At 41.5% G+C, this 121,896-nt stretch overlaps 5 protein-coding genes across 6 annotated transcripts in view; 2 read left to right on the top strand and 3 right to left on the bottom strand.

The window, feature by feature from the left end:
• Nucleotides 1–6,133: 6,133 nt before the first annotated feature.
• Nucleotides 6,134–10,918, bottom strand: c6h15orf40 (chromosome 6 C15orf40 homolog). The gene is made up of 5 exons (XM_085780648.1): nucleotides 10,733–10,918; nucleotides 9,829–9,961; nucleotides 9,606–9,733; nucleotides 7,464–7,612; nucleotides 6,134–6,453 (listed from the first exon to the last, which is right to left on the bottom strand). The coding sequence occupies exons 1-4, from the start codon at nucleotides 10,871–10,873 to the stop codon at nucleotides 7,523–7,525; spliced, it is 492 nt and encodes a 163-aa protein (XP_085636774.1). The 5' UTR covers nucleotides 10,874–10,918; the 3' UTR covers nucleotides 6,134–6,453; nucleotides 7,464–7,522.
• Nucleotides 10,919–13,616: 2,698 nt separating this feature from the next.
• On the top strand, nucleotides 13,617–45,233 carry glsl (glutaminase like). Its single transcript, XM_085780513.1, has 21 exons — nucleotides 13,617–13,687; nucleotides 15,335–15,435; nucleotides 16,791–16,840; nucleotides 17,321–17,477; nucleotides 18,118–18,259; nucleotides 18,979–19,045; nucleotides 19,194–19,306; nucleotides 19,840–19,969; nucleotides 20,591–20,658; nucleotides 23,091–23,254; nucleotides 23,760–23,818; nucleotides 24,580–24,624; nucleotides 24,724–24,782; nucleotides 37,388–37,454; nucleotides 37,537–37,587; nucleotides 39,120–39,296; nucleotides 40,258–40,389; nucleotides 41,303–41,395; nucleotides 41,480–41,541; nucleotides 43,180–43,320; nucleotides 45,127–45,233. The coding sequence occupies exons 1-21, from the start codon at nucleotides 13,617–13,619 to the stop codon at nucleotides 45,206–45,208; spliced, it is 2,031 nt and encodes a 676-aa protein (XP_085636639.1). The 3' UTR covers nucleotides 45,209–45,233.
• Nucleotides 45,234–50,341: 5,108 nt separating this feature from the next.
• On the top strand, nucleotides 50,342–80,997 carry prr5l (proline rich 5 like). 2 transcript variants are annotated; one of them, XM_085780644.1, is made up of 9 exons: nucleotides 50,342–50,393; nucleotides 61,566–61,716; nucleotides 68,034–68,114; nucleotides 69,517–69,565; nucleotides 72,214–72,271; nucleotides 75,401–75,492; nucleotides 76,196–76,342; nucleotides 77,249–77,363; nucleotides 80,609–80,997. In XM_085780644.1, the coding sequence occupies exons 2-9, from the start codon at nucleotides 61,598–61,600 to the stop codon at nucleotides 80,956–80,958; spliced, it is 1,011 nt and encodes a 336-aa protein (XP_085636770.1). In that variant the 5' UTR covers nucleotides 50,342–50,393; nucleotides 61,566–61,597; the 3' UTR covers nucleotides 80,959–80,997. The 2 variants fall into 2 exon arrangements, with proteins under 2 accessions (XP_085636770.1, XP_085636771.1); XM_085780645.1 differs by having other exon boundaries at nucleotides 50,366–50,393; nucleotides 61,582–61,716.
• A 5,173-nt stretch (nucleotides 80,998–86,170) lies between these two features.
• LOC146986620 (GRAM domain-containing protein 2A-like) lies at nucleotides 86,171–104,512 on the bottom strand. The gene is made up of 11 exons (XM_085780647.1): nucleotides 104,399–104,512; nucleotides 98,600–98,657; nucleotides 95,989–96,061; nucleotides 94,775–94,878; nucleotides 93,560–93,658; nucleotides 93,347–93,418; nucleotides 91,881–91,940; nucleotides 90,003–90,144; nucleotides 88,376–88,472; nucleotides 87,094–87,195; nucleotides 86,171–86,250 (listed from the first exon to the last, which is right to left on the bottom strand). Exons 1-11 carry the CDS (start codon nucleotides 104,509–104,511, stop codon nucleotides 86,202–86,204), a joined length of 969 nt encoding a protein of 322 aa, XP_085636773.1. The 5' UTR covers nucleotide 104,512; the 3' UTR covers nucleotides 86,171–86,201.
• A 14,339-nt stretch (nucleotides 104,513–118,851) lies between these two features.
• Nucleotides 118,852–121,896, bottom strand: part of LOC146986619 (zinc finger protein 609-like) — a 30,953-nt gene continuing 27,908 nt past the window's right edge. Inside the window, exons 7-9 of the mRNA XM_085780301.1 lie at nucleotides 121,843–121,896; nucleotides 119,713–120,081; nucleotides 118,852–118,947 (exon numbers count right to left, since the gene is read on the bottom strand). The exon at nucleotides 121,843–121,896 is cut by the window's right edge and continues 376 nt beyond it. Of these exons, the coding sequence (XP_085636427.1) occupies nucleotides 118,874–118,947; nucleotides 119,713–120,081; nucleotides 121,843–121,896 (497 nt within the window). The 3' untranslated portion in view covers nucleotides 118,852–118,873. The remainder of the gene's footprint in view (nucleotides 118,948–119,712; nucleotides 120,082–121,842) is intronic.

Below are 121,896 nucleotides of genomic sequence, written 5' to 3'. Positions count from 1 at the left end.
AGTTTTTTTTTTTTTTTTTTTTTTATGAGCTGAGAGGCGGCGGACGGACTGTTGTTGTTGTAAACATCCTGCAGAGTCGGAGCTGCTGTCAGCGAAGCTTTAGAGCCGAGACGGACACACACACACACACACACACACACACACAGAGCAAACAGGGGAGATGGCGTGGGCATTAAAGCAGTGTGTTGTGTTGTGTTGTGTTGTGTCAGCCGTTGAGTGCGACACTTTAAACGTTGCTCTATAAATAAACTTGCCGATTGAAGTTAGTGAGGTAAGAGGTTTAAAATCCGTCGTCTTGCCTCCAGGACTCGGTTTGTTCTGTGATTGTGTCTCGTTATGGAATCAGCGTTAAGAAATGTCCACACAGACAGACACACACACCCCACCACCACCTCCTCCTCCTCCTCCTCCTCCTGGGGCTGAAGCTGCTGACTTGCAGCGGAGCGGAGAGAGGATGAAAGCTGCTGCTGAGAATCTGCCGCTCTGCATCTTTTCATCATCTCTGTTTGATCTGTGGACATTCTTCAGCTTCAGATACTCAACTTCCTACTAGACTGGAGTTGTGGTCAAGAGTCAAGACCACCGGACCCAAGACCGAGTCAAGACCAAGACCAAGACCAAGACCAAGACCAAGACAAGACCAAGACCAAGACCAAGACCAAGACCAAGACAAGACCGAGTCAAGACCACCGAACCCAAGACAAGACAAGACCAAGACTAAGACTAAGACCAAGACTTTCAGGGGATCGAGACCGAGTCAAGACCAAGACCAAGACAAGACTTTCAGGGAATTGAGACCGAGTCAAGACCAAGACCAAGACCAAGACGAGTCAAGACCAAGACTTTCAGGGGATTGAGACCAAGTCAAGACCAAGACCAAGACCAAGACCAAGACCAAGACCAAGACCAAGACCAAGACCAAGACAAGGCCAAGACTTTCAGGGGATCGAGACTGAGTCAAGACCAAGACCAAGACCAAGACCAAGACCAAGACCAAGACCAAGACCAAGACCAAGACAAGGCCAAGACTTTCAGGGGATCGAGACCAAGTCAAGACCAAGACCAAGACAAGACTTCCAGGGGATCGAGACCGAGTCAAGACCAAGACCAAGACCAAGACCAAGACGAGTCAAGACCAAGACTTTCAGGGGATTGAGACCGGGTCAAGACCAAGACCAAGACCAAGACCAAGACCAAGACCAAGACCAAGACTTTCAGGGGATCGAGACCGAGTCAAGACCAAGACCAAGACCAAGACTTTCAGGGGATTGAGACCGAGTCAAGACCAAGACCAAGTAATGTAGACATTTCCGAGACGAGACCAAAACCTTGACCGGTCTAGAGTACCACAACACTACACAATCCAACAACTCCACAACGCTCTGGTGGACAAGTTGTGAGCTGCACATTCACCACGCTATGAGATAATAACACAACGTTACCACACAGAGTTGTTTTAGAGGGAAATTCATGCAAAACCGCTGATGCACGTTGCCTTCAGGGACAGTTTTTCATCAACAGTCTCTGTATTTCCCTCTAAAACAACTCTGTGTGGTAATGTTGTGTTATTATCTCATAGCGTGGTGAATGTGCAGCTCACAACTTGTCCACCAGAGCGTTGTGGAGTTGTTGGATTGTGTATTTGATGAGGAAAACCAAAGAAATCCCATAATGAGCCTCTGTAGCGTAGCTCTGAGCAGCTCACGGCTCTGCTCCACTGTTCTAAAAACAGCTTGCACCGACAATTAAAGGTAACAAACCTACTGCTATGACTATAGGGATTATGGTAATGGGCCAGTCTGACAAAATGTTGAACTATCCCTTAGTTATGTCAGTCATGTAACTGAGGGGAAACTCCTGTCATGTTGAAGTGCAGAGGGTGAGTTCAGCTGAGGAGGAAACTGATTAACAATAATCAATGTGACCTTGGTGTCCTGCAGGTTTAATGAACAATGTTTTCATCCTCGTGTCCGGTCTCAGTGAACAGATAATTAACGTGTGTGTGGACGTGATAAGAGGAAGTTGCTGCTTTGTGTTGAGGAAAGTTAGTGGATGTGATGTGAGGCTGATGGAGCAGCGTGGCTGCTTCTCTGAGAGGATTAGCTACAGAGGAACGGAGAAGATGGACGGATGATGGGGAAACTTCAGACGCCTTCTCTTCTCTTCTCTCCGGGATTTTTAGAGATTATGAGGCTGAAAACTTCTCGGCTCGCTCTCGTCTCTTAAACTCCATCTTTCTTATTCCTTTCCATGTCAGAGAAACTCACGGCCTCAAAACCAACACAGAGACAGATGACAAACAAGGAGGACTGACTTTAACCTTCGACGAACCACAATGTAATCAGTTGAAAAGGTTCCCTGAAGGTGATACAGAGATATTGTGTTGTCACGATGACCTCGACCTTCGACAACTTCAGTCCTAATCAATGTTTGTACCAGGTTTGAGGAGGTTCCTTTCAGGCCTCACTGAGACGTTGACGACCTGAAGTCAACATGGCCGCTCCTTCAGAGACTCCTTATTTTGTAGAAACATCCTGTGGACACATCATCAGTTAAAGGGATAGCTCATGGGATTTCTTGGTTTCCCTTCTCATCAAACTCATCAAATACACAATCCAACAACTCCACAACGCTCTGGTGGACAAGTTGTGAGCTGCACATTCACCAGGCTATGAGATAATAACACAACGTTACCACACAGAGTTGTTTTAGAGGGAAATACAGAGACTGTTGATGAAAAACTGTCCCTGAAGGCAACGTGCATCAGCGGTTTTGCATGAATTTACTCACTGAGGAAGTTCTGGGAAAATAAAAGGGGGCAGGAACTTTACAGGACTTGTCCTCTCACTGCTCTCGGACCTGCCTGACTCTTCAGGCGACGTAATCGTACAACATTTCGATCATTGCGCATCGTGTCTCTGTCCACTCACCATACATTTTGTCTTCTTTTACTGCTCTCATTGTTGTTTCCAGCAGTGTAGACGCTTTCTACTAATTCTGTTCTTCTGTCGAGTTTTAAAAATGCCTCTTCTTTCTGACAGCACAGAGTGAACCTGAAATCCCACCTGGGAATTGTTAATGGCCGATCTGAGTACTGATCTCTTATCCCCTGTAAGAGTTCTTGGAGATCGTCCTTCGGGGGCCGAATCCTGATATGAAGACACGCACCAACGGCCCTGTTACATTACCCTGAAGCTGCTGCAGTGGAAACGGCCTTATTGATTGATATAAAGTTTAGTTTAGACTCGTACACTTGTAAAACAAAGACCTTCAGTCTGTGAGCCAGTGATCAGAGTCTTTGTCCATGTTTATTTGTCTTAATTAGACACGTACACACAGTCTCGTTGTGTCTGTTATGTGTGTCTGTTATATGTGTGTGTTGTGTGTGTTTCGCAGCCGTTAAAGCGTCAGACTAAACCGTCACACACTGATCTCAGATCTGCACAGAGGAGGATTTATGTCGTGGATCTGAGACGTTAAACAGGAAGTCGGTCCAGCCGAGCGGCGGCGGCTTAGCTCAGCGTCTGAGACAGACAAGGAGACCCATCCGTCTTCAGCCTGACAGCGGCAAAGCTGCTGATCCGGGATCAGTCAGAGGGAATTCAGCAGCTGTGATTGGCTCCAAACGCAGCTAATTCTTATATAATGTTCCCAGTGACAGCGAGAAGAAACCCACTGTGGCACAAAGTTTGTTTGCACACGAAATACAGAGACTGATGATGAAAAACTGTCCCTGAAGGCAACGTGCATCAGCGGTTTTGGATGAATTTCCCTCTAAAAAAAGTTAGTTAAAGGGATAGTTCAACATTTTTGGCAAATTGGCCCATTGCCATAATCCCTATAGTCATAGCAGTAGGTTCGTTACCTTTAATTGTCGGTGCAAGCTATTTTTAGAACGGCGGAGCAGAGCCGTGAGCTGCTCAGAGCTACGCTACGGAGGCTCATTATGGGATTTCTTTGTTGGTTTCCCTCATCAAACTCATCAAATACACAATCCAACAACTCCACAACGCTCTGGTGGACAAGTTGTGAGCTGCACATTCACCACGCTATGAGATAATAACACAACGTTACCAGGCAGAGTTGTTTTAGAGGGAAATACATGCAAAACCGCTGATGCGCGTTGCCTTCAGGGACAGTTTTTCATCATCAGTCTCTGTATTTCCCTCTAAAACAACTCTGTGTGGTAACGTTGTGTTATTATCTCATAGCGTGGTGAATGTGCAGCTCACAACTTGTCCACCAGAGCGTTGTGGAGTTGTTGGATTGTGTATTTGATGAGTTTGATGAGGGAAACCAACAAAGAAATCCCATAATGAGCCTCCGTAGCGTAGCTCTGAGCAGCTCACGGCTCTGCTCCGCCGTTCTAAAAACAGCTTGCACCAACAGTTAAAGGTAACGAACCTACTGCTATGACTATAGGGATTATGGTGATGGACCAATCTGACTAAATGTTGAACTATCTAATCTATCCCTTTAAAATACTGATCTAAGGATTTTATGAATCTATCTCAGGTCTTTCAAATGAAGATCAATTTAAATCAGAAAAATCGAGGGAAGCAGCCGTGATTGGCTCCAAACGCAGCTAATTCTTATATAATGTTCTCAGTGACAGCGAGAAGAAACCGACTGTGGCACAAAGTTTGTTTGCACAGAAGTTGAATGGAAACTCAGACTCAGCAGTTTGGGGACGGAGCGTTGTCGAGGAGCCGAGATGTTTGATAGGGAGTGATTATCTGTCCGGGCTTTGATGTCCCTCAGATGCGGCGGATGATCGGGGCCGAGGCCGAGCGGCTTTGAAGCTGGAGCAGCAGCAGCTCATTACCGCTCCTCTCTGATTCTCAGATCCTCTGATTCTGAGCTGCAGATAGATAATGAGTCTGGAGGAGACCGGCTGCACGTCACCACTCTGAGAGCAGCGCCGAGGCTTCACGCCGCCCGCGGCCCCCGGGGGGACCGAGCACATGGGCCCCGACGGTCCGGCTCGGGAACGTGAGTCCTCAGTGAAGTCTTCATCATCTTCTTTACTCTGGAGCCACTTCACTTCCTCCCAGAAACTCTGAGGAGCTTTCAAGACAACTTCATCTGGTCCGGACTTTCAGAGTTTTCCATTTTATCCAAACCAAACTTATGGTGACATCATCATCCTAAACCTCTACGTAGATGTTATGGTGCCTTCATGTGCTATGGTAATTATGGTAAATACCAAAAGACGACTTGAAAAGTGCACATGAACACCCTCTCATGTGGTATTTTCCACTGGGCAACTCGTAGAATTTTTTGATGCCCGAGTTGCCGAGATGAGAATAACCTTTGACCTTTTCAACATGGCGGCCAGCAACGCAAGATTGGTTAATGGTAAGCAAGACAAGCTTTTAGAAAACAGTTAGCAGCTATTCACTTTATGCATGCCTGCATGTACAGTAAAAAAAAATGCTTTTAAAAAGCTAGCCAAATAGCCAGTGCTAAATCTCCATGAACATTAATATTTACCGTTTGAGTTTTGATAATTCATCTTCTTGCTGTAAGAGATGAACTAGGCAATCCAAGATTGTTTTACCCCATAGAAATATCTACACGTAGATGCTGCACGTGTCATATATCTATGGTTTTACCCAAGTAACAAGTCTGAATCTGTGTGTCCACCATCTTTATTTTCTCTGTACAACAACAAAAGCACATGAACACAACGCACTGGTAAATACCAGGTCACAAGTGGAAAATACCATCTGTACCATAGCACATGAAGGCAGCATTATTTACCATTCTGCCCTTGGATTCATCACTGGAGCCGCCATCCCACACATCACCTTTCTGTGCCAGTGCACTGTTTGTATTCGGATTCGGATTCAGGCTTTAAAAAAAAACTTTGTATTCGTATTCGGGAAGAAACCTGAAGTGGGCGCACTGACTTCAGCCGAGCTAGTGCTACACCGAGCTAGCCGGCTAACTTCCACTTTAGCTCTCGGCTAACTAGAACGGGAATAAAATAATTTACAATAACAGGTGTGTCCTGTCCTGACATTTTGAGGACCGTTCCAATGCATTTCCTATGGGACAAAAAAATCTGAAAAAGTTTAATATTTGAAAAAAAGTATAAAGAGTTTAAGAAATGAATGTCCAGAAGAAGCTGCACAATTTGATGTTTTAATTGTTGAAGTAGCAGAAAGTATACAGGACTAGTCAGAGTGCAAAAAATGCCGGAAGATGTGAGAATTCCTAGAAAGAGCATTTCCATAAGGAAAATGCGTGTGAATGCTGAAAGCCATAGCTGAAGCCATAGCTGAATGAGCAGAAGAAACTGACAAAGAGAGGAAATTTAGGAATGAGGGTCACGTTCACACACACACACACAGTCAACACATCGGTCTCCTGGACGCTGGTACACACGGCCCGTTGCCATGGTGACGCTCCATCCCCTCCTCCTCCTCAGTGGCGATCGCACCGGTCCAGCTGTGAGAGAACGACACGTTCAGGGAACTCACGTAAACATCAACGCAGCGTTTCTTCCTCTTCCTATCACATTTTAATATTCTTTTTTCCCTCTTTCTTTATTTGTATCATACACAGCAATACAGAACTACACAAACCTGTAAATAAATATCTAAACAAAGAAATAAGTAAACGATATAAAAAATAAAAATAAATAATGGAAATAGTTGAATAATTAAATAAAAAGTAATAAAGGAAAAACTAATAAATAAATAAATGCAAGATTACATATCAATTAAAGACATTGAACGCAGCACATTTGTTGGTAGTTGTAACAGCTTTTTTGTTTTGTAGACAGGAGACAGTTAAGTTAAGTTAACCCTCCTCTTGTCCTTCTGGGTCAAATTGACCCAATCTGTTCCCTTCTCCATCCTTCCTTCTTTTCTTCCTTCTTTCCACAATCCCTTTTCCCTTCTTTCTTTCCTTCCCTTCATCTTTACTTCTTCTTCCTTCCTCTTTTGATCCAATTGACCTGATCTGTTCTCTTTTCCCTTCCTTCTTCCTTCCTTGAATGAATCTGTTCCCTCCCTCCATTTTTCTTTCCTTCCTTTTCCCCACAATCCTTTTTCCCTTCCTTACTTCCTTCCATCCTTCCCTTCGTCCTTACTTCTTCCTTCCTTTTTGACCCAATTAACCCAATCTGTTCCCTCCCTCCTTCTATCTTTCCTTCCTTTTCCCTTCCTTCTTCCCTCACATCTTTCCCTTTGTCCTTCCTTCCTTCCTTTCTTCCTTCCTTACTTCTTTCCCTTCGTCCTTCCTTGACCCAGGAGGACAACAGGAGGGTTCAGAAAGTTAAGATAAACTGTTCAAACTCCGACTTAAAAACCAAGAAATTTGTTTTTTTTACTTTTTACTTACTTAAATTAACATTTGTGTAGCTATGTGGTATTTGGCAAAAAGTAAAACTAAACTTATTAGAAAATATGCATCATCATTGTCTTCCCCTCCCTCCCACATTTCCTCCTCCTCACCCCTCAGCCGGACGCTGTCACAGGTCACAGGTTGCCATGGAGACGACCCCTCCCCTCCGTCAGCCTGCAGCCTCTCTGAGCCTCCTCAGCACCTCCTCCGGGCCGAGGGACGAGTCCAGACGGACGAGCTTGTCTCTGGACCTGGAGCCCTGAGGGAGAAGATTCCAGTTTTAAAGGGATAGTTCAGCTTTTTTTTTTTAACGTGGGGTTGTATGAGGTACAAATGGCCATGATGAAGTATCGGTTACTATCTGCAGTCTGGATCAGCGGTTTGTGGAAGAGGCGGAGTGATACGGAGCGTCGCGGAGGAGTACTGAGTGAGTTGGTTAGTTCCAGATAAACTAACTTTTCTACGACCAGCTGATGCATTTTAAATTTTTACTTTCTATCGTACTCTTGAACTGGTTTATTATTCTGAGACAGGACTTCTTGTAGGCGGTGGAAATGCAGTGTATTGCCTGTGTCTCGGTGCAGAGTGATGCACCGTGTTTGTATTATTATTAGGGCTGCAACTGATGATTATTTTCATTATTGATTAATCTGTCGATTATTTAAATGATTAATTGTGTGTTTGGTCAATAAAATTTTTTAAAATATCAATCAGTGTTTCTCAAACCACCAGACGACGTCCGCCAATGTCTTGTTTTGTCCACAAACCAAAGAGAGACTCAGTTTATTGTCATAAAGGAACAAAGAAACCAGAATATTCACATTGAAGACATACAGAAAACCATGACGATAGAATTTGTGCTTTTACTTTGAAACAGGAAGCTAAGCTCCCCTCGATGTAGCTAGCTTGAACCAAAATAAAGCGTCTTTGCTTGAACCCTCCATTGTGACCGATCTCGTCCCGTTAGCGGCATTTGACCGCTCAAGATGCCTTACCGGAGAGTTTTGTCAGCTCTGAGACGAAGATCGGCCCGCCGGTTTCCCTTTAGAGTTGCTGAAGAGTTTCTCTGATGACTTTAGGTGGAGGCAGGCTAACACTACCCATACACTTCCAGTGTTTGAGCTAAGCTAATTAGCGACTTTAGATGGAGGCAGGCTAACACTACCCATACACTTCCAGCGTTTGAGCTAAGCTAATTAGCAACTTTAGATGGAGGCAGGCTAACACTACCCATACACTTCCAGCGTTTGAGCTAAGCTAATTAGCGACTTTAGGTGGAGGCAGGCTAACACTACCCATACACTTCCAGCGTTTGAGCTAAGCTAATTAGCGACTTTAGATGGAGGCAGGCTAACACTACCTATACACTTCCAGTGTTTGAGCTAAGCTAATTAGCGACTTTAGGTGGAAGCAGGCTAACACTACCTATACACTTCCAGCGTTTGAGCTAAGCTAATTAGCGACTTTAGGTGGAAGCAGGCTAACACTACCTATACACTTCCAGCGTTTGAGGTAAGCTAATTAGCGACTTTAGGTGGAAGCAGGCTAATACTACCTATACACTTCCAATGTTTGAGCTAAGCTAATTAGCGACTTTAGGTGGAGGCAGGCTAACACTACCCATACACTTCCAGCGTTTGAGCTAAGCTAATTAGCGACTTTAGGTGGAAGCAGGCTAATACTACCTATACACTTCCAGTGTTTGAGCTAAGCTAATTAGCGACTTTAGATGGAGGCAGGCTAACACTACCTATACACTTCCAGCGTTTGAGCTAAGCTAATTAGCGACTTTAGGTGGAAGCAGGCTAATACTACCTATACACTTCCAATGTTTGAGCTAAGCTAATTAGCGACTTTAGGTGGAGGCAGGCTAACACTACCCATACACTTCCAGCGTTTGAGCTAAGCTAATTAGCGACTTTAGATGGAGGCAGGCTAACACTACCTATACACTTCCAGTGTTTGAGCTAAGCTAATTACGGCGATACGGCTCTATCTCCATGGTTACTGCACGCACAGTCGAAAGGATGGTGTCTATCTGCTGGTCATGGACTCGGGAGTGAGGCAAGACACGGAAAAAAAAAAAGTGGGCGTATCCCTTTAAAATTTACATTAATACGCATTCATTAAACATGAGCCTCTGCAGAAGGAAACATTAAAAGATCGATCTAAGGATTTTATGAATCGATCTCAGGTCTTTCAAATGAAGATAAATACAAATCGGAAAAATCAATTTTTTTAAAAACCCAGACCTTGTCCAGAGACACGTGACTCTTCTTCAGGTCCAGAACTTGAGCAAGGTAGCGGACGAGCTCGGCGTTGGCCTCGCCGTCTGTGGGCGGAGCCGCGATGGCCACGCCCACCGCGTCGGCCGACACGTCTGAGGAGGAGGAAGAGGAGGAGGAAGAGGAGTCAACAGAGGGAGAGGAGGTGTGTGTGTGTGTGTGTGTGTGTGTGTGTGAGAGGTCGACCTACCTGTGATGCCGTTGTGTTTGGAGCCGGGCTTGGCGTGGATCGCTATGGTTACGGCGCCGGTCTTGTCCCGGGTCACCGGACCGGGAGCGTCGGGCTCGGCGGCGGTAGCTCCTGCAGGCTGCTTCCCCTTCACCTGGTTACCATGGAGACAAGACACATCACACACAAAGTTTCAGCCAGCTGGTCTGTTATTATGGGATGCACCAGATAGTTTTTAGCTTTTCATTCACATTTAGAAGCTCAGAAGCAGATTTTTTTTTTGCTGCTTCTCATATTTTAATTTAATCTGAACGAGTTCATTTCTCACAAAACGAGCTCCGAGCTTCAACCATTTTACATATCAGGTCCATTCTGAGGAGGAAACAGTCCAGCTTTTATTTTGAAAAACTTAAAAAAAAAAAAATGGAAAGAGGTTTAATTTTCTATTTAAATATTCTACATGAATATTTAGACAATTTAAATATAGATAGATAGAAAGTTATATTATATTATATTTTACATTTTCCAAATATAGATAGATAGATAGATAGATAGATAGATAGAAAGATAGATAGACAGACAGATAGATAGATAGATAGATAGATAGATAGATAGATAGATAGATAGATAGATAGATAGATAGATAGATAGATAGATAGATAGATAGATAGATAGATAGATAGATAGATAGATAGATAGATAGACAGATAGAAAGATAGATAGACAGATAGATAGATAGATAGACAGACAGACATCAAAATAAAGTAAGAAATAAAAATGAATAAATCTCAGTGTGTCTGTTTCACTCCAGGTGTTTGTAGCTGTAAGTTAAATCTCCTAATGAACGTTCAATCTTCTGTTTCACCTCCTATAGTTCATGTTATTGATCACTGATCACTGATCACTGATCGAAGCTCCGACTCACCGGCTTCTCTCTGCGGGGCATCGGTCTGTCTGTGGAGTAACGTCTGGTCCCGGTGGTAAAGGGAACGTTACCGGTAACGTTACCAGCTTCACAGAACCGGAGGAAGAGACCGGAGAGAACCGGAGCAGAGCGGGGAAACATCCACACATCCACCTGTTAACCTGCTAGCCTGTTAGCTGTTAGCTGTTAGCCTGTTAGCTGTTAGCTGTTAGCCTGTTAGCTGTTAGCCTGTTAGCTGCTACGGATGTAAACAGCTCCACTTCCGCTTTTCAAAATAAGTTTAGGTTTTTTCACAGTAAAAGCCTCAAGATGATTCATGAAACATTCACAGCTCAGTGGTACAAGTCCATAAGTAGGCTACTGAAGTCTGTCACTAGGGGAGAGTGGGGTAATGTGAGACACCCCCTGTATCTAGAAAACAGAACACATTTTTGGTCATCTGACCATTATGTTTTCAAGCCCCTTCCATTCCCCCATGGTCATAAAGGAGAGGACCTCATGATGCTGTGAAAACCATGTTTTTTTCACAAAAATATGATTTTTGCATGTAAAAGTAAATTTTCTTGGTGTCAATTTAATCAACTGTTGTGCCAAAGCAAATTGATTCAGGTAGAAAAACTTCTATGATACATGATGATGAACTACCAACACATAAAACCATGTGATGATGCTGGCTGAAAATTAGCCTGAATTTCTAAGAGAGGTTGTTTTTTCTAAAATGGGGGTGTTGGGGTAAAGTGAGACAAATGCTGCGGGGTAAAGTGAGACCATGGATGTATTATAATAAATCCAAGAGTGAGACACTGTGAGCACCACACACAAAGATTTACACTAGAATCTCGTCCCCCAAGACAGAAATCTTGCGTGATCAATGATCTGTAGCCACACTGCTTTGTTATGCTATGTACTCTCAGTCAGTTCACTTCTTTATTGGTTATTAACTAAATTTTAGTCACATTCCAGTTTGTCGGCTCCCTCCACACACAAGAGACTTTTGATCAAAATGGTCACCATTGTCGGGGCTACAACCTGACCCCCAGACTATCTAACTGGTTCTATCTGTCATTTGAATGTTAATTAAAACATTTTGTGTTTTATTTGATTTTGGTCTTGAGTCACTTTGTGTTGAGAAAATAAAAGTGCTTAATTGACCAATCCCCATGATTCTGTTACTAGTCCGACATTAGTTCTGGGATGTGTGGTTGTCAAGCTGTCAGGACTCTAACTGTTACAACATGTGTTGTTATGGTAGTTTCAGAGTGGAAAAAGTAAGTGGATCAGTTTACCCCCTTGATTTCTCTGGTTTGTCTCAGTTTACCCCTGAGCTGGGGTAAAGTGAGACACAAGACCACTTTTTTTAAAACAATCATATTTTCACTGTCCTTCGTCCTAAATACATTCTGATAATTTCCATTGCTAGGAAACATCCTGAATTAATGGGAAATGTATAAATTTTACTGATAAATCATTTTAGCTCGCTTAGAGGGGAGCAAATGTAAAAAGTGTCTCACTTTACCCCACTCTCCCCTACTGGAGTATTTGTTACTATCTCAGTTTTTCTCCTAAGGGGGTTTTAGGAGCAATAATTCAGACTGAGGTGATCTTAAGAAGAGAGTCAATTGAGATCTGTTTTACAACTCTTTAGTGCTCCTCGTGGCTGTCTAGGAGCAATAAACGAGACACGAATGAAATTCTAAAGATACAATGATGAGATCTCCCATTATCTCACACCTTTTGCTCCTAAGGGGGTTTTAGGAGCAATAATTCAGATTGAGGTGAGCTCAAAACGTTACACAAATAAGATCTTATAAAGATATCCAATTGAGATCTCCCTACTTTCTCAGGAGTTCAAGAAGAGACTAACATGAGCAAAAAAGTTTTCCTCTGGGTAGCCTACTATATTATATGTAGGCCTACTGCCTAGGCTACTATACTAGGCTAGGCTACTGGAGTCTAATGTAGTACTAGGAGTTTACTTCAGCATAAACACAAGTTTCATCTAAACCAGAGGAAATATGTTGTTTTTTTAATAATAGAAGTGAATCAAAGCTTAATTACTTGCATTATTGATTAATCCACCTGTTGATTATTTTGTCTAATAATCTGTTAGCTCTTACAGAGAAAAGTTAAAAAAGAAACAAACAGGAAGTTGTTGGAATTTGAAATATTGTTTAAAATCAGAAACTTTTAATGTGACGGGTTAATTTTTTAAAGGGACAACGAGGAGTTTTGTTAAAGCGAAGTGTTTCCACACTACATTTATGAGCCTCCGCACCGTGAAATTCTTTGACCGGTGCAAGACAGACTCATGTTTTCATTCATCAAGAATTAAAGTCAGAGGTTGGAAGACGATCACATACCGTCGTAGTTCCCACCATAAACGGAGATTCATACGGCGGCGTTATTCTCATGACTCGCCACGAAACCGAAAGTAAAGAAACGCTGGTCGGCTCGCCCAGCATTTCCACCACCACTAATAATAACAAAATAACCATAGAGACAAAACCATAGATTTATCTAAAATGGACCATTAACAAGTGGTAACGTAGATTCATCCACATTAATATGAGACTGTTTTATAACCAAATAGAAACTCCTCGTTGTCCCTTTAATTTGATGTTAATTGTCCAATCAAGAAATCAATGAGTCGTCATCACTTCAACTGTTAATTCTCTGGTTGTGTGTGTGTTCAGTGTGTCTCTGGATGTTTTAAAGGAGCAGTCTCCTCCCCCCTCCTCCTCCTCCTCCTCCTCCCCCTCCTCCTCCTCCCCCTCTTCCTCCTCCTCCTCCTCCTCCTCCTCCTCCTCCTCCTCAGCAGCCCTGCAGAGAGGAACCGGACCGAGCAGCAGCAGCAGCAGCAGCAGCAGAAACAGCTGGAGTCTCCATGGAGAGCAGCCAGAACCAGAACCAGAACCAGGGCCAGGGCCAGGAGGGGGAGGACGGGTCTTACCTGTGGTGAGGACGACACTCACCTGTTGTTCACCTGGTTACCTGGTTGCCTAGTTACCACCTGGTTACCAGTCTGTTCTGTCTGTTCTGTTGTTGTGTTGTTTCACTGAGTCTCTGGAAACCGTCCAGCTTCACATTCCTGAAGAGGAAGAGGTGGTGAAGGACAAGCTGGGACGTGGCAGAGAGAGGGAGAGAGGGAGGAGAAGGGGGAGAAGGAGAGAGAGAATAATAGTTTTTTCATTCATGAATCAGTTGTAAAGAAACAGAATGAATGCGTCAGTCTGCTGCACTGCAAAAACTCTAAATCTATTCAAGAATATTTGTCTTATTTCTAGTCAAAACAAATCTCATTCTACTTAAAATCAGACTCATCACATTAAAAGCAGCTTGTTTTTAGACACTTTTTACTTCTTTCAAGCAGATTGAACTGCTCAGCTTGCTCTTAAATTGCCCCTCGGGGATAAATAAAGTTTTTTGAATTGAATTGAATTGATATTTTCACTTGAAAAAATCTGATAGTGGAGCAAGTTTTTCTTTCTTATTACAAACACAAAAAAAACTGTCTTTCACTGGCAGATTTTTCTACTTATTTCAAGTGAAAATGTGTTTGAAACAAGTGAAAATTATCTAAAAACAAGTTCATTTTTAGGTGATGAGTCTTATTTTAAGTGGAAAGAGATTAGTTTTGACCAGAAATGAGACATTTTGACAAGAAATAAGACAAATATTCTTGGAAAGAGTTTGAGTTTTTTTGCAGTGTGTTATTGATGAGTTTGTTTCTAGAAGCTTATTGATAACTAACCTGCAGTTACACAACTTTAACGCTACATGTTTATTGATTGTTGTGATTGGACGAGTGATTGATCATGTGATCAGGCAGGAAGTTCATTCATCAGTCGACTCACTGACACCGACCAATCAGAGAGAGAGCTGATCATATTTAAGATGAGACACTACAGGTGAATAGGGCAAAACATTTAACTAACAGATTTCACCATGAAACTTCCCAAGTTTATCACTCACATTAAGACAAATATTTTTTGTATTACAAGTTTTGTCAAATTTTATGTTTAAATATGTAAATGAGGCAATATCTAATTAAATATGTGCTAATTTGCATATATTTCCAGTACAGAAGTCTGAACAATGGATGAAGCCACTTTGTTTTATTTAGTTGACACATTAGAGTCTTTAGTTTTTCCAGAGGAGGATTGTGGATATCTCTTTTTATCACTCTGTAAATGAGAAAATACTGTCACCAGCCCTGAAAAAACATCTAATGTCTCCATGTTTTTAGTAATAAAATGTTGTATAAATGAGGCTGTGAATGATATATCAACAATCCCCTCTGTAAAAACCTTCAGAATATAGAAAGGGATCAAAGTGGAAGGTTTGGTGTCTGGAAGTGCTGCTGAAGTGGAGATTTCTAGAGAGGAGTCTGAGTCTGAAAAACTCTTTCTGAGGAAACGGCGCCTTTAAAGACTGATATTTAATAACAGTCGATGTTGAAAATGTTGAAAATCTTCTGCTGTTTTATTTGTCACAGTGAATGATTGATAGTTTGATTGATTGATTGATTGATTGATTGATTGATTGATTGATTGATTGATTGATTGATTGATTGATTGATTGATTGATTGATTGTCTCTTCAGTTTCCAGAGAACTCCATCTCTCCGGCGTAAATGGAGGAAACGTTACGGAGGTTTGGACGGAAACAAACTGCTGGAGCCCAACAGAGAGCCAGACAGCAGAGGTGAGTGCAGGGCTGTTGTATAGGGGAGAAAGGTGGTGATAACTCTAGGGGCCCAGCGCCCAGTGGGGCCCATAAAAAACCCCAGTAGTCTAATCTTTGTATGACTGATTTATTCTGCGTAAGACCCTGACTAATACTCATAGTACACTGTAAAAACTCAACATCTTTCCAAGAATTTTTGTCTTATTTCTTGTCCAAATGTCTCATTTCTAGTCAAAACTAATCTCTTTCCACTTAAAATAAGACTCATTACCTAAAAATTAACTTGTTTTTAGATCATTTTCACTTAAATTCACAATAAATAGAAAAATCTGCCAGTGAAAGTAAGTTTTTTGTGCTTGTAATAAGGAAGAAAAACTTGCTCCACTATCAGATTTTTTCTACTTATTCCAAGTGAAAATCTGCTTGAAAGAAGTAAAAAGTGTCTAAAAACAAGCTACTTTTAATATGATGAGTCTTATTTTAAGTAGAATGAGATTTGTTTTGACTAGAAATGACATTTTGACTAGAAATAAGACAAATATTCTTGGTAAGATACTTGAGTTTTTGCAGTGTAATGCTGCATTAGCATCAAAACAAAGTAGGCTAAATAAAAAACGATAATACATACGTAGTCTAAGGGAAAAAAAGGAAAAGTTAGGGGGAGGGGCCCACTTTAGTATTCTTTAAGGGGGCCCAGAATTCCTAGCAACGGCTGTTGTGTGCGTGTGTGTGTGTGTGTGTGTGTGAGAGAGACACCCTGTGATTAGTGGTGTGTGATGGCTCTGCAGTGGGCGGAGTCAGCTGGAGGCTAAATAGAGCTGTTCACAGAACAACTTTCAGTTTGAGGCCAAAACACATTGATAATCAATAACCGATAATCAAATCAGCACTAGAAAATGTGTCAGTAACAATATTAATGTAAAATATATTAATTTTAATTCAGGAAAACACAGACATTTGGTTTTTGTGTTACTCTAGAAAGCTGCAGACACACACACACACTGTAATTACAGAGTCAGAGGTTTAAAATAAGTTGGTGTAAAAATACACTCACTTGTTTTTCAGTGCAACAAAAACATGTAGATTAGAAAAAAAGGTTAGGACTTTTATTTTGAAAGTTCTGTTTCTCAGGAAGCTGAAACTTCTTCTTTATTTGAAGCATAAAGAAACAACTGATGTTTTTTTCTCCTCCTCTCCTCTCCTTTCCTCTCCTCTCATCTCTCCTCCTTTCCTCTCTCCTTTCCTCTTCTCTTCTCTTCTCTTCTCTTCTCTTCTCTTCTCTTCTCTTCTCTTCTCTTCTCTTCTCTTCTCTTCTCTTCTCTTCTCTTCTCTTCTCTTCTCTTCTCTCCTTTCCTCCTCTCCTCTCCTGTCAGATGATGGAGGGATGACAGGTGACCTCCAGCCGACTGAAGCAGAGTCTCAGGTGAACTTTTTTTTTTTTTTTTTTTTTTACTGTAAACTAACGCAAACTCTATACTCAATACACTGCAAAAACCCAAAACAAATCTCATTATAATTAAAATAAGAGTCATCACATTAAAAGCAGCTTGTTTTTAGACACTTTTTACTTCTTTCAAGCAGATTTTCACTTGAAATAAGTAGAAAAATCTGATAGTGGAGCAAGTTTTTCTTTCTTATTACAAGCACAAAAAACTTACTTTCACTGGCAGATTTTTCTACTTATTTCAAGTGAACATTTGTTTGAAACAAGTGAAAATGATCTAAAAACAAGTTGATTTGTTGATGATGAGTCTTATTTTAAGTGGAAAGAGGTTAGTTTTGACTAGAAATGAGACATTTTGACAAGAAATAAGACAGAGTTTTTGCAGTGTAGAAGAACAACAGCAGTAGGTGATCAGCTCCATCTGTATCTTAGTTTTCTGTCTCTGTTGATGTTTCCAAGGCTGCAGCTCCACGACCAGCACCCAGGACCCTGATCCAGAACCAGGTCCAGAACCAGGTCCAGAATCAGGTCCAGAGTCCAGTCCAGAATCCGGTCCAGAATCCAGTCCAGAATCCGGTCCAGAGGCCGATCAGCCTCGTCAGTCCTGGATCTGCAGGTGGAGTTTATGATCTGTCCACATGCTGCATTTACTTTTTTTTGTCATTTAAATTTTTATTGAACTTTTAAGAAACATACAAATAAGTACAGGTTCAAGATACACATGTTTTCTTTTGTGTGTTTTGGTGCTGACATCCTCTCACATACAAAAAGGAGAGATTATGAAATCCTAACAAATATGACACATAAGAAATCCACACCAAATAAATGATACAAAGCAGACCAGAGACATTTAGTCTCTGGTCTGCTTTGTGTAACTCCAAAAAAGTTCCCAGGAGCTCATCCCGTCTTCCTCTTTGCCTTTCAACCTACAGAGCAGCTTCATAGGATGCTGCCTGTCTCCACCACAGCACCCAGCCACTCCCTCAGATTAGGAGACACGGCCGTCCTCACTCTGGAAGCTGTAATCAGGCCCACCATGATAACAGAAAATGTTCCTTTACTGTAGATATATTTGGTAACTGAGACCTGTCCCCTAGAAGACACATAACAGGAGTCAAGGGGACTGTTGAACCACACCATTCACTCAGGAAGTCCACAACTTCTACCCAGAATGGAGCCCACATGCTGCATTTACATACATGTAATAAAACCATGGTAAAGTGTGTGTATGTGGGTGTGTGTGTGTGTGTGTGCAGTGTCGGTCAGTAACGGCGGTCTGAAGCCCCCCCTACCTCAGGCCGTGGTCCAGCCTGAGGACCGAGGAGGAGGAGGAGGAGTCTCTTCCTCTCAGCCCTGGTTCTCCTCCCAACACAGTCAGAGTCCGTCCAAACGCAGAGCGTGAGTCTCCTCCTGCTCCCTACTGATCTGGTCTGTATGTAGTATATAATATGTAGTATATGTCAGTGGTTCTCAACTGGTGGTTCGGGACCCAAACGTGGGTCTAGACCCGTTCTGGATGGGTCGCGGACAGCTGGTCAAAAAAGTAAATAATATTTAATGCACATCTGATGTTGGACATGTCTTTTATTTTGAAAAATAACTTATTTTGAAAGGCACGAGACACGTGAACACATGCAGTTGTAATGCTCCTCCTCACTTTCTGATTATTTGCTCCATTTGCTCTGAATGCAAAGATATCAGTTTCTTATTAATGTGGCCTGAATGCAGTGAATCTTGTTTTGTTTTGTGGGTCTTTATTTTGTGCAATTTGATATTTATTCACTTTAGTGAACATGCTCTGAATGCAGAGATGCATTAGAAGTCAAATATATCGTTTTGTTGGTCTCCATTTTGTGCAGTTTGATATTTTTTTATTCACTTCCGTACATGCAGTTGTCATGGTAACTCCTCAGTTTCATTCATGTGCTCTGAAATGCACTTTGCTCAATAAAAAGCAAAATGAGTTTTTAAAGGCTTAAAAATAAATAAATCTTGGTTTGAATTCTATAAAAGTGGGTCGCGACTTAATGACCATGGGACAATGTGGAGCCCAAGGTGAAACTAGTGGAGAACCCCTGTAGTAGGTAGTTTCTAACCCAGTCTCTGTGTTGTTCCAGAGCTGCTGACGTCCTGTTCGACAGCTTCTCCTCCGAGGGGAAACTCTCCGTCACTCACTTCTTTGAGGTATTATCACCGACATGTAAACTGACTGAAGAGTTCTCCTCCTCTCTGTGTTTCTGATGCTCTGCTGCTCTGCTCCTCCCTGAGCTTCATGAGGGTGCATTTGTTTCCTCCCTGAGCTTCACCAGGGTGCGTTTGTTTCCTCCGCCAGGCGATCTGGAGCTCGGGGCTGCACCGCTCCGACCCGCGGCTCAGAGAGTGTTTCTTCCACCTGAGGAAGCTGCAGGACGCAGAGGGAGCGGTGGACAGAAACACCTTCCACAGGTCGGTTCATCCTCACACTAGTTGTGTTTCCATCAGCTGTTTAGATGCATCGAGATGTATCGCATCGGAAAATCATGATGGAAACGCCATAATTCGATTTTAAAATCCCCTGATTCACACAAACTGAAATACACTCGCTATGGCCGAGTTTTGGTTGATTCGAATGGGATGGAAACAGCTGTATGTGAATTAAGTGTGACGTAGAACTTGACATCATTGTTAAAGTTTGTCCATTAGGTCTGCTATGACAGTTTAAATTGTCTTTATGTCAAGTTGTCAGAACAAAAACATCTCCAACAATGTCAACTTTGCATCAAAAGTGACATAACTTACTGAATGACACTTAACCACAGCTGTCATAAGTATTCATTGATGGTTATGACAGCTGTTATGTCAATCTGATGAATACCTATTCAAGTAAAGTGTTACCGGATATGGATTGATATTGATTGATTGATTGACTGTGTTTTCATTGTTGTCATGTTGTAGTTGTTGTTGTGTTGTGGTGTTGTCATTGTGTTGTGTTGCTGCAGGTGCGTGACGGGCTTCGTGTCCCTGGTCCTCAAAGCTCTTCAGGGACGCTTCGTCATCCCGGACTTCTCCACCTTCACCGAGGAGACGCAGAAGTTGTTCTCCAGGTGTCGGCAGCTGTCGTCAGTCCAGGTGAGTAGTGACGCCCCCTGCTGGTCTCAGGTCAGTCTCACACTCTGGGTCCATGAAGAAGTCAGGGTTCTTACGGATCCTTAAAAAGTCTTAAAAGGCATTGAATTCATTCATCTAAAAACAAGGCCTTAATTGGCATTAAAATGTCTTAGATCAATTTTTCAAAAGTCTTAAAAATGTTAACACATGGTAAGTGGTATTTTATGGTTGTAATTAGTCTCAAATCTCAAAATAATTGGTAACATTCTGACATAGAGAAGTTAGTGGCGGGCTAAATTTCTCACCGCCTCCAGCTCCAGAGTCAGTGTTTTGTTTTGTTTTTCCGGACTTTTTATGCCTTTATTTTGAAAGGACAGCTGGAAAGAGACATTTATTTTGAAAGGACGGCTGGAAAGAGACACAATCCAATGTTCATGTAGCAGTCACTTTACCTTGGACCAAAGTGGGTCAAATTGTCTCTAACCGTATGTAATTGATGTGGTGGTTTTTTTTGGCTTTAAAAAAGTCTTAAAAAGTCTTAAATTTAACTTGGCTTAAGCTGTAGGAACCCTGAGAAGGGACGTGAAGAAGACAAACAGCCTGTGGTGGTGCTGGGACGTCAAACTCTTTCTTCTGCTGCAGGACAAAGAGAAGGAGTGTCTGGACAGCAGCAAGTGGGCCGTGTCCATCTGCACCGTGGACGGACAGAGGTACGTCTAGGGACGGGAATTGATAAGATTTTTACGATTCCAATTCCATTTTCGATTCGGTTCTTTATCGATTCTCATTTGGAAAAAAAAGGACAACAAACTTTGTTCACCTTGGGAGGCTACTAGGGCTGCCCCCAAATAGTCGACCAAGCATTATCGACCAAAAAGTAATTAGTCGACCTAAATTTCAACATTTGGAGGCGTGGCTTGTCAAAATGAAGTCAAAATCAATATGACTGAGCCATGTGAAAGGTTGAAGGGCTTTTAATTTGAAGGGCCAACATACAGGAAGTCGTGACACTCACTCGCTGTCAGTTTTCTTTTTTCCTCTACGCGGCAGGTCCCTGCGGCTGCCATATCGCTGTTTTGAGCAACTTGCCAACTTTTCCGATGTTGTTACAGACGTGTCTGGTTTGGAGACTCAGACGTGAAAGCACGTAGGCGATCACTGCTGTTTTCAACCAGACTCACCAGCATTAATTCAAAGAGCGACCGCGGCAAAAAAAAAAAAGGACTGGAAAAGGGAATCGTTTGCCAATTTTGCAAACAATTCCCTTTTCAATTCCAGTCCTTTTTTTGAAACACTGGGAACCGATTCAAAACAAGAACCGGTTTTCGATTCCCATCCCTAGGTACGTCTCAGGTGTCTCATGTGCAGTGACGGGAATAACAGCGTAATGAAATAACAGCGTTACTAATAGAGCTACCTTTTTCAGTAACAGTAATCCAGAAAGTTACTGTTTCCCCCGTTATAATGCTGTTACCGTTACTGACAATAAGTTGCTCCGTTACTTGACTCAAGAAGTCCCGTCACTAAGTAACAATACACCCACATTTAGCCTCGTAAACCAGCCTCTCCCGGAAATGCATTTCATTTCATTTCTGAGGGAGAGTCTGGCCTCATTCCCCCTGTAAGCGTTTCAGCCAATCAGCAAGCTGGTATATCACTTGCTAACTTTTGCCGAATCCGGTTGGAAGAACAGCGAAAATGTCTTTTCCTTCAAGAAACTCAACAAGCGCCGACTCTTGCTCTTGTTTAATTGCTGTAATGGATGGTATTTCAATAAGAACTTCTCTCATTGCTGTTTTTAGGCTGCTACTGCTAGATAGCCCCGCCATGTTTGTTGTGGTAAGAGTGGCGCAGTGTAGTGACGGAGCTTTGCACTAGTTGGTCCCTGATTGGCCAACGTGCTGTGTCAATCACAGAAATCTGAGCGGCGACGCTCAGTATCCCTCAGTATCCCTCCGAGTGAGTTGGTTAGTTCCAGATAAACGGCGGTTAGGGGGGCGAGTCCAAGTAATTTGACATATTTGAACATTTTATAAAAAACACATTTGTTACTTTTCCTGGTAATTAGTTACTTTTATAATGTAGTAACTCGGTTACTTTTGGAAAAGTAACTAGTAGCTGTGACTGATTACTTTTTAAAAGTGCCATGCCCAACACTGGTCATGAGTCTCATGTGTGGACAGGAACCAACTACAGTTACTGTATGTAGATTTGAAGTGTAGGTGTTAGTAGTAGTAGTTTATTCGATCTTTAACACAAAATTATTTACAGTTGAGCATCAATCACAGTCAGTCAACCTTCCATAAAACCATCATTAGTTCAACTAGTTCATAAATAGATAGAAAAGGTGAAGCTGAAGCTCTCTAGCTTATAGATGCCTACTACCCTTTAATTCAATTTTCCATTATATCCATTAGAGCTCTTCATGGTTTCAGAGTCATAGAAAGAAACAAGTATCCTATCCAATAATTAACAAATGTAGCCAAAAATAAAATAAATAGATCATTAAACAGTATTACAGTTGCAGTGTTTATTTCAGTGTTATTATTGTTGGTTATTACACGGCTCTATTGAATGGAAACCAAACCTGCTGATCAGAGCCTTGGTGGCACCACGACTCCGCCACACAAACGCTGTTTATGACAGATACGACTACACACAATACACACACCGTAACATGTGTATGGTAATCCATCGATCAACTGATTGATTATCAAAGGCTCAAACGGGAGGAGGCTCAGCAAAACAGCGGACGTGACTGGTCTTGCAGATTCGCTAAATGATGCAATTTTAAATCGATGAAAGTCGTATTTTGATCAACATTATGTTTCAAATTAATTATTTCACTCGTAAACTGTGTAATAAGCGGGATAATGTACAGTTGGTCGGTTGTTATGGAGAAATAAACCCCGACAGCTTGAATGTACAGCGCATCTGACCAGGCTGGGACTGGTCCACACCAGATAGTTGGACCAGTCCCAGCCTGGTCAGATGCTACATGAACTGATGAAGCCTCTTGGATGAGAGGTGAAACTTCTTCCCAGACAAATAACTAAGTCCAGTTGCTTTCCATTTAAACTCCTTTGAGATTATTGTGACTTGTACTCTCCTCTGTCCGTCCCCCTGTCTCTCTGTCCCTCAGGTTGTCTCTGGGGGACTGGTCCGGCCCCCTGGTCCTAGGGGAGGTGTCGTGGCCTCTGGTCTACGGCGTGGTGGTGGAGCTGCTGGGATCAGAGCTGGTGCACCGATACGTGGGGGTGGAGGAGTTCTCCAGACACGACTCAGTGTTCACGCTCTCTAAGACAGGTAAGGTCCACCGTCAGCTTCATCCAATCAATAATCAATAATCAATATTCATTTAGAACTTGTAGAGCAGTACACTGCAAAAACTCAAAATCTTACCAAGAATATTTGTCTTATTTCTAGTCAAAACAAATCTCATTATAATTAAAATAAGACTCATCACATTAAAAGCAGCTTGTTTTTAGACACTTTTTACTTCTTTCAAGCAGATTTTCACTTGAAATAAGTAGAAAAATCTGATAGTGGAGCAAGTTTTTCTTTCTTATTACAAGCACAAAAAACTTGTTTCAGTGGCAGATTTTTCTACTTATTTCAAGTGAAAACTAGTTTGAAACAAATGAAAATGATCTAAAAACAAGTTAATTTTTAGGTGATGAGTCTTATTTAAAGTGAAAAGAGATTAGTTTTGAGTAGAAATGAGACATTTTGACAAGAAATAAGACAAATATTCTTGGAAAGATTTTGAGATTTTGCAGTAGCAACAGTCTGATGTTTGTGTTAATAACAGGAATCCCTCACAGTCCACTGACTGAGACTGGAGCCATCGTTACTACATCTCTGCTGCAGGTAAATACATCCATCCATCATCCATCCATCCATCCATCCATCCATCCATCCATCATCCATCCATCCATCCATCCATCCATCCATCCATCCATCCATTAACCAACCAACCAACCATCCATCCATCCATCCATCCATCCATCCATCCATCCATCCATCCATCCATCCATCCATCCATCCATCCATCCATCCATCCATCCATCCACCAACCAACCAACCAACCATCCATCCATCCATCCATCCATCCATCCATCCATCCATCATCCATCCATTAACCAACCATCCATCCATCCATCCATCCATCCATCCATCCATCCATCCACCAACCAACCAACCAACCAACCATCCATCCATCCATCCATCCATCCATCCATCCATCCATCCATCCATCCATCCATCCATCCATCATCCATCCATTAACCAACCATCCATCCATTTATTTAACCATCCATCCATCCATCCATCCATTTATTTAACCATCCATCCATCCATCCATCCATTTATTTAACCATCCATCCATCCATCTATCCATCCATCCATCCATTTATTTAACCATCCATCCATCCATCCATCCATCCATCCATCCATCCATCCATCCATCCATCCATCCATCCATCCATTTATTTAACCATCCATCCATCCATCCATCCATCCATCCATCCATCCATCCATCCATCCATCCATCCATCATATAAACAGTATTTGTATATGATCAGTGAATATGAAATAACCAATAATCAATAACTGACCGTCTGTATCTCCAGCTGGGCGGGCGGCTGTGTGCAGAGGAAGAGGAGAAGTACGACTCGGTAAGTGATGAAGACCACGGGTGGAAACTACACACACTACCACACACAACCTGAGCCTGTGTGTGTGTGTGTGTGTGTGTGTGTGTGTGTGTGTTGCAGGTGCTGAACGTCGTGAGGAGACTCTGCAACAAAGAGCACGCCACGCTGAACTGCAGCAGGTAACCACACACACACACACACACACACACGATGATGTAGTAGTAGTAGTTTATTCGATCTTTAACACAAAATTATTAACAGTTGAGCATCAATCACAGTCTTTCATCATACCTTCCACCCTTCCATAAAACCATCATTAGTTCAACTAGTTCATAAATAGATAGAAAAGGTGCAGGCTGAAGCTCTCTAGCTTATAGATGCCTACTACCCTTTAATTCAATTTTCCATTATATCCATTAGAGCTCTTCACGATTTCAGAGTCATAGAAAGAAACAAGTATCCAACAACTAGAAAAAGCATTTCCAAGAATGGAAATGGTGTGACTGCTGATAGCAACTGAACGCTGTTGCAGAATTAGCAAATAGTGCAAGCTGTGATCACCATACAAATGTTTGACCAAGGTCAGAATCGAACCCACATCCTCATGGTCATTAGACTTCCACTCTGCCTCTAGGCCACAGTGCACACACAGTTGCAGAGACTGTTGTCTGTTGATGATCTGCACACTGTCAACATCAAGAAAGCTTGAGAGTCAAGCTTGAATGACTTAGAATGAAAATGTCTGTGAATTTCAGGCTGAGCACTAACCATATGGCCACAGAGAACCTGAGTTACAATGAGCTTTATACTATGAGGAATCAAAGACTGTCCAATGACAGCTGAATAATTGGAATCAAAAGTCAAGCAATGAAGTGAAAAGACTGAGGCAGGAATCGAACCCATGACCATATGATCACTAAACCTTTACTCTGCCACTCGGCTACAGAGAGCACACTGCTTTCAAGACTGTTGTCATTCATTGTAATGTGATGATGTGCTGCAAACTGGTATGAGTAATCAAGGAGATAACAAACACCTGTAACCAATTGAAGGCGGGGGAGGAGAGCAGAATTCAACATAACATAACAAGAGTTCTTCCCTTGGATTCGAACCAGTGACCTTAGGGTTGGCAGGCATCCACCCTAACCCCTACACTACAGTGGAGTTGTGAAGAAGAGAGGTTGAGACTTTGATGAATGTGAGATTTTTTGTGAAAAAGTTAAATATTTGAAAAAGTATAAATAGTTAAAAAGAGAAAAGTAATGCCGATAAAGTTCAAAAAAAGCTGCTCGTTTTGATATATGAATTGTTGAAATAGCACAAAGTATGAAGGACTAGAAGAAGACCGTAAAAAGGCGGAAGAAAATGGCCAAACAGAAGAACAATAGTGTGACTGCTTCAGCAGTCACACTAAATTAACAAATGTAGCCAAAAATAAAATAAATAGATCATTAAACAGTATTACAGTTGCAATCAGAGTCATAGAAATAAACTAGAAAAAGCATTTCCAAGAATGGAAATGGTGTGACTGCTGATAGCAACTGAACGCTGTTGCAGAATTAGCAAATAGTGCAAGCTGTGATCACCATACAAATGTTTGACCAAGGTCAGAATCGAACCCACATCCTCATGGTCATTAGACTTCCACTCTGCCTCTAGGCCACAGTGCACACACAGTTGCAGAGACTGTTGTCTGTTGATGATCTGCACACTGTCAACATCAAGAAAGCTTGAGAGTCAAGCTTGAATGACTTAGAATGAAAATGTCTGTGAATTTCAGGCTGAGCACTAACCATATGGCCACAGAGAACCTGAGTTACAATGAGCTTTATACTATGAGGAATCAAAGACTGTCCAATGACAGCTGAATAATTGGAATCAAAAGTCAAGCAATGAAGTGAAAAGACTGAGGCAGGAATCGAACCCATGACCATATGATCACTAAACCTTTACTCTGCCACTCGGCTACAGAGAGCACACTGCTTTCAAAACTGTTGTCATTCATTGTAATGTGATGATGTGCTGCAAACTGGTATGAGTAATCAAGGAGATAACAAACACCTGTAACCAATTGAAGGCGGGGGAGGAGAGCAGAATTCAACATAACATAACAAGAGTTCTTCCCTTGGATTCGAACCAGTGACCTTAGGGTTGGCAGGCAGTTACCCTACCCCCTACACTACAGTGGAGTTGTGAAGAAGAGAGGTTGAGACTTTAATGAATGTGAGATTTTTTGTGAAAAAGTTAAATATTTTAAAAAGTATAAATAGTTAAAAAGAGAAAAGTAATGCCGATAAAGTTCAAAAAAAGCTGCACGTTTTGATATATGAATTGTTGAAATAGCACAAAGTATGAAGGACTAGAAGAAGACCGTAAAAAGGCGGAAGAAAATGGCCAAACAGAAGAACAATAGTGTGACTGCTTCAGCAGTCACACTAACTAGATAAAGTATCATTTCCTGATGGAAATGCGTGTGACTGCTGAAAGCAGCTGAACGCTGTTGCAGAATTAGCAAATAGTGCAAGCAGTGATCACCATACAAATGGTTGCCCAAGGTAGGTATCGAACCCACAACCTCATGATCAGCAGACTTTCACTCTGCCTCTAGGCCAGTGTATACACAGTTGCAGAGACTGTTGTCTGTTGATGAACTGCACTCTGTCTCACTCTGAAGTTAACTAGCCCAAAGCTGTAGTTCCAGTGCAAATCAATCTTAGTGTAGTGGTATAAACAAGAAACATGTTAACATAAACCAAGATTGAAAGAGGTAAAGAGAATAGGTGGGGGCGCATATGCATTATCAAGTTTGATCTTGTGACCAGACCAAGTGGTATTGGTTAAAGGTCAAAGTGGCTGACACTAACAAGACTGCTCAGATGGGATTTGAACCTGTGACCTTGTGATTGGTTGGCAGGAACCTTATCCACTAGGCCATTCCAACACTTCCAATGAAGTAGAGGTTGAGACTTTGATGAATGTGAGATTTTTCAATGATGCTTAAAGTCTCACTCCCCCGACCCTTTTCGGCCATTTTAAAACCAACTCATTAGCCATGCACATTAGCAATTCACCTCTGGGGGGTGGGCGGAGACTGCACTGTTTTGCACCCGCCCAGCCACCTCCTCGCACCCCGCCCCCCGGTTGCGCATTTAGTGTAAAACTCTCCACTGGGATTTGATCCCAGACTGGAGCATAGTCCTTGCTCACAGTGCAAGCTGCTCTACCAGGTGAGCTATACCTATTATACCTTGACAGCTACACCGAGCTGCCAAGCCTTTCAACTCTGAGCCATATGAAGAACTTTTGTGACAGACTGTATATTGTAAAATAGCCAATCTGTTAAAAAAAATGGAAGACCAGAAAAATTTCTGCATCTGTTCCTGCACCACATGATTACACGCACCCGGTCCCTTGTCATAGAGGCACCACTCAAGGAGCCTGGGAAAGTAGATAATCTCACAATTCAGATGATGTTTACAGCTCGTCTCTATCATAAACAGTTCAGATGTTATAATGTCTTGTTGATGTTTTGCAAAACAAGTAATCATATCATGGTCACACAATGAATACTTGAAGTTTCTATTCAGCATAAACACAATTCTGAGTTGAGGACACCCCTAGACACAACAATATAGACTATTAGGCTACATTGTATCATGAAATACTCATAACATCTAAGACATGACAGGTGTGGCATGATAAGCTGGGGGCCAATTTTGGCCAGCTGTAGTCACTATAGAATAGAAAATACTTTATATTAACCTATATTATTTAAATTTCGCATTTTTGCATGTACGGTATGTATTATTTCCAAACTAGTTTTTATTTTCATTTAACATTCATTTATATGCCAATCAAGAGTGGGTGAGTGAAGGAGTGCAAGAGAAGCACCTGCCCACCTCTCATGTCCAAGAGACTTTGTCCTGTCCTCACAACATGAACGAGGAAGGATAGGATGATAGCCCAGGTTTAATTATTATTATAACCTTTATTTAAATTTGGAAATATATTGAAGAGCAACCTCATTTACTATAATAATGAGGATTAATGATGAGGAAACTGTCACTGTCACATCTGTGCAACACCACATCTAGGCCTGCAAGCCTGCCCGTCTTGTGAGTTCGGGCTGGGCTCCAGCTCACTGAACTCAAGTTACATTAGGCTTGTAAATGTGCAGAGAACCTGAGTTACAATGAGCTTTATACTATCAGGAATCAAAGACTGTCCAATGACAGCTGAATAATCGGAATCAAAAGTCAAGCAATGATGTGAAATGACTGAGGTAGGAATCGAACCCATGACCTTATGATCATTAAGCCTTTACTCTGCCACTCAGCTACAGAGAGCACACTACTTTCAAGACTGTTGTCATTCATTGTAATGTGATGATGTGCTGCAAACTGGTATGAGTAATCAAGGAGATAACAAACACCTGTAACCAATTGAAGGCGGTGGAGGAGAGCAGAATTCAACATAACATAACAAGAGTTCTTCCCTTGGATTCGAACCAGTGACCTTAGGGTTGGCAAATGGCCACCCTAACCCCTATACTACAGTGAAGTTGTGGTGAAGAGAGGTTGAGACTTTGATGAATGTGAGATTTTTCAATGATTCTTAAAATAAAAAGAAATTAGTATAAATTAGCCACACCAAGTAAGAAGAGGACTTTTTTGTGACCTGTGACTATTTTTTGGTTAATTAAAATGATTTAAAAAGCACTTAACAGCAAGTTACAAAGTTGAGCTCCTTCTCCTGCTGCTGTGAAAAAAATGCATTGAGCTTAATGAGAGCAGAGAGCTCCCTGGCTGCATTTAAAAAATATTTTAAATTATTATCTAAGTCTCTTTGCATTTTTGACCAGAATTTTAGCCAGAAGACAAGTGTGGCTACAAAACTGGAGAAAATAATTTGTCTAGAGTTTAATTTGTGGCCGTGCTGACAGTTTAGCCAGAAAAACTCTAGAATGTTTTTTTGCCTCTCTCCACTCTAGCACCACTCTAGCTCTGCTCGTTAGACGCAACACACACACATTATAAAGCTGAAAAAAATCAGAAAAAGTTAAATATTTTAAAAAGTATAAAGAGTTAAAAAGAGAAAAGTAATGCCGATAAAGTTCAAAAAAAGCTGCACGTTTTGATATATGAATTGTTGAAATAGCACAAAGTATGAAGGACTAGAAGAAGACCGTAAAAAGGCGGAAGAAAATGGCCAAACAGAAGAACAATAGTGTGACTGCTTCAGCAGTCACACTAACTAGAAAAAGCATTTCCAAGAATGGAAATGGTGTGACTGCTGATAGCAACTGAACGCTGTTGCAGAATTAGCAAATAGTGCAAGCAGTGATCACCATACAAATGTTTGACCAAGGTCGGAATTGAACCCACAACCTCATGGTCATTAGACTTCCACTCTGCCTCTAGGCCACGGTGCACACACAGTTGCAGAGACTGTTGTCTGTTAATGATCTGCACACTGTCAACATCAAGAAAGCTTGAGAGTCAAGCTTGAATGACTTAGAATGAAAATTTCTGTGAATTTCAGGCTGAGAGCAGCAGTTTCAACATGAAGCAAGTTATCAGAAGTCAACAGAGGACAACTGGGAAAATAATTCACTATAATTGTTGTTGAGGCAAGAATTGAACCAGCAACCTTCAGGTCTCCAGACCAGCAAGCTAACCACTAGGCTACAGACAGAGACAGTATGTGAGGGGTAAAGAAAACCTTTGATAAGAGGATCACTGGCTTCTGCTTAAAAAAAAAAGTAAGGAATCGAACCCATGACCTCATGATCAATAAACCTTTACTCTGCCACTTCGCCACAGAGAGCACAGACATAAGCATGTTTCAGACAGAGTTGTGGAGAATTCTCAGCATTGGGCTGAATGAGAGCAGAGAGCTCCCTGGCTGCATTTAAAAAATATTTAAAATTATTATCTAAGTCTCTTTGCATTTTTGACCAGAATTTTAGCCAGAAGACAAGTGTGGCTACAAAACTGGAGAAAATAATTTGTCTAGAGTTTAATTTGCAGAAAAAGTTAAATATTTGAAAAAGTATAAATAGTTAAAAAGAGAAAAGTAACGCCGATAAAGTTCAAAAAAAGCTGCACGTTTTGATATATGAATTGTTGAAATAGCACAACACCTAACACACTAACCATATGGCCACAGAGAACCTGAGTTACAATGAGCTTTATACTATGAGGAATCAAAGACTGTCCAATGACAGCTGAATAATTGGAATCAAAAGTCAAGCAATGATGTGAAATGACTGAGGCAGGAATCGAACCCGTGACCATATGATCACTAAACCTTTACTCTGCCACTCGGCTACAGAGAGCACACTGCTTTCAAGACTGTTGTCATTCATTGTAATGTGATGATGTGCTGCAAACTGGTACGAGTAATTAAGGAGATAACAAACACCTGTAACCAATTGAAGGCGGGGGAGGAGAGCAGAATTCAACATAACATAACAAGAATTCTTCCCTTGGATTCGAACCAGTGACCTTAGGGTTGGTAGGCAGTTACCCTAACCCCTACACTACAGAGGAGTTGTCAAGACGAGAGGTTGAGACTCTGATGAATGTGAGATTTTTCAATGATGCTTAAAACAAAAATAAATTAATATAAATTAGCCACACCAAGTAAGAAGAGGACTTTTTTGTGACCTGTGACTATTTTTTGGTGAATTCAAATGAATTAATTATAGCTGCTGCGCAGCGATGGGTCGGGTCCGGGCTACTTTTGGGCAAATTTAGGCAATTCTGAGCAACAAACAGGAGAATAGGAAGACAAGACAGTTGACCCTATAATGTTCAATTTGCACCAGTTGAGGATTGAACCCACAACCTCGGGAACCAAAGACCGTTGTCTATCGCACTGAGCTAATTGACAAGAGGCAGTTCAACAGTGGCTTCACAAATTGTGTAAGCCATTCACTGTCGTGTAGGCAGAAAAAGAAAAATCAGTTTTTGAGGTAAAATAATGATATGTATTTGTCAAACATCTACTATGAGTCTAAGATGTTAGGAGCCTTCGCACATGGTCCAGTCCAAGCTATTTGGATTTTTAAACTTAGAAGCTTGCTGTGATGCCACCATTAGGACAATTGTCTTGTGTTTCATGTTGAGGACATTTGACAGTTTGATCTGTCATCATCATCATCATCATCACCCTGGCTGGGTCTCGAACTCACAACCTCTGACACCAAGAACCAGCGCTTAACTCAGTGAGCTAATTATCTGGAAGTGAGACCTGCTGTGTGTCTTCTCAAATAGACTCAGGGAGTCAGTGTCCGGGCAGCTGTTGTGAACGCAGATTTCTGTTATCTAAACAAAAATCTGTTAATACATAAATTGCATTTAGACAGCAAAATAGCTTGAGGACATCTGACATTTGATCTGTCATTATCATCATCACCCTTGCTGGGTCTCGAACTCACAATCTCTGACACCAAGAACCAGCTCTTAACTCACTGAGCTAATTAGCTGGTAGTGAGACCTGCTGTGTAGCTTCATTTATCCACTCAGGTGAGCCAGTGCCCGGGCAGCTGTTGTGATGAAATGGTCAAAAGTCAGAAATTCAGTCATCTAAACAAAAATCTGATAATACATAAATTGCATATTGACAGCATGGAAATGTTGGTGATTTGTTTTTAATGATAAGTGTTTTGCTTCATAAGAGAAAATATGATGTTTATAAATTCCACACTCACATTGGCTGCAGTTGTTCCCATGAGAGCAGAATTCAAAATATTCTCAAAAATTCAGTTTTTGAATTAAAATTCTGATATTTGCCAAACTTCATCAACCATGACTCCAGAATATTGTCATTTTTTTTCAGGAAGATTGAAAATGTATTTAGCAAGAATTTGATGGTATATGTTTACAGTACTGTTTACAGTCAAACGTTTTCATGCACTGTAGGCTCAATTTTTGCTTAATCAAAAATCCGAGAAACAAGTTTTGTGGAGGACGGTCTGGAGATGCTCTGTAGCAAGTTTGGTGACAATTGAGCAAAAATTGTGGGAGGAGATACATTTTAAAAGTTTTACAGTTATTGAAAAAAACAGAGTGATGGACTTCATAATTTGTAATGAGTTTAAGTGGACAAAAGTTTCAGCAGTATTGAGGCTACATTGTGGTGAAGTTTCAACACTGTAGCATCTACCGTTGGTTTGGTAGGAATTTTTAAAGTTTTTAAATTTAAACGCTTATTGTGCCCCCCCTAGGAGGGGGGGGCACATGTCCTTGGAGTTGAGTGAATCTGGCATGGGGTCGGATGTTTCTGTGAAGTTTGGTGAGTTTTCGCCCATGGGAAGTATGACTTCCTTGGAAGAAGAAAGAAAGAAAGAAAGAAAGAAAGAAGAAGAATTCCTAGGAATACAATAGTGTCCCGGCAGCTTAGCTGCCCGGACCCTAAAAAGCACTTAACAGCAAGTTACAAAGTTGAGCTCCTTCTCCTGCTGATGTGAAAAAAATGCATTGAGCTTAATGAGAGCAGAGAGCTCCCTGGCTGCATTTAAAAAATATTTAAAATTATTATCTAAGTCTCTTTGCATTTTTGACCAGAATTTTAGCCAGAAGACAAGTGTGGCTACAAAACTGGAGAAAATAATTTGTCTAGAGTTTAATTTGTGGCCATGCTGACAGTTTAGCCAGAAAAACTCTAGAATGTTTTTTTGCCTCTCTCCACTCTGACACCACTCTGGCTCTGCTCGTTAGACGCAATACACACACATTATAAAGCTGAAAAAAATCAGAAAAAGTTAAATATTTGAAAAAGTATAAATAGTTAAAAAGAGAAAAGTAATGCCGATAAAGTTCAAAAGAAGCTGCACGTTTTGATATATGAATTGTTGAAATAGCACAAAGTATGAAGGACTAGAAGAAGACCGTAAAAAGGCGGAAGAAAATGGCCAAACAGAAGAACAATAGTGTGACTGCTTCAGCAGTCACACTAATAATTATCCAACTAGAAAAAGCATTTCCAAGAATGGAAATGGTGTGACTGCTGACAGCAACTGAACGCTGTTGCAGAATTAGCAAATAGTGCAAGCTGTGATCACCATACAAATGTTTGACCAAGGTCAGAATCGAACCCACATCCTCATGGTTATTAGACTTCCACTCTGCCTCTAGGCCACGGTGCACACACAGTTGCAGAGACTGTTGTCTGTTAATGATCTGCACACTGTCAACATCAAGAAAGCTTGAGAGTCAAGCTTGAATGACTTAGAATGAAAATGTCTGTGAATTTCAGGCTGAGCACTAACCATATGGCCACAGAGAACCTGAGTTACAATGAGCTTTATACTATGAGGAATCAAAGACTGTCCAATGACAGCTGAATAATTGGAATCAAAAGTCAAGCAATGAAGTGAAAAGACTGAGGCTGGAATCGAACCCATGACCATATGATCACTAAACCTTTACTCTGCCACTCGGCTACAGAGAGCACACTGCTTTCAAACCTGTTGTCATTCATTGTAATGTGATGATGTGCTGCAAACTGGTACGAGTAATCAAGGAGATAACAAACACCTGTAACCAATTGAAGGCGGGGGAGGAGAGCAGAATTCAACATAACATAACAAGAGTTCTTCCCTTGGATTCGAACCAGTGACCTTAGGGTTGGCAAACATCCACCCTAACCCCTACACTACAGTGGAGTTGTGAAGAAGAGAGGTTGAGACTTTGATGAATGTGAGATTTTTTTGTGAAAAAGTTAAATATTTTAAAAAGTATAAATAGTTAAAAAGAGAAAAGTAATGCCGATAAAGTTCAAAAAAAGCTGCACGTTTTGATATATGAATTGTTGAAATAGCACAAAGTATGAAGGACTAGAAGAAGACCGTAAAAAGGCGGAAGAAAATGGCCAAACAGAAGAACAATAGTGTGACTGCTTCAGCAGTCACACTAATAATTAACAAGTGTAGCCCAAAAAATAAAATAACTAGAAAAAGCATTTCCAAGAATGGAAATGGTGTGACTGCTGATAGCAACTGAACGCTGTTGCAGAATTAGCAAATAGTGCAAGCAGTGATCACCATATAAATGTTTGACCAAGGTTGGAATTGAACCCACAACCTCATGGTCATTAGACTTTCACTCTGCCTCTAGGCCACAGTGCACACACAGCTGCAGAGACTGTTGTCTGTTAATGATCTGCACACTGTCAACATCGAGAAAGCTTGAGAGTCAAGCTTGAATGACTTAGAATGAAAATTTCTGTGAATTTCAGGCTGAGAGCAGCAGTTTCAACATGAAGCAAGTTATCAGAAGTCAACAGAGGACAACTGGGAAAATAATTCACTATAATTGTTGTTGAGGCAAGATTTGAACCAGCAACCTTCAGGTCTCCAGACCAGCAAGCTAACCACTAGACTACAGACAGAGACAGTATGTGAGGGGTAAAGAAAACCTTTGATAAGAGGATCACTGGCTTCTGCTTAAAAAAAAAAGTAAGGAATCGAACCCATGACCTCATGATCAATAAACCTTTACTCTGCCACTTCGCCACAGAGAGCACAGACATAAGCATGTTTCAGACAGAGTTGTGGAGAATTCTCAGCATTGGGCTGAATGAGAGCAGAGAGCTCCCTGGCTGCATTTAAAAAATATTTAAAATTATTATCTAAGTCTCTTTGCATTTTTGACCAGAATTTTAGCCAGAAGACAAGTGTGGCTACAAAACTGGAGAAAATAATTTGTCTAGAGTTTAATTTGCAGAAAAAGTTAAATATTTGAAAAAGTATAAATAGTTAAAAAGAGAAAAGTAACGCCGATAAAGTTCAAAAAAAGCTGCACGTTTTGATATATGAATTGTTGAAATAGCACAACACCTAACACACTAACCATATGGCCACAGAGAACCTGAGTTACAATGAGCTTTATACTATGAGGAATTAAAGACTGTCCAATGACAGCTGAATAATTGTAATCAAAAGTCAAGCAATGATGTGAAATGACTGAGGCAGGAATCGAACCCGTGACCATATGATCACTAAGCCTTTACTCTGCCACTCGGCTACAGAGAGCACACTGCTTTCAAAACTGTTGTCATTCATTGTAATGTGATGATGTGCTGCAAACTGGTACGAGTAATCAAGGAGATAACAAACACCTGTAACCAATTGAAGGCGGGGGAGGAGAGCAGAATTCAACATAACATAACAAGAATTCTTCCCTTGGATTCGAACCAGTGACCTTAGGGTTGGCAGGCAGTTACCCTACCCCCTACACTACAGTGGAGTTGTCAAGAAGAGAGGTTGAGACTTTGATGAATGTGAGATTTTTTGTGAAAAAGTTAAATATTTTAAAAAGTATAAATAGTTAAAAAGAGAAAAGTAATGCCGATAAAGTTCAAAAAAAGCTGCACATTTTGATATATGAATTGTTGAAATAGCACAAAGTATGAAGGACTAGAAGAAGACCGTAAAAAGGCGGAAGAAAATGGCCAAACAGAAGAACAATAGTGTGACTGCTTCAGCAGTCACACTAAATATATAATTTAACAGCATTACAGTTGCAATCAACACCCAATTAATGCAATCAATCCTGTTTATAGCTTTCTATCATACTATGTTTTAATCTATTTTTTTCTCAACCTCTCTTCTTCACAACTCCACTGTAGTGTAGGGGTTAGGGTGGATGCTTGCCAACCCTAAGGTCACTGGTTCGAATCCAAGGGAAGAACTCTTGTTATGTTATGTTGAATTCTGCTCTCCTCCCCCGCCTTCAATTGGTTACAGGTGTTTGTTATCTCCTTGATTACTCATACCAGTTTGCAGCACATCATCACATTACAATGAATGACAACAGTTCTGAAAGCAGTGTGCTCTCTGTAGCCGAGTGGCAGAGTAAAGGTTTAGTGATCATATGGTTACGGGTTCGATTCCTGCCTCAGTCTTTTCACTTCATTGCTTGACTTTTGATTCCAATTATTCAGCTGTCATTGGACAGTCTTTGATTCCTCATAGTATAAAGCTCATTGTAACTCAGGTTCTCTGTGGCCATATGGTTAGTGCTCAGCCTGAAATTCACAGACATTTTCATTCTAAGTCATTCAAGCTTGACTCTCAAGCTTTCTTGATGTTGACAGTGTGCAGATCATTAACAGACAACAGTCTCTGCAACTGTGTGTGCACCGTGGCCTAGAGGCAGAGTGGAAGTCTAATGACCATGAGGATGTGGGTTCGATTCTGACCTTGGTCAAACATTTGTATGGTGATCACAGCTTGCACTATTTGCTAATTCTGCAACAGCGTTCAGTTGCTATCAGCAGTCACACCATTTCCATTCTTGGAAATGCTTTTTCTAGTTTAAATTAAGTTTTGACTAGGTGAAATGACGTTGTAGATATCTGTAACTGGAATTATGACTAGTCAAAATGAAGTTGTAGATATCTCAAACTGGAATTAGTACTAGTGGTAATTCAGTTACAGATATCTGTAATTCACATAGTGGATATCTGCAACTGAACTGTAGATATCTGTAATGACAAACCCCATAGGCCTACACATGAATGGTTACAGTGACGTCATTTGTCCTAGGAAGAATGTAGTTGCGGATATCTGAAATGTTCTTTTTGACTAGAGGTAAAACTGAATTACAGATATCTTGAATAAAAAATCCAACTATTCAAAATGTAATTACGACAAGTCAGAAAGACGTTGTTGATATCTACAATGTTAATTCCGGATATAGTCAAACTTAGCTTTTAAATGTTAAATCCACTCGCCATATACACACAGTTGATCATCCTCTCTGTGTGTGACCTCCAGTTACCATGGCAGCAGGTCGTCCAGCGTCCGGCTCCACGCTCTGTCCTTCTACCTGCAGGAGAAGAAGGTGAAGTGAGATGGTGATGTTGTCATGGCAACGGGTCACCGGTGATGTCACCAGTGTCTCTGACCAGGTTCCTGTGTTTCAGTGTTTTCCAGAGAAGACGGACATCAACGCCGCTCTGGACCTGATGCTGCAGGTACGAATCGCCGTGGAGACCTGTTGCCGTGGCACCGACTTCACCTGTATGAGACTTGTTGTGACATCACAAAGTGACAGGAAGTCCTGACGGCTGGTTTTAAGGCTCAGTTTCTGAATACAGGCTGTGTGCATTTCTCTGTGGACTGAGGCTTTGATACTTTCACAGTATTAATATAGAACCTAGAGCTGCTTTATAATCACACTACACATGGACATCTACCTTTATACTGTATGGAGCTTTAACACAAACATCTACCTTTATACTGTATGGAGCTTTAATACAAACATCTACCTTTATACTGTATGGAGCTTTAATACAAACATCTACCTTTATACTGTATGGAGCTTTAACACAAACATCTACCTTTATACTGTATGGAGCTTTAACACAAACATCTACCTTTATACTGTATGGAGCTTTAACACAAACATCTACCTTTATACTGTATGGAGCTTTAACACAAACATCTACCTTTATACTGTATGGAGCTTTAACACAAACATCTACCTTTATACTGTATGGAGCTTTAACACAAACATCTACCTTTATACTGTATGGAGCTTTAATACAAACATCTACCTTTATACTGTATGGAGCTTTAACACAAACATCTACCTTTATACTGTATGGAGCTTTAACACAAACATCTACCTTTATACTGTATGGAGCTTTAACACAAACATCTACCTTTATACTGTATGGAGCTTTAACACAAACATCTACCTTTATACTGTATGGAGCTTTAATACAAACATCTACCTTTATACTGTATGGCGCTTTAACACAGCATAAATTAGCATACGGTAATCACCAATATTTCAACAACTGCTTGGCTGATCTGGGCAATATTAGTGTGGTTTTAGGGGTTATTGATGATGCTGAATCCATTTCTGACATTTTCAAAATTTAAAATGGCTGTCTAAACCGGAAGTGACCAGATTTAATTATTTAATTAGTTAATGTCCAACCAGCATCCTCTAAAACTTTGGCTTGATCCATTAAAATCGGCCCACTGGCGGTTAAAATCTGGCAGCCATTTTGAATTTTGAAAATGTCAGAAATGGATTCAGCATCATCAATAACCCCTAAAACCACACTAATATTGCCCCAATCAGCCAAGCAGTTGTTGAAATATTGCCCATATAGGCGATTATGCTAATTTGTGCTAATTGTGTCAATTAGTACCATACTATATATTTCTAACATAAAACTTTGGAGTAGGCTACTCAACATTTCCGGGTTCACAATGGGGCTCTATGGGCTGGCAAGTAGACTATTAATAGATGAACAAACTCTGAGACTCTGACTCTGGGGATTTCTTGAGTCTTCTCTAATATTCTGTCTTTACTGGATGATGAGAGACATGTTGACGTCTTTGCAGCAGAGACTAAACCACTGTGGACTTTCTGTCTCAGTCTCATGTTGCTCATTAATTAAACTCAGTTCTGTTTTCACTTGATCTTAAGAAGACGTTTCTAGATGTTTGACGTCATAACGACTCGTGTCTTCTCCTCTCCTCTGTGTGACAGTGCTCCTCCACAGAGGTCACCTGTGAATCTGGAGCCGTCATGGCCGCCTCCCTGGCCAATGGGGGGCTCTGTCCGCTGTCAGGTGACCAGGTGTTGTCCCCGGCGACCACCCGCAGCATGCTGTCCATGATGCAGGTTGCAGGGATGAAGGATTACTCCTCAACCTTTCACTACAAGGTCCAGACACCATCACACAGCTAATACAATATTATTTATTACACTATTATATTATATTATATTGTAAACTTGTTTATTTGATTTGTTACATCATCACTGCAGGGTTCATTTAAAGGGATAGTTCACCCAAAATTGAAATTTCCTTCTCTGAGTTACAGGGGGTCTCGGCGTAGCAGTGCATGTCCATATAACGGCTGCAAATGGATACCAACTGTCTTCGTAACAAAAAGACACACCAAAAAACATCCAAATACCTCCATAGTGCTCGTATGTAATGTCCGTCTTGTATTGAAGCCCCGAAATGCGAAATTGTCCAGAAAAAATTAAATAAGTCTATATTTCAAGCTTGTTTTGTAGCGGAAGCTCCTCTTCCCAGTTCGTCCAAATTTGACGAACCGGGAAGAGGAGCTTTGAGAAGCTTCTGCTACAAAACAAGCTTGAAATATAGACTTATTTAATTTTTTTCGGGACAATTTCGCATTTCGGGGCTTCAATACAAGAGGGACATTACATACGAGCAGCATGGAAGTATTTGGATGTCTTTTGGTGTGTCTTTTTGTTACGAAGACAGTTGGTATCCATTTGCAACCGTCATATGGACATGCACTGCTACGCCGAGACCCCCTGTAACTCAGAGAAGCCACGGAGGACTCTGAAACTTCTCCCAGCCCTTAGTCCACATGAGGGGGAGGAGATAATGAGTGAGTGAAATTTCAATTTTGGGTGAACTATCCATTTAATCTCTCCTCTGTGAGCAGCTGCAGTTTGCGGCTGTTCTTTAGCAGACAGCTCCCTCTGGTGGTGACACCGTGGTATCTGTGTATATATCTGTGTGTGTCTGTGTGTGTGTGTGTGTGCGTGTGTGTGTGTGTGTGTGTGTGTGTGTGCGTGTGTGTGTGTGTGCGTGTGTGTGTGTGTGTGTGTGTGTGTGTGTGTGCGTGTGTGTGTGTGTGTGTTGCAGACGTCTGTCCCGGCGGTCTCCAGCAGCCTGGGCTCTCTGCTGGCCGTGGTTCCTGGTGTTTTGGGTCTGATGGCATTTTCTCCGGAGCTGGACGCCTGTGGAAACCCCTGGAGGGCCGTGCACTTCTGCCAGGTAACAACCTGAAACAGGAAGTAGATGTTCACTAACCAGGAGACAATTCAATTTAATTCAATTCAAAAAACTTTATTGTCTATCACAAGTACAGAATCAATCAGGAAGTGATTCCATCTTTAATCTGAGTGGGTTTTATTTAATTGACAAATTTAGGTTTCTTCAGGTTTATAACATTAAGTGAGTGTAGATGTTTATTTTAAAGTCCCATAAAGTATAAGGTAGATGTTTGTTCTGCTTGAAGGTCTAGTTGGAGGTCTAGCTGGAGGTCTGGAGGTCTGGAGGTCTAGTTGTAGGTCTAGTTGGAGGTCTAGTTGGAGGTCTAGTTGGAGGTCTGGAGGTCTAGTTGGAGGTCTGGTTGGAGGTCTAGTTGGAGGTCTAGTTGGAGGTCTGGAGGTCTAGTTGGAGGTCTGGTTGGAGGTCTAGTTGGAGGTCTAGTTGGAGGTCTGGAGGTCTAGTTGGTGGTCTAGTTGGAGGTCTAGTTGGAGGTCTGGTTGGAGGTCTAGTTGGTGGTTTGGTTGAAGGTCTGGTTGAAGGTCTGGTTGAAGGTCTGGTTGGAGGTTTGGTTGGTGGTCTGGTTGGTGGTCTGGTTGGAGGTCTGGTTGGAGGTCTGGTTGGAGGTTTGGTTGGTGGTCTGATTGAATGTCTGGTTGGTGGTTTGGTGGAAGGTCTGGTTGAAGGTCTGGTTGGTGGTCTGGTTGGTGGTTTGGTGGAAGGTCTGGTTGAAGGTCTAGTTGGTGGTCTAGTTGGAGGTTTGGTTGATGGTTTGGTTGAAGGTCTAGTTTGAGGTTTGATTGGAGGTTTGGTTGGAGGTTTGGTTGGAGGTTTAGTTGGAGGTTTAGTTGGAGGTTTGGTTGGTGGTCTGGTGACAGAACAATAACAGAGTTTAACATCTGGACTCTTGTGTGTGCAGGAGCTGATCTCGACGTTCCAGCTGCACAGCTTCGACATCCGGACGCCGTTCCGACAGGTCCTGGCCTACCGGCAGTGGAAGGCCGAGTCTGAGGTCAGGGTCTGAGCTGCTGATGATGTCACTTCCTGTCTGCTGGGTCATGTGACATGTTTCTAAACGAGCTCCTCTCCTCTGCAGGGATACCAGATCATGAACGTCCTGCTGGCGGCTTTCAAAGGAGACGTCCAGTCCCTGAGGAGGTAACGGGAACATGGGCGCCGCCATAGGTCCGATCCAAACCGGAAGTCCCAACCGGAAGTTGGTCTTCTTCCTGTATATTATTCGCCGCTCTGTTGTGATCTACCTAAAGTTTGTAACCGAACTAAAGTTTACAATCCGCCAATAAACGAGAATTTAAAAAGTATATATACAGCTCTGGAAAAAATAAAGAGACCACTCACAATGTGAACCTGACGTCACGCCGCTTTGCGTTGTGGGACGTCGGCGCCATCTTTGGAGGAACGCAAACGTAAACAGAGAGTGGGGAAAACGGAGGAAAACGAGCAAGAAGAAAAAGAGATGAGGAAGACGGACAAAAAGAAAAAAAGAAATGGAGAAGGGGAAGGGAAACGAAGGAGGAACGTATCGTGATAAACTCAAATTTAACGAGAAACAACGGTACACAGAAAAACTACAACTTATTAACGGTGTCGATCCTACGTTTTGCCGTTAAGGGACTGGATTCAAGACTTTGGGGGACTTTTTTTTTGTAGAGACGAGCAAGTGTTTACATCCGCGATCCTCCAAAGATGGCGCCCAACGTCCCACAATGCAAAGCGGCGTGACGTAACTTCACATTCTCTATTGAACTCCAACACAATCACACCTCACTCTACGTAGCTGATCACCTGAACCAAATCATATACAGCAGTAGTATATGAGGAAGAAAGATTATAAATAAAAAACACTGCTGCGATTAAAAATTGGGATTATTCCACCAATTGATTTCTAAACTCTTCCTAAGTTTAAAAAGTAGTGTTGTGTTGTTTTACAATTAATATGAACTTGTTTTCTTTGCATTATACGCTAAGGTCTGAAAACACCAGAATTTTTTTTGTTATTTTGACTTGTTGCCATTTCCTGCAAATAAATAAATGCTCTAAATGACAATATTTTTATTTCCAATTTGGGAGAATGTTGTCAGTAGATTATAGAATGAAACAAAAGTGTTCATTTTACTCAAACACATAGCTGTGAATAGTAAAACCAGAGGAACTGATCATTTTGAAGTGGTCTCTCCAGAGCTGTATTAAACCAAGTCGATATTGAAATTAAAACTGAAAAAGTATAAAAGATTTATGGCAGACAAGAGCCACCGCTGTAATCCAATCCCCACCGGAAGCTTATGTTCTTTGTGTATATTTTTCGCCGCTCTGTGCCGGTAATCTGATCTACCTGAAGTTTGCAATCCACCATAAAACGACAATTTAAAAAAGTATATTTAACCAAGTAGATTACGGAGATTAAAACTGAATAAGTATAAGAGAAGACAGGAGGACGTTTGTCTTCTCGTGTGTTTATTTTGCATGAAGTGGCCGGATCTAAAACACTTCATTCACACAACTTTGCAGTATGTAAAACTGAGAAGTTAATTTTTTCATTTAAAATGTAATGTTTCATTGATTTACAATTAATCTATTATATTATGTACATAATATAGATATAAATAATATAATATAATCAATAAGATACACGAAAAAAAGTACAACTTCTGGTTGGATTGGAGCTCTGGTGGCGTCCGTGTCCCTGCAGACGTGTCCTCTTGAAACAAACAGGAAATGAATCGACAACATTTAGAATCAGAGGTGTATTGTTTCTTCTTCTGTGGTGTTCTGCAGGTACTTCCTGTCCGGTGTGGACGTTAACGGCGTGGACTACGACGGCCGCTCGGCGCTGCACGTGGCGGCCGCCGAGGGTCACGCCGAGGTCGTCCGCTTCCTGCTGGAGAACGCTGCAGCAAACCCCGCCCTCAAGGACCGGTGAGGCCCTCTGATTGGTCCACGGGTCGAATCCCTCCGCCGCCGCTTAGACTAGATCCAGTCACTGGTTGTGGTCCTGTTCCATGGGCGCAGATCCCGGGGGGGACGGGGGGGACATGTCCCCCCTAATTTCGGAAAAACATGAATTTTCCCCCCCAATAAAAATACCCCAAACTATTCAAAATTTAACAAATGTATTTTCAGACTTCACATTCTTCACATCTAAAAAGAAATGATTGAAATGGTGGAACAAATAATGTTTGACAAATATATTTCTGACTCCACATCCCACCTCTGGTCTCTGGTCTCCTCCACTATGATGCAGATGAACGGGTAGTTTCTTACACAGACGCTGATGACATCAGCAGGCTTGAAAAAGACAACCCCCTCAATCTTAGGGCTTCATATTTTGATATTCATCCATATCAATTAATTATGCATAAAGTTCCATACACTGGGAGAAAAGGAAGATGGGGAGAAGAACTGGGGATCTGGGAGGGTCGGTGGGAGGCGAAAGATAAGAACGTGAGCAGATATTATATGTCTGAGACCCTTAAAATTATGATTCACTAATATAACAGCAGTGATACGCGCTGTTGGCTGTTTAGGACAAATAAAAAAGAAAGGTAGCCTATAAGCACAATAAATGATTCCCTGTGCAGGACTTTTTGAATGATATCGTGATCCTCTGCGTAGTTGTATGAGTTGCATATGGGCAAAAAAAAAAAAAATCTCTTTTGTGTCCCCCCCAATCCTGGCATCGGATCTGCACCCCTGTCCTGTTCCCAGTTCCTGTTCTAGTTCCGATCCCAGTCGTGGTACTGGTCCTGGCTCTGATCCGTTCCTGGTTCCGGTTCTGGTTCTAGTCCCTGTTCTGATTCTGGTTCTAATCCCGCTTCTGATTCTTATTCTACACTGTCAAAATGTCTCATTTCTAGTCAAAACTAATCTCTTTCCACTTAAAATAAGACTCATCACCTAAAAATGAACTTGTTTTTAGATCATTTTCACTTGTTTCAAACTAATTTTCACTTGAAATAAGTAGAAAAATCTGCCAGTGAAAGTAAGTTTTTAGTGCTTGTAATAAGAAAGAAAAACTTGCTCCACTATCAGATTTTTCTACTTATTTCAAGTGAAAATCTGCTTGAAAGAAGTAAAAAGTGTCTAAAAACAAGCTGCTTTTAATATGATGAGTCTTATTTTAAGTAGAATGAGATTTGTTTTGACTAGAAATGAGACAAATGTTCTTGGTAAGATTTTGAGTTTTTGCAGTGTGGTTCTGGTCCCAGTCCTAGTCCTGGTTCTGGTCCCGGTCCTGGTCCTGGTCCTGGTCCTGCTCCCAGCTCTTGCTTCCGGTGGTTCTGGTTCTGGTCCTGAAAGAGAGTCCCATTCCTATAATAACAGCATCTGGAAGTAGCTGCTCGTTTGTGTGTTTTCCCTCAGTGACGGTGAACTGTCCCCTCTGGGCCACCGTAGGAACGTGACCTCCATAGTGGTCTCCATAGTAACGGCTAAGGGTCTGATAGATTGATGAATTTATTTGTCCTTTACAAGGAAAATTGTTTCACCATTTCGTACAAACGGCCTCGAGAAGTGCAGACAAGTCAAGGAAAAGGACCACAGGAGTGTGTGTCCTTAACCATATTACATTCATTTACATACATTCCCACATTTCATACACCCACGAATACATAGAAACATAAAACATAAAACCACCACACCCTGCTTAGTTTCCCACATTTACATGTACATTCCCCATGATTATGTTCTTTTCCTTGGTTTCACTGTAGTTCTGTGTGTCACCAGGTGGGGGAGCTCCGCCCTGCAGGAGGCCCGGAGACACAACAGACCCACGGTGGTGCAGCTGCTGCAGGGAGCAACCGTCTGACCTGGGATCAGATCACTGGACTCAGGAGGAGGAGGAGGGGGGGGGTATATGTTTTATTGATCTAAGTGCATTGATCTGATGGTAAAATAACTCAGTTGTTTTCACATAAATAAATTTGTAAAACTTTTACAACGAGCTTCTTCTGTGAATCAGCCCTGTAAACTCCACACTGGTTAACTGGTCACTAACTGGTTATGTTTAGGTGAGAAAGTAGCCGTTTAGATCAGCAGTGTGTCGTTAACTTGTCTAAATACCAGCTGTTTACAATTTTGTTCGGACGAATTTGGCGCTACTCAAGCTAGCCGTTGTGACCAACGCACTTCTGGTTACTTTCACAAAATAAAACACCTGTTGCCCTTTACATACAGAAAACCATGACGATAGAATTTGTGCTTTTACTTTGAAATAGGAAGCTAACCTACCTTCGATGTAGCTAGCTTGAACCAAAATAAAGCGTCTTTGAATCCTCCGTTTTGACCGATCTCGTCCCGTTAGCGGCATTTGACCGCTCAAGATGCCTTACCGGAGAGTTTTGTAGCTCTGAGACGAAGATCGGCCCGCCGGTTTCCGTTTAGAGTTGCTGAAGAGTTTCTCTGATGACTTTAGGTGGAGGCAGGCTAACACTACCCATACACTTCCAGTGTTTGAGCTAAGCTAATTAGAGACTTTAGGTGGAGGCAGGCTAACACTACCCATACACTTCCAGTGTTTGAGCTAAGCTAATTAGCGACTTTAGGTGGAGGCAGGCTATACACTTCCAGTGTTTGAGCTAAGCTAATTAGCGACTTTAGGTAGGAGGCAGGCTAACACTACCTATACACTTCCAGTGTTTGAGCTAAGCTAATTAGCAACTTTAGGTGGAGGCAGGCTACACTACCTATACACTTCCAGTGTTTGAGCTAAGCTAATTAGCGACTTTAGGTGGAGGCAGGCTATACACTTCCAGTGTTTGAGCTAAGCTAATTAGCGACTTTAGGTAGGAGGCAGGCTAACACTACCTATACACTTCCAGTGTTTGAGCTAAGCTAATTAGCGACTTTAGGTAGGTGGCAGGCTATACACTTCCAGTGTTTGAGCTAAGCTAATTACGGCGATACGGCTCTATCTCCCTTGTTACTGCACGCACAGTCGAAAGGATGGTGTCTATCTGCTGGTCATGGACTCGGGAGTGAGGCAAGACACGGAAAAAAAAAAATGTTGGCATATCCCTTTAACTGGTCTCTAACTGGTTAACTGGTCTCTAACTGGTTAACTGGTCTCTAACTGGTGTGAGAGCAGCCCCCCCCCTCCCTCCTCCAATAGGAACTCTTGTTGATCCATTGAGTGATTGATTAATATTCTGCTCATGTTCTTTTCTATTGATGAGAGGAAACAAACTGCTGCAGTTTCCAGTGAACAGACTGTGGCTGTGGGTCCTTGAACTCATCGTCATCCTCACAAGAAACTTTATAACTTCCTCCTGTCATTTTAAAAACATGAAACATGAAACAAACAACAGTTTAACAGGAAGTGAAGCAGCAGAGCGGCGACAAACAGCCGGGAAGAAGAAAACTGAACAATGAGTTTCATAAAAATATGTAAAAACAACAAAAATAAATGTTTTATAAAGAGGAAACTGATTAAAAGTCAGTGTAGAGAATCTTTTCCACACAACTCCCAGACAGAACCTTTCACAATAAAAGTATCAAAACTATACTTACTATAAAAGAAAAGAGTAAGTAAGTAAAAAGACAGAGGGGTAGAAAGAAAGAAAGAAAGAAAGAAAGAAAGAAAGAAAGAAAGAAAGAAAGAAAGAAATAAGGACATAGACAGACAGACAGACAGATAGATAGATAGATAGATAGATAGATAGATAGATAGATAGATAGATAGATAGATAGATAGATAGATAGATAGATAGATAGATAGATAGAGAAGAATGAAAGACAGAGAGACAGAGAAGAATGGAAGACAAAAAGACAGAGAGACAGACAGAGAGGGTAGATAGAAAGAAAGAAAGAAAGAAAAGAGTAAGTTAGTAAAAAGACAGAGGGGTAGAAAGAAAGAAAGAAAGAGAAAAATAAGGAAAGAGATAGACAGACAGACAGACAGAGAGATAGATAGATAGATAGATAGATAGATAGATAGATAGATAGATAGATAGAACGATAGATAGAACAATAGATAGATAGAACGATAGAACGATAGATAGATAGAACGATAGATAGATAGAACGATAGATAGATAGAACGATAGAACGATAGATAGATAGATAGATAGATAGATAGATAGATAGATTTGTCCTGTAAGAACTCATATAGCCCTTTCAGGTAAATGTAAGCAGTCAGAGAAAGACAAAATTATTAAGTTCTGGATTCAGTTTCTGGTCTTTTCTCTGACCTTTGAAAAAGTAGGTAATCAAGTAAAATATTGGTCATTTGAACAGTTATTGACAATGAAAGGGTTAAAAAAAAAGAGAAAAGAAACGTGTGTGTGTTGTGAAACTGAAAACAAGAAGACACAACTACAACTACAACTACAACTACACACTGAGTCCTTGTTTTGTTTTCAAACTCTTATTCTGAAAAGTAACTAAAACCCCATGATGCTGCTCGGTAACAATCAGTTTTCCATCTCCAAAATAAAGTTTAACGGTTCCTCTGAAACTTCTCTTTCATGTTCATCATCTCCTCATGAATATTCATGAGATGAACTTCTCTCTGGACCAATGGGAGACCGCGTGCTGCGTCAAGCTGAGACCACAGCCGTACCGGAAGTCACTGGCGCTCCTTCACAATAAAAGTAAAAGGGCCGTCAGTGAAATATTTCCTGATTTCATAGATTTTTTTTTCTTCACAATGATTCAAGAGGAAATCAACATGAGTGAAGTCTCTATGTTCAGTTCATATTCACCACCTGAGGAACCTGTAATTAAAATATAGGCTATTAATCAATAAACTGCTGAATTAATGAAACAAAAGTGTGTATATTGTCTCACAGTGGTAAAACAGAAACAGACAATGATATTAAAATGAGTGGAAACATGAAAAATATACAAGGAAAATATTTCAGTATAGTGTTTAATGTAGACATGGAGAAACCAGGAGTGTTATTGTGATGTTGCACAGTTGCGTATTAATCACTGCACATATAGAAAAGAAAAGAAAAGAACTGTGGGGTATTGCTGTTTTGCTGTTTTTCTGTTAACACTGTGAACACACTCCACCCACAATAACAGACACACACTATGAAGGACAAAATGGCATTAGCATAAACAAAGAAATAAAAACTCAAATGCAAAATAAAGTCATTTTTTGGTGAAATGTTTTACTTCTGTTTCCATGTTTCATGTTTTCACATTTCTGCTTTTCTTTATTCAGTCACGTAGGCTACTTCTGTGTGTGTTTGCTGATAGATAGATAGATAGATAGATAGATAGATAGATAGATAGATAGATAGATAGATAGATAGATAGATAGATAGATAGATAGATAGATAGATAGATAGATAGATAGATAGATAGATACTTTATTCATCCCGAGGGAAATTCAGTTTCTCAGCTGCACAATAATCATCATCATTCAACAACAACACAACAGATCAGTTCATAAAATTAGTGCATAGACTAGAGAATAGAAGGATAATTAAGAATAAAAGAAATTCAAGGAAATAAATAATAAAAACAGTGACAATAAATAGCCCATGGTAATACAAATGCAGGGTTGCAGTGGAGTGCATACATGTGTGGGACATCATTCCCCTCGTTCCATGTCCATTTATATCTATATATACCGGTATATATTTTTTTATATCTCTTTTAATATCTTGGTTGCCCTATATTTAAATATTTATATTTATATATTATTTTCACCAGTCCACTACAGTGTGCACGGCATGTGTGAATGTGTTTGTTTGTATGTAGGCTACTGCTGCTGTAACCCTGCGAATTTCCCCATCGTGGGATAAATAAAGGCATACTTTACTTTACTTTATTGGACAGGTGTCTGAACATCTGTAGGCTATAAAAACTAAAATGAGTTGGGTGAAAGCCTGAAAACAAATGTATAATGTTTCTTTACCTTCATTTATTTATAATTGATTTAATATATTCACTGACATAATATGTGCCTGTCATTCTCCTCCTTCATAACAGACTAACAGACAGGTTTTCTTCAGTAGGCTGTTGAGGACTTTTTTTTTTTTTTAAGCATGTGTTTAATAGTTATGGTTTGCGATTTACAGCAAATCAAACAAGACATTCTTACACGCAAGAAACAGAGCAAGCTTTTTCTCCCTATTCTCAAAGTTCAAAGTTCAAAGTTATCTTTATTGTCCCAGTTGGGAAATTGATTTGCAGCCGGGATGTCCAAAATACATAAAAACCTACAATACCAATAAATAGCTACACATAAAACACACACACAGAGCAATCAAACTCTGTTAAGAAAAACAGCACATAGAGCAACACATCCAACACATAGAACACATAGCTAGTGTCTCCCTCCATTCCCCTCGCTAAATGAGTAAAACATTAAAACTATAAAAAAAAAAGATGAAAATAAAGCAAAAAGGAAGGAAAAATAATAAATAAATAAATAAAAGTAGACAAATACTGATAACAGTTATATGATGGATTTCAAAGGTGTTTCTCAGGACATTATCACATTCTACTCCCTCAGAGCCTCCTCCTGCTGAAGCAAATTACCAACATTAACAGCATGTCTTAAACAACTTATAAAAGGTCTCCAGATGTCATCAAATAGCCTACATTAATAATGTACGTTATCTTTTCCAATGTCATGTTTGATGCCATCTCTTTAATCCACTTTTTCTTGAGGACTTTTACTCTGAAGGCCCTAACAGGAAGTGTGTGTGGTGATCTCTGCAGCTTGTCGCAGCTCGGACCTGTTGGATGAAGTGAAGCGGCGCTGCTTCACTTCACTTCAGTTCAGTTCAGTTCAGTTTCTCTGTTCGGCTGCGACTCTGTGACTGACTGGAGGAAGTGAAGTGAAGTGAAGCTCTGATCTGACACCGGCCTCTGTCTCTCCGTGTAGCCGCCCTGAGGCTCCTCATGTCCGGCCACAGGCAGCTCCGAGAGCCGCCGCCGCCGCTGGAGGAGCAGGAGGAGGAGGAGAGGAGGAGGTGAAGAGGAGGAGGAGGAGGAGCTGCTGAAGGAGCCGTTCACTGACCGCGAGACAGGATACAGGTGAGTTCTCCCGCCACGAGCCTCCACACACACACACACACACACACACACACACACACACACACACACACACACACACACACACACACACACACACACACACACACTTGAAATGACACATGACATTTTTTCATTTGTATCATGAGACTTTTATTTTATAATTAGGCTACACTCATTTCATTTCATTTCCAGCTCTTTTTTTATTTATTTATTTTTAACTCTACTTGAGATATGCAAATGAGGGGGCGGGGCTTAAATGATAAATTACAAAATAAAAGTCTGATGAGGTTAGTTAAAGTCACGTTTAAAATTTTAAAAAGCTCTTAAAGGTACATTGTGTAGGAATTCCCCCCCATCTAGCGTTGTGGTTGTATATCTCAAGCAACTCAATGGTATTTTTCATGCTGCATTCACCTGAAATTGGGCAGACGGCAGACGGATGACAGCCGCTGCACCTAACGGCATAAATTAAAATTTTAAAAAGCTCTTAAAGGGGACATATTATGCAAAACTCACCTTTTCATTGCTTTAGTATGTGTATTTGCGTATCCAGAGCGCCTCCTCACCCCTTAAACGTAAGTTTAGACAACTACGTCAACATTTTATAAACTGCCATAGTCAGAAAATGTGTCTCTTAACGAGCCGTTTTAATTTTAATTTCAATCTTTTGCTTTTTCTGACCAAAGCATGTTACTAACATTACTTTTAGACATCAAGGTGCCATGTCAAGAAGCAGAAATGAGCAGAATATGTCCCCTTTAAAGGTGCATTGTGTAGGAATTCCTCCCATCTAGCGGTGCGGTTGTATATCACAAGCAACTCAGTCGTATTTTTCATGCTGCATTCACCTGAAAATGGACAGACGGCAGACGGACGACAGCCGCTGCACGTAACGGCATAAACAATATGTTGTCATGGCGATGTGGTATTGTTTTTACCGGCTTTCTCTGGACGTCTGTAACTAAAATGACATCTGGCTTGTTAGCGACGGCCGTCTGCCCGACTGCAGGTGAATGCAGCATCAGTGTAACTCGGTTTTCCTGAATAGATAACACACAATTTATTATTCACATATTTAATTATCACTGACTCAGGTGTAGAAGGTAAATACTCCAACAGGTGGAGGAGGAGGAGGAGGAGGAAGCCAGGCTCAGTAAACCAGGTTCATTAAAGGAATAGTTCACCAAAAAAAAATGAAATTCAGTCATTATTGCCTCCCCCTCATGCTGATGAATACTCTGGAGTAGTTTTTTATTCCTCAAAGTTCATCTGGAGACCCGGGAGGCCGGTTCCTAGTCCAACCAAAACTTTATATGAGAGTAAAACTACACAACAACCATTTAATATTCCTCCACACTGCTCGTCCACTGCAATCCAAGTGTCCTGAAGGGAGATAGTCCAGAGTTTACTGGAAACTACCTCATTTAGGACATTTTTACAGCCTCAACAGTCCTGTATCGCACAAGGAAAAGTCAATCCAGGACTGGTTAGGCTGTAAAAATGTCCTAAATGATGTTGTTTCAAGTCAACTCTGGACTATCTCCCTTCAGGACACTTGGACACATCATCTTTAAAGATAAAACCTGTCTTTTAATGTTGAAAGGAGAATGCTCCAAATGTTTTATTGCGCTTTTATTGAAAGCTTCCTTTCCTTTTGCATCGAGTAGTCCAGAGTTTACTGGAAACTACCTCATTTAGGACATTTTTACAGCCTCAACAGTCCTGTTTCGCACAAGGAAAAGTCAATCCAGGACTGTTTAGGCTGTAAAAATGTCCTAAATGAGGTAGTCTCCAGTAAACTCTGGACTATCTCCCTTCAGGACACTTGGATTGCAGTGGATGAGCAGTGTGGAGGAATATTAAAAGGTTGTTGTGTAGTTTTATGGACGTTTTTGTGTCGGGCCCTATTACTCTCATATCATATAAAGTTTTGGTTGGACTAGGAACCGGCCTCCCAGGTCTCCAGATGCACTTTGAGGAATAAAAAACTACTCTGGAGTATTCATCTGACTGAGGTGGTGAGTCAATAATGACTGAATTTCTTTTTTTTTTGGTGAACTATTCCTTTAAAGCAGGCTCAGTGAAGGTGGCAGCAGCTTTCTGTTCAGAAACAGTTTTAATCTCTGGTTTTACTCAACAAGCAGCTGGTTAATGGTTAATGCTGTTTACCAGATGACATTAAAGGGATAGTATCATTTTTTTTAAAGTGGGGTTGTATGATCTACAAATAGCCCCTAAGTACTTTAATTGCAGTAGAAGACTCTCTGCACTCCTCCCGTTAGCAACGCCAGCCCATAATAGCCCTGCCCAGAGATTTACAACATACAGTGTTGTGAACAGACCCAAAGAAACGGCCTATTTTCACAGCCTAAAAGAGGTTTTACCTGAAAATAAATACACAGTTCCATTGTTCACTATAATATAATTATGTTATGTTATGTTAACACAGTTTTTATTTGGACCTAACCAACTCACGTATCCCTCCGCCCAGGGTTAGCGCCCGCCGATCAGCAGTTGGTTAGGTCCAAATAAAAACTGTGTTTTTCCTGCACTTTGAAGGGCTGGAAAAAATTATATTATAGTGAACAATGGAACTGTGTATTTATTTTCAGGTAAAACCTCTTTTAGGCCGTGAAAATAGGCCGTTTCTTTGGGTCCATTCACAACAATGCATGTTGTAAATCTCTGGGCAGGGCTATTATGGGCTGGCGTTGCTAACGGGAGGAGTGTAGAGAGTCTTCTAGGGCAATTAAAGTACTTAGGGGCTATTTGTAGATCATACAACCCCACTTTAAAAAAGATGCTACTATCCCTTTAAACGCAGCACCCTCAGAGTCTGATTCAGTTTGTTACAGTGAAACTAAAATACAACAGGAAGAGCTGATGCGTTTACTGTCTGAGCTAAAAATAAGAGCAGAAACAAACAGCAGCAGTGAAACCACAGAGAGAGAAACCAACCGCTCCTCACAGTTTCCACAGCAGCAGCAGCAGCAGTTAAAAAACCCACGTCTGTAAACGCACCATCACCTCAGACGCCTCGACCGACCGACCGACCGTCAACACAACACAGGGAATGACTCAGATCAGAAGTCGACTCGACTCGACGCCCCCACGCCGGCTCCCCATTGGCTCGTCAGGCAGGCAGCCTCCGTCTTATCCATTTTATCACTTTGCTTTTTACTGTAACTCACCAACTACTTCCTGTTTACAGCCGCTCGCACACGCTCAGCAGCAACATGTGGTCACCTGACTCAGATAGCATCAGTTTGAATGAAAAAGGTTGTTTAAAAATGCAGAGTGGCCATGTTTATAGCCTAAATCTTTTACATTTTTCACAATTTCACACTTTTTGGATGTTTTTTCTTTAATTGTAAAGTTCTGATTATGAAAATGATAATTATGACAACGGTTCAGTGATGTGATGTCATCCTCCGTAGCTAGCTAACTCAAAGGTTGCGCAGCGTAAGCTAAGTTAAACACTCACCCTGTTGTTTTGAAGAAAGTACCGTTAAAGGTAGGGTCTGGAGTTTTGTTCGTTGCAGTTTGTAGCCTAAACAAAACATTGAAACTCAGCCCCTCCTCCTCTCGGGAGCTAAGCTGTGTAGCCTCCTGCCCCCAGACAGTAGCCGTTGTCATGACAACAAAGGAAAGGAAATACAGTCTGAGAGAAGCGCTTAAGCCGTGGGCCGATTAGCCGACCGTCACCAACACCGGGAGCCTCCGTGTATGTTTTTATGCCGCTGTGGTGAACTGGGAAGACGGTGTTAGCCGCGGATGCTAACCGCTACCGCTAGCCGAAGTTAGCATCGAGTTAGCTCACTACAACGGCCCTAATACTTGTTACCAGTGTCGGTGACGGTGGGGAATCGGTCCGCGGCTCCAGCGCTTCACTCAGACTGGATTTCTTTTTCTTTGTTGTCATGACAACTGCTGCTGCTGCTGAGAGAGAGAGACGTGCTAGCTGCTAGCACTCGTTAGCATCAGAGACAGCTAGTGCAGCTAGCAGCCCTGAGCTACTACTCTGCTGCACGTAGCTTCACCTGAGCTCCGTCATTGGCTGGAGAGAAAACACCGACTCTCTCTCCATAGATATCTATGCTCTCTGGCGACTCTCTAGCTCCACCCAGAAACGTCCACATGCACAACAAAACAGAGCAAAAGACCAAAATACAGGCAGGGGGAGGGGGGAAGGGGGGGTCTCGTTACTGTCAACGTTGCAAAACTCATTCTACATTCATGCTACCGTGTTACAGAAAGCTTTAGTTAGTTAATTAATTAGTTGGACTTAGGATCCTCCGGCTTTTTGCTTTGTGTCGTTCTGTGCAAAGGCTGCAGATGACCAAGTCGTTTGTTTTCTCTTTAAAATAACTCCATACTTTAGACTTCTTTAAGCGTTTAGGGTTAGGGTTCTGGTTCTCCACCAGAAGAGCTGGGACCTGGAGCCTCCGCCATTTCTGTTTTTCTGTTGCACTTGTTCACAACTCGGGGGGGGGGGGGGTGAAGAATCCTGTGATCTAGAATCTGAACGCTAATGTCACGGTTTTACCTCCATTTTACAGACTGGACCTTTAATTAATTCCTCATTAATTCATAGTTTTGAGGTGTTGACGTCTGCATGGTCTCTATAACAGGTTCAAGACCTGCTCTCTCTGTGGAGGACGACGTTCCTCTTCCTGTTCCTCAGAGGATGAACCGACCTGATGGACCTGCTGTGACCACGATGTGTGTGACAGTGGGCGTGGCCAACCGAGTGGGCGTGGCCAGCTGCGTGGGCGTGGCCAGCTGAGTGGGCGTGGCCAACTGAGTGGGCGTGGCCAGCACAGTGGGCGTGGCCAGCTGAGTGGGCGTGGCCAACGCAGCGGAGCGTTTGAGGCTCAGACTCTCTGGCCGGTGCAGCTCAGGCCTCCTGTGTGTGTGTCTGTAATTGCATTAGTCTTTCTGAGTAGTTTCTCATGACGGCGGATTAGCCACATGCTAACGCTCACAGCTAATCACAGGAGAGGAAAGGAAAGCAGCTGCTGCAGCAACGGACCAGGACTGATTCTGTTGCTCATGTTGCTGCTTGAGGTTCAGTTCCACTGAGATACTTGATTATTAGATTTCTTACTTATTACTCTTACTTGAATACATTTCCAAGACAAATATTAGTACTTTTACTGGAGTTAATTAGTAGGAAGGCTGAAAGTACTGGTTACTTTCAGGTCTTTTTCTAAAATCCTATTGGACACAAGCTGTGTTTGTCTGTGAAGGAAACCCTAACCCCTAAAAGCAGCACATCAGTGCAGCTGAGCAGCAAAGAGTTCATTCTCACTAACAAGAGTTAAAAGCTCCTTACATTCATTTACAAACAATTAGAGTCCAGGGCCGGTTCTAGGCGGCATATATGAGGGGGCAGTCAGAAATGTGAAGGGGGCATCATGTGAACACATCATGCTCCAGCACTTTTTTTCTCTGTGCTTATAGTAACTTCATTTAATTGGGTTGTTGACTATGGCCCAATTCCGATTCTATTTTTCATCCCTACCCCTACCCCTACCCCTACCCCTAGCCCTACCCCTAGCCCTTACCCTTTCCCTTGAAACGGAGCTACAAGGAGTAGGGAACCCCTACGAATTGGGACACCACTTCAACAATCACATACGTCATCAGTCGTCTCTGCTGGCTTTCACATAAGCAGATGTGACAAGCTTTTGCCACAAATCCTTTATTCAGAACAACGTTAACTTAATAAAATAAAATAAAATGTAATGAAAAATGATCGGTTCATTGTAAAACATTTATTTATTGATGTAAATGTGGTGATTTCTGTATGTAGGCTACAGATCCCCCAGGCAGCTGCTCCTTTGTCCAAAACACATGAAGCTTCACTTTTAATTCAAACAAATTAATGCGACAATTGTTACATTTCATCAATGAGACGAGCATTTATCTCCTAAAAAGAATGTAACTACACGGCGGTAAACCTTTAAAACCCTGCGGGTAAGTTAATTAGCGGTCGTCTTTTCTACCGGGACGAGGTCGGGAGGTTGGCCGGCTGACGAGCTCTCCGGACGGGGTGGTGTCTCTGTGACGAGCCGTTGATCTGCTCCACAGGTGGAGGCTCCAACGTGGAGCTTCACTTCTCCGAAAAACATCGGAGCAAACGTCTAAACAGCCTCATGTGGATAAACCGACCGCACATTGGGGATCTAAACAACTACTTTCTCACATGAAAACATATTAAAACTTAACAAAATGACGTAATAACAGCGCTACAGTGAGAAATAAATCAGCTGCCGGTTGCCGCAAGATGCATTCTGGGAAACTTGCCAAAGCCCTCGGTCCGTAGTGTGCCCCTGAAAAATCTCCGTTTCGAGGGCGAGATAGCCAGACCACTTCCCCCTAACCCTCGTCTGAACCAGAATTGGGACACCCCTACCACTTCACGTGAACGCGCAAAACGAAGGGGTAGGGCCAAGGGCTAAGGGGAGAATCGGAATTCGGCCTATGTGTCCAACCCCAACCTGGAGAAGTGGATTGCACTTTGTCAGGCCTCTACCTTCAGACCTGTCCAACTAGGGGCTGGGGGGGCCAACCAGGGTCTTAGAGCCCAAATTTGTTACTGTCGTAATGCAAAGAGCCACATTATATGGGGGGTTAGGGGTGCATATACCTGAAGATGCATTGCAAACCCAGAGGGGGTGAAAAAGGTGAGTAGCTAAACCCCTGTAGGGGGGTCTGGGGGCACCCCCCCTCCCGAAAATTTTTGTGATTTTAAAATGAGTGAAGCATTGTGGTGTACTCTGAGAAGGGGGTGGGGGGGTGGAGGGGGTCTACTATGATCAAGATTTACAAAACTGAAAGGTAGTCTTAAGAATACTAATAAAAAAAAAAAAAGAACAGAACATTTTAGAACAGTGTCAGATGCAGTAGCACAGATTTTTGTGCTACTGCAGATAATTTTGTCAACTTGTAATATACACATTTTTTGAGTATATTAAAATGTGCTTTCTCAACTTCTAAAATTTGGATTTGAGGGGGCAAGACATTTATTTGAGGGGGCGCTGCCCCCTCTTGCCCCTGCGTAGAGCCGGCCCTGTTAGAGTCATTCATTGATGTGGAAAATAAGACATTTACTCTTTACTTTTACTTTTACTTTAAGTAAATTTAAAAGCATGTACTTTTGGATACTTTAGTACCTTTAAAAGCAAGTACTTTTTTACTCTTACTGGAGTAACATGTGGACTGAGCTACTTTTACTTGTAACGGAGTAAATGCTGTTTGATCTGCATTCATGAGGTCGGTGTGAACGAGACGTTTGAGGACATCATGTAAAAGTGTAAAAGTGAGGAGGAGGAGGAGGAGGAGGAGGAGGAGGAGGAGGAAGGTGAGGAAGGGGGGGGGGGGGTAATGGGGGGGTGTGTGTGTGTGACCTTTTTTGTGGTGACTGGTCTGGTTGTGGTGGTGTTTACCAGATGGGTTGCCACGGTGACGCTGACAGGCACGGTGACGACGCCTAACGCCCACTCTATCAGATCAGAGAGAGCGTCCTGTGATCACAACATGTGGTCGACTCAACTGTGCAACACACGGTCTCATTCCCACACACACACACACACACACACGGGCACACACACACACACACAGACACACACACACACACACACACACACCCTCCTACGATCAGCTGAGCCGTTAACGTGGTTGGACGTCCTCTCTGACGGGTTAGTAGTCGACAGCTGCTGTGATTAAAGCTCCTGTACAGATGACTATCATGACTGACTGACGTTTCCTCTCGCCGTGGTAAACAGGAAGTAGCTGGAACTAGTTTTTGTGAGAGGCGGAGGGATACGACGTGCAGGTGTGTGTCATTGTGAAAGTTCAGTGTGAAGTTATAGTTGTAAAAACACGAGTTAAAGAGGAACTCTGCAGGATTTGGAGCTTCACTCTGCTCCATTTGCACCTTAAAGGAGACAGATTCTGTCCCTTTTCCATAAATTACAATAGTTCCCAGGTGTCTTAAAGGAATAATTCACCAAAAAATGACTCCCCCCTCATCCTGATGAATACTCTGGAGTAGTTTTTTATTCCTCAAAGTGCATCTGGAGACCCGGGAGGCTGGTTCCTAGTCCAACCAAAACTTTATATGAGAGTAATAACAGGGACCGACACAAAAAACGTCCATAAAACTACACAACAACCATTTAATATTCCTCCACACTGCTCGTCCACTGCAATCCAAGTGTCCTGAAGGGAGATAGTCCAGAGTTTACTGGAAACTACCTCATTGAGGCAAGTCTGGTCACTTACGCGACTACACGTGCATCGCATAGCAGGTAAATCCAATACAGGACTGTTGAGGCTGTAAAAATGTCCTAAATGAGGTAGTTCCCAGTAAACTCTGGACTATCTCCCTTCAGGACACTTGGATTGCGGTGGACGAGCAGTGTGGAGTGTTTCATGTTTCATTTCATATGTAAGTAAAAAACGAAACATACAGGTGCATCTCAATAAAGTAATAGAAAAGTCCCATTTCCACTAGTTCAAGTCAAACAGCAACAACCAAGTATACTGAGTTCATATAGATGGACAGACTTCACAGAAGGACATTACCATATTAAAAATGCTTAAAAAAAAAGGTCCTTTGTATTACAGGTCTTCATTAAATGTGTAGCTATAATCATTACAATGAAAAGAAATTAAATGAATAAAGATGTGAAATGTTTCATTCTGTGTCTAATGGATCTATATGATGTGTTAGTTTCACTTTTTGAATTGAATTACTGACATAAATAAACTTTTCCATGATATTCTAATCTAATGTATTGAGATGCATCTGTCTATTAGCAATAATATAAATAAACATATAATGACGTTAGAATAAACTAAACATGTGAAATCATTGTTGTGAAACCTGAGCTAATGTTAGCTTAGCATTAGTCTTTTATCCTGGTCCGTCACTTTATTGTGTCCCCAGAAACACAAACTGCTGCTGCGTTGTGAGTTTTGAGTGGTTTGTCCCTTTAGGGCCACCGTACGTACCCAGACCGACTGATAAAATCCTCTCAGACGTTTCACACACACCTGTCGTCAGTCACAGACAGAGATGTGTTTGTTGAATGAGCAGCAGCAGCAGAGGTGTGTGTGTCTGTGTGTGTGTGTGTGTGTGTGTGTGTGTGTGTGTGTGTGTGTAGTTTGTGTAGTGTGTGTGTGTGTGTGTGTGTGTGTGTGTCTGTGTGTGTAGTGTGTGTGTGTGTGTGTGTGTGTGTCTGTGTGTGTGTGTGTGTCTGTGTGTGTAGTGTGTGTGTGTGTGTGTGTGTGTGTCTGTGTGTGTGTGTCTGTGTGTGTGTGTGTATGTGTGTTTTCTGCAGCTGAGAAAATGTTTCTGTTGAAGCCGGTTGTTTGATCTCGTGAGTTTTGTGGCTGAAGTTGAAGCGAAGGTGTGAAGAGTTTTACAGTAACATGTGGGTGGAGATGTTTCTACTGCAAACACACACACACACACACACACACACACACACACACACACACACACACACACACACACACACACACACACACACACACACACACCCTCCCCCCTTCGCCACCTTCACTGTCTCTGCAGCTTCTTCCTGTAACTCCACTGACTCACTTGTTTTCTGACGTTTTTATCAATCACCATTTTCAGAATTTGTGGAATTAATTCCTCTCCACTCTCAGACTTAAAGGGATAGTTCAACATTTTTGTCAAATTGGCACCATTTGCCATATTAATCCCTATAGTCATAGCAGCAGTAGGTTCGTTACCTTTTAATTGTCGGTGCAAGCTGTTTTTAGAACGGCGGAGCAGAAAAAGAGATTTAAGAGCAAAAGAGACTAAGTGGCAATCCAAAAACTGTTTTAAAAGTGAAACAGAACAGGTTGTAATTGCAAAAAAAAAAAGTTTTGAGAGCTTATTTCTTAAACTTCAATCAAAACGCAAAATGTTTTTAAGTAAAACATGACCATCTTTGGTTGTAAGTTAATGGGATAGTTCAACATTTAGTCAAATTGTCCCATTGCCATAATCCCTACAGTCATAGCAGTAGGTTCGTTACCTTTAATTGTCGGTGCAAGATGTTTTTTAGAGCGGCGGAGCAGAGCCGTGAGCTGCTCAGAGCTACGCTACCAACGGAGGCTCATTATGGGATTTCTTAATTGGTTTCCCTCATCAAACTCATCAAATACACATTGATTAGTTTGTATCGATTATTATTTTATTTTATATGTTTCTTTGTGTCGTCGTCACAGATTATTGATTCTAAATCTGCCAATATCTTATTGAGATCATTGATCAACAGCTGTTTTGGGGGTTTGTGGGATGTTCCAATCAATAATCAATGTATGGAGACTGAGAGACATTTATCTCTTTATTATTCAATCAAATAAAACAGATTTGCACCAAAAAAGAGATTTGAGAGCAAAAGAGAATAAGTGGCGATCAAAAAATGTTTTAAAAGTGAAACAGAACAGGTTGTAATTGCAAAAAAAAAAGCATATTTCTTCAAAACTAATGTCTGTAAGTAAAAACGTGACCATTTTGCTAATAAGTCAGTCGTCTTTGGTTGTAAGTTAAAGGGATAGTTCAACATTTTGTCAAATTGTCCCATCACCATAATCCCTATAGCAGTAGGTCCGTTACCTTTAATTGTCGGTGCAAGCTGTTTTTAGAACGGCGGAGCAGAGCCGTGAGCTGCTCAGAGCTACGCTACGGAGGGGGCTCATTATGGGATTTCTTGGTTTCCCTCATCATCAAACTCATCAAATACACAATCCAACAACTCCACAACGCTCTGGTGGACAAGTTGTGAGCTGCACATTCACCACGCTATGAGATAATAACACAACGTTACCACACAGAGTTGTTTTAGAGGGAAATACAGAGACTGTTGATGAAAAACTGTCCCTGAAGGCAACGTGCATCAGCGGTTTTGCATGAATTTCCCTCTAAAACAACTCTGTGTGGTAACGTTGTGTTATTATCTCATAGCGTGGTGAATGTGCAGCTCACAACTTGTCCACCAGAGCGTTGTGGAGTTGTTGGATTGTGTATTTGATGAGTTTGATGAGGGAAACCAAGAAATCGTTGCCTTCAGGGACAGTTTTTCATCAAGCAGTTTCTGTATTTCCCTACTGACCTCTCACCTGTCCCCTCCTCTCTCCTACAGACAGACAGACAGACAGACAGACAGACAGAGTGCATCATGGGATCTTTCCGGCGTCCTCGTCCCCGGTTCATGAGTTCTCCGGTCCTGTCGGACTTGGCCCGGTTCCACGCCAGCTCCCCGTCCCTGCAGCTCTCCAACGCCAGCGTGTGGAACAGGTCGGTGCACACACACACACACACACACACACACACACACACACACACACACACACTGAAATGTCCTCAACACATGACGATATCATCTGTGTGTGTGTGTGTTATGGGTCCAAACATGGATTAAAGCTGCTCATGTGTTCAGAACTCAGAGAGAAGGTCACCGGTCTGAGACTAAGGCTGTGTTGTAGCTAAATCACCCCCTATCACGGATGTAGTGCTCTAACTATATAGTGTGTTCGCCATTTTGTAGTGTTGTTCGAATTCTCCGCGATTAATTTCATCCACTATGTAGTGGATGACAAAACACCCACAATGCACCGCGAAACTGAGTGAACAAGCAATGTACACTACTTTCTACTCCCGTATCCCACAATGCAATGCGGTCGTGTTTTGCCAGAGAAGAAGAGGAAGCTAATTAGCATGTTAGCTAGGATTTATTTAGGCAATTTACCAAAAAAACTCCTCAGACGTATTTGCCTTCGCTCCGTTTGCCTGAGCAGCAGGAGTTGGGCAGCAGCATCCCAACATTAACAGGCAGCATTAAATCAATCTGATAAAGAAACTGGAGTAGAATATGGAGGAAATACCAGCTAACGAGCTAAGCTAATAGCCACAGCTCACGGTCGGGACACACAACAGTAGTTGACCAAACCAAACTTCCGATATTTCAACAGTTTATTGTCCGAGTAACACAACCACACAGAATCACATCCTCTAATGTTCCCGCAAGTCTCCGGTTTTTAGGGTGAATTCAGGTATATTGGGACAATTTTTGTAAATTCATTTTCTGAGCCATTTTTTGTCATCAAGATGAATAAATAACCCAACAAATGAGATATGTCTGGATTCCTCTAGGTGTCTGCGTTCTTTATGTGAAACAATTATGTGCTAAAATTCTTTTGTGAGAGCACAGCACTCTATTTTAAAGGTTTTGACACAAAACTATTTTTTTGCAACTTGTTTGGTAAATTGGGACAGTAGGTTTGGTAATTTGGGACACAGGCTTGTGCAATGGGATATTGCATGGAGCTGCAATTACATTAAAAAAGACATGAATAGATTGTTTATTTATGTATATTAGGCCTATAGCCTATTATTTTTATGTTGTGTATTGTTTATAATCTCATGATTTGTAACCAAATCAACCAAATATACGAATTATTTCAACATACAGCAGATTTAATAGCCTAAAACATATTGTGAGCAGACTATTGACCTCAGGAGAAGCAAGCATGTTTTTAAAAATACATTTATTTTTATATTTTGTTAAATATAAATATATAAAATAAAGATAACTCATGACATAATAAGAGATAAAACAATCTGACCTATTTTTGAACGTCACTTCACATATTCAACATTAACTGCTGATTTGATATTCTGAAATGTACAAAGGTACTTGTTTTCCCTATATGTGTAAGAATTTCTCACTTTTAAGCGTGTAAGATATGACTACACTATTGAAATATTTCAATATAAACCCAGAAACACTGTCCCAAATAACCTGAACATGCTGTCCCAAATTACCATACCACTATTGGTAATTTGGGACAGCAAGAAAATTCCAAATTAAGAAAATGTGAACATCCTCACAAACCAATGTTTGTTTATTTTAATACACCAATGCATCACACATCTTAATATAACTTTCATACCTACAGTAAATTAGTCATACAAATGTAATAGCCTTATATTAAATTCCAACAAAAGCACATGCCGTTTTGCTGACCTCCTGATATTTGGGGTCAGCGTCCTGTTTGATGCTGACCACGCCCCCCTGTGTGATGTCACCCAAAATATTTAATGTGACTTTTAATGTAGACATCCAAAGGAATGTATCAGCACCTTTAACTTTGCCATAGCCCATTCAAGGCAAGTGGAAGCATTGTTTTTCCTTATCTGTCCCAAATTACCTGATGTCCCAATATACCTGAATTCACCCTATTATTTTATTTTTACGTGTCCAGTTAGTTTCATACATCCATGGTTTGTTTACATGATTCTCGGTGCGTCTGCTTCCGTCACAGCAGTAGGCTAACACGCTAACACGCTAACACGCTAACACCTGGAGCATCAGCTGACGCAACCACGTCCAGAAAATGACCGTCTAGTGTCCGAATTCTCCTCCCGTCGTTCCCTACATCGTGTACATGATGTAGTGGATAGGGAGTGAGTGAGTGAGTGAGTGGATGATTTCGAACACAGCCTAAGTTTGAGTCCAAGTCCTGAGCCGTGTCTCAGTTCAGTCCTTCCACACTCACACTAACTATGTTTATTAGTGGTGGGAATCTTTTATTATCTCACGATTCGATTCGATTCTGAGTTTTTGGGGCTACGATTCGATTCAAAATGGATTTTCGATTCAAAAGGATTTGATTCCTAATGATTTGTGCTTCAGTCTGTCGGTGTTAAAGGATCCTCATGATCTACTCCAGTCTGCTTTACAAGACAGAATGACTGAAGTGTCTATTTCACTTTTATTGAGTTTTAAACATTTATCCATGCTCAGATGGAATTGTTGCCTAAAAACAAAATATCACATATTGCTTAAGTAACAACATTAAAAGTGCCTCTTTATTAAAATAAACAGTGCAGTTAAACATGCTGCCTTTTATATTCTAAGGAAACGGAGGCTGACAGCAGCAGATTTGTTTCATTTTTTTATTTTTTAAAATCGATTTTGGGACATTTTATATCTATTCTGAATCATATTAAATGAGAATTGCGATTCTTATGTGAATCGATTTTTTGGCACAGGCCTGGTGTTGAGTGTTGATGAGTCAGAACCTGGATGGATCAGTCAGACCGGTCAGAGAGTTGAGTGTGAGCGACGGAGACTTCCAGCCTCAGTGATCTAGACTCCATCTGGGCTACGGAGTAGAATATAATATTTAATATGTAAATCAACATACAGTAGCTCCCTGTCGGTCGATGTAGGAGATGTTGGGAACTGTTGTGATGGTTCGTTCAGTAAGTAACAACCAGGATTCAATCTGAGACACTGTGGAGACTCACTCACTACAGAAGTAAGAACAGAGAGTAGATGGGAGGATTCAACCTGACACTCAGCTCAGGTCTGAGACTCACGGTGGATTCAGACCTGGTTGGTTTGGATCAGTTGTTCTGTTCCTTTGGTTCAGGTGTGAACACAGAAACTGGGCTCGGATGCAGAATAAAACAACCAAGAAGAAGTTCTGGTCTGGTCTCAGCTCGCTTCCATCTGGAGCCGTTTGGTTTTCAGACCGGACACACTGGTCCAGACCCAAAATATAAACAATTAACTCAAATCGGGTTGTTGAGACTTCAGATTGATTGGTTCCATAAAATTACATAAGACATTTAGGGAGTTTTCACACTTGGATCGACTGGACCAGTTGTTCAGAAACAGGGAGCGTTTTACGTCAGAGACCGGTCCGTTTGGTTCAGAGGATCACTCCGGTCACTTCGTTTTTTTTGCCGTGTTCGTGTTGGATTAGGGCCGAAAACATAGGCTACACAGAAGACTGGGATTGGGTCGGGTCTGGGCTTCAACCGCGGTTCGGACCGTGTCAAATTTAAATTTTCATTGGGCTAATTCATTTATAAATAATTTCTGACCAATAAGAGAAGAGTTTGTTAGCGCGTGGCATTTGTTTACAACTCTGGACCGTTTGGAGCTGTTACCATGTGTGAACACAAACGGCCCCAAAACAGAATCAACAGTTCTCTCGGTCTAGTTGCTGGATCAGAACAGAGCAGCTGTGAACACGTCATGTTGGTTCCAGTGATCCACTAACGACACCCCTGCTTTTTATTACTGTAAGAGACACAGTTTTTGTCTCCGTGCTTCCTGTCTTTATAAAACCAGCACATTTGTAAGTTCTTCAGAGACAAACAAGGAACCTAACGCAGGAACCAGATCCAGATCCAGATTCTGAACCAGGAAGGTCCAGCTGCCTCCAGAGAGACAGGAACACAGACAAACCAACATCTGGAAGACAAAAGGTTTAGTTTTATGAAATTTGGGAAAAATTGATTGAATTTATAACCCCGATTCGAGCAGTTTTTTTTTTGTCACCTTCCTATCCCTGATGGAAATAACAGTAAGCAAGTTCCCTCAGTTCTAGTTGTCTTTTTATGATTGTTAGTATGTTGATGCAGAAACGGCAACAGCATGTGGGTTGAAGAGTGGGTTCATATTCAGTGGATTATACAAGGACGTGTTCTCAGGAAAGTGACAATGGAAGCTCATGAAGGAGCAGGAGGACTGTCCCTTTACCACACAGACTGTGTCCTTCGATGACTCTTGTTGCTATGCCTACATGGCTGCATAAACAGGAAAAAGACCATGGTAAATAAATACTGGGGCTGACCCGATTATCATATTTTGATAATCGAAGCTTCGAGGACATAAAATCGATTTTAATCGGAGCTTCGACGGCGAGATCGTAGCGGTTTCCAGGATGCCAAGTAGCCGACTCATTGTAATGTAACAACTGCCGATGAGAACCGGTGTCAAAGAGGAAAAGAGGAAGAAAAAAAAAACAATCGATCACGGACTTCATGATCGATTACCATGGCAACGAACGAAGCTTCGAAGCTTCGATTTTTTTGGGTCAGCCCTAGTAAATAAATACCAATTTTGTATTTTTGTGCTGTTGATGCTGATGGAAAAACATCTGGGCGTCCAACGGGTTCTTCAGCAAGCAACACATCCTGATCCACATGAGCAGAGGAATGTGTAAAATTTTAAAGGGATAGTTCACCCAAAATTGAAATGTCCCTCATTATCTCCTCCCCCGCATGTGGACTATTAAGGGCTGGGAGAAGTTTCAGAGTCCTCCGTGGCTTCTCTGAGTTACAGGGGGTCTCGGCGTAGCAGTGCATGTATAACGGTTGCTAATGGATACCAACTGTCTTCATAACAAAAAGACACACCAAAAAACATCCAAATACCTCCATGCTGCTCGTATGTAATGTCCCAGTTTGTCCAACGAACCGGGAAGAGGAGCCTCGAGAAGCTTCTGCTACAAAACAAGCTTGAAATTTAGACTTATTTAATTTTTTTCAGGACAATTTCTCATGTCCGGGCTTCAATACAAGAGGGACATTACATACGAGCAGCATGGAGGTATTTGGATGTTTTTTGGTGTGTCTTTTTGTTATGAAGACAGTTGGTATCCATTTGCAACCGTCATATGGACATGCACTGCTACGCCGAGACCCCCTGTAACTCAGAGAAGCCACGGAGGACTCTGAAACTTCTCCCAGCCCTTAGTCCACATGAGGGGGAGGAGATAATGAGTGAAACTTCAATTTTGGGTGAACTATCCCTTTAAGGGTCTGAAAACTCTTTCCCACCTCTGTAGATGTGGAGTTGTAGAGTTTGTGGAGGAGGAATCAGAATCAGAACCAGAACTCTCAGGTCTGGGTCCTGGTTCCTGCTGCTGAAGACGAGCCGTGACACCTGTTGCCACGGTTACGGGACCCGTGACCTCGACCCATGAGCCTGAACGGTCGTTGTTGTTGTTGACATTAGGGTTCAGCTGAGGACTGCAGCAGCCGCTCTCCGTCGTCACGGAGACGGATCAGTTTGTTGTTTACTCATGTGACCCGAGTGTTGGAATCTCATCTCTCTCATCCAGAGTTCTGCTTATTACCACGACCCCTGAACGCCTCAGCAGCTCAGAGCGCGTGTGTGTGTCTGTGTGTGTGTGTGTGTGTGTGTGTGTGTGTGTGTGTGTGTTTCCTGCTGTCCGTGGCAGCAGCAGGATGTTTGGCAGGAAGTGGAAGTGGCAGCAGACGAGGTCACTTCCTGTCACCAGCCGGGCACCGTCCTGTCCCGCCGCCGCTGCTGCAGCAATGCATCATGGGAGAGAGGATGTGGTCGTTTTTTTAATTTTAATTATAATTTTTTTATTTTATAATTTTTTAAAATTTATTTTAAACAAATGCATTTACAAACTAGTCCGGCAAATATTATATCTGTCCAAAATGTAACAAGAGCAGACATCATGTTTCAGAGATAAGAATTAAGAACAACATTAAATACACAAAAATTAAGATAAATGAGTAAAAAACAAAACAAACACATATCAAATATAGAAGGGAAGAGAAAAAAGTAAATAAATAAAAACATCCAGGATTAAACAATTGTTACGCTACATTAGTCAGATCATTTTTGAACATTGAGTAGAGGTCTTTGGCAGGTTTGGACTTCATACATTTTAGGGACTGAATATGGAGATGGAATTGCACTGATGTCATCTTTACCTCTGTGTGTGTGTGTGTGTGTGTGTGTGTGTGTGTGTGTGTGTGTGTCCGTGTGTGTCCCTCAGCGTCCAATCAGCCGTGGGGAAGGTGTTTCAGGGCGGAGCTCTGCAGAACAACGAGCTGTTCACACTCAACGAGAGCATCAGGTGAACAAACTTCCTCCTTCTTCTTATTGTTGTTTTATTCACTACATCGTCTGTTTATATGTTTATATGGTGAAACATCTGTCTCTTTATTATTCAGTTAAATAAAACAGATTTACAACCAAAAAACAGATTTGAGAGCAAAAGAGAATAAGTGGCGATCCAAATACCCCGAGCTTTTCTAGAATAATTTGCTTCTGCACTGCAAAAACTCAAAATCTTTCCAAGAATATTTGTCTTATTTCTTGTCCAAATGTCTCATTTCTAGTCAAAACTAATCTCTTTCCACTTAAAATGAGACTCATCACCTAAAAATGAACTTGTTTTTAGATCATTTTCATTCGTTTCAAACTAAAATTTTCACTTAAAATAAGTAGAAAAATCTGCCAGTGAAAGCAGGTTTTTTGTGTTTGTAATAAGAAAGAAAAACTTGCCCCACTATCAGATTATTCCAAGTGAACATATGCTTGAAGTAAAAAGTGTCTAAAAACAAGCTACTTTTAATGTGATGAGTCTTATTTTAGCTAAAATGAGATTTGTTTTGACTAGAAATAAGACAAATATTCTTGGTAAGATATTGAGTTTAAATCTTTCCAAGAATATTTGTCTCATTTCTAGTCAAAACTAATCTCTTTCCACTTTAAAATAAGACTCATCACCTAAAAATCAACTTGTTTTTAGATCATTTTCACTTGTTTCAAACTAATTTTCACTTGAAATAAGTAGAAAAATCTGCCAGTGAAAGCAGGTTTTTTGTGTTTGTAATAAGAAAGAAAAACTTGCTCCACTATCAGATTTTTCTACTTATTTCAAGTGAAAATCTGCTTGAAAGAAGTAAAAAGTGTCTAAAAACAAACTGCTTTTAATGTGACGAGTCTGATTTTAAGTAGAATGAGATTAGTTTTGACTAGAAATAAGACAGTTGTTGGAGTTGTTGGATTGTGTATTTGATGAGTTTGATGAGGGAAACAAAGAAATCCCATAATGAGCCTCCGTAGCGTAGCTCTGAACAGCTCACGGCTCTGCTCCGCCGTTCTAAAAATAGCTTGCACCGACAATTAAAGGTAACAAACCTACTGCTATGGCTGTAGGGATTATGGCAATGGGCCAATTTGACTAAATGTTGAACTATCCCTTTAATTTACAACCAAAGACGACTGACTTATTAGCAAAATGGTCACGTTTTTACTTACAAACATTAGTTTTGAAGAAATTTGCTCTCAAAACTTTTCTTTTTTGCAATTACAACCTGTTCGGTTTCACTTTTAAAACATTTTTTTGATCGCCACTTATTCTATTTTGCTCTCAAATCGCTTTTTTGATCGCACATCTATTTTATTTGATTGAATAATAAAGAGATAAATGTGTGTGTGTGTGTGTGTGTGTGTGTGTGTGTGTGTTGCAGGTGGCTCCTTAAAACAGAGATGGGCTCCTTCATCACCGACTACTTCCAGGTACGTTCACCCTCTCACTTCCTGTTTGTTTTCATGTGAATGAACTCTGAGCCAATCAGCAGCCAGCGCCGGCCTGGTCATGTTAGTAAATTAGTTAGTTTAGCTTATTTCAGACATGTTAAAAGAAATAAAACATAATACAGTAATGGACAGACATAACAAATAAATACTTTGCAAAGACAACACATGAACAAAAATAAAATAATTGAAAATAAAGATAATTTGATGTTTTTTGGTTTTTTTGTTAGTTTTTTTGTTTTTTCATATCCGAAAAGGAGTGAGAAGAAGTAAAACTTATTTACTCTCACCCCTTATTCATAAATTATCTATCAAGCTTTCTTGTCTTTATAACAGGGATGTCAAACATGTGGCCCGGGGGCCAAAACCGGCCCGCCAGAGGGTCCAATCCGGCCCGCGGGATGAATTTACCAGATGTAAAAATTACATATTACCTTCTGTCTTATTTGTAATTTGTCATATGTCATTTTCCCCACAGGCATTATGTTGTTGAAATTGCATATATTATTCTCAAGAAATTTCAGGTTGGTCATAATATATTTTGTAATAGGATAGTTCTTTAACGTAAACATCTTAATAATGTGCTTCTTTGCACTAAAACAAAGAGAAAAGTTTAGAGTTCTTATTATTTATAGGATATTATTTTACCAGTCCGGCCCTCTTGAGATCAAATTGCACTTAATTTGGCCCTGAACTAAAATGAGTTTGACACCTCTGCTTTATAATCTAAACAATAAGTTAATTTAGGAGTTTATCTAGCTGGATTTATTCTAACATATTATCACTAATCTTTATCTCTCTATATAGTCATAGGCTACATATAAAGACATATACAAACACATTCATACATACAAGGACAAACTGAAGTTTTTTTTTTCATATCCGAACCTCAGAGTGAACGTGTCACCACCTGATGAATGAATGAATGAGTGAATCTCGTGATCTGATGCAGCTGTGTGAGGTTTCACACACTCAGACAGCAGCAGCAGGTGAAAGGGGGCGGGGCTTGTGGCTCTGAGGTCACGGTCGTCTGCAGCCTATCAAAGCGCTCCTCTGTCTGATTAACTCCAGACGTGTGAACGTGTTCCAGCTGCAGATGGATTTGAACGCTCGATCTGAGGTCATGTGACGGCGTGAAGCATGAAAACTTCTTATTCTGTGCTTTTATTTTGAAGGTTTAGATCCATGAGAAGATCTAAAAAAAACCATCTGAGTGTAGTTTTCCATCTCCTCTCTCTCTCAGCTTCTCTCTCTCTCTAGTAACAACAGGTCGGTGTCAGCCAATCAGAGGAGAGGAGGAGGCTCTGAGTCTCTCTTCTGATTGGCTGACTGTTCTCTAAAGTGATCCAATAAAAAAATAGAGCAGATTTCAGAATAAAACACTCAGAGAAACTAAAAATACTGCAAAGTTGTTGTTGGATGGTGTTGTCCAGGTGGTGAGGGGGCGGGACTTAGTTGTGACATCACAAAGTGACAGGAAGATACAAACATCTACCTTTATTTTGAAGGAGCTTTAATACAAACATCTACCTTTATTTTGAAGGAGCTTTAACACAAACATCCACCTTTATTTTGAAGGAGCTTTAACGCAAACATCTACCTTTATTTTGAAGGAGCTTAAACACAAACATCTACCTTTATTTTGAAGGAGCTTTAACACAAACGTCTACCTTTATTTTGAAGGAGCTTTAACACAAACGTCTACCTTTATTTTGAAAGAGCTTTAACACAAACGTCTACTTTTATTTTGAAGGAGCTTTAACACAAACATCTACCTTTATTTTGAAGGAGCTTTAACACAAACGTCTACCTTTATTTTGAAGGAGCTTTAATACAAACATCTACCTTTATTTTGAAGGAGCTTTAACACAAACATCTACCTTTATTTTGAAGGAGCTTTAATACAAACACATCTACCTTTATTCTGAAGGAGCTTTAATACAAACACATCTACCTTTATTCTGAAGGAGCTCTAACACAAACATCTACCTTTATTCTGAAGGAGCTTTAACACAAACATCTACCTTTATTCTGAAGGAGCTTTAACACAAACATCTACCTTTATTCTGAAGGAGCTTTAACACAAACATCTACCTTTATTCTGAAGGAGCTTTAATACAAACATCTACCTTTATTTTGAAGGAGCTTTAACACAAACGTCTACCTTTATTTTGAAGGAGCTTTAACACAAACGTCTACCTTTATTTTGAAGGAGCTTTAACACAAACGTCTACCTTTATTTTGAAGGAGCTTTAACACAAATGTCTACCTTTATTCTGAAGGAGCTTTAATACAAACATCTACCTTTATTTTGAAGGAGCTTTAACGCAAACGTCTACCTTTATTTTGAAGGAGCTTTAACACAAACATCTACCTTTATTCTGAAGGAGCTTTAACGCAAACATCTAGGCCTACCTTTTATTTTGAAGGAGCTTTAACACAAGCGTCCTTTATTTTGAAGGAGCTTTAATTAACACAAACATCTACCTTTATTTTGAAGGAGCTTTAATACAAACATCTACCTTTTATTTTGAAGGAGCTTTAATACAAACATCTACCTTTTATTTTGAAGGAGCTTTAATACAAACATCTACCTTTATTTTGAAGGAGCTTTAATGTGTGTGTTTCAGAACCAGCTGCTGACCCGAGGTCTGTCTGAGGTTCTGGATCAGGTCCGACAGCACTCAGGTGAGACTGGACGAAGTCTGGGAATCACACTCAGACTTTTATTGTGAAAGTCTTATAGGCTGCAGGTTTGTTTCCTGTCACTCTGACAGACAGAAGGAACCAGTTTCACACCTCAGAGACCAAACTGAGGGGGAAATAATAATCTAATCTCGTTTACCGACTTCCTGCCGCGTCACAGTCTGATGATGTCAGCAAGCAAACAGACCGTCTCCATGGAAACGGTCGATTGAAACAACATTAAACATTAAAAAACTGTTGATTGAAAAAACTGTTGATTGAACAACTCTGTTAATTCAATATGCCAATCGGGACGAGGGTGGGGGGAAGGGGATTAATGGGGTAAAACGAAGATAACAAGGCAGTATTTCATTATCCTACCCCACCAATTGTGTTTCCTTTCATGCCCTATCAGTTGTCTGTTAAAAACCAATAAATAATTGATCAAAAAAATAAATAAATATTAAAAAACAATTTAACCCTCTATGGTACCATGTTACCACTTTTTGTCCTGTCACATCTCCACAATTCATCCCATTTAATGCTGTAATACTTTAAAAAAGAGAGGAGACCTTAGAGAACCAATAACAATGCTTTAATTTATCACATGACTTTCAAGAAGCCACTGAAACCCTTTTTTACAGACTTTTTCAAAGGAAACAGGTTTGCCATTTTGCTATAAAATATAAATATAAAATATATTTACACTAATAGATTAGTAAAGTTTAATTTTTAATAGTTCCATGCAATTTATTTACTTATTAAATAATGGAAACTTGTTAAAATGCACCTGTTGCCCCAAAGCAACAACGTACCATTATAGAAAATTGCAGCGTTGCCTTGAGGCGACAGTGGACCATTATGGAATCAATATTGCATTATGAGACTATGGTAGTGTGTGTTTAGGTGTAAATATAATGTTCAAAAACATATAATTCATCATAATTTTGTTTTTTATCCTTAACCCTCTATGGTACGCTGCATTATGATGCCAGTGGGGGAAAAAATGTTTGGAGTGTTTTTATGTCTCAAAATAGACTAAATAAACATAATCTAAAGAAATTTTAAAAAATTATTTATTTTTGGAAGTTTTGGGGATTTTGTTGACTGTAGGCAACATCGTACTATTACAGTTCATCATCTACTGTATTAGAAACACCGACCAGTCTCTGTAGACTTTCACCTTCACTGGCCTCGTCCTCATCCACATTCTCATTCTCATCTTCCTCATCATCATCATAATAGCCTGATGTTTACTTTACTGCATCCAAAATCACATTTATTAAGGATAAAAAACAAAATTATGATGAATTATATGTTTTTGAACATTATATTTACACCTAAACACACACTACCATAGTCTCATAATGCAATATTGATTCCATAATGTTCCACTGTCGCCTCAAGGCAACACTGCAGTTTTCTATAATGGTACGTTGTTGCTTTTTAACAAGTTTCCATTATTTAATAAGTAAATAAATTGCATGGAACTATTAAAAATTAAACTTTACTAATCTATTAGTGTAAATATATTTTTTTCCAGATGAAAAAGGGCCAGGAAGTTACTGTATGTTTTCAGACCGTTTTAGTGGAGCAAAATGGCAAACCTGTTTCCTTTGAAAAAGTCTGTAAAAAAGGGTTTCAGTGGCTTCTTGAAAGTCATGTGATAAATTAAAGCATTGTTATTGGTTCTCTAAGGTCTCCTCTCTTTTTTAAAGTATTACAGCATTAAATGGGATAAATTGTGGAGATGTGACAGGCCAAAAAGTGGTGGCAACATGGTACCATAGAGGGTTAAAATGCACCTGTTGCCCCAAAGCAACAACGTACCATTATAGAAAATTGCAACGTTGCCTTGAGGCGACAGTGGACCATTATGGAATCAATATTGCATTATGAGACTATGGTCGTGTGTGTTCAGGTGTAAATATGTTCAAAAACATATAATTCATCATAATTTTGTTTTTTATCCTTAAAGGGATAGTTCAACATTTTGGCAAATTGGCCCATTGCCATAATTGCTATAGTCATAGCAGTAGGTTCATTACCTTTAATTGTAGGTGTAAGCTATTTTCAGTACGGCGGAGCGCAGCAGCTGGCTGCTCAGAGCTACGCTATGGAGGCTAAGGGAATTTCTTGGTTTCCCTCATTAAACTCATCAAATACAAAATCCCAAAACTCCACAGCGCTTTTGTAGACAAGTTGTGAGCTGCACAACCACCACGCTATGAGATAATGACGGAACGATACGAAACGGAGCCGTTTTCGAGGTAAATTCATACAAAACCGCTGATGCGCGTTGCGTTCAGGGACAGTTTTTCAGCAAGCAGTCTCCGTATTTACCCTGTATTTACCTCGAAAACGGCTCCGTTTCGTATCGTTCCGTCATTATCTCATAGCGTGGTGGTTGTGCAGGTCACAACTTGTCTACAAAAGCGCTGTGGAGTTTTGGGATGTTGAATTTGATGAGTTTAATGAGGGAAACCAAGAAATTCCCTTAGCCTCCATAGCGTAGCTCTGAGCAGCCTGCTGCTGCGCTCCGCCGTACTGAAAATAGCTTGCACCTACAATTAAAGGTAATGAACCTACTGCTATGACTATAGCGATTATGGCAATGGGCCAATTTGCCAAAATGTTGAACTATCCCTTTAATAAATGTGATTTTGGATGCAGTAAAGTAAACATCAGGCTATTATGATGATGATGAGGCCAGTGAAGGTGAAAGTCTACAGAGACTGGTGTTTCTAATACAGTAGATGATGAACCGTAATGGTACAATGTTGCCTACAGTCAACAAAATCCCCAAAACTTCCAAAAATAAATAATTTTTAAAAATGTCTAACCCTAGATTATGTTTATTTAGTCTATTTTGAGACATAAAAACATTCCAAACATTTTTTCCCCACTGGCATCATGATGCAGCGGACCATAGAGGGTTAATGTGTTTTGTGGTTTTAAGGTTTATCTATGTGGATCGATAAGCTTCACTCTAACGTAATCAGCTGTTCACTTCACAGCAGCAACAACAAGCTCGTTTCCTCTGTGATCGTTGTGTTGCCGTGGCGTTATTAAGTCAATCTGTTTCCGCGGTAACCACCTGCCCCCCCCCCCCCCTCCTCCTCCTTCCTCCAGGCGCCGATCAGCTGGTCGTCCTGGGAGACGCCTGGGACCGGTTCTTCACCGAGACGCTGCCCACGCTGCAGGCCATCTTCTACCCCGTACAGGTGACACACACACATCTTTCCAAGAATATTTGTCTTATTTCTTGTCCAAATGTCTCATTTCTAGTCAAAACTAATCTCTTTCCACTTAAAATAAGACTCATCACCTAAAAATTAACTTGTTTTTAGATCATTTTCACTTAAATTCACAATAAATAGAAAAATCTGCCAGTGAAAGTAAGTTTTTTGTGCTTGTAATAAGGAAGAAAAACTTGCTCCACTATCAGATTTTTCTACTTATTCCAAGTGAAAATCTGCTTGAAAGGAGTAAAAAGTGTCTAAAAACAAGCTGCTTTTAATATGATGAGTCTTATTTTAAGTAGAATGAGATTTGTTTTGACTAGAAATGACATTTTGACTAGAAATAAGACAAATATTCTTGCTAAGATACTTGAGTTTTTGCAGTGTAATGCTGCATTAGCATCAAAACAAAGAAGGCTAAATAAAAAACGATAATACATACGTAGTCTAAGAAAAAAAGGAAAAAGGAAAAGTTAGGGGGAGGGGCCCACTTTAGTATTCTTTAAGGGGGCCCAGAATTCCTAGCAACGGCCCTGGTCACAGTCTTTACCAGGACCGACTTGTTCTAATTCTTAAATCCTTAAGTCACCAGAGTTCATTAGAGCGGAGGTCAGGGGATTAACCTGCTGTGTGTGTGTGTGTGTGTGTGTGTGTGTGTGTGTGTGTGTGTGTGTGGTGCGTTCAGGGCCAGGAGCTGAGCGTCAGACAGATGGCTCTCCTGGCCTTCAGAGACCTGGTGCTGCTGAAGCTTCACCTGGAGGAGTCGCTGGCAGACGCCGCCGCTGCCTCCTCCGTTGCCCCGGCGATCACACAGATGCTGCTGGTGCTGCAGGTGACACACACACACACACACACACACACACACACAGATACTCAGGTTTACTTTATTCCCACTGAAAATGCATAAATACTTCAGTATAGCCAGTACAACAAAACTATCTAAGTTCAAGGGGGTCCACAACTTTTTATGGAAATTTTGTCACTATTCCTAGAATTTTTCCACTTTAATTAATTATTGTTTTAATTTTTTTTCTTTTCTTTTTCCCTTTTTTTCTTCAAATTTTGCCACTTTTCCTAGAATTTTTTTTTTTTTTTGAAATTTTACCACATTTTCTGAGTAATTTTACCAGTTTCTTCAATTTTTTTAAAAAAAAAACTACATTTTACTATTTACTATAGCCTATACTATTTTTATTTTTACCTCTTTTTTTTTATTATTGTTTGACCTTTTTTTTTTTTTTAAATTTTACCACTTTTCCTAGAATTTCCTTGAGAAACTTTACCAGTTTCTTCTAAAATTTTTTAAAAATTTTCTTTTTCCTTTTAAAAATTTAACCACTTTTTAATTTAACCACTCAGAATTTTTACCAGATTATTCTAAAAAAAAAAAAAAAAAGCAAAATTTTAACACTTTTTTTCTAAAAAATTGTAAACTTTTTTTAAAAGTGCTGCAGTCGGCCCCGGTTCGAATCCTGTATTGGGCGGCCCTTTACTGCATGTCATTCCCCCTCTCTCTGCCCCCCCCATTTCCTGTCTCTCTCAACTATACTATCAATTAAAGGCAACCCCCCCCCAAAAAAAAAGAGAAAAAAAAGAAAGAGAAACTAGAATTATCTTCATTTTGTCTTTCTGTCTGAACACAACAGAAAAATAACCTACTGTAAAACATCGGTTACACACCTGTAGTATTAAACCTGTTCTGTGTGTGTGTGTGTGTGTGTGTGTGTGTGTGTGTCAGGGCGTCCCTGAGTGCGGCGGGCCCAGTGTGGAGTACCTGCAGCTGGAGCGTCTGGTGGCGGCGGTGGTGTGTCCGTACCTCAGCAACGTGCTGCACAGAGAGCAGCTGCTGCACGGTGAGCTGCTCCGTGATGCCTTCACTGACCTGTCGCTGCTCCCCGTTAATGTCAGCGCACCCCCCCCCCCCCTTCACTGACCTGGGGCCTCTTTTATAAAACTGTGCGTAGGGAAGATGACTACAGGTGGCGTACGGAGGAAACACAGGAAATGCGTGCACACAACAACTTTCAGATTTATAACAGAGTGCACACGCACGTCCTGTTTCCATTTCTAAATCACAATCAATTCTAGAGTTGGCGCACGTGAGAAAGCGCTTTACCTCGCCCATACGGTGCGCCATGTTTCCCACATTCTGTGTCATCATAAACTATAAAGTGTTTTCTTGTGTGTAACAACATCTCTGTCCTGGGTGATGATCCCTCCTCTGTTGCTCACCCTGAGGTTTCTCCTGGTTTTCCCTGTTAAAAGGGTTTCCATGGAGTTTTTCCTCAGTGGATGTGAGGGTCTAAGGACAGAGGATGTTGTTATGATGGGATGTAAAGCCCTTTGAGACAAACTGGTGGTAAAAACAGGCTATACAAATAAAATTGCCTTGCCTTGCCTTTAATTGTCGGTGCAAGCTATTTTTAGAACGGCGGAGCAGAGCCGTGAGCTGCTCAGAGCTACGCTACGGAGGCTCATTATGGGATTTCTTGGTTTCCCTCATCAAACTCATCAAATACACAATCCAACAACTCCACAACGCTCTGGTGGACAAGTTGTGAGCTGCACATTCACCACACTATGAGATAATAACACAACGTTACCACACAGAGTTGTTTTAGAGGGAAATACAGAGACTGTTGATGAAAAACTGTCCCTGAAGGCAACGTGCATCAGTGGTTTTGCATGAATTTCCCTCTAAAACAACTCTGTGTGGTAACGTTGTGTTATTATCTCATAGCGTGGTGAATGTGCAGCTCACAACTTGTCCACCAGAGCGTTGTGGAGTTGTTGGATTGTGTATTTGATGAGTTTGATGAGAGAAACCAAGAAATCCCATAATGAGCCTCCGTAGTGTAGCTCTGAGCAGCTCACGGCTCTGCTCCGCCGTTCTAAAAACAGCTTGCACTGACAATTAAAGGTAACAAACCTACTGCTATGACTATAGGGATTATGGCAATGGGCCAATTTGACAAAAATGTTGAACTATCCCTTTAACACAACACCCCCCCCCCCACACACACCGCAGGGCTGACAGAAAACACGTGCGTGTCCCTGAACGCACCGTGAGCCTGGTGTGATTAGACTCTACTTCCTGCTGAGACTCAGAACGCCGAGGCCACTTCACTGACCCATTGCGTAACACGGACATCTGAGCTTCAGCTGGACGCCGCAGCAGGACGAGGTGTCGTCATGGAAACAAAACAAACTCTTTTTAAACTCTTGTAAACCCCAGGTCACCTGAACGCAGCATCGGGCAGTGTGCGGCGTTTGAGTCACCTGGTTAATCTCAGCTCTGTGTTTTGTCTCCAGCTGATCAATGGACCACTTGCACAATGTAGTGTGACATACAAGAAGTTACAGTCCGCTCACTTCTGGTTGTCATCGTTACCACAGCGCCGCTGTATTTAGATTAGATATAACACTTTACACCTAACTCTCTCATTCTATATTCATAGTTATGTTTGTACATGTTGTTAGTAGTAGTATAGTCGGTTCAGTTTGTATTTTTATAAATAGTAGTCGAAGCATTTTTTATCATTTAATCATTGATCGCATTTTGCTGTTAGCCGCTCAGCTAACTTAGCATACTGGCTAAATGAAAATTAGAGGCTAAATAAAATTACAAACAACACTTTCATTCTTCTTTCATGTTTGTATATTGTTACTAGTCGGTTCAGTTTGCATTTAATTATTAATCGCATTTTGCTGTTAGCCGCTCGGCTAACTAGCCGCTAGTTAGCTGCTCGGCTTTTATTTAAATTTTTTTTTAAAAACAGCGTAATGTTTATGAAGAGGGCAACCAACTCTATGGAGTTTAGAAGGACTTCTTTCAGCCTCTTTGCTCCTCATGTTTTAGTTCTCTGTGACTTTTCACTCATTATCAGCTGATGCTCAGCTGAGAGCTTAGCGGCAGGTTAAGCTAATGCTACAAGTAGAACTACTAGTAGATCGATGATTAAAAGTGATCCAAATTTTTCGGAACACTATATAGACCTACACACTGAACACTAACTGAAACTAGAACAATATGTAGAAAAATAATGAAAGTGTTGTATGTAATTTTATTTAGCCTCTAATTTTCATTTAGCTAGTATGCTAAGTTAGCTGAGCGGCTAACGGCAAAATGCGATCAATGGTTAATGATCACAAATGCTTCAACCCCTATATATAAAAATACAAACTGAACCGACTATACTATTAACAACATGTAAAAACATAACTATGAATGTAGAATGAGAGAGTTAGGTGTAAAGTGTCAGATGTAGGCTAATAAATACAGCAGCGCTATGGTAACAATGGCCGCCGGAAGTGAGCGGACCGTAACTTCTTAAAGGGGAAGTACGTCACACTACATTGTGCAAGTGGTCCATTGATCTGATTATCCTAATCAATCACTTCCTGTCTCCTCCTCCTCTTCCTCCTCCTCCTGGTTAATCTCAGCAATTTACAGTTTATAAACCAAGAGCTTCCATGAGGAGTCAGCTTCCTGTATGATGTCACTAGGCTTCTGCACGGCCACGCCCCTTTAGGGAGACCAGAGGCAGCATAGAGTTTATTGTCTCCAATGGGACAATTTAACGTGAACACAGATTATGGTCTGTCCTTTCTCCCCACAGTCACTGAAGTAAATTTTGGACTCATTTTCCACAAGCCACATCTCTTCTGAACAGTTTGACACCAAAATGGCGACTTTCAGACGGACACATCAGGAGAAAATCCACTTTGTTCCAGACCTGTCTCTGTCTCTACGACACACTCTCGCCAGATTTGGCACAGATCTCCTAGGCAACGTCAAACAAACGGCCGCAAACTCTGATGAATGATATAAATTATTTTTGTCATGCTAAATATGACTGTTAGTAGTGTAAATATTTGATTTTATCATAAGAAAATATAAATATCTCACTTTCATCTACCTACAGATTGTATAAATCCACACACATGATCACAGACGAGGTGGTGACGGTTGGCCACGCCCATTTAGAGAGACAGGAAGTGAAACTGTTTCTATCATTGGAGCCGCTCATGGAGGATCTTTCTGTATATTGAACATCTTTGATGATCCTAATCAATCACTTCCTGTCTCCTCCTCCAGAGTCCCGCCCCCTGCGGTCGTCGGGGTCGTTGCTAGGCGACCAGCCGGAGATCACCGTGACGCAGCACCACGGCGGCTCCTCTGACTCGTCGTCGTTGGCGCCGCTGGTGGAGGCGGAGGGCGAGGCGTACCTGGAGAAGACGGGCGGCGTGCGGCGCCACACGGTGGCCAACGCCCACTCCGACGTGCGGCTGCTGCTGATGCATGCTGGGAAGAAGGAGCCCGACAACAACGGGGTGTTGCTAGGCGACGGCGGCGGCGAGACGAGTCCCCGGCCGTTCTCCAGCAGCCAACCGGACATGGTGCAGCCTCCGAGGGGCGGGGTCAGCTGCTGCCGCGCCGACAGCTGATTGGACGACGGGGTCAGCTGCTGCCGCGCCGACAGCTGATTGGACGATGGAGTTAGAGACGATGACAGAACTTATGACCTCATCATCAAACCGTTAAAACTGGATCTAACTGGAACTAGTTTGTGAGGCGGAGGGACACGACCAGGAGGAGACGGACACGTTAAAGGGATAGTTCACCCAAAATTGAAATTTCACTCATTATCTCCTCCCCCTCATGTGGACTAAGGGCTGGGAGAAGTTTCAGAGTCCTCCGTGGCTTCTCTGAGTTACAGGGGGTCTCGGCGTAGCAGTGCATGTCCATATAACGGTTGCAAATGGATACCAACTGTCTTCATAACAAAAAGACACACCAAAAAACATCCAAATACCTCCATGCTGCTCGTATGTAATGTCCCTCTTGTATTGAAGCCCCAACATGAGAAAGAAGAGCAGTGAACTGAGACACTGGGAGCTTTTGCTACAAACAAGCTTAAAATATAGACTTATTAAAAATTTTTCGGAACAATTTTGCATTTCGGGGCTTCAATACAAGACAGACATTACATACGAGCAGCATGGAGGTATTTGGATGTTTTTTGGTGTGTCTTTTTGGATGAAGACAGTTGGTATCCATTTACAACCATTATATAGACAAATACTGCTGCACCGAGACCCCCTGTAACTCAGAGAAGCCACGGAGGACTCTGAAACTTCTCCCAGCCCTTAGTCCACATGAGGAGGAGGAGATAATGAGTGAAATTTGAATTTTGGGTGAACTATCCCTGATCATCTCCTCCTCCTCCTCTTTCATCCTCCTCTTCCTCCTCCTCCTCCTCTTCAACAACAGAATAGAGGTGTAACGGTGCACACAAGTCACGGTTCGGTACGGTTTCGGTACAACAGACACCAATTGAATGTAAAACTAAAATCTGTTAGGAGTGTTATTAGGAGTGTTATAATACCATTCATTAATTCTAGAGGGAAAAAACTTGCACTTGACAACTGGCAACTATTATTTAAAAACAAAAACAAGAAACAAGAAAGAATCAATGTTGGTTCACACAGTTAATTTAGACTAGATGCCAGCTGCTTTGGTGATGTTTCTGGAGTGAGGACTCGACTTTTAAAACATTTTTTTTAATATTCATTCAGACGTATTCGTTGTGTGACTGTGTGCACCGAACCGTGACGAATACATACATATACCGTTACACCCCTACAACAGCAGCGTCGGACTGTGACCTCATCAAACCGTTAAGACTCTGGATCTAACTGGAACTAGTTTGTGAGGCGGAGGGACACGTTGACATGAGAGAAGCAGCTGGTCAGAGGCTTTAGGTCTGGCTGCTGCAGGTGTGTGTGTGTGTGTGTGTGTGTGTGTGTAACCTAGTGTTGATTTTCAGTAGGTTTGCAACTAACGATTATTTTCATTATTAATTCCTCTGTCAGTTATTTAAACCATTAATTAAACCATTAGTTGTTTGGTCAATAAAATGTTAAATAAAAACATCAACCAGTGTTTCTAATCTCAAACCAGCAGACGACATCGTCCTCAAATGTCTTGTTTTGTCCACAAACCAAAGAGAGACTCAGTTTATTGTCATAAAGGAACAAAGAAACCAGAAATATTCACATTGAAGAAGCTGAAATCAGAGAATCTGGAGCTTTTTTGGGTTTAAAAAACGACTCAAACTGATGATTAGATTCATTTAATAATCGATTATTGTTCGATTTTAATTGTTGCGGCTCTAATTTTCAGTGTAAATAAGGAGCTTGAATATTAAAGTGAAGTTTTAGGATCAATACTGTGAGTAACGGGGGGAGGGGGGGGGGGGGCAGTGTGACCTTTGACCTTTCTTTGCAGCAGCAGCAGAAGAAACAGGAGAGACGACAGGAAACAACAGGAGGAGAGAGGAGAGGACGGAGAGAGGACGGAGGACAGGAAACAGGAAGCGCAGCAGAGGAAGTCCGGCTCTGATCCAGGACCAGTGTGTGTCTCTAAGGTCACTGTCGCCATGACGACACGTCTGGGAGGAGGAGGAGGATCTAACTCATCGATACGTCAGTTTATTGACTCGTTATTGTCTCCAGGTCAGAGGGGCAGTAGGGCCAACAACGAGATTTGTTTTTAAGATTCTGAGATAAAAAGTCAGAAATTTGGTAACACTTTACAATAAGGGTCCCTTAATTAACATTAGTTAGTACATTATTAAGCACTGATTAACTGTTTACAGATATATTAACAATCATTATTATGTAGGCTATTATTTAGGATGAGGAAACATTAATTCATGTAGCCTATTAGTAGCAGTTAATCAATGTTTCAAGTAAACTGCGTTGCTTATGAGATGTTAATTTTTTGTGTATACAATTTCGCTGTTCACTTATTTACTTATTATTATATTATTATTTTATCTTAATTATTTTATTTTTTTTACATTGATTGATTGATATCTTTATTTCGATCATGTAAACGACAATCAATCAATCAATCAAGTTAATTAATAAAGTTAATAAAGTATTAAGTAATAATAAAAGTTGAATAATGTAATTAGTTATCATTATGTATGCATTACTCAGCATTAATTAACACATTAGTTTATATATCAATGCTTAATAATGTACTAACTAATGTTAATTAAAGGACCCTTATTGTAAAGTGTTACCGGAAATTGTGATAAAAACTCTGATTAAAAAAAAAAGATAAACATTGATAAAAACATTTCTTAGAAAAAAGTCAAAATTTCTGAGTTTATTTCTCAGAATCTTAAAAAAAATCATGAAACTTACTGAAAAACATTAATTGAACTGATCCAGTGGGTTTCTATAGAGACCAGAACCAGAACCAGTCTGTTTCCTTCTCTGATTAACACAAACTGATCAAACAACTGATCAATAATCAATAACAGAGTGATAATAAACGTCTCAGTTTGTTTAAACTTTATTTACAAAACCTCATTAACAACATGACAAGAAGAAAAACAGACAAACGTGAGGAGGTGAAGAAGGAAGAACGGATTAAAACCAGCTCCTCCAGATCAAACCGTCTGATTGGTCGATGAGGGTTTAACAGTGTGAGGTCACAGGTCGCCGCCATGACATCATCAGGTTGACTCACATCGATATATATACCTATGGTTGACTTAGATCAGAGCTCTGGCGCCGCCGAGTGGTGGAGACGGGAAACAGCTGCACTCTTCTATCTTTACCTCCTCTTTCATCCTCTCTTCCTCTCCTCCTCCATCTCCTCCTCCTCTTTCATCCTCTCCTCCTCCTCTTCCTCCTCTTTCATCCTCTCTTCCTCTCCTCCTCCATCTCCTCCTCCTCTTTCATCCTCTCCTCCTCCTCTTCCTCCTCTTTCATCCTCTCTTCCTCTCCTCCTCCATCTCCTCCTCCTCTCATCCTCCATCTCCTCCTCTTCTCTTCCTCTCCTCCTGTTTCATCCTCTCCTCTTCCATCTCCTCCTCCTCTTTCATCCTCTCCTCCTCTCTTCCTTTCCTCCTCTTCCTCCTCCATCTCCTCTTCCTCCTCTTTCCTGCTCCATCTCCTCTCCTTCTCCTCCTCCTCTCTCCTCTTTCATCCTCTCCACCTCCATCTCCTCCTCCTCTCTTCCTCTCCTTCATCCTCTCCTCCTCCTCTTTCCTCCTCCATCTCCTCCTTCTCTCTTCCTTTCCTCCTCCATCTCCCCCTCTCTTCCTTTCCTCCTCCATCTCCTCCTCCATCTCCTCCTCCTCTCTTCCTTTCCTCCTCCATCTCCCCCTCTCTTCATCTCCTCCTCCATCTCCTCCTCCTCTCTTCCTTTCCTCCTCCATCTCCCCCTCTCTTCATCTCCTCCTCCATCTCCTCCCCCTCTCTTCCTTTCCTCCTCCATCTCCTCCTCTCTTCCTTTCCTCCTCCATCTCCTCTTCCTCTCTTCCATCCTCTCCTCCTCCATCTCCTCCTTCTCTCTTCCTTTCCTCCTCCATCTCCCCCTCTCTTCATCTCCTCCTCCATCTCCTCCTCCTCTCTTCCTTTCCTCCTCCATCGCCTCCTCCTCTCCTCCTTTCCTCCTCCATCTCCTATTCCTCCTTCCTCTCCTCCTCCATCTCCTCTTTCTCTCTTCCTTTCCTCCTCCATCTCCTCCTCCTCTCTTCCTTTCCTCCTCCATCGCCTCCTCCTCTCCTCCTTTCCTCCTCCATCTCCTATTCCTCCTTCCTCTCCTCCTCCATCTCCTCTTTCTCTCTTCCTTTCCTCCTCCATCTCCTCCTCCTCTCTTCCTTTCCTCCTCCTCTCCTCCTCCTCTCTTCCTTTCCTCCTCCATCGCCTCCTCCTCTCCTCCTCATCTCCTCCTCCTCTCTTCCTTTCCTCCTCCATCTCCTCCTCCTCTCTTCCTTTCCTCCTCCATCGCCTCCTCCTCTCCTCCTTTCCTCCTCCATCGCCTCCTCCTCTCTTCCTTTCCTCCTCCATCTCCTCCTCCATCTCCTCTTCCTCTCCTCCATCTCCTCCTCTCTTCCTTTCCTCCTCCATCTCCTCCTTCTCTCTTCCTTTCCTCCTCCCCTCCTCTTCCTTTCCTCCTCCATCTCCTCCTTCTCTCTTCCTCTCCTCCTCCATCTCCTCCTTCTCTCTTCCTTTCCTCCTCCATCTCCTCCTTCTCTCTTCCTTTCCTCCTCCATCTCCTCCTTCTCTCTTCCTCTCCTCCTCCATCTCCTCCTCTCTTCCTCTCCTCCATCTCCTCCTCCTCTCTTCCTGAGAGTATTTATTTAAAACAAACGTATTTTGAATCAACCTTTATTGATTCTGTCACTTTAAGTCAAAGTTAAAGTCAAACAGGAAGTGAAGGGCGGCGGTGGCGTGGCAGGTTTCCATGGTAACCACCAGACTCAGACACATGTGTGTGTGTGTGTGTGTGTGTGACCCTGAGGCGTCTTTAATGAAACAGGAAGTAGAAACACGTTAGAAAACTGGGAGTGAGTCCCGCTGAGGCTCATGGGTAATGTAGTTCACTGTGTGTTAGTCTGGACACACACACACACACACACACACGCACACACACACGCACACACGCACACACACACACACACACACACACACACACACTCGTCCACTAGAAGGCCGTCCTCAGAGGTCAGAGGTCACTCTACAGTTTGTGTGTGTTGCTACGGTGACGTCTCTATGGTAACCGGGGAGCGGCGCGGCGGTCGTGGCTCCGCCCCCTAGAGGCCGGTCTGGGTCAGTGCAGGTTTCCTCCTTCTTCTTCTTCTCCTTCGTTCTGATTGGCTCCCGTGTCAGGTTCCTGTCCTCTGATTGGCCAGCCAGCACGGCACCTCGCCACACCTGGAACACAATCAATTAACAATCAATCAATAAATATAAATATAAATATTATTTCACCTTCATTTTCATCCAGAGTCACTTTTTTGAGAATCAGACACTTTTATTTTTATGTGTGGTTATTAGTATTAGTTGTTTGTTTTTCTTGTGTGTGTGTGTCTCTCTGTCAGTGTTGGTTGGCTGTAAGTTTTATATATATAAAGTTTATTTATAAAGCACATTTAAAAACAACCCAACCAAAGTGATAAAACAGGACAAAAGCAAGAAGACAAAGAAAAAGACCAGAAATAACAGAGGAAAGAGTTATAACTCTTATAACTCAAATTTATAACTCTGTGTGACCCTGATATATATATACTGTATGGATATATATATATATATATATACTGTATATCAATTATACAATTATATATCACATTTAAAAACAACCCAACCCAGTTAAAAATGAAGGCATAATACAAAGAATTGCGAAAAGTGATAAGACAGGACAAAAGCCATATACTGTATATACTATATATATAACAGAGGAAAGAGTTATAATTCTTATAACTCTAATTTATAACTCTGTGTGACCCTGATATATATTGGTTATATGGAATATATACAGTATATACAAATATAAATATATGGTCTTTTTTGGCTCCAGTGTCAGGTATATATATATATATATATTTAGATTTTATATAATATATATTACTGTTTGTAAAAATGGGCTATACAAATAAAATTTCCTTGCCTAATTTATATATATATATATATATAGTGTGTATATATACACACTATATATGGTTATTATTTGTGTGTGTGTGTGTGTGTGTGTGTGTGTGTGTGTGTGTGTGTGTGTACCTCTCTCTGAGTGTCGGTTGGCTGCTCAGGAAGCTCAGCTGTTGCTCCAGACGACAAACTCTGAAGGCCAAGTAGCAGGAGGACAGGACCAGGAGGAAGACACTGCACACACACACACACACACACACTTTATTGTCAGAGGAAGTGTAAATGTGTCTTTGTCTCCCCATGTAGAGCGACAGCAGCAGCCGACAGAGAGAGAAACGACCATGTGGACGACAGCAGGACAGGACAGGACAAACAGCAGCAACAGGTTGAATCAATAAAAACAGAAAACCAGTTGCAGTCATTTGCACTGAGTTCTTGAACAGCATGTGGAATAAAAGATTTCTTATATATTTGAATATAAAGACACATTTTTGTTTCCATGATGATGAATTGTTAAACTCTCAGACTTGAACTCATCACAGCTGCAGGTTGTTATTATGTAACATGAATTCATTTTAAATCAAAAGAACAGAGTGAAGGATGAAGACTTTCCTTTCACTCCATCACCGCAGCGTCATGGTTCAGTGTGTTTACACTTTAATATGTGTTGATAATTCTCCACGTCTCAGAGGAAAATGTTTTGTCTTCATATTTTACAGGTTTTTATATATTTTATACACAAATATTATTATTACATTTGTTGCATTTTACAACTGAGATCTCAGATAAAGAGCACTGAATTGCACACAGTCTCAGACACCACAGCTGACTCCACAGTTCAGGAAATCACCATGCATCTGCTAAATCAAACAATCTGCATGTTCTCCTCCCAGTATTTTAAATATTCATTTAGTCCAAGGTGATAAAATTAACATTGTGTCCTTCTGCTCATTTAAAGAGTCTTCAGTAGATCAGCTTGCACATTTATTTGTGGCTGATGTCAAGTTTGCACATGTTTTTATACAAAAAGACCTTTAGTAGATCAGGAACCAAGTGTTTTATGTATGTTTAGTTCTTTCCTTTTCTGTGATTTCTGTTTCTATCTATCTATCTATCTATCTATCTATCTATCTATCTATCTATCTATCTATCTATCTATCTATCTATCTATCTATCTATCTATCTATCTATCTATCTATCTATCTATCTATCTATCTATCTATCTGCTGCTGCACTAACAGCCTTGACCAGCAGGAGGCAGCAGAGACCAACAGGAAAATCCAGAGGACAGTGAACACACCTGTTAGTTTATAACTGATATGAATTTATCAACTTCTGTGTGTGTGTGTGTGTATAAGTGTGTGTGTGTGTAGTTGTGTATAAGTGTGTGTGTATAAGTGTGTGTAGGACTCACAGCAGGATGAAGAGCTTCAGCAGCTGGTACTCGGTCTGGCCCAGTTCTGGTACCGGTTCAGTCAGGAGGATCTTCTCTGTCTCTGTCAGGCTGCTGCCTGCACACACACACACACACACACACACACACACACACACACACACACACACACACACACACACACACACACACACACACACACACACACACATCCTTGTAAATATATCTTTGTGAGGACATGTCATGACATGACATAATGTATTCCCTAGCCCCTTACCCTAACCTTAACCATCCAAAACAAATGCCTAAACTTAACCATTACTCTAAACCTCATTTAAACCTAATTATAACCTAACATCTTAAAGGGATATACCAAAAATTTTTTTCTTGCCTCACTCCTGAGTCCCTGACCAGCAGATAGACACCATCCTTTCGACTGTGCGTACAGTAACAAGGGAGATAGAGCCGTATCGCCCGTAATTAGCTTAGCTCAAACACTGGAAGTGTATGGGTAGTGTTAGCCTGCCTCCACCTAAAGTCTCTAATTAGCTTAGCTCAAACACTGGAAGTGTATAGGTAGTGTTAGCCTGCCTCCACCTAAAGTCGCTAATTAGCTTAGCTCAAAAGCTGGAAGTGTATAGGTAGTGTTAGCCTGCCTCTTACCTAAAGTCGCTAATTAGCTTAGCTCAAACACTGGAAGTGTATAGGTAGTGTTAGCCTGCCTCCAACTAAAGTCGCTAATTAGCTTAGCTCAAACACTGGAAGTGTATAGGTAGTGTTAGCATGCCTCCACCTAAAGTCGCTAATTAGCTTAGCTCAAACACTGGAAGTGTATAGGTAGTGTTAGCCTGCCTCCACCTAAAGTCGCTAATTAGCTTAGCTCAAACACTGTAAGTGTATAGGGTCGCTAATTAGCTTAGCTCAAACCCTGGAAGTGTATAGGTAGTGTTAGCATGCCTCCACCTAAAGTTGCTAATTAGCTTAGCTCAAACACTGGAAGTGTATAGGTAGTGTTAGCCTGCCTCCACCTAAAGTTGCTAATTAGCTTAGCTCAAACACTGGAAGTGTATAGGGTCGCTAATTAGCTTAGCTCAAACACTGGAAGTGTATAGGTAGTGTTAGCCTGCCTCCACCTAAAGTTGCTAATTAGCTTAGCTCAAACACTGGAAGTGTATAGGGTCGCTAATTAGCTTAGCTCAAACACTGGAAGTGTATAGGTAGTGTTAGCCTGCCTCCACCTAAAGTCGTCAGAGAAACTCTTCAACTCTAAACGGAAACCGGCGGGCCGATCTTCGTCTCAGAGCTACAAAACTCTCCGGTAAGGCATCTTGAGCGGTCAAATGCCGCTAACGGAACCAGATCGGTCAAAACGGAGGGTTCAAGCTAAGACGGTTTATTTTGGTTCAAGCTAGCTACATCGAGGGTAGGTTAGCTTCCTATTTCAAAGTAAAAGCACAAATTCTCGTCATGGTAAAGGGAAACGGGTGTTTTATTTTGTGAAAGTAACCGGAAGTGCGCTGGTCACAACGGCTAGCTTGAGTAGCGCCAAATTCGTCTGAACAAAACTGTAAACAGCAAGAACACGCACACAGGTTCATCAGTCTCCCTCTCTGCTGATTGGCCGGTGGGCGAGGTGGGCGGGGCTTACTGGAGAGCGTGTGCGGGCTGATGAAGGGCGCGGCGGCGGGGGCGAGGCCGGGGGCGGAGCTGCCCAGCAGGTCGGGGAGGGAGGAGGAGACGGGGGGGAGGGACGGCTTCCTCCTCCACTTCAACACCTCAGGAAACTCATCCTGATGGAGAGAGAGAGGTCAGACTATCACCTGGAGATCTGATGTTATACAATCTTTGAGCTGATCAGATGTAAAAACAAACAAAATAAGTTGTGTATGTATAGATAATTGTAATGAGTTAAAGGGATAGTTCACCCAAAATTGAAATTTCATTATCTCATTACTCATTCTCTCCTCCCCCTCATGTTGACTAAGGGCTGGGAGAAGTTTCAGAGTCCTCCGTGGCTTCTCTGAGTTACAGGGGGTCTCGGCGTAGCAGTGCATGTCCATATGACGGTTGTCAATGGATACCAACTGTCTTCGTAACAAAAAGACACACCAAAAAACATCCAAATACCTCCATGCTGCTCGTATGTAATGTCCCTCTTGTATTGAAGCCCCAACATGAGAAATTGTTCTGAAAAAAATGTAATAAGTCTATATTTCAAGCTTGTTTGTAGCGGAAGCTTCTCGAAGCTCTTCTTCCTGGTCCATCCAAATTTGGACAGACTATTTTTTCAGAACAATTTCTCATGTCTGGGCTTCAATACAAGAGGGACATTACATACGAGCAGCATGGAGGTATTTGGATGTTTTTTGGTGTGTCTTTTTGTTACGAAGACAGTTGGTATCCATTTGCAACCGTCATATGGACATGCACTGCTACGCCGAGACCCCCTGTAACTCAGAGAAGCCACGGAGGACTCTGAAACTTCTCCCAGCCCTTAGTCCACATGATGAGGGGGAGGAGATCATGGGTGAAATTTCAATTTTGAGTGAACTATCCCTTTAACAAAATGTATACAGGAACATGAATAATTTAATTAATTAATTATTTAATTAATACAGTAAATAACAGTGAAACTCTTTGATCAGTTTCAAAATCAATCAGGGGAGAAACAGATTGATTTGAATTTAAACCTCAGAGTCACTCAGAGTAACTATAGTAAGTAATCTGATTACTCAGGCACTGAGACATTTTATTCTAATGAACACTGACTCCTCGAGTTTACATCATCCAGTTTCATTCCCACCTCAATCCGACTTCTGAACACCTAACTCCCACCATAACTTTTTCTTTTTTAATTAACCTGTTTTTAACTAATTTTATCTTTGTATGTGTCTTTTTTAACCTTTGCGGCGAGTACTTGTACTTATGTGTGGTTGTAGGAATGTGTGTTATTATTGTGTTGGGTATGTCTGTGGTATGTAGGGATGTGTGGATCGTTGTATTGCTGCTCCTGCACTTTTGATGTCCTTCTGCAACTAGGTTCATAATGGAATAATAAAGTACTTTTGACTTTGAAAGAGTTTTAAAGATTAGCTGACTTTATTGATTAGTTTTTGTTATTTGTTCTTCAACTGAAGCTCATATTTACAGTATGTCAGAGGGAACCTGAAGGCAGCGCAGCAGGAAAAGCCTCTTAGGGGTCACGGCGGGGCCACAGAGAACAACAACAACACTAATCTGTCACATTCAGGTCTTCTGGATTAATTAGTGACTCATTAGTGACCAGGTGTTGACCTCATTATGTGATGAGGTCATTTTTCTTGAGTCAAACTAAAATAAATGAAACCTTTCTTCTAATCAATAATTTTAAAAATGATTGTGTGTTTTATTATCTTTGTTGATTCCTAATATTTACCAGTTCTTTTGTTTCACTTCACTTCGACAACTCTGAGATGTTTATACTAATAAAGTTTGATTGTTTGATTGACAGTCTGATACAGTAACAGCTGATTGATCTTATAGTTACCATGGACAGAGAGCTGGGCTCCTCCAGGTACTGCTTCAGACTCAGACTCTTCCCGTTCACCTGCAGACAGGAAAGACTTAATGTAAGATTTTAAAACGAAACCAAAACCCTTGAAAGATTTAAACTAGACATTGAATATGTGTGTGATTTCTGTGGACTTGAAGATGAAACCATTTCTCACTTATTTTATCATTGTGCTTAACAGTAAAACTTTTTGGAATGATGTTCAACACTTTGTGCAAGTAAAAACTAGGAAGAATGACCAGTTTCCAGGAAAAACACATCTTTATTTATATCATTATAATATCATTATTATCATTATTATGAAGACCAAGACAAAGACTTTTGCTTTTTCTGTCAGTTAATCTTGAATTTGGGGAAATTTCACATCCACAAAAACAAATGGGCCAAATCCAAACCGAACATTGTAGCTACCCTTTAAACATGAACTGCACTGTTATGCTGCCACAATCAAGGACATAACAAATAAGAAAGCCGCCAAAACGTAGCTACTCTATTATGGAGAAATGTTCTGTAAGTGACTTGTAAAGGCCTCTGGCTGTCTTTTGTTCTTTGTTGTGTTTTTGTTTTGTTTGCTTTATTGTCTCTTTTTCTGTTCCCATGGATGTAGTAGCCTATATAGACCGAATCTCCTTGTTGTTTACATTCTACTTCCTGGTAGAAAACCAGCTGTAATTTGAATGAGATCAATAGTAACGAACAAGAGTTTAGCTATATATCATATTTTTCACGCCCTATCACCGTTTAGACAAATCTGAAATGATTGAAGAAACATTACTATTTCTGTGTGTGTGTTTTGTGTTGCTATGTGTTGTATTTATTCAGTTTGGGGGAATCACGGTGTCTAGAAAGCATCAGTGGCTCAGCTGACAGGGACAGCTAACGGTAGCTAAGTTAACGGCGGTAGCTAAGCTAACAGCAGCTAAGCTAACAGTAGCTAAGTTAACGGCGGTAGCTAAGCTAACAGCAGGACGTCAGCTGTTAAAACCCTCCCGTTGTGGGACACCACATGAAACTACTCCAGTTAGCTCAGTCATGTTGGAACTCAGATATCCGCTGGAGAAAATATTTTTTCATGGAGCGTTTATTGAGTCACTGAGTTATTAAAGTTAAACAGGTAGCTAACCGTTAGCCCAGCTAATCTATGATAACCATGACTAATTACAAAAATGTGCACACATAAATAGTAATGTTTGTCCAATCATTGGTTTTATAAACTTTACAAACATCAGATTAGTCTAAACGGTGATATAGTGACATGAAAAAGTAGATATATACAGACGAGAAACTCTCGTCCGTCACTATTGTTCGAATGCTGGTTTTCTACCCGGAAGTAGTTGTAAACAACAAGGCGATTCGTCCTATACTGATGTACGTGCAATTTCTGTGTCGCACAATTAAAAAAAAACAAAAAACAAAACCTGCAGACAGGAAACAGCACCGACCTGCAGGTGAGTGCAGATCCTCCTCAGGACGTCGTAGACACTGTCTCTGGACAGCAGGGACACAAACACATACTGGAGACACAGACAGGAAGTCGGTCACAACTTAAACACTGATGATGATGTCACATCCTCGTGAGCTACAGACACAGCATTTTATTTTGAAAGGGCCTGTTTGTTTGATATGATATGATATAGGCAGGTGAAGTATGTCACCTTCTGTCCCGTGTCCATGGTGATGGCGAGACCGTTCGGCACCAGACCGGCCGTTCTGTGTTTCTTTACCAGTCGCACTGAAACCACAGGGATGGAGACCTGTAGATAGAGAGAGGAAGAAATCAATTAATCACCAACCAACCAACCAACAATCAATCAATCAATCAATCAATCAATTAACCGGCCAACCAACAACCAACCAACCAACCAGCCGACCGACCGACCGACCATCCATCCATCCATCCATCCATCCATCCATCCATCCATTAACCATCCATCCATCCATCCATCCATCCATCCATCCATCCATCCATTAACCATCCATCCATCCATCCATCCATCCATTAACCATCCATCCATCCATCCGTTAACCAACCAACCAACCATCCATCCGTCCATCCATCCATCGATCAACCAACCATCCATCCATCCGTCCATCCATCCATCCATCCATCTATCTATCCATCCATCCATTAACCAACCAACCAACCATCCATCCATCCGTCCATCCATCCATCGATCAACCAACCATCCATCCATCCGTCCATCCATCCATTAACCAACCAACCATCCATCCGTCCATCCATCCATCGATCAACCAACCATCCATCCATCCATCCATCCATTAACCAACCAACCATCCATCCATCCATTAACCAACCATCCATCCATCCATCCATCCATCCATCCATCCATCCATTAACCAACCAACCAACCAAGTGTCAATCAATCAATCAATCAATCAATCAATCAACCAACCAACCAACCAACCAACCAACCAACCAACCATCCATCCATCCATCCATCCATCCATCCATCCATCCATCCATCCATCCATCCATCCATCCATCCATCCATCCAACCAACCAACCAACCAACCAACCAACCAACCAACCAACCAACCAACCATCCATCCATCCATCCATCCATCCATCCATCCATCCATCCATCCATCCATCCATCCATCCATCCATCCATTAACCAACCAACCAACCATCCATCCATCCGGGAACATCTTCCCTCTGTGATGGAGGTAACTAAGCAGCAGAGGTTTTACAAGTCGACTTTGCTGTTGTGACCTTTGTCCTTCAGACGTTTTCTAAAATAATTTCTTCTATCACGTATCTTAGTGTTTTATTTCCTGCTCCAGCGTGGACAGAGACAGAGACAGAGACAGAGACAGAGACTTGTAGGACAGATGAAACGTCCTCTCACCTTGATGTCTTTTCCAAACAGGTTTGCATAGAAACACAACCAGTTCCTGGAGATGTAGAGTCGTCCCTGCAGCAGGATGTCTCTTAGCAACGCACACGAGTACACTGAAGAGGAAGAGGAGGAGAAGGAGGATGTATCAGACTGATGTAATGTGTTCATCAGGAAACAAAGACACCTGAGAACCTGAGATCCTGAGAACCACATAGCATATGTAAAAGCCAAGGTGGCAAAGAGTATCTATATTTTGAATAAGGTTAAGTCTGTCTTGGACACTAACACACTAAGAATTCTGTACTGTACATTTATTTGCCATATCTTACAGTAATTACTGTGTGGAGGTGTGGGGCAACACTTATGTAATACCCCTTTCCCACTGGCCAAAAAACCCGTTTAAACCCGCTAACAATCGGGTCAGACTCGACTTATTTTGGTCAATGGGAAAGGGGCCAAATGTCAATTGTTAGCCGGTCGACCCGCGTTTAAAAAACCCACGTCGACCCGCTAATTTTAGTGGGAAAACGGCTTAAGTAACATCACTCCTCTGATTCTGCTACAAAAAATAGCAGTAAGAGTTATCCACAAGGCAGGTAATAGAGATCCCTCAAATAGATTTTTTATTTCTGCAGGTTTGTTGAAAATGGCTGATATAATAGAATAACAGACCCTAAAAATAATGTTTAAAGCAAGATCATTACCAGAACATTTACAAAACTTGTTTAAACTGGAGGAAGGGGACAACAGACTGAAGCTTGATTTCAAGGTTAAGCTTAAAACAAATGTGTATTTCTGTTGCAGGTGTAAAAGTAGCTATGGCATTCACAAAGCAAGGAATTGAAAAGTTGTACAAGTATATCTCAGTTTAAGAAAATGTTTAGATAAGTGTCTATAAAAAAAGAAGAAGGAGAAAGAGAAAAAGAAGGGGACAAAAAGAAAAGATAGATAGACGAGTGGTGTCTACTGCTATTTTGTTTGTTTTCTTGTCATTACTATGTTTCATCATCTTTAATAATTTGAAACAGAGTATAATATTGGTGTTGATAGTAAGCCAATGTAATTATAAAAACAGAGAGGAGCAGGTACTATAAGTGTTTCTTCATCCTGCTCCTTTTCATTCATGGTGACAATGTGTAGCTACATTATGTAAATATGTGCAACCATGTGAGAATGTAAACCATGAATGGAATAAATCAAAATGAAATGAAATGAGCCTTTACCTTTCATGAGGATCTCCTCCTTAGGAACCGTCTGGAACAGTTTGTGGTACTGAGAGTTGTACTTGCTGACGGTCTGTGGACACAAGGAGTGACATCACCGATCACCATCTGATTCTTCTCAGAGTGTGAACACCTAAACATCTTAAAGGGACACTTCACCCAAAATTGACGATAATTCACCAATTTTCTACTCACTGTCATGCCAAGAAAGTGGTTTGGAGAACTTTCAGAGTCATCAAAACTCTTTAGGAGTTCCAACGGGTTTTCATATAACGGCGGTGGATAGAGTTCACTTTAGAATGGTCCAAAACACACACTATGAAACATCCAGATACCTCCATACTGCTCATCCTACTGACCCAAGTGTCTTGTTGTAGCAGTAGCTCACAGTGGCTGCTGCGAGATGTTCTTGCGTGTTTACATAATCATACATCCAATGGTTTACAACGACCAACCAACATCTCGAACATCAACAGCCACTGGGAGCTGCTGCTACAACAAGGATAAAAACAGAGATCACATTAACAACTTTTCCATGTTTGGGCTTCAGGACACTTGGGTCAGCAGGACGAGCAGTATGGAGGTATCTGGATGTTTCATAGTGTGTGATTTGGACCAAAACAAAACAAAAGTGAACTCTATATCCACCGTTGCCAGCCGGATGGATAGTCTCGATCGCCAGACCTTCCTCCAGAGAAGAAGGGTCTGGCTGGTCCGCCTATGATTCTGCGATCGGAGAAAAAAACTATCCGGCTGTTTGGAATTCTTTCAACCAGTCACAATCATTGAGGTCGGTGCCATATCAATGGTGCGCTCGCAAAATATTGCTGGTTGGAAACTGGATTTGGGTCCGTGGTTTAACTCCAAAAGAGTTTTGATGACTCCAAACCCTTCCTTGGCGTGACGGTGAATAGATGATTGGTGAATTATCAATTCTGGGTGAAGTATCCCTTCAAACATATCAACAGAACCTGTACATGATGTATATGACAGGTATATATAATATATTATTGATCATACAGTACTGTGCAAATATTTTCGGCATTAAAGGGACAACTAGGAGTTTTGGCAAAGTGAAGTGTTTCCACACTACATTTATGAGCCTCCGCACCGTGAAATTCTTTGACCGGCGCAAGACAGACTCATGTTTTCATTCATCAAGAATTAAAGTCAGAGGTTGGAAGACGATCACATACCGTCGTAGTTCCCACCATAAACGGAGATTCGGCGGCGTTATTCTCATGACTCGCCACGAAACCGAAAGTAAAGAAACGCTGGTCGGCTCGCCCAGCATTTCCACCACCACTAATAATAACAAAATAACCATAGAGACAAAACCATAGATTTATCTAAAATGGACCATTAACAAGTGGTAACGGAGATTCATCCACATTAATATCAGACTTTTTTTTAACCAAATAGAAACTCCTCGTTGTCCCTTTAAGATGCTCAAAACGGAGTGGGCGGACTGTTGGACGACTGAGGCTTCTTGTGAATTTAAATAGTTATTTTTGACACTGGCTGTAATTTTTGGGTCATTGTGATGCTGGAGAATACATTTTGGACCGATCAGAGGCTTCTCGGATGGTACTGACTGATGGAAAAGAATCTAAACATCTGAAGTGCCTAAAGCCTTTGCACAGTAGCCTACTGTACATATATACAGTATATTGATACCACAGAACAGGTGTTGTGACTCTTCAGAGACATGAAGCTGCTGTGTGGGGGGTCGTTGTGTCTCTGTGTTTAGTCTGACCGGTGTTTAGTCTCCAGATATTTGGGTCAGAAGTTACATCATCTAAACACCTGTATGTGTGTGTGTGTGTGTTTCTCTGTTGTTTCAGTCTCAGACGGCCACTTCCTGTTTTCCTGTTCCTGTCTGAAACAACAGAGACTGAAGCCGCCGCTGAGGAAGAGGAGGAGGAGGATGAAGACGATGAAGCTGCTCCGACACTGAAGAGGTTTTTCTTCTTTTTTTGTATTTTAAATGTTGTTTCATTGATAAATAAAAAGCAGAGAACAGACTCTGAGTCTCTGGTTCATGTTGTTATGATGATAATTGATCTAATTGAACAGGTGTCGTCAGGTTCAGGACGATTTTGACCTTTAAACTCTGTTTGAGTCATCTGGGCTCTCTCTCTCTCTTTTTTGCTCTCTTTTTTTACTTTCTTTTATTCTAAATTTGTTTTAAATTGAATTCTTATTATTCCTTGTAGTGTTTTTAATTATTATAGTGTCCATGATTAACGACCTATTGTATTTTTACAACTGTTCAGCACTTTGGTCGACTGAGATTGTTAATTAAAATGTGCTTTATAAATAAACTGTGACTTGAACGGTGGCTGTTTGATGGTAACACACACACACACACACACACACACTCACCCCCGATCATGTTCCCATGGAGACGAGACAGACGCCGGAAACTTCTGTAGCAACTTTAAGAAAGATTTGAAAAGACTCCTGCTGCTTTGTCTGTGTGTGTATATGTCTGTGTGTGTAGCTATGTGTGTGTGTGAGTGTGTGTCTGTGTGTGTGTGTGTGTGTGTGTGTGTGTCTGTGTGTCTGTGTGTGTGTGTGTTCTCATTGTGTAGCAGAGTGAAGGACTCACTGAGCCTCTGTAGCACTTCTTCACGTCTTCGTAGGACAAGTCGTCGATGAGCTGCAGCCTGAGGAAACATCAGGACATATGACATCACAATGACATCACAATTAGCTTAGCTCAAACGCTGGAAGTGTATGGGTAGTGTTAGCCTGCCTCCACCTAAAGTCACTAATTAGCTTAGCTCAAACACTGGAAGTGTATGGGTAGTGTTAGCCTGCCTCCACCTAAAGTCGCTAATTAGCTTAGCTCAAACGCTGGAAGTGTATGGGTAGTGTTAGCCTAGCTGCCTCCACCTAAAGTCACTAATTAGCTTAGCTCAAACACTGGAAGTGTATGGGTAGTGTTAGCCTGCCTCCTACCCGAGCCGAAACCAGCAGTCAGAAGCTGGTTTCATTTTAGCTCTAAACTCTGTAAATATATCACTTTATCCACATTTCAAACATGTTTAGGTGAGAAAGTAGCCGTTTAGATCAGCAGTGTGTCGTTGCCCTTTACATACAGAAAACCATGACGATAGAATTTGTGCTTTTACTTTGAAACAGGAAGCTAACCTACCCTCGATGTAGCTAGCTTGAACCAAAATAAAGCGTCTTTGCTTGAACCCTCCGTTTTGACCGATCTCGTCCCGTTAGCGGCATTTGACCGCTCAAGATGCCTTACCGGAGAGTTTTGTCAGCTCTGAGACGAAGATCGGCCCGCCGGTTTCCCTTTAGAGTTGCTGAAGAGTTTCTCTCATGACTTTAGGTGGAGGCAGGCTAACACTACCCATACACTTCCAGTGTTTGAGCTCAGCTAATTAGCGACTTTAGATAGGAGGCAGGCTAACACTACCCATACACTTCCAGAGTTTGAGCTAAGCTAATTAGTGACTTTAGATAGGAGGCAGGCTAACACTACCCATACACTTCCAGTGTTTGAGCTAAGCTAATTAGCGACTTTAGGTGGAGGCAGGCTAACACTACCCATACACTTCCAGTGTTTGAGCTAAGCTAATTAGCGACTTTAGGTGGAGGCAGGCTAACACTACCTATACACTTCCAGTGTTTGAGCTAAGCTAATTACGGTGATACGGCTCTATCTCCCTTGTTACTGCACGCACAGTTGAAAGGATGGTGTCTATCTGCTGGTCATGGACTCGGGAGTGAGGCAAGACACAGAATTTTTTTTTTGGCGTATCCCTTTAACCAAAGCTTCTGAACATTTGTTTCAACATTTAGAGTAAAAAAACATTTTCTGATCCAGACAGAACCAGGATCATAAAATGTTTTTTTTTTTTTGCCTTTTGCTGAGGCGTTCACTGACTCCGTAAAAGACGGTTTCAGCAGAACTTTTGAAAAGGTCATCTGGTTTCATGGAGGTCGGTCATATACTAAATGTTGTCTTGACAGGAGGAGGAGAATCAACACAGTGGCTCATGCAAAAAGAAAAACAACGCACACACACGCACACACACACACACACGCACACAGAAAAACAAGGGTTCAAGCCTGTTGCACTGGAGCCTTCAGTGTGTCAGTGTGTGTGTTTGGGAACCAAGTCTAGCTACCTCCCAGTAGCCCATAATACAATCAGTCCTTTCACACACTGACACACACACACACACACACACACACACACACACCATAGAAGCACTAATTATGCAAACAGTGTGAGCCTGAATGGGGAAACTGGAGCAGAGACTGCCAGGCTGCGTTCACAGTCACACACCAGAAAACTGTTGTTTCCAACGTTTAACGGCCGTCACGTGGTCGTGGCGTGAGACGAGGACACGGGGACACGGGGACACGTCTCACATCTCCTGCTGCTCGTTTGTGTGTGACAGGAATTTAAAAAGCTTTAAAAGTTCTTGATCATTGACTCTCGGTTAGCGTCGTGCTAAGCTAACAAGAAGAGCTTTATTCTCCCATTCTCCAGTAGCGAGTCAGCAGGCAGGGTGCAATGCATGATGGGAGCTGGACACGGACTCAGAGACGCGTCCACTCAGCTGAATGGAAACGAGACAATGAAGCTCTGATGTCGTGCACACGCTCGTTAGTTCCCTCGTGATGACGTCACACAAGTAAAACGCTGGGAAAGTTGAATAAAAGTCAAACTTCAGTGGTTTAAATAGAAACAGTAGAAACAGGACCAATCAGCAGAGGGCGGTCTGGCCCCGCCCACTTCATATTCATCCAGAAAATGGGCGGGTCCAAAAAGTGGGCGGGTCAATCAAAAATGGAGCAGGTTTGATTCAGTCAGTAGGCCTATGTTTATGTAGCCGATGTCATATCTGGCCCTCTGCGTTGTGTTTCTCACGGCCTGCCCTTGATGGGGTTCGATCCCACGACCTCCCGCACCGGAGGCAACGATGCTAACCTCTTCGCCAAGAGGTTGACAACCACTTGGCGGGTGGGTTAGCACGTCTTTTATGGATGGAGTGAGTGCACATCTGTTACATTTACATGACACTTGAAAAAAACGAATTATTGCCTTAATCCGACTAGATCTGGACAACTGAAGTGTATGTAAACACCTTAGTCAGACTAATATCAGAGTTCTCCTTATCCGATTAAGGTTTAGCCTTAATCTGACTGAAACTGGACAATGCCACACCAGTAGAGACGGCACAAAGTGGAGCAGAGAAGCCCAAAAAACAAAAACCTGTTCCATACTTTAGCGGGTCCTCAGTGATGCAGCGGCGAAACTCAAAGCATCCAGCCAAGTCCACTGAGCGGTTCCAATGCAGTGTAAGGCAACGTAACGTAATGTAATGTAATGTGCATTTAATGTGTTTGGTAAATGAGATGAACGCTGGTGAGAGCGTACAGTGATCAGTTAGTAAGAACTGGTGAAGAACGTGCTGCTGTTCATCCTACAGTGGCAGTGAGGTGATGATCAGTAGTCATACATGAATGCATTATCGCATTGCAATGCATTATCTGATAGGATGTTATTGGACTATCAAAATACGCTACCCCTGAAATAAATTTCATTACACTTTTTGTTCATTAGACACATGAGAGAAGAAAACACTTAGGCTACTTTATGCCTTTATTTGATATACAGAGGTAGAAAACCATAAAGTAGCATTTTTGGATAGAGTAGCTTGAAAATTCTCGCCCAGACCGCAGGGAAATAAAAGAAAAAGAAAAGAAAAAGCCCATGGTCCGACCCGAGTTATTAAATGTTTCTTGATCTGGTCATGTTGTCGGTCCACGGTTACAGTCTGTGGCCAGAGCACATGTTTATTTATTTAGAGGAAGTTTGATTAGTGGATTAAACTTGTAAATGAATGCTGCTCTGGATCCCACTGCTGTTCTTACAACAGAGCTTTTTGATTATATCATAGATTTTACGTCTTTGCTGAGCAGAAGATTTGTTCAGAATTAACATAAAACTGGTTATGTCAACAATAGGGATGTCTGATAATATCGGTCAACCAATAATATCGGCCCGATATCAGCCTTTAACTGTAATATCTGTCTATATGGTGATCGGTTTTTCCACCGATAATGAAAACCCAATCTACATAACACCTGGAGTTTGTTTCTTAAAGGTTGAATATGGAGAATTCTTATTAAAAACATCCACGGTGCGTTTAGAGAGGGGCAGGATACAAATAGCTAATGCTTTTAAAAATTATAAATTTAATCTGAATTAATTCATTTTAGAAATTGACGGGTTCAACAATGACTTCCTGTTTACATCGCACTTTCTGTTAGGATGATAGGATGATGATGATGATGATGATGATGGCGCCACATTAGCACAATGAGTTAGCCGTTAGCTCAGCGCAATTAACACTAAACAAAACACTCAACCATGTGTGTGTGTGTGTGTGTGTGTGTGTGTGTGTGTGTGTGTGTGAACACTGGTCTGTTCTGTCAGCAGAAGTGAATTAGAGCTTAACACCAGCTACACACACACACACACACACACACACACACACACCAGCCTCTCTCTGAGCTGCTGCCTGGAAACGTGAACGGACTACACGTGCTGCTGCTGACACACAAACACACACAGACACACACACACACTGAGACACACACACATAGACACACACATACAGACACACACACACAGATTCTGCAGCTTGTTCGCTACGTGACAGGAATATCAGAGCAGTGAGACACTCGGAGGTTTCTCATTGTCTCTGCTTCAGCTTTCATCTGCTGCCAACACACACACACACACACACGCACGCACGCACGCACACACGCACACACACACACACACACACACACACACACTAATGAGGAGCTGGTTGATTGGAGGAGGCATCAGGATGTGATTCATTCTCCTGTATCTCAGGTGAACGTCTCTACAACATCTGGACCCTCTAGACTCCAGCTGTGAAGCCACGCCCCCTGACACAATTAGGCCACGCCCCCCGACACAGTGAGGCCACGCCCCCTCCCGGTGTGAAGCCCCGCCCCCACCTGCAGCAGCTCTACACACCTGTGTCTGAAATAACTCACTCATCCCCTCCTCCCTACTCACTATATAGTGAATTCAATATAGTGGACTCAAATGAAAAACACTTTCGGACACGACTCCGCTGCACACTGCAAACACGCAGGATTTCAATGTTTTCTTCTCCCTTTAGCATTTCTACTGCTTTTTACCTTTAAAAAGGCATTCATCTCACACTACAAGTTATATGTTTCAGCTTTTTCCCTCCTAGGGATGAATAAAGTAGCCTATTCCTCTAATCTCTACTCTACTCTACTTTAGCATTAGTCTTTTCAACATTGCTTTAGCAGTTTCGTCAACTAATTTAGCATTGATTCAACAACTTCTTCAGCTCATTCAGCATTGCTTCAGCAACAGCGTTCAGCTGCTTTCAGCATTCACACGCATTTTCTTCAGGAAATGCTATCTTTTTCTATAGTTACGTATTACGTTGCGTAATTAAAACGTTCCGACCGCGATCGTAACGACCGGTGTAGCATATAGCTATACAGGTGTATAGGTACCAACATAAAAAGAGGAGTAAAGCAATATATTAAGCGGTAATATATATATTTAAGCATCAAAGATGTTCAATCAAACCCACATAGTTTGAAACAACGCACAACAAACAACAAAACAAACACAGCCAGTGTCACAACTAAACATAAAGTCCGCTAGCTTAAAGGGACGACGAGGAGTTTTGGAAAAGCGAAGTGTTTTCACACTACATTTATGAGCCTCCGCACCGTGAAATTCTTTGACCGGCGCAAGACAGACTCATGTTTTCATTCATCAAGAATTAAAGTCAGAGGTTGGAAGACGATCACATACCGTCGTAGTTCCCACCATAAACGGAGATTCATACGGCGGCGTTATTCTCATGACTCGCCACGAAACCGAAAGTAAAGAAACGCTGGTCGGCTCGCCCAGCATTTCCACCACCACTAATAATAACAAAATAACCATAGAGACAAAACCATAGATTTATCTAAAATGGACCATTAACAAGTGGTAACGGAGATTCATCCACATTAATATCAGACTTTTTCATTCTGCCTATGGAGAAACTCCTCGTTGTCCCTTTAATGCTAACGTATAATGTAAAACCTCATAGACGGGCTAACATAAATTAGCCTCGCTATCCAGAGTCTGTGGTCAGTTTATAACACTTGTTAGGAAATTTGCTCCAATGTTTGTTGTGGGAGTCTGTTGAAGCCACGACTGGACGGGCACATTTATTTGGTAGCTACACTTTTGTCTTATTTTATCGTCTTATTTTTTTTACCCATAATGCCGTGTGTGTGTGTCTGTCTGTGTGTGTGTGTGTGTGTGTGTGTGTGTGTGTGTGTGTGTGTGTGTGCAGTTCCTGACCTGAAGGGTAGGGGGCAGTGTGTGTCCTCCTCCCGGGGGGGCGAAGTCTCCAACTCATGGGGGGGGAGGACGCTGACATCATCACTGTGGTCCAAGTTCTCTGACATCATCATGGACCTGGAGGAGGAGGAGGAGGAAGAGGAGGAGGAGGAGGGAGAAGGAGGGAAGAGATGGAAGAGGAGGAGGAGGAAGAGGTAAAGAAGGAGGAAGAGGAGGAAGAAGAAGAAGGAGGAGGAAGATGAGGAGGAGAGGGGAAGAGGAGGAGGAGGAAGAGGAGAAGGGAGGAGGAGGAAGAGGAGAGGGGAAGAGGAGGAGGACAGAGGAGGAAGAAAAAGGAGGAGGAGGAGGAAGAGGAGGAGGAGGAGGATGTAGAAGAGGAGGGAGGAGGAGGAAGAGGAGGAAGAGAAAGAGGAGGAAGAAGAAGGAGGAGAAGGGAAGAGGAGGAAGAGGAAGAAGAGGAGGAGAAGGAGGAGGAAGAAGAGGAAGAGGAGGAGGAGGAAGAAGAGGAAGAGGAGGAGGAGGAGGAAGAAGAGGAGGAAGAGGAGGAGGAGGAGGAGGAAGAGAAGGAGGAAGAAGAAAGAGGAAGAGGAGAAGGAGAAGGAGGAAGAGGAAGAAAATGAGGAAGAAGGAGGAATGGGAGGAGGAGGAAGAGGAGGAGAAGGAGGAAGAGGAGGAAGAAGGATGAATGGGAGGAGGAGGAAGAGGAAGAAGAGGAAGAGGAGGAGGAGGAGGAGGAAGAGAAGGAGGAAGAAGAAAGAGGAAGAGGAGAAGGAGAAGGAGGAAGAGGAAGAAAATGAGGAAGAAGGAGGAATGGGAGGAGGAGGAAGAGGAGGAGAAGGAGGAAAAGGAGGAAGAAGGATGAATGGGAGGAGGAGGAAGAGGAAGAAGAGGAAGAGGAGGAGGAAGAAGAGGAAGAGTCTTTAAATCCAGATGTATCTCAGTTCTGGTTCTGGTTTCTCTCTCTCTCTCTCTGACTCGTTTTGGGGGGCGTGTGGACGTTCGAGAGCTCTGATTGGCCGCTGAGAGAAACCCTTTGATGTGATGTGCTGAAGCTTCCAAATCCATCCCATCCTCTGTCCTCTGTTACCATGGCAACAGCATGGAGAGACGAGGCTCAGAAAGAAACCGACACATCGGCAGGAAGCAGATCAATCAGGTGAGAGGTGTTTCCATGGCAACCAGAGGTCCATAATAATAATAATAATAATAATAATAATAACCCTCAGTCAGGAATGTGGTGAAGTGTTGAGCCGGGAATCGAACCTCTGATCGTCGGTTCAGTCAGTGTGTACAGAACAGACAGAGGATGAGGTGGAGATGGAGATAAGCCACAGTTGCCATGGCGACAGGCATGATCCCATCCCTCTCCTCCTCCTGGTTGCCATGGCGCAGCGTGATGTCGTCTCAGCTCTCTGATTAAATCAGCGGCGTCGCCCCGGGAGACGCCAGGTAAAAGAGACTCTCACTTCATCACCTCACACACACACACACAGAGGGACATCCCATAATAATATCTCTGACAGGCTGAGGACAGAGGAGGATGATGATGCTGCTTCTGGTCCCACAGGAAACCAGCTCAACGCTCAGGGCCAATCAGAACTCTGAACTCTATATACGACCTCATCAACGACCAATCAGACGTCACCGTCAACGGGAAAACATCGATTAACATCTAGCCTATTTAAACACCAAAATATATTAAAAACCTTCTTTAAAAAGAAAAAAATCATGTCCGTTCTAATGTTTTAATGTTTTAATGTTTTAATGTTTTAGTTACGTTGGTGTAACAAGATGTTAAAGGACGATTCCACTCAAACTCAACCTGGGCTCTAGTTTCTAATATTTCAGCTCTAACAGAATGAATGTGTAGATGTCTCGTGTTCTGCAGTAGTTCTGTCTGTCCCTGCATCGCCACGGCAACGTAGAATATTTAGGCTGTTTACATCATAGATATAGGCTGTGTCCGAAATCACCCCCTACTCACTATATAGTGACCACGCCATTTTGTAGTGGTGTCCGAATGTTTAGTGATTATTAATGTTCACTATATAGTGACTGAATCTATCCCACAATTCACCGCGAAATGTAGTGAACATCTGATGGTCACTAACCGGAGCAAGATATCCCATCATGCATTGCGGTCACGGATCGACGCCGTTAACACACCGGCCCAGAACGACCGGTGTAGCTACCAAATAAATGAAGTAGTGCAGCAGCCTCAATAAATGTGTCCAGCTGTCAGAGTTGTCCGGTCACGGCTTCCACAGACTCCCACAACAAACGTCGGAGCAAATTTCCTAACAAGTGTTATAAACTGACCACAGACTCTGGATAGCGAGGCTAATTTCTGTTAGCCCGTCTATGAGGTTTTACATTATACGTTAGCACTAAGCTAGCGGACTTTATATGTTTAGTTGTGACACTGGCTGTGTGTGTTTTGAATGTTGTTTCAAACTATGTGGGTTTGATTGAACGTCTTTGATGCTTAAATATATATTGCCGCTTAATATATTGCTTTACTCCTCTTTTTATTTTGGTACACACCCGTAGGTCTATGCTACACCGCCCGCTACAATCGCGGTCGGAACGTTTTAATTACGCGACGTAATACGTCATTAACTGTGCGGCAGAGTAGTGTCCGAAAGTGTTTTTTTATTTGACCAGTGAGTCACTATATAGTCACTATATTGAATTCACTATATAGGGAGTAGGGAGGAGGGAATGAGTGAGTGATTTCGGACACAACCATATACACATAGATGCCGCCTCTGACGCTGCTGTCCATTGGAACGATGCGTCAACGCGGCGGCCATCTTGGTCAGGGGGAAGCCGTGTCTACTTCCTGCTTTAGTCAACAGAGGCAGACGTCTATCAACCAGTTACATCACCATAACTCACCGAATATTCAACCGACTTTCAAGCCGTTTGGTTTATTATAAATGTCAGACATACATTTATGATACAACAACAAAAACATTTTTATAATTTTTGTTTTTATGTATTAAACATACACTTACATACTCAGACACACACCCACATGCATAAATACACTGAAATGTGTTCTACAAGGGTCTGACTGCTGGTCAGACGTTTATATGTCTACGGTCAGAAGCCCCTGACCAAGATGGCGGCCGTGTTGACAAATGCGGCATCTATGTGTATATATCTATGGTTTACATCCCATAAAACAGACAACGTCAGATGGGGGTTTGTTACCTTCTAGAAAGACGACGTGTTTGGAAACGGAGCTGGAAGACAAAGTCTCACAAAGTCTCACATGAGAGAGTCAAGTTGAGTCTTAGTGAGTTTACAGACTGATGGTGCGTTCCAGGCAACTCGATCTGGTACGAGTTCACGGGCCGGAAGTTACGAGTTGTGACTTGAAGTCGTAACTTACGGGTTCAAAACCCTGGAACACAGCGTTACTCTCACTGCTACCAAGACGTCACGGCTCTGAGTTGATAAAACAAACGGGAGCTTCAGACGACCTGTGAACGCAGTTAACCCTCAACTCTCGACTCTCACGTGAGATTTTGCGAGTTCACGCGAGACTTTGTGAGACTTTGTATTCCAGCTCCGTTTCCAAACATGTCGGTTTGCTTGAAGGCAACTAACAGCTCGGTGTTTGAAGACATCTGACGTTGTCTGTGGGGGAAAAAAATGCGGTTTTGTGGGATGTAAACAGCCTCAACAGCGGAAAAATGCTGTCCGCTCCCATTCATCGCTGCCGTGGCGATGCGAGAAAAAAGAAAGAAAATCTTCAGAATCCTTCATTTAGATATTGAATAAAATATTAGGAAACTATAGAGCCCGGGTTGGATTTACCAGGAAGTGCCCTTTAACAGAAAAAGAAAACAACCTGCTCCGTCAACAGGAAAACATTGATTAAATGCATTTAAATACCAAAATACATTAAAATGCTCTTTTTAAAAGTTGTTTTGTGTCTTTTATGATGTTTTAATGTCTTAACTACATAAAGAACTTTGAATGCAACGTTTGTCCCGGTCCGACATGTTCCTGTTGTTCTGGTCCTGGTGCGACTCCACCGCTTTGAAGTCAGAAATCTGAGTTTTAGGTCCAAACTGGTTTTATTTTATAGCGATTATAAACTTATACTGATATATATATATTCATGGGTAGTTTATTCAGATTTTAACTAGTACTATAAACCTTGACTAATATTACGAACTGGACCTTTAATCAGAGCTGCTGTCAACTCTCTGTCAGGTTTTTTTTAGTCACTTTGTTGCAAATTCACCAGTGAGTCACAGCTTCACCTCACCAGTCAGTGTGTGATTCTTTCACAATAAAAGTCTTTGAGTCAAGTCTAAATATTATGTTCTTTTTTCTGAGGTCATTTGACCTTTGACCTTTGACCAGTGGTCAGTGTGACGACCTTCGACCTCCTTCCTGTCTCGCCGCCGCCGCAGCGTCCGCCACCACGACTTTATGGAAATCATGAGGAAATAATATTCCTCTGATACAACAAATACTATGTCCACATCCTGTGTTTACCTATAAGCCCCGCCCCCTCAGTCTGTCTCTAAGCCCCGCCCCCTTGAGTCTGTCTCTAAGCCCCGCCCCCCTCAGTCAGTCTGTCTCTAAGCCCCGCCCCCTCTGTCTCTAAGCCCCGCCCCCCTCAGTCAGTCTGTCTCTAAGCCCCGCCCCCTCAGTCAGTCTGCCTCTAAGCCCCGCCCCCCTCGGTTTACACAAGAGGAGACTGAGCTGCTGGGACTACTTTCTGTGGCGGATTAATACACATCAAGTGCTGATCAGTCACTTCCTGTCACAGTCACAGAAAATAAAATGACATCATCAACATCCTGTGTGGTTCTTTCACAATAAAAGTCTTTGAGTCACGTCTAAATATATTTGACCCTTGAATCAGTTCATCCTCAAGTTCAACTGAAGAGACAGACCGCATCCTACCGTACTGCCTACTACATACTGCGTTAGTATGTACTGTGTATACTGCATACTGCATTAGTATGTACTGTATACTACATACTGCGTTAGTATGTACTGTATACTACAGACTGAATGTGGGATTCAGTCTGCTAAACAGGTGAAAAGCGGTTTTATTTCCCGCTCTAGCGCTGTTATTATGTAACTTTATAAAGTTTTAATATTTTTTCATGTGAGAAAGTAACTGTTTAGATCCCAGCAGCCGGTCTGCAGAGCTGCTCGGCCGGCCAACCTCCGTCGTCATCCCGGGGGAGAAAAGACGATCGCTAATTAACTTCCCCGCAGGTTTTTAGAGGTTTACCACCGGCTGGTTAAAGTATTTCTAGGAGATAAATGTTGGTCTCAGTGATATAAATCTAACAGCTGTATCAGTAGCATTAGTTAGTCTGAATGTAAAGTGAAGCTTCCTGTGTGTATTGGACAGAAGAGCACAATACTTGCACTACTGTCTTTTGCACTTCACTGCTGCTGCTATTGGCTTAGTTTTTTATTCATATTTATTTTAGATTCACATATTGTTTTATTGTTTTTAACACGATTTCGATTCTCTTATGTCCCGTAGCTACATATTGTGGAATTGACCATAAAGCTGACTTTGACTTTGACTTTGACTTTAAAGGAACAAAGGTCGACAACACGATGTCATGATGTCGTTGTGACCTCTGACCTGCTGAGTTCATCATCGACACATAATAATAATGAATGTGCAGCTCTGTCACACAACAACATCCCATAATAAACCTGGTATGAAGGTTTCTACTGTTGAAACTGTGCAGTAGTAGGCTTCTAATCAATGACTGTTATTGATCCATTGATCAGTTCAGCTGCTCTAGAGACTTTAACCTCCTGCTGATGAAGATCGATAAACTCATTAACGATGACATAATCACTGTAAACGTGTATTATTTTAGTCTGACAGGTCTGATTATTGATGATTATTGATATTTAATATTGATTCTATTGTTTTGTTACCAGAAATACACCTGTTACTACACCTGTGATTACACATTACACATTATTACTACTGCAGCTTAATAATAATCATTAATAATCATCATTATTATAATAAATAATACTGATAATAACGGAGCTGTTGTTCATATTCACAGTGACTTCATCATCAGCAGCGGCGTTTACACACACACACACACACACACACACACACACACACACACACACACACACACACACACACACACACACACACACACACACACACACACACACACGCGGATCTGCTCTTACCTCAGTGTGTGTGTGTGTGTGTGTGTGTGTCCAGTCGGTTCCTACCGTCCTGTCGCTGCTCCGGGTCCCGGTGCTTTGAGCCGCTGTCAGTCCGCTCAGCAGCTCCGGTCAAGTTCACGGCATTTAACGGAAAACCCAGACCGGAAGACACGGGCGGCAGGGCGGGCGGCCCTTCAAAATAAAATAAACCCACACTGACTGGGTCGCTGCTGGTAAAAATTCAAAATAAAAGCACGGAGAACGTGTTAAATGAACGTTTTTATTTATTTAAAAATATAATAATAACGTAAAATGTGCTGATTTATGATCTGTAGCTCGTCCAGATTTAACCCACAACCACAACTGAACGCACCACTTTTCAAAAATAAAGTACAGCTACACTGCAAAAAAACTCATAATCTTTCCAAGAACATTTGTCTTATTTCTTGTCAAAATGTCTCATTTCTTAATTATCTTGTTTTTAGATAATTTTCATTTGTTTCAAACTAATATTCACTTGAAATAAGTAGAAAAATCTGCCAGTGAAAGCAGGTTTTTTTTTGTGCTTGTATAATAAGAAAGAAAAACTTGCTCCACTATCAGATTTTTCTACTTATTTCAAGTGAAAATCTGCTTGAAAGAAGTAAAAAGTGTCTAAAAACAAGCTGCTTTTAATGTGATGAGTCTTATTTTAAGTAGAATGAGATTTGTTTTGACTAGAAATAAGACAAATAACAAAGATTTTCAGTTTAAATTAACATGTAATAATCTCTCCCTCATCGTTTTATTCCATGATTAAAATTAATAAATAAAAACAAACACATTTAATAGTTTTTTTTATTTATAATTATTAAATTATTAAAAAGAAAATAGATGTAACATGTTTCTTCAGGATCGTTAACGACGGTGCACCTGTGACCATGTGACCAGCAGGATAATCTGTCACTGATCAATATATTATCAGTCAATCTAACATCATCAGTGAGAAGGAAAATGTTTCACAACATGAAAACAGCTTCTTCCTCTTCTCCTTTTCTACTATGCAACATCCGGTGGATTGAACCGGAAGTTACAGTGACGTGACGTGACGTGACGTGACGTGAAGCAGATCAATGATAAAACACCAGAAACTGATCAGATTGTATGTTTTTTTTGCATTGTGATTTTTAAAAATGATTTATTTATCACTTTTATTTATTTAATTTTTCCACAAAGCCTTTAAATCCTCTTATTGAATCGAATGTATGTACCCCATGTTCAAGTCAATGTTATTTGTTTGTCAATGATGATGAATTTAAATAAAGATTGAAGTAAAAAAAAAAAAGAAACTTATCAGATTCTACAGATCGATCAGGAACAAGAAGAGAGCAGCTCAGTCAGGAATCTGGTTTATTTATTTATTTATAGTGATGATTGGTTATTGATTATTGATTATCCCCCTGTCTGTGATCAGCTGCTGTGATGAGACGGAGCTGCAGCGCCTCCCTGTGGCTGCACCGCGGCACTGCAGCTGCTCAAACTGACCTCAGGTCTGTTTTCACTGTAATAACATGAAGTTAAAGATCTTTTTATTTTATTTTATTTTTATCTCCATGTTGTTGATGTTTAAACATTTCAGAGTCACAGTCACTGAATTCCTCCATTTTTCCCACAATCCTTTGGAGCAGGAGGAGGTGTGAGGAGAGACAGGAAGTGGAGTTTTGTTTATAAAAAGGTTAAAGGACAATTCTGGGCAAATTCAGAGCGACTCCAGACTGAACAGGTTTTAGGTTCAGCTCTTTAAAGGACAATTCCGGTGCAAATTCAACTCAGGCTGTATGTTCCTATCATTTTAGGTCTAACAGAAGTGTCGTGGCTTTCCTTCGTGTTGTCAAAGCCACGTGAGAGGATGAAAGGCGAGGGATTCTTACAGGAATGAATAAGAGATGTATCCGTTTAAAAACAAAAACTTTACTGAAGAAAAATCAATTTTCATCCATCACTCTGTAATAAAACTGTGCTCCCTCTCATTCAAACTGAGGCAGTAGTGCCGTAATCTCGCTCTACTCTGCACTATAGATATAGAACACATAGATCTAACATACAAACTTAGAAATAATAAAATACAATCTAAGTTTCCAACTCTTTTTTTTTCTTACCTATCTATGTATTATGGCTCCTACAAGAATGAATCTGAAGATGTCCAGTTTAATGTCTCCTGTTTTGCGGTAGTTGTGTCTGTTCCCGCGTCGCCACGGCAGCGATGAATGGGAGTGGATGTAAGTTCTGCTGTTTAGGCTGTTTCCATCCCTCAAAGCCACAGACAGCGTCAGATGGAGACTCAAACATGCAGCCAGAAGTTTATTTACTTCAACAAGCCGACATGTTTGTAAAACTAGATCTAATTCAAAGTCTCCCGGAGTCGAGACCCAAGTTGACGCTCGGTGTGTTCAGGTGCAGTGGGAAGCTCCCGTTTGTGTCAGAAACACAGGAATATCAACTCTGGACTGGCTTGAACAGACAGGACAGACACAACTACCGCAAAACAGGAGACATTAAACTGAACATCTTCAGATTCCTTCTGTTAGACCTAAAATGATAGGAACATACAGCCCCCAGTTGAATTTGCCCGGAATTGTCCTTTAAATCCAGGTGATGTGGTGAAGCTGCAGTGCATTGTGGTCCGTCTCGGTGGGTGAAGCTGCTGCAGCTGCTCTGAACATCTGGAAGGAAAACTGAGGAACTGAGGAGGAAACTTTACTACATCTGGAATACTCTGATTCATGGTGAGTTCAATGACTCAAGTAAATGTCGTAAAAGAGAATTAAAACTTTTAAACAAACAATAAAAGTGAAGAAGTGTGTTTTATTCACTTGTTTAAAAATGAAAAACAACAGATTTTAAGTGACTTTATTCTTCTTCCTGATGTCAGCGCCTCCTGGTGGAAACAAGTTTTGTCAAAATGTATGTTTAAATATGTAAATGTGGTGATATCTGATGAAATATGCGCTAATTTGCATATATTTCCAGAACAGAAACCTGAACAATGGATGAAGCTACTTTGTTTTATTTTGTTGACATATTAGAGTCTTTAGTTTTTCCAGAGGAGGATTGTGGATATCTCTTTTTATCACTCTGTAAATGAGAAAATACTGTCACCAGCCCTAAAAAAACATCTAATGTCTCCATGTTTTTAGTACTAAAATGTTGTATAAATGAGGCTGTGAATGATATATCAACAATCCCCTCTGTAAAAACCTTCAGAATATAGAAAGGGATCAAAGTGGAAGGTTTGGTGTCTGGAAGTGCTGCTGAAGTGGAGATTTCTAGAGAGGAGTCTGAGTCTGAAAAACTCTTTCTGAGGAAACTGTGCTGTAAAATTATATAGATTGTTATTGTCAATCCTACTTTTAGGATTTGTTGCTATGATACAAAGTATATGACCATTTTTGGTGAATTTAGGAGAAATCTACAGACAAAATGAATGTAAAATAAAAACCTTAATGTGGATTTTCTACCATTTATTTCCACTTTTCTGAAAGACGACGTGTGAAAGAAGCAAAATAGCACGAACTCTCAAATTGATCCTGTTAGTTCATATTCTAAATTTTTTCCCACACTCATTTTCTGGTCAGATACTTCAGGTACAGGTGAGTCAGGCCACGCCCACCTCACTGCTGATTGATTGGTTTGTAGAATCTGAACGAAATGAAGCAAAGTAATAAAATGTTTTTTTCAACTTCACTGACAAAAATCTATAAAAATAAAAGTGTTGAAGAGATAAAACTTTTTTTTTTTAACCAAATAAACACGTTTCCGTTACGTCTGATGATAATGATGTGTCACCGTGGCGTCTCCATAGCAACACAACATCAAACTGTGAGGTCGATCTCCATCACATCTGGATTTATTGACCGTCTCAGCTTTTATTTTGAAGGAGGATGGAGACCGGACCTGCAGGTTTGGGTGATTGATTATTGACCCTACCTACTTGTTCGTCTTTTTAATTCTCATTTTATTGTATTTTTAATCCATTAGCTCCTTCTTATTCTGTTTTTTTTTTATTATTAATTTATTCCTGTTGTCCTCCTGGGTCAAGAAAGAAAGGAAGGAAGGCAGGAAGGACGAAGGGAGAGATGGGAGGAGAGAAGGAAGGGAAAAAGGAAGGTAAGATAGCTGGAGGGATAGATGGAGGGAGTGAACAGATTGGGTCAATTAGGAAGGAAGAAGTAAGGACGAAGGGAAGGAAGGAAGGAAGGAAGGGGAAAAGAAAGAAAGATGGAGGGAGGGAGCAGATTCGTTCAAGGAAGGAAGAAGAAGGAAGGAAGGAAGGAAGGAAGGAAAGAAGGAAGGGAAAAAGGAAGGAAAGAAAGATGGAGGGAGGGAGGGAACAGATTGGGTGAACTGGATTAAAAGAGGAAGGACGAAGAAGAAAGGATGAAGGGAACAAAGGAAGGAAGGAAAAATGGAGGGAAGGAACAGATTAGGTCAAGGAAGGAAGCAGAAGGACGGATGAAGGAAGGAAGGAAGGAAGGAAAAAAGGAAGGGAGAAAGGAAGGAAGGCAGAATTTGATCCAGAAGGACAACAGGAGGGTTAAAAAAAATCAAAAATCTTTATTTTTAATCCTCATTTCTCATTGTTTCTGAACCATTTTGTGCTGTTATGTTGTGGTGAATGTGCTGTGTGAATAAAGTGGATCAGATGATTGACGAGTGATTATTGAGGATGTGAGTCGAGTCGAGTGGAGCGTCGTTCACCAGCTACAGGTTTAATATCAGATCAACAACAGTAGAAAAACAGAGGCTACAGACAAAGAAGAGTAGGAAACAGCTTCAACAGGCTCTTTAAAATAATTCCTCTGTACAGTATTTACACACACACACACACACACACACACACACACATACACAGATACAGTACAGCTACACACTGAGGAGGAGGAGAGGAGGGGGGAGGGGCCAGTCAGTCTGAACGCTGCGCTCTGATTGGTCCGTCCACAGTGTTTGTGTTTTTTTAATTAGTGGAGTCACAGCTGCTCCTCCTCCTCCTCCTTCTCCTCCTCTTCCTCCTCCTCCTCCTCCTCCTGCAGCGTCTCTGAGGCTCCGCCCACGTCCACTCTGACCTCGGTGGTCTGGACCAGGACGATCCGGTCTAATCCGGTTTGGTCCGGTCCAGACGTCCAGGCAGGGAAACCCAGCGCAGCGACACCATTGAACTGATGCTGCAGCAGAAACGTCTCATCATCATGTGATCCAGTCACATGACTCCAGGTGAGAGGAGGGAGGGGGGGGGGGGCTGGGGGGGGACGTCAGCCAATCAGCCAATCAGGGGTTGTGCCTGTGGAGGACAAGAGGACACGATTGGTCAGAGAGAGGAACGTCCACTAAGACGGTCATTAGCCTCATGTGTTGTGGTTGTTTTCACATCCTGCAGCGCCGCCTTGTGGTCTGTTGGGCTTTTATTTTGAAGAGCACCGTTTTATTTATGGAAGTGCAGAGCTGTCACACCGAGAAAAAAAAACAACGGCTCAGTATCAGGTAATTACAGGGATGCAAACGGGTCAGGACCAAAAAAGAGAGGAATTTCCGGGGGGGGGTGGGGGGGGCGCGCTCACCATTAACAAATAAGTACATTACAATATCACGGAAAAGTCAATTTCCAGTAGTTCAACCCCAACCAAGTATTGAGTGCATATAGATGGACATAGTTTTCAGAAGGCCAACATTTCTATATTAAAATGCTTTAAAAAAAAATCCTTTGCAATATTTCAATTTTGGAGATACTGAATTTTATGTCTTCACTGAATGTTAGTCACAATTATTACTATTAAAATAAACTGAATAAATAAAGACATGGGATGTTTCATTCAGTGTGTAATGGACATATAGGCCTATATAATGTGTTAGTTTCACTTTAATTGAACACATTCTACATGTCGGAGGCGACGTCTTCAGAGCTTCCTTCACCTCTGAAACGGGGCATGTCCGGTGCACAGCTCCACGGACATGCACCGTTAATATAATACATCCATGACATGCACGGGGGAAAAAACAGCGTCGCCGTCGCACCAACTGCACGCGGATACTCGCCGCTTAATGAGCGCGCACGTCGCGCGTCTACGTTTGAGTTCGGCTGTTATCAGTGTAATCAGAGACCATGAATGAGTTCACCTCAGTTTCACGTGATTGTCACTGTCAGCCTGTTAGAAAAACATTTTACTGACCCCAGCTGAGACGCTGAGACGCTGAGACCCCCCCCCCCCTCCCAAAAACAAAAACTCTTCGGATCTGAACGATTCACACAAGTCACCTAATTGGTCATGAAAAAAGCGAGTTTCGCTTTTCGGCGCGCTGTTTGCATCCATGAAATTACGTGAAAGGTTTCACGTTATAACATGAAAGTATAACGTTATTTTGTGATAAGATGTTTTCACGTTATAACGTGAAATTATTAATATTTTTTCTGCCGCACGAGCGGATCACAGCCGAGCTGCTGTGGTGGTCGGCCGGCTAACCTCCGCTGTCATCCCGGTCTCCCCCGGCATGACGACGTAGGTCATCCGGCCAACCACCTCAGTAGCTCGGCTGCTGCCTCTGTGATGGTCCGCTCGTGCGGTGGTAGCCTAGCGGCTCCACAGGTGGAGCTTCACTGCTCCGCAAGCGGCGGAGCAAACTTCCAAACAGGCGTCATTTGGATAAACTGGATCAACAGGCACTTTATCGCATGAAAAAATATTAATAATTTCACGTTATAACTAGGGATGCACATGATTAACCGTTTAACCGTTAACCGATAACAAGAACTTTGACCGATTAATACTATCGGTTATTGATTTATTTTATTAGCTCCTTATGTCGTCAACTCATGGGGGCGTGTCGACACGTGCAGAGTTCACTGCCTTCAGTCATATTTCACAGCAAAAAGTTAGACAGGAGGACTGACAGTATGTGCAGCAGCCCCCGTGAAGGAAGGTCAGACAATAAATGTAGCTACACGGACATAGATGTGAATCACCTGTAACTACGGCGCTGAGAGAAAAAGAAAATAAAATAAAAAAGAGGACGAGGACGTGGCTGCTCTCCAGCCTGTTCACCTGCAGCTCCACAGAGGAGCTGTCAGAGCTCTGCTGCTCCTTCAGCCTGGTGTTTGGCTGCACTTTATAAAAACAGTTCTACATTGGACGATCTAACCTCCATATGAGCGCGATCAGCTGAGACAGAGCCACTGATCAGCTGTCGCGGCGCACGTGTGTATATTTAACGGCAAAAAAAAAAAAAAAAAATTGGAGCGATACTTTTTTTTTTTTTTTTGGCCGTGCGCCGCAAGCATCTTAATCTTATCGGTTAACGGTTAATAATCGGTTAACGAGCGTCGGTTATCGGTCAGAAAAAAAATTCTAAATGTGCATCCCTAGTTATAACGTGAAAACATCTTATCACGAAATAACGTAATACTTTCACATTATAACGTGATACTTTAATATCTTGAAATAACGTAATACTTTCACGTTATTACCTGATACTGAGCCGTTTTTTTTTTCTCAGTGTGACAGCTCTGCACTTCCGTAGAAATCTAACTTTTTATTCATAAATACAGTTGGCGTAAATCACCACACTCACGACCAGCGAAGGCCAAGGTCCCAGAAAACCACTGAAAAGTATTTAAAAGAAGGAGATGACACTGATGAAGGTCTCTGGACTGAAAACACTGAAACTTCATCTGATCCAAGTTCAGATTCTCTTGTTTTATATTTATAAACACAGTAAAAAGAAGAGCAAAGCAGCTCACATGGGCCAACATACAGAAGAAGAAGAACACAAGTGTTCCTGGAAACAGGATACAGATAAAACAATAGTAATAATAAAATAAAATAAATTAATTAACTGCCTCCTTTCTCTCTACACAACGTTGTGTTGTTCACACGTTAAAAACATGTAAACCAATGTGTTATTGATCCTGTTTTATGGTTTGAGTTTGTATTTCTGTACAATTATATTTTTATGTCTAAAACTGTGAGACAGTGAAAGAGGATGAGAGAGGATGTCTGTGTTTTCATTTGTTCATCTAAGTAAAACTGCACATTTAAGGCTAAAAGCAATATATTCTTTGTTTTGCTTCATTTAAAAGGAGCACATGGTACATTTGTCAGGTTTCACATTTGTAATAAGCTTTAAAGGCACATTCCATTTAATACGTCATCATTATTACATTTATACAATTATTTTTAAACATGAGTCATATTGTATTTTATATCTTCTGTTTTCTGCTGTAGTTCACACAGGAAGAGGTTCAGTGTCTCACCTGTCTCACCTCCGTGGGGGGGGGTACATGGACGGGGCGGACGCCTGCTGACTGGCGACGATGGCTGAGGACGAGAGACCTGAGACACAGACAGAGAGAGAGAGAGAGAGAGACGGGTCAGATCCAACATGGCCGACACTTCATACAGACGTTTGACTTGATTTTCTGCAGCTGCTGAAAACATCTGGGCCCAGGTGTTCAAAGGTAATCTGATCTGAGCAGATTTTGGATAAAGGATCGGATCAAATCTGGAAAATGGGTTGTTTCAAAACCAAAAACGATTATATCACATGATCCAGTCTTGGTTTTCATCTGGATCAAACCCTCAGTTTGTGTTGTTCAAAACTTTTTAGTATTCAGCATTGCTTGGCATTCAGCATTCACACGTATTTCCTTCTATTCCTTCCTTCAATCCATTCTCAGCTATTGCTTCAGCTATGTCAGCATTGTTTCATCAGTTTTCTTTACTTTCAGGTTAGCTGCAGATTTCAACTCTACGAAATCTTCAAGTGTTACACTTAAACATGCAGGATTTTTCTACCTTTTTAACATCCCTACTGCTTTTACCCCATTCATTTCTCATCTTACAAGTTTTATGTTTTAGCTTTAGTGTAGTTTTCAACATTGTTTCAACAATTTCTTCAGCATTGCTTCAGTAATGGCGTTCAGCTTTCAGCATTCACACGTATTTCCTTGAGGAAATGCAATCCAGATAATTTTTATCCAGATTAACAACTGGGCCCAGATATTTCGTCTCAGTCATGTAACAACCAATCAGAGCTCAGAGTCATGACCACACCTCCTCTCTAAGATAAAGTTTCTGTCTCTGAGAACCGTCCCTCACCTGAGGCGTAGGACAGGTCGTACTGCCCCGACAGCAGGGGGTATCCCAGGTGGTGGTGGGAGGGCAGGATGCGTTGGGAGGGGGAGGATCGGGGTCGGTCCCCCTCCCTCTCCCTCTCCCTCTCCCTCTCTCTCTCCCGGTCCCTCTCTCTCTCCCGCTCCCGGTCGTGTGAGCCCTTGGCGTCCTGGATGGACGGCGACTTGCTCTTGTACTGGCTGGCGTGCTGCTGCAGCAGCTCCAGAGCTTTGGCCTCGCCGGGCGGCTTCACCGTGGGGCTGGACCGGGAGGGCTTCTCCCCCTCCTCCCCCGGCCCCCCCATCTTCCCCCCCGCGTACGAGGGGAAGGAGTAGCCGGCCGGCAGGTAGGACGCTGAGGACAGAGGACAGAGGACAGACGTCAGAGGACAAACATGGTGGAAGAGTGGACACAGGAAACTGCTGCTGCTGCTCAGAGGAACCAGATACAGCCAAACAACAGGAAGCGTTTCTGGGGACACGATAAAACGAGGGACCAGTCACAATAAAGCGAGGGACCGATTTCAACTCTTCAAATTCTTCGACTGTTACACTTAAAACTAGGGCTGGGACGATATGCTTTTCTCCCGATTCGATTCTTCTACGATTTTTTTGGATGGCGATTCGATTTAAATTGCGATTCTACGATATTGCAGATTCTCTCGATTTTTAGTCTGCATTTTTAACATTTATCTGCACACAAATACTGTAGGAGCCTATAAATTAAATTATAATGGAGAATGTTAAACATACTCCATTATAAAGTGAACTTAAACCCTTTTCAAAAAAAAATTTTTTTTTTAAAAATGATTTTTGAAAGAAAAAAATCGATTTTTGAAAAAAAAAATAAAAATCGATTTAAAAATCGTCAAAAAAGATATCGCAATATTTATGTGAATGGATTTTTTCTCCCACCCCTACTTAAAACATTCAGGATTTCTTCATTTTCTTCAGATTATTCAGAATATTTTCAACAATTGCTTCAGTTAATTCGGCATTGCTTCAGCAATGGCGTTCAGCTTTCAGCATTCACCCGTATTTCCTTCAATCTATTCTCAGCTATTGCTTCAGCTATGTCAGCATTGTTTCATCAGTTTTCTTTACTTTCAGGTTAGCTACATTTTTCAACTCTACGAAATCTTCAACTGTTACACTTAAACATGCAGGATTTCTACATTTTTCTACCTTTTTAAAGCTTTTACCCCATTCATCTCTCAGCTTAAAATGTTTTAGCTTTAGTGTAGTTTTCAAGATTGTTTCAACAATTTCTTCAGCTCATTCAGCATTGCTTCAGTAACGGTGTTCAGCTTTCAGCATTCACTCGTATTTCCTTGAGGAAATGCATTCTCTAGTGTTATTTAATTGAGTGATTCCTCTGCGTACCAACAACAATTTCTTCAGCTCATTCAGCATTGCTTCAGTAACGGCGTTCAGCTTTCAGCATTCACACGTATTTCCTTGAGGAAATGCATTCTCAAGCGTTATTTATATTTAAATGAGTGATTCCTCTGGAGAAGAGGAGGAGAAAAGAGGAGAGGAGGAGAAAGAAGGAGAGAGGGAAAGAGGAGAGGAGAAAGAGAAGGAGGAGAGGGAAGAGGAGGAGAAAAAGAGGAGAGAGGGAAAAGGCGGAGAAGAAGAAAAGGAGAGAGGGAAAGAGAGAAGAGGAGAAGATTGTTTCAACAATTTCTTCAGCTCATTCAGCATTGCTTCAGTAACGGCGTTCAGCTTTCAGCATTCACACGTATTTCCTTGAGGAAATGCATTCTCTAGTGTTATTTATATTTAATTGAGTGATTCCTCTGGAGAAGAGGAGGAGAAAAGAGGAGAGGAGGGGAAAGAAGGAGAGAGGGAAAGAGAAGAGGAGGAGAAAGAGAAGGAGGAGAGAGGGAAGGGGAGGAGAAAAAGAGGAGAGAGGGAAAAGGCGTTGCAGCATTACTTCAGTAACGGCGTTCAGTTTTCAGCATTCACACATTTTTCGTATTTCCTTGAGGAAATGCATTCTCTAGTGTTATTAATATTTAACTCAGTGATACTTTAACGTGCCACTAGAGGGAGCCACACACAGTGAGAGTGACTGGTCCAGATCCATCCCATAGTTACCGTAGTCCCGACTCACCTGGGTATCCCTGCATCATGACCGAGGGCATCCCTCGGTAACCGGGGTGACTGG

The sequence above is a fragment of the Trachurus japonicus genome, chromosome 6 (genome assembly GCF_045865225.1).
Source record: "Trachurus japonicus isolate A0001 chromosome 6, Traja_1.0".
Taxonomy (NCBI): Eukaryota; Metazoa; Chordata; class Actinopteri; order Carangiformes; family Carangidae; genus Trachurus; species Trachurus japonicus.
This window is presented reverse-complemented; position numbering and strand designations above follow the sequence as displayed.

Coding starts and splice junctions, on each gene's coding strand:
- LOC146986620 (XM_085780647.1), bottom strand. CDS start 104,511: ATGATGATGTCAGAGAACTTGGACCACAGTGATGATGTCAGCGTCCTC. Junction 93,659..94,774: donor TGTTTGGAAAAGACATCAAG/GTGAGAGGACGT, acceptor CTCTATCTACAG/GTCTCCATCCCTGTGGTTTC. Junction 88,473..90,002: donor CAGCCCGCACACGCTCTCCA/GTAAGCCCCGCC, acceptor GTGTGTGTGCAG/GCAGCAGCCTGACAGAGACA.
- prr5l (XM_085780644.1), top strand. CDS start 61,598: ATGGGATCTTTCCGGCGTCCTCGTCCCCGGTTCATGAGTTCTCCGGTC. Junction 69,566..72,213: donor TCATCACCGACTACTTCCAG/GTACGTTCACCC, acceptor TGTGTGTTTCAG/AACCAGCTGCTGACCCGAGG. Junction 75,493..76,195: donor CCATCTTCTACCCCGTACAG/GTGACACACACA, acceptor TGGTGCGTTCAG/GGCCAGGAGCTGAGCGTCAG.
- glsl (XM_085780513.1), top strand. CDS start 13,617: ATGGAGAGCAGCCAGAACCAGAACCAGAACCAGGGCCAGGGCCAGGAG. Junction 19,046..19,193: donor CCGTCACTCACTTCTTTGAG/GTATTATCACCG, acceptor TTCCTCCGCCAG/GCGATCTGGAGCTCGGGGCT. Junction 23,819..24,579: donor TTACTACATCTCTGCTGCAG/GTAAATACATCC, acceptor CTGTATCTCCAG/CTGGGCGGGCGGCTGTGTGC.
- c6h15orf40 (XM_085780648.1), bottom strand. CDS start 10,873: ATGTTTCCCCGCTCTGCTCCGGTTCTCTCCGGTCTCTTCCTCCGGTTC. Junction 9,962..10,732: donor TGCCCCGCAGAGAGAAGCCG/GTGAGTCGGAGC, acceptor CATGGTAACCAG/GTGAAGGGGAAGCAGCCTGC. Junction 9,734..9,828: donor CAAACACAACGGCATCACAG/GTAGGTCGACCT, acceptor CCTCCTCCTCAG/ACGTGTCGGCCGACGCGGTG.